General features: G+C 40.4%; 8 protein-coding genes across 12 annotated transcripts; 4 read left to right on the top strand and 4 right to left on the bottom strand.

Moving 5' to 3' along the window:
* Positions 1 to 531: 531 nt before the first annotated feature.
* On the bottom strand, positions 532 to 11,829 carry ushbp1 (Usher syndrome 1C binding protein 1). Its single transcript, XM_056378010.1, has 14 exons — positions 11,478 to 11,829; positions 10,362 to 10,576; positions 9,968 to 10,104; positions 9,484 to 9,647; positions 9,011 to 9,199; positions 8,511 to 8,758; positions 7,907 to 8,047; positions 7,640 to 7,728; positions 7,342 to 7,477; positions 6,824 to 7,058; positions 5,952 to 6,113; positions 5,039 to 5,136; positions 4,070 to 4,192; positions 532 to 3,949 (listed from the first exon to the last, which is right to left on the bottom strand). Exons 1-14 carry the CDS (start codon positions 11,481 to 11,483, stop codon positions 3,784 to 3,786), a joined length of 2,109 nt encoding a protein of 702 aa, XP_056233985.1. The 5' UTR covers positions 11,484 to 11,829; the 3' UTR covers positions 532 to 3,783.
* A 130-nt stretch (positions 11,830 to 11,959) lies between these two features.
* On the top strand, positions 11,960 to 15,624 carry babam1 (BRISC and BRCA1 A complex member 1). The gene is made up of 9 exons (XM_056378020.1): positions 11,960 to 12,098; positions 12,728 to 13,173; positions 13,277 to 13,335; positions 13,424 to 13,544; positions 13,670 to 13,748; positions 13,869 to 13,893; positions 13,988 to 14,117; positions 14,292 to 14,378; positions 14,697 to 15,624. Exons 2-9 carry the CDS (start codon positions 12,742 to 12,744, stop codon positions 14,895 to 14,897), a joined length of 1,134 nt encoding a protein of 377 aa, XP_056233995.1. The 5' UTR covers positions 11,960 to 12,098; positions 12,728 to 12,741; the 3' UTR covers positions 14,898 to 15,624.
* A 2,206-nt stretch (positions 15,625 to 17,830) lies between these two features.
* On the top strand, positions 17,831 to 24,716 carry plvapb (plasmalemma vesicle associated protein b). Its single transcript, XM_056378839.1, has 9 exons — positions 17,831 to 18,396; positions 18,788 to 18,964; positions 19,269 to 19,353; positions 19,989 to 20,190; positions 20,293 to 20,512; positions 22,717 to 22,866; positions 23,064 to 23,174; positions 23,692 to 23,799; positions 24,283 to 24,716. Exons 1-9 carry the CDS (start codon positions 18,193 to 18,195, stop codon positions 24,289 to 24,291), a joined length of 1,266 nt encoding a protein of 421 aa, XP_056234814.1. The 5' UTR covers positions 17,831 to 18,192; the 3' UTR covers positions 24,292 to 24,716.
* A 1,088-nt stretch (positions 24,717 to 25,804) lies between these two features.
* Positions 25,805 to 41,853, bottom strand: gtpbp3 (GTP binding protein 3, mitochondrial). Of its 2 annotated transcripts, none has more exons than XM_056378837.1 (11): positions 41,544 to 41,853; positions 40,984 to 41,255; positions 40,274 to 40,360; positions 39,356 to 39,438; positions 38,835 to 38,954; positions 35,968 to 36,040; positions 34,619 to 34,762; positions 32,365 to 32,530; positions 30,233 to 30,363; positions 29,443 to 29,629; positions 25,805 to 28,783 (listed from the first exon to the last, which is right to left on the bottom strand). In XM_056378837.1, exons 1-11 carry the CDS (start codon positions 41,600 to 41,602, stop codon positions 28,552 to 28,554), a joined length of 1,554 nt encoding a protein of 517 aa, XP_056234812.1. In that variant the 5' UTR covers positions 41,603 to 41,853; the 3' UTR covers positions 25,805 to 28,551. The 2 variants fall into 2 exon arrangements, with proteins under 2 accessions (XP_056234812.1, XP_056234813.1); XM_056378838.1 differs by having other exon boundaries at positions 40,984 to 41,252.
* A 2,709-nt stretch (positions 41,854 to 44,562) lies between these two features.
* ano8b (anoctamin 8b) lies at positions 44,563 to 81,603 on the top strand. Of its 3 annotated transcripts, none has more exons than XM_056378826.1 (20): positions 44,563 to 44,957; positions 63,058 to 63,168; positions 64,320 to 64,452; positions 68,245 to 68,383; positions 68,479 to 68,575; positions 68,873 to 68,989; positions 69,180 to 69,307; positions 69,419 to 69,580; positions 69,731 to 69,883; positions 70,127 to 70,253; positions 70,478 to 70,533; positions 70,651 to 70,725; positions 70,885 to 71,019; positions 72,888 to 73,135; positions 73,552 to 73,711; positions 73,857 to 74,261; positions 75,431 to 75,622; positions 75,988 to 76,119; positions 76,896 to 77,006; positions 77,429 to 81,603. In XM_056378826.1, exons 1-20 carry the CDS (start codon positions 44,786 to 44,788, stop codon positions 78,191 to 78,193), a joined length of 3,618 nt encoding a protein of 1,205 aa, XP_056234801.1. In that variant the 5' UTR covers positions 44,563 to 44,785; the 3' UTR covers positions 78,194 to 81,603. The 3 variants fall into 3 exon arrangements, with proteins under 3 accessions (XP_056234801.1, XP_056234803.1, XP_056234802.1); XM_056378827.1 differs by lacking the exon at positions 44,563 to 44,957 and adding an exon at positions 59,604 to 59,919; XM_056378828.1 differs by lacking the exon at positions 70,885 to 71,019.
* Positions 81,604 to 81,765: 162 nt separating this feature from the next.
* On the bottom strand, positions 81,766 to 85,619 carry dda1 (DET1 and DDB1 associated 1). The gene is made up of 5 exons (XM_056379486.1): positions 85,294 to 85,619; positions 84,637 to 84,717; positions 84,386 to 84,437; positions 84,117 to 84,178; positions 81,766 to 83,917 (listed from the first exon to the last, which is right to left on the bottom strand). The coding sequence occupies exons 1-5, from the start codon at positions 85,300 to 85,302 to the stop codon at positions 83,813 to 83,815; spliced, it is 309 nt and encodes a 102-aa protein (XP_056235461.1). The 5' UTR covers positions 85,303 to 85,619; the 3' UTR covers positions 81,766 to 83,812.
* Positions 85,620 to 87,573: 1,954 nt separating this feature from the next.
* abhd8b (abhydrolase domain containing 8b) lies at positions 87,574 to 97,763 on the top strand. The gene is made up of 5 exons (XM_056378791.1): positions 87,574 to 88,056; positions 91,845 to 92,651; positions 92,763 to 92,933; positions 93,392 to 93,608; positions 94,769 to 97,763. The coding sequence occupies exons 2-5, from the start codon at positions 91,855 to 91,857 to the stop codon at positions 95,051 to 95,053; spliced, it is 1,470 nt and encodes a 489-aa protein (XP_056234766.1). The 5' UTR covers positions 87,574 to 88,056; positions 91,845 to 91,854; the 3' UTR covers positions 95,054 to 97,763.
* Positions 97,764 to 97,869: 106 nt separating this feature from the next.
* ptprc (protein tyrosine phosphatase receptor type C) lies at positions 97,870 to 117,013 on the bottom strand. 2 transcript variants are annotated; one of them, XM_056378789.1, is made up of 30 exons: positions 116,687 to 117,013; positions 112,810 to 112,824; positions 111,009 to 111,218; positions 110,753 to 110,860; positions 110,040 to 110,306; positions 109,702 to 109,929; positions 109,499 to 109,612; positions 109,047 to 109,181; positions 108,760 to 108,927; positions 108,074 to 108,223; positions 106,925 to 107,139; positions 106,760 to 106,820; positions 106,491 to 106,599; positions 106,226 to 106,263; positions 105,814 to 105,923; positions 105,469 to 105,559; positions 104,915 to 104,991; positions 104,658 to 104,694; positions 104,447 to 104,544; positions 104,125 to 104,250; positions 103,713 to 103,870; positions 103,167 to 103,302; positions 102,124 to 102,273; positions 101,705 to 101,795; positions 101,404 to 101,540; positions 101,081 to 101,215; positions 100,866 to 100,988; positions 100,609 to 100,751; positions 99,704 to 99,839; positions 97,870 to 98,753 (listed from the first exon to the last, which is right to left on the bottom strand). In XM_056378789.1, the coding sequence occupies exons 1-30, from the start codon at positions 116,748 to 116,750 to the stop codon at positions 98,415 to 98,417; spliced, it is 3,969 nt and encodes a 1,322-aa protein (XP_056234764.1). In that variant the 5' UTR covers positions 116,751 to 117,013; the 3' UTR covers positions 97,870 to 98,414. The 2 variants fall into 2 exon arrangements, with proteins under 2 accessions (XP_056234764.1, XP_056234765.1); XM_056378790.1 differs by lacking the exon at positions 111,009 to 111,218 and having other exon boundaries at positions 116,687 to 117,012.
* Between the last annotated feature and the right edge of the window lie 4,883 nt (positions 117,014 to 121,896).

The following is a 121,896-nucleotide window of genomic DNA, read 5'->3' as shown; positions in this document are numbered from 1 at the left end:
ATTACAACAAGAAAATATTAATATTATAGCTTGATCTACATTGCGGCATCGATCCAATAGGATGAATTTCCGGGAATCAAACAACTTTCTCAACCTACTGACAAGCGTGCGTGCGTGCGATCCTATAATAGGATCTTAAGCATGCAAATGCATTTTCAACGGACAACAATAATATCCAACAAGACTTCACTCTTCATCCGGGGGCAGTGCAATGCTGAGGTGGCCTGTTGGTTTGAGCTGTTTGCTGTCATTATTTGAGTGGGTGAGAGCACAAAGCGGATGTGATAGGCCGTTTGATTGAGGTCAAATCTCTTTCACACTTCTCCAACGCCGATAGCACCCCATCATCCCGACCTCTCCACGGGCAGACTGGTGTCAGAAAGCTCGGGAGAGAGGTGTCAGGTCAGCATGTCAGCATCCCACAGCACAGAGCATAGAACAGAGAGATATAGAGAGGAGGAGGAGATGAGAGGGGATATGGAGTGGCTGTGACAGGTGAGCTAATGGCTTTGAGAAAGAAAGGGCACGGGGATGAAGGCACAGGCTGTGATCTCTTTATACAGCTTACAGAGGGACAACTTATTAAAATGAGGAACAGATACAGAGAGTAAATGAGTTGACCTAAAACCCCCAGGTCACTGCCCCCCTGCATGTGCTTGTGTGTGTGATTGCTTCCACCCCCACACTGATTGACAGCCTCTGTCATTGTCTAATAATGCTTTGGGTATTTTTCCCAGGCACTGAAAAACTCTCCTTTCCACAGGCCCGAGCACTGGCTGTTACATGTCGGGGGAAGAAATGTGTCCAGAAATGTGGATCTTAAAATCTACCAGATGAGATTGTTATAGTCTTTATACCTTTCCAAAAAAGTGACCATTTAAATACCAGAATCATTCAGCTCTCATGTGCTTTGTTTGACTTTCTTATCTTACGCAGACATTAGTGCATATTTACAAAACTGTATTTCAATTCATATTTCATCCCAGACGTATCTGCAATAACTGTATCGTGAGCTAGATTAGATTAAACCATTAACTTTCATGTGGGATCAAGGTTAAACCAATGTGATATTAATTCAACACAGAAATTTAAAAGTGTGTTCGAAGAATATTTATTTTAGAGCTATTTAAAAAGCCCCAGCACTTCAGTGAGTTCAAGCAGTGGAATAAGTACATTTACTTAAATACTAGATTGAAGTACAACTTTGAGATATTTGTACTTTACTGCAGTATTTCCATACATCTCAGAATTGTACTATTATTCATAGTATTGTAGTATATAGTATTTACTCCACATTGGTTATGGTAACTAGTTACTTTTCAAATTTAACTTTTTACAAACAAAACATATGATGAGTCACATCACGTCTATGATCAGCAGGAATAATCAAATAACCAAATATTTAAAAGTATATCACTCTCATACACAGTAACCATTTCTCTTCACTGAGTACTTTAAGTACATTTTGCTTTTATTCTTTTCAATCCAGGACTTTTAGTTGTGATTGAGTATTTGTAAAGTATGGTGTTCCTTCTTTTACTTAAGTAAAAGACCTAAATACTTTTTCACCATGATGCAGTGGCACTGTTAAAATCACAAGACTGAGCAGTAATTATAGATTACCTAAAACACGAAGCTGCAATAATGGTGTAGATGCAGTGATGGAAGGAAACAAAATACATTTACTCAAGTATGTCACTTAGTTCCATGCTATTCTTACTTTTACTTTTACTCCAAAGGTAGACGCAAATATAGTAAAATAATAAAATAATTTTTACTAAATGTATTTGACATCTATACTTACAAGATACTTTACATGTTAGTATTTTACATAAATAATCATGATGGGTTCATAAAATACATTGTTACAGATTAAACTAAACTGTATATAAGGTAGTTGCAATTAGCTCCAGCTTAACAAACTACAACAGTAAAATGCTACATTCACAGGAATCTAATACTGTGATATTTAATACAATATCAGTCACTGTAGCCATTTCTCTGAAGAAGTACTTTTATATTGATACTTTTAATACACTTTCTTGAGTAAGATTACTTGGTGTTGATACTTTCACCTTAGTAAAAGACCTGAATACTTCTGTGGATGCACATACACTGAGCAATCATGATTAAAATACCTTTTTCTTTCTGAGACATTTTGTCCCTTTTGATGCAAGAGTCACCCAGAGGTTACAACAGCCATGTCATCTAAAAAAACCTTTGAAAGGCTCAGAAGCTCAACACAGACCTTAGAGAGAGGGAACACAAAATGGAACGATAATTGTATCATCTGCTCTAATGGCAGCTATTACAACAATAGCGGTGGTGACCTGGAGGTATGGGGGCAGTGCGGAGGACAGGCCCTCTGCGGTGACCTCTGCTCGGGAAAGGGCAAGCTCGGGCAAGAGTCAGGGCGTCGGGGGCTCGCCACCTCGTCTGGCACTATGAACCCTCCATTCACCGGCTAACACAACAGCCAGGCATCGCTGTGACCCTTGGGGGTGTGACACTCAACCTTTGCCTTAACCTCCTGACCGCCGGTCACAGCTGCAGCTGACCGGCTCGGGCAGGTCAGGGCACAGGGTCGGCTGGAGGGGGGAGAGGGGGCAAAGATGATTGAGAGATGAGCGGGGAGAGAAGATGGAGGGAGAGGGTTAAAGGCGGAGAAACTGAGGTGTATCTAAGATGTAAAGAGTAAAAGATGGCTATGAGGAGAAGGTAAGAGATAAGCTGGTGGGGTTGTAAAGGGTTGGTTCACTCAAATTATAAAAAAACAAACTATGAGTTTTTTATTTTTTTTATTTTTAGATTTGTCTATGTGTTAAGATATTGTTACACTTGCCATAAGGATAAGGCAGATGTTATTCTATATTTTTCTAAAATCATCAAGGCCAACATTAATCCAGTGATTCCCAGTGTGGGGTCAGGACCTCACAGAATAAATCTGAGGGATTTTGAGATTATTAACAAGATTGGAAATAAGGAAATAAACATTTTCTGCTGCAAAAATTGTTTGATTTTGTCAGACTTCACTCTAATGCTCACTTCTTTATTGTGACAGTGAACAGTGTTCTTCATAGTTCTTTGAATGAAACGATCTGAGTTGTACTGCATGTAACTGACATGCAACCTGTGACAAAGCAAAGGGCTCAAAAATAGACAAATCTATGTGCATGGCTAGATACCACCAGAGATAAGTGAGATTTTTTTTTCATGATTTGGGTGAAATTACCCTTTAAAGAAATGTAAAGCGTGAAAGGCAGAGAGAGAGAGAGAGAGAGAGAGAGAGAGAGAGAGAGAGAGAGAGAGAGAGAGAGAGAGAGATAGACAGCGAGATGGAGAGAACTATGAAAGTGCAAAGAAGACAAACGGGCTGGCTGTACATTTTGTGTGCACATCAGCCATTGTTTGGGCCCCATCCCCCTTCTCAGAGCATTGTCACGACAGCACGGCCAGCGAGAGGCTTTATTGAGTCTGCTTGTGCGGGAAAAAGGACATGTGCATTGTCGAGGTCAGTCCCGAGGTCCTAAGTGGGATGAGTCCTTGAATCAACCTCACGCATTCATGACTGCATGACAGCTGTTTCTTTGAAATAAGGAATTCGTTCTGATGCGTGATTCCTGTTGGACAAGTTAAGATCTGGAATCCTGTTCGGTTTACTGGAAACTCACATACTGGGGAATTCATGGCTTTTTCCATGTTCTACTGCCCTACATACTCTAGATTTACTTCTCAAGAGCCAGAACGCCTGAACTGACTGCTGACTACTGGAGAATCACAGAGTCACAAAATAGTCTCTTCCCTCCTCCACTCCACGGCCTCCTCTGCCGTTTTTGGGGCTCCACTCTGGTTGTGGTGACTCTCCGTCATGGCCACCACTTTCTGCTCCAGCCGCCATACCTGCTCCCGATACTTCCTGCGAATCTGCCGATACGAGCTCAAGGCTTTACTGGAACAAAAGACACACACGAGCCCCAGTTCAGTTCATCCACGTTTGCACATGAGCTTCTGTTGGAATGATGATGAACAAAGACAACAGCCTATCAAATACTGTTCTAGAGCTATTTACCTGTGAGCTTGTGTGAGCCGTGCAATCTGCTCTCCATTGTCCCTCCTGTGCGAGGCGCTGTCTGAGAGAGCTGTGCTCAATGAGTCATGGACTAAAGCTAATCTCTTCTTCAGGGCTTGTTCCCTGAAAACAAACATATGATCAGATGAAACAGAAGGGAGAATATACTGTCAAGATATTCTTTTTGCTTGAGGCACTGAAGATATTTCCTCACAGAAATCCTATAAAAATCTATGTAAAGAATCATGAACGCTGTAATGGAGGTGTGTCATTGACCTCAGACAAATGTGATGAGGACTGTTCACAGCAGTGCTTTATTTAGGAGCATTAACAACTTGAGGTCAGGTGAGAAACTGGACTGAAGAACTAGAAGCTCTTTATGTCCAAAGTCTGCATCTCTGCTGATATCGTTCCTAAGCAACAGATCAAACCCAGCAGTGTCTACTGAAACCACGCAACAGACGCCTTAAGGATTCATTTTACACCGACTACAGTCATTAGATATATGTTTTAAATCTTAATCAGATATTACCAGGTGACATTACATTCATCTCAGGGTGGTTCAAGTAATGTTTATCCAATCTATATTTCTATCTTCATAACGGTCAAATTCTGTATTTTCCCTCTTAGACTATTTTACTGATGATTTGTTTTACTGTCACTCTCTCCCATTTCCATACTGCATTGTAATTCTATACACTATATACTGCATAGCAATAGTCACAGTACACTACTTTAGCAGTTAGTATACAAAAAAAATCAAAACCAACTCAACCATTTTACACAAATAGGAAAGATACAATGTGTCACATTGAACTTCAGTCAATTGTGACTGCAAACTTCACAAAGAGAAAGCAAACTCCTTTTTTTTCGTAAGAACTTTTATGTCTCACAACCTCTGCATGGACAGTTTACCTGCACATCAACTGTATTTAGAGTCCTGGGTTTGGGACATACAGAATTCCTCACCTTTGCAGGACGGCCTGGAGCTCTTTCAGAATGGGCCTGGTTCGAGGTCCGGCAATGTCCCCATCACCACCCAGTTTAGCTGTGGTCTCACAGAGCCTCTGAAATATAACATTCATTTAGGATTATCTTTAAAGCTAAAAAAGCCTTTTTCTACTCAATTCTGTAACTATTAGAAAGCATGGTGGGTCCAAACCTTTTCAGCCTGTGACCATCTAAAGTGAAGCAGGTCAACAGTTCAACCAAAGAATGATTTTTCCTCCCTCATAGACATTTTTAGAAGCATGAAGACATAAACATATCTAATATTTACAGAAAAAAATCAACTTTCCTTTGGTAGAAATTTTTTTTTTTGAGGGGAAGAAACATTATTGTTTATTTATTATAAGCCGAGTGGGATGATTTCGGCTAAAATAGTTAACAGGATAAAGTAGAGATCAGATCTGATCATGCGTATCTATAAAACCTGTGAAGAAAGACCACAAAGAAGAAAATAAGTCAGTTTTAGAGTGAGTTTCTAATCCTTGAGGCATTTTTATGCACATCGAGATAGTCTAACATGTGGAGTCTGAAGTCATAGAGAGCTACACATAAAGCCGTGTTAACCTCAAGCAGTTCAGTTCTCCATCATTTGACAAAGATAAAGGTGTGTGGTGCGGCAGAAATCTGTGCTGCAGCGACAGGACAGCCCAGCAGAAGACCTTGTGGAACCAAAATATCCTTCTTGGCCTGGAGGGATTCTGCTTTGGTAGATGTATGATTTCCCATGTGGGACACCCAGATTTGAATCGGGTCTGTCACAGTAGACCAAAGTCCTGCTCCCTCTTGCTCATTTCACCTTGACTTTATATTATTGGAAAATTAAAAAGAAAGAAAAAAAAAAAGCCTATGTTGCTGATGTAAGAGTCTGTCCTACCTGTTGTTCAGTCTTACGATCCTCCTCCAGCTCCTCTCTGAGACTTTCAGGGATGAAAACTCCAGCTGCTTCCTGGGCCTTCTGGGCCATTAAACTCCACTCCAGACACCTCAGGTCTTTCTCTTTCAGGCGGATCAGAGCTCGCAGATCTGACATCTCCTCCTGAACCAAAACAGTTAAACCATAAACCATAGTATATAAAGACTTAAATAATAGAAATATAATAAAATCATAGAGGAGGAATGTCTAAATTAATGGTATAAGCACAAGCTGTAGAAATTTCATCATGACTGGCAGGTTTTACCATCACTAATAGATGATATAATTTGGATTTAATATCGCTGCCATGAATCACCAAAGTAAAAAAAAAAAAGTTGCTTGCAGTGAGCATCATGGGCTGCCGTTTTACAGACCACACAATAAATGTAAGATAATATGAATATGTAATTAATGTACTGATAGGTTAGTGTACACTTTGTGCAGTTCAGGTACAATGCAAGGCAAAGTACAACTGGAACCTTAAAAATACACTAGCTCCAGGGGGGTCGGGTGTTAAAGGGTTGGATATAATGAGGAAATATATGTTTGTCAATGCCGGGCTTAAAATCAATGCTCAGGATGAATTAAACTGATAATTAAAGGTCACTCAGTTCATGCCTCACTGGCCCTCACTGACCTCTGAGATCTTCCAGCAGTGTCTCTAACACTTCTCTGTATGTACACGCCAAATAATGTGCACCAAACATTTTCTTGCATGTCTTTGCAGCAAACTTTGGGCTGCTTTTTTATTTAATTATTTTTTCTTCATTTTCTGGCAGAATTTCCACTTTTCCCATAAATCTAAACACAAGCCATGAACGCACAGCCCCTACCCTGACAGAAATGAGTTCGTAGAAGAGGGAAGCCTTCTCCTTCTTCACATCAGGAGGTTTGACGTTATCTTTAACCACATGTCCCCCTCGTGACCCAGCTGGGTGACCGGTTTCAGGGCTCAGTTTGCTCTCCACTCCTGCGCTTGGTTTCGGGAGGCAAATGGCTGCCCGGTCCCTCTTCAGACGCTCAATTTGTTGACGGAGAGCAGCCTCTCGATTCACCAGCTCAGGTGACCTGTGGGGTTATAGGTAGTGAATGGCTAGCCATAAATCTGGTTCAGGAAATGTCCACATTTCAAATGCAAAACTACACTGAGTCATCTCTAATAGCTATTGAAAAATCTAGCCAATATCATGTTGAGGGAAAGAATGATATGTGCAATGTTTGCAAACTTTTAATCTTTCTATCTGTAATTTAAGTCCGTCAGTCTGATCTGTAGTCATCAGCGAGACATAATTTCCTTTCTGTCCATTCCTATGATGTTGCTTGTTGGTGTAACAGTAATTTAAAGCATCACCTCTGCCCTGTGTAACTCCGTGTTTCCGTCTCCTCTGTGACCCCTGCTGTTGAGAAGGAGGTGGACAGCTCTTCAGTTCCCATGTTCCTGAGCTGAGATGATGGACTGTCGGGCTGCTGCCTGTCACCGACAGCCTCTGATAGGAGAACAAAACTGTGAGTCCTACAGTGTGTTTGTGTGTGTGTGTGTGTGTGTGTGTGTGTGTGTGTCTGTATGAATGACATGCATACCTATTATATATGCAAGTGTCTGAGTGCACTGGGTTGTAGACAGTATTAAAAAAGTGGTATTCAAACACCTGCTGGGTCTGTCTGCAGAGGAATGCTTTGCTGCCTCTTGCTCTCATAAAGTGACAGTAGCTCGCTGTAGGCCTCCTCACACTCCTCACTGTCAATCACAACCACACAAGATGAGAAGAACCCGAATTAACGCTGTTAGAATGCTGACCCGTGCACATCTATTATTTGGACACACGTCAAACAACATTGTAACACTGACAAAGAATATACATATACATGCAGACAGGTCTTTGTAGTGGTGTGACAGGTGTGTTTTATGTGCATACCAGTATTTGAGAGCCAACTGCAGGGCAGAGCAGTCAGACTCAAGTCTGTTTAGTGTGATAGTGATCTGCTCCGACTCTCCCTTCCTTCGCTCCAGAGCTGCAGTCAGACGTTCATTTCTAGCCTTCAGCCTCTCGATGTACCTGGGATGATGGGAGGGAGGATGAGGGGTTTAAGAGCAAGTACTTTGTTTCACAAATCAGTTTAATTATACAAATAATAAAGCTGCTGTGGAGGAGCAAACACTTTTAATGTATTGGTTGAGTGAAGCCTCAGCCAGTCACTAGTTTCTGGCTATTTGGATATTCAGTGTAATTATTCCAGTCAAATAAGTGTCAAAGTTGAATAGGTCACTGCTCAAAATGTAAACAAAAAACATAAAGAAAAAAAATAAATTACAATTATTTTTTCATGATATGAATCTTGGATGGTCACTAACTGGACTAAATAACTTACAGTTCACATGCACTGTGATTACTTTTGACTTATTTACAAAGTTAAATACCAGACAAAGGTCAATAAATTTAATACAAGTCTTCCTCCACAGTATGCCGGAGCTGATTCTTTCTCACTTTAAAAACGTCCCAGGCTGCTCCTCAGACTCACCTGTTCAGTCGTTCTGTCTCGGACTCCAGGCTGATGGGGCTGGGACAAGGACTGCCAGAGTTTACAGAGCCCAGTGGAGAGCCATCTCCCCCAGCAGACAGAGGTGTCGGACCTCTGGCTGTTCTTCTGTGGAGTAAAGGAGAACCAGGAAAGGGAGGAGAGGCCAAGTCTGGACTAAGAGGCCCAGCAGTGGGACGGTAGGAAGGAGAGCGACTGCCTGACCTCCAGGCCTTATGGAGACCAGCCAGCTGAAAGACAAGAGAGAGGGTACTACATTTATTATTGTCTCAACACACAGAATCAACCACATTATTGTTTATTTCAAACATCGCTATGACTGAAAACTCAAAGCCAGAGGAGGGTCAAACTGAATTATATTATATTATATTAAGATCTAGTCTTTGGCTTCATAAATTGTACTCATTGTTCATCTTATTGGCATTTTTATATTTTGCCTTCAACCATTCATAAAAAATAACTGATGGAGGAGTAACTCCCACCTTGTTCTTCTCCTCCTCCATCTGGCTGATTGTGTTTTGTGCTCTCTCCAGCTCCTCCTGGTGACTGTGAGAGGTGCTTCTGAGAGCAGAGTCATGTTTCTCCAGATCCACGGTATCCCTCTGATACTGGTCCTTTGGCAGGGCTGACGGGCACGATATCCCAAACTCTTTTTCCATCTCCTCCAACATCTGCAACCAGTGAGCCAACATTACTAAAGGGGCTGATGGGAATCTAGAGAGAGCCAGTAACATTTTTTCTGTTCAACTGAGACAGCAATGCCTAATCTGTTTATGACATTTTTGGACATTTTTTTTAAAAAGCTAAAACTAAAAGATTGTGTAGATCAAGTTGGTTTTGAAATATCTGTCAGTAAATTTGACCTAACATTAGTCTTTTTGTCTAATGTGCAGAGGTAATAACAAAAATTCAAACATGTCATTGAACCATGATGAACTTGCTGCTGCATTAACACCTGAGCTGCTTTAACCCAGCTCTCCTGTGCTGCTCTCAGATGCTCTTCTTGCTTGTCCTGGTCAGAAGCTGTGATGGGAGCAGCCCAGGTCCTTCTACAGCTGATGGAGTCCTCCACTGATGATAAAACCTCCTGCAGCTTTGTCCACACTACACCACTGCCCCCTAGAGGATGTAAAGTAGAGGTCCAGTCAATCATAGACGAAGTGAGAGACAGTTATGTATTTTATGTGCAGGAATAGCATCTTCCTTTTAATAGGAAAATATAAAAGTTTATTTCCCCATTCCAATCTCACTGTGTTTTTCCTCAAGATATTTTACAGACTTAGACCGAATATTTAAAATAATGCATCAGCTGTTCTTTTGGACATTGTTTCTTGTCTTGCCTGCTGGGAGGAAAGATCACCTACATACAGTTCAGCTGCACAGGATCAAAGGATGAGGTCTACTGAACAAAGACAAAGTAACACAGTGCTGGTGCCAACCTCGGTCAATCAGTGCAGGTTTAGATGTGGCAGCAGAGACAGCATGTCTCTCTGGGCTGCTTCTGACCAGTCTGTGAGACAAAAGGTCAGGAACCAAAGGCCTGCATGGGCCTGGTGGTCTCAGGTCCCCTGGTTCACTGCAGAGGAAGAGTAGAGAACATTTCTGCCCGTAAATACCTCTGTGATCATGTGGAGACAAGCTATAAGGTGAACAATATGTTGTTTATTGAAGGGAAGATATATAAGAATATACAATAGTCATGGTCCCACAAACATTTGAATTCAGAGTCAAGCCAAGCACATTATTTCAGACTTAATTTATGGACGTTATTAGCGCCAAAGTTAAATACATCGCTGCTGTTACATGTCTCATCACACACGTCATTAATGTTACCTCGGTGCCTTTAATGACCCCATCTTCTTGTTCAGTTCAGCGATGATGCTGAGCAGTGTGCCCACCTCCGCCTCACACTGAGCCAATTCTGCTGGTGAAGGCTCGAGGTTTGCTGTGGAGTCGGAGCCCTCAGGGTCAAAGGTCATATGGTCAATCACCTCCCTGTCATACCCTGACCCAGTATCCAGGCTGTCACATCTGACCAGGCTGGAATCCTGCAGAAGCATGGGGAGGTGTGTGGATAATTTAGATTGTAAGGCAATAAAATCACTGCCGAATACATACGGAATAATCATTCACTGACGAGTGGCTCATGTTTAATATTGCCTCAGTATGTATCAACATTAAAAATCTGTTATGGTCTTGATCCAGACATTGTTGCTGTATTGTTTAGCCGCTATTGTTTTGAGCAGCGGAAAAGGAGGAAGTTAAAACATCCTGAGATCCAACTTCCTGCTTAGCAAATATTTTTGGACCAGACCATCTTTTGTTTTTCACAAAGACGGTAGGTTAAATGCCTAAAAACCATGAAATTAGCAAACAAAAGATCACTATTTTATACTGCCATAAATTATGTATGATGCCTATAAATATTCCAAAATGATACAATTTTCAACATCCATCTTTTAAACACATGGATTTCAACTTACAATATACTGAGCAGACAATAGTTCACAACATATTTCATATCCTTTACACTACTCCGTCAGTTGCAGATGGGCTATCGTAACATGCACTCGGCAAAAGCACCTTGGATAGTTTGCAAGAAAAACACTAACATTTACAATGTATGGCAATTGAGTATCTCAACTTCCCTTGAGTAATTGAACGTAGGGAGGATAATGTCAGTAAAATCACTCATCAAAAATTCTGATACTAATTGACACTGGTCAGAAAATGTACAACTTTGATACAAAGAGCTATAATTCTGTAAACAGTAGTCATTATTTTGTAGACAGTCTGCATCTGTTTAAGGCATTTCACACTGTGACACATTTGATCTTCATTACAATCTCAGACTTTGTCAAGTATACCAGTGCTTCAGGTCATGCAACACCCCTTATGTTAAGTGACATATTTTGAAGGTAAACACAGGGACTCTTCATCACAACTTACCTCCATACTTCTTGATCTTGATGCCTGCAGCAGTGATTGAGCTCCTCATGTGATGTTGACTGCCTACAATTAAACATTTGATAAAATGAGGAGGTGTTTTCTGCTAGTTTGATCTGCTGTAATTATATTTTCCAATAGTCAGTCAGTCGCTGCGACAGTCTGCTTTCTGCATGTCTGCCTGTTTACTGGGATGAATGAAGTAAGTGGAAAACACTTAGACAGTCATCCCCACCCATTCCGTCACGTTGTGTCCTTTCCTGTTTTGTCCACAGTTAACTTCCATGCTTTTTTAGTAGACAATGACCAGTGTGTGAACTCTGCATATCCAGAGCTGCTCTCAAAACGCCTCACTACGTTTTGTGTTTTCCTGCTGACAAATAAACAGACGCGAGTGAGAACATAAACACAAATGTGGTAGTAATAGGAGAAGATGAAACGGAAGTTTACTAACCCCATAAACTTCATTACCCACAGTGCCATTCGACTTCGCAGTTCCGGATTGGATCACTTCCGGATAGGAAGCTGTTCGTTCAAAACAGATGTTAGCTAATCGTTGATATATTTTTGCACTTCCAATGAGTTTTACCTTAATTAAATCCTAGAATCGTCTTTGTTATTCACGTAAGTCAGGTTCTTCATTTAAACCCAACGCACCTCATGCTTAACAATTTGTCTGATGTAGCGTAATTTACAGTAAAGCTAACCAATGCTAACAGCTAAGACGCTACTGCTCTGTCACCAAACATCACCTTGCTCCACCAGCTTTTTCTGCACAAAATGTTTGTTTCTCCTTTGGGCTGTCTGTCAGGCTTACCAGACGCAGTTTTCAACCAATACTTCATTGGTTGAGTTTTGTTACTTCAGTTTCCTACACACTCCACTGTGTGCTCAGACAAACAGAATCGCACCTGTATTGTGTAGCACTGCTTTTATGTTTTGTGAACTGGCATGTTTTTGAAAGTATGATTATTAGATGCGAGCAGACTGGGTGGGCTGGGGTAAGTCGTGAAGCTTTCTTGAGCTCATTGCAGGATAAGGACAAGTAGTGTGATTCAATTTTTTAAAAATGAACTCTTTAGATATTTTTAGTATTAAAAAAACAGTTGAATTGTAATTTTAACTGTTGTTGATCATTTTTGAGAGGTAGGTAGAAAGACCACTTGGTGCCAGCCATAGTTAAATGTTAAGGATATTCTGGTTAAAAAGTTTCTCTGCATGGCCAAACTAACACATCATCTCCACATCCTTAGTAACCTTCGTATCCATGGAGACACCAGAGCCTGGTCCAGCGGACGGCGAGGAGCGTCTGGTGGAGCTGCGACCACGGACACGCTCCAACCCTGAAGGTGCTGAGGACCGTCGTAGCAGCACGGGCAGCCTGGGAGGCAGCAGTAACCCAAACATATCTCAGCCTGCTGTGGGCAGTCGTGTGGAGGGGGAGGGCGAAGCTTCAACCAGCGACAGTCCTCCGAGTTCCACCACCACCACTGTCTCAACAGCTGCTGCTCAGACTGTAGTTCCAGCTGCAGCTGCAGTGACGGCTGCAGCCAGTGCTTCAGTGCCTCTATCTACTGCAGCTGTTGCAGCCAAAGAGAGGCCGAAGCCCACGCAGCAGCATCCCCCACTGACAACCCCCGTCCCTCCACCAGCAGAGTACCAGCTCCGAGTTCCCCGTGTCAACTGCCCAGAGAAAGTGGTAGGCCTACATTACAGTTCTGATTTATGAGCTTCCACATTAAAATCAAAGCTTCTTTTCAGCATAAGGTTTCTTTTATCTGATGTTGTCTTCATTGTCACAGATTATCTGCTTAGACCTTTCTGAAGAGATGTCTTTGCCAAAGTTAGAATCTTTTAATGGGTAAGCTACAGTAAAGTGAAACAATATTTCCCAGTCGTAGTGTTTCATGTTTGTCACCTCTGCCTGATTTGATTATCTTTCTATTTAGGTCTAAAACAAATGCCCTGAACATTTCTCAGAAGATGATTGAGATGTTTGTCAGAACTAAACACAAGATTGACAAACGGCATGAGTTTGCCCTGGTTGTAGTCAATGATGATGCCCTATGGGTGAGTCTGGTAGTTTTTATATTATTATATTACATAGAGTGCCTACGTGGTGTATCGATGCAACGTGTCTCTTTTTTATACTATCTTCTCTTTCTTCTTCTTATATATATGTGTATGTCTGTCAGCTGTCGGGCTTCACGTCTGACCCCCGGGAGCTGTGCAGCTGTCTGTATGATCTGGAGACCAATGTGTGCGAGTCCTTCAGTATCCTTTCATTTAAAACAAATTCTTAAACAATGAAAATACGTTTCATGCCATGAAGCGATACATAAGATATTAAAGGAATTCTAGTTCTTAAATTGTAGCCTTAACTTTCCTCTGTAGACCTGGAGGATCTTCTTAATGTAATGTAAGTAGATTCTGACTACAATCCTTTATAGTCTCATAAAACACATGAAAAGTTACTTAGCTGAGGGTCATCCCATCTTCTCTTGTCTTTCTAGTCGCCAGAAGATTGAGCTACCGTTGATGGAGAACGTTCAGACCATCCCACCTCCTTATGTGGTGCGGACCGTGCTCATCTACAGCCGACATGCAGGACAGCTTCAGTTCAACCCTTCTGAGGCTGTTAGTGTAAGTACAACACTGCTGCGATATTCCCTTTTCCTTTCTGTCCTTCATACCCAGCATCAGTGCTATATACCATTAGTCCTTTCAATGTGCAGCATCTTCCAGTATCTTGTTGGCTGCTTTGAGCTAACCTTGATTTGAAGTGAAAGTCTTGCTTGTTCTTGTGTCCTGCTGCAGAAAATGCTACAGTCTCCATATTTTTTCTTTGATGTGGTCTACCTACACAACGGGGTGGAGGAGCAGGGGGATGAGACGAGCTGGAGGGTGAGTGGAGCAGCTGATGAAGTGGGTTTTGGTTGCATACAGTAGTTATATGACAAAATGCTGTGTTAGATTACTCAAGCAGTACTATAACTCCTCAGTGGCACATCTGTTCTCAGTACTAATTTGTGACTTGCCTGTAGGAGATATCTTCCTGCACTATATTTAAGTGCTTCTGTCCATCCAGCATGAAGAGTGGAGTTAAAGCTTTTTTTAAAAATGTTTTTTTTTTTTTACATGAAAATTTCCCTTGGTGCTTTATTCTAACTATCAATGCTTCTCTGACACTCGCTGAATTTAAATTTTCTGTGTCTGTGCTAGGACAACTATACCTCTTTCTGCAACCTGGACTCAAAGGGCGTTTGCTATCGCTTCGAAGTTTCCCTGAGTGGACCCGCTCTCGAGCTGCACAACTGCATGGCCAAACTTCTGGCTCACCCTTTACAGAGACCTTTCCAGAGTCATGCTTCTTACAGCCTGCTGGAGGGGGAGGACCCCCAGGACATTGAGGCAACAGTCTAAACTTTGACGCACCCACAAAGCATTGCTTCTCTGTGAAATTTACACACTGTAGTTTGTCAGATAGGGGGCTGGGGTTTTTTTCCAAGTACACTTTATTACTTAAGAGTTTTTTCCATTTCCTGCTAAAGAGCAATAATTCCTAAAAATATTTAGGAAAACTAGGCGTAGTTATAAAGGTATTTCGGCAGGTTTCTATTAACACTATCATTGTGTTTCAGTAAAACAATGAATGAGTCATTCACTGTTCTAAACTGAGGAAGTAATACAATGATCCAGTTGTGAGCAGTAAGTCTTAAAGGAGGAAATCAAACAAACTACAGTACACATGACAGTTTTCCATAGCAGGCCTTTTGGGACATTCAAGTAATGAACTGTAATATGATGTACTGTATCATGGAAGTTACAACTTCTGTAATGTTTCTTTCCCCTTTGGTAATTTCCACCTTCGTTGCCTATTTTAATGTATTTTTTTATTTTATAAGGGGTTGTTTTTAATCATTTGTTCATTTGTCACTCTTGTATGTTACACAGACAATGGAAGAATGTACAGTAATATAGATGTGGCCTCATTTGATTTAAAACCTTTCTTGACAATGATCTCTGTGGCGTTGAAGCTTTGATTGTGAAAAAGGCCCTTGTACGGCCGGTCTAGCTGCACTTGAAACGCATTGTATAGATGAGCTTTTCGAAGCTGTTTCTGGGTATTAAAAAGATATGTTTAATCATATTTGTCATTGTTCATGTATGTACTGAATTTTGTGCTTTCTACTGTTTTGTCAGGAGATGGCAGCAGATTCCCTCGTGAGATAAAGCCAACTCTGAATTCAAAGGCTTTGTCAAAGCGCTACTGAGGTTTGTGAGAGTAGGGGGCAGTTTCATATATATGTATAAACTATATTTAATATTCTAAATTTTGATCAGACTTTGATCAGTATTGAACTGATTTTGCTATACTTTTTTTGCTTAAGTGTAAGTGTTCATAATCACTGTCGCTCAAATTTCTAAATCTACAGGCCTGTATGACAGCTCGATTAAGCACCTACTGTGGAAAACCTTATCTCTTATCCACCTACAGCATGAATATTACTTCAATGTTAGATATATATTTTCCTGTCACCCTAAAGGTGTCTGGACTTAAGAGGTTTTTTTATCTTAGTCTGCAAACATTAGGTTTCCTGTTTTTGTTCAGAAATTGATCCAGCGTCTGTCCTGACTCCTGACAGAGTGACAGAAGATGAATGACTAACATACCTTCATAAAGTAGTTTTTTTTCCGGAGAGGACAGGTTGTCAGGGGGACAATGAGGAGCAGGAAAACCCTGGGCTCAGAGGACCTTTCCCCTTTCACACCCTTCCCCAGCAGAGTTGACTGTTCCTCACGTCATCACCGCAGATAACAGCGCGGGGGGGGGGACCAGTCCGTCTGTACTGCAAGGAGGATTTGTTATTCCCTCATCCCTGAAGAATGACAGGTCCCTATTGTTTTCATTCTTTCACTCCTCCACCGCCATGACTCCTTTCCGTGCTTGTTGAAACAGGATATGGTGGAATTTTTTTTTTTTTCGGGTTGTTTTTTTTTTTCAGGTTTTACTCCTTATATGGTTTACATTGTTCATCCCACCAGGGAAATATGATCATTCTGTGTCAATCTGTTGGAACTATATTTAAACGTGGCACCGATGGGTGATCTTTCCTGGTTTCCTGTATGTCATGTGCAGACAGTATTGGAAAATAACTAGGGACATTTACTCCAGTACTGTACTTAACAATTTTGAGATACTTATACTTTACTTGAGTATTTACATTACTTTTGACGCTACTTTATACTTCTATTCCATCACATTTCATAGGTCAGAATTGTACTTTTTATTCCAATGCACTTACCTGGCAGCTATAGTAACTCAGGTTTTACTTTTAAAACATGATTGTCTAAAAAATATGATTATAAATTTATTTTCACTGTATGCCCAACACCCCGAGACCAACCAGTACTCTCACTTATAATGTGAGCACATTATAAACTAAAATTAAGTCTGAAAACTAGATTTTGACACCACGCCAATTCACAAGACATAAAGATAAGATAATTATATTAGGTGAAGGTAATAAGCTTTTTTAAATGTGAAATTCCCTCTTTTTGTTACTTTGCCTCTTCAACAGCTCAGCATGAATACACTGCCTGTGGAAACACAAAGGACTGTCCCTCAAGAAGATCTCCAGTTAATTTGACTAAATCAGATTACTCATATCGGTTTTATATAGAGTTTTGAATACATTTTTACACAGAACGTGGACTGTAGATTTTTTTGCCCATCACTTACATTAGGGAGGGATCTCTTAGTGGCAAATATGAACATGAGAAATGATAACAGCAGTGTACATATAGTCACCTGACAAGACAGACTTGAAAAAATGTGACTGTCTCCTTTAATCTGCTCTTATGTGGACTTTATGGGAAGGACTAAGAAGAGTACTCATGAGTCAGACCGTGACCTAACATTCTTTTAGTATTGAGCCAAGGACCCATACTCTAAACAAGACTTAGTATCAGTAATATTGGTACTTTGGTACCTAGTGCACATATGCTGAAAATTGACTTTTCTGAAGTAGACATCTTTTCACTTCTGATTCTGGCTTTTTCAATGAGAGAGAAGGAGTAATTATGATTATAATTGTTATTATAATTGTTATTTTTAATTTGGTTATCAAACTTTTTTTGTGGAAAAACCATTCCAGAAAAAAAAAATACTGTTCCAAGCAGAGTATTTTTATATGTCTAAAAAACATGACCGGAGGGCATCTTTAAACTTTATTTTAATCTTCCCATGACAGGAATAATTTTTTTGTTCCAAACAGTTGGAACATTTTTTAGAGATTTGGGCTGTGCTGCAGCACGAGGCTGTAACTGTGACAGAGGTCGATGAGGGAGAACAGGGGAGGGAGGGGTAAGGGAGGGGAGGCGAGGCGAGGGCTGGGCCAGGATGGACTGGAAGTGTGCCTCCAGCAGCATTTATAAACATGGCCCCTTTACACACCTAAGGGTCATTGTTTACATCCATCCTTACGTGCCATTCCTGCACCCTGACAGTGTAGCAGAGCTGCAGCAGACAGAGAAATAAACATCTCACTATTAAGCTTCCTCCTTTTTCCGCCTGTCGGTGTTCATCTTGAAGACTCAGCACCTGTTCTGCAGGGAAGATCGCATCAGAGGGGGAAACTTTGTGGATTTTTGCAACCAATTAATTCTTGTTTAGATCTTCCAAAAACCAGCTGCCACCATTTCACCTCCAACAAGCATGTACAGCTCCAGCTATTCCCGGAGCAAGTTTGGCCTGGAGGCAAGGGAGCCCCTGCACAAGTCGAAAGGAAAGAGCTGTGGTTACTACATGAGGATTGTTTTCTTCTTTTCCTCTCTGATCCAGTCTCTCATCATCGTCAGTCTGGTGCTCTTCCTCATCTATGGACAGCCAGAGAAGTCTGCAGAGGAGAAGAGGGTGGAGGTCAGTGGTTTCTTCTTGTTCAGAAAATCTGTAAAGACAAGATCCCCCTGTAAAATAACTGTAGTAGAGTTTGTTAGATATTAGAGGCCCCTCACTTGACACAGAAAAATCTTAAAATGACATTGACTTCTAAGTGAAGTAGCAATAATAAAAACACAATTTTTAGAGGAACAGATCTTTAAGAGACTGAATTAAGCTTCAAAAATGAGATGGACTTATTTCTGCAGCAGCTTTTGATCAAGTTCATCCTGACTAGTTTGTTGAGTGTCTGACACGATATGTTTTTTTTTTTAATTGCCATATTACCATTTCATTTCACCGCATTATGTCAATGTGCTCAGAGCTATAAAATACAGTCACAGTGATGAGTTATCTGAATGTTATTCTGAAGGATCTGGAGCTGAGTTTCAACAGGCTGAGTGAGAACAACATCCAGCTGAGGAAGGAGAAAGGCGAGCTGGGAGCTCAGCTGGAAGCTCGCACAGCTGAGAAGGCTGCTCTGGAGAAAGCGCTGGAGAAGCTGAAGACCGATGCCAACAGCACAGAATATCAGCTAAAAATGAAGTTGGTAAGTAGATGATTAATATGGAAAATACATCAAAAGATAAGGAAAGTGAACAGCGTGTTTCTGCTAAGACGTACTGAGAAGCAGGTCGTTTTCTAAAGCTGTCAAGTAGTTTTTAATAGCTTTTAATCAGCTGAGAAATGTTTCTGCAAGAGCAAATCAAGGTTAAAAGGTAATGTTTTCATAATGCGCAAACTATTCAACATGAATATTTCCTTATTTCCTTAGGCATTGTTGTACTTTTCCTTTGGGTCACCATGGTAATGAAATATAAGCCACAAACCCTGTGATCTTTTTTCATTTACAGTCAAACTGTGAGAGAATGACAACACTGAGCATGATGCGTCGTCCTACCCCTCCCATCCAGGCCCCTCCTTTACTCACTACCAGCAGTATGTTCTCCAATACCATACTTTTTGGTAGATTTAGTGTGATGCTCGAATACTCTGCTCTTTAAACACTGTGATAGATTACTCCAACAGTGATTAATGCATGTGTAAATTCAAATTAAAGTAGATGTGCTTAAGAAAAGAATCTGTTCTGCTTTCTAATAAGAGTTTATAAGTTGTTATTAATGGTTAACAAATTATATACTAATGCTTTATAAATCAATTATATGACATTAATAAACCTTTGGGTCACAGGTTTCTGAATAATCTCTCTGGCTTTTATTTAACAGATGGTTTAGTTGATAGTCTGTTACCCTTTATTAATGACTTATTAAACTATATAAAACAAATATAACTACAGACTTATTAGAAAGCGAGAAACTAACATATTGCTTACAATATGGCAACTCTAAAGTTATTCTTATTAATCTCTAATAACTGCTCTATAAGGCATTACAAAATTATTTCTTAACAATTAATAATGCCATTAGTACAACTTTTGAACCCTCTGTAAAGGGTGACTTATTAGAAAGTGGTAGCGGAAAATTAATAAATACAGAAAATGGAAGAGTTAATAAAAGTATATGTGTCAGTGTAAGAGTTCCTTTGTTAACACTGTTCTTCTCTGAACTCTCCAGGTGAATTAAAAACAATGCAGAGCCTCAACGCTCAGCAGAAAGCTCTGATAAATCTCATTGAGGCAAACTTCACCCAGACGGTTCAGTACCTGAGCCAGGAGAGAGACAACGCCCTCAAAGACCGAGACACTCACCACGGGGATGCCATCACCCTGCGCAGGGAGAACACAATGCAGAAAGAGCAGCTCACCAGCTACACCAGGTACAGCACCGTCTGTCTGTCTGTCTGCTCGTTGTCTGTTACTGAAAATATCAAGATTAATTCAAGTTTTTGTTTCATTCTTTTTTCTTTTTTTTTTGCCAGGAAGTGCAAAGAAGACTTTGCCCAGTCTTTGAACGGGATCACAACGGTGACCAGGGATTTCCTGAACCGTATCAACAACCTGTTCCCTCACCAGCTGACCTTTCACCTCACCTGTGACAGCCAGCAGGAACAAATGGAAAAGATAAGAAACAGCTGCACAAACCTGTCCAGAGACGTGGAGAATAAGTTCCAGTTGTATCTCGACAACGTTGGCAACAAGGTGAGTGCGCGTCTTGTGATATAAATAGGTGTGTGACTCACTCTTTGTTAATAACTCATACAAATGTTAAACATAATATTTGTGAGAGGTCACAAGCCAAAAAGGTTGGGAAACTGTGGCTTAGTCTTTACAATACATTATAAGCTCTCCATATGGTTTTAGGTAAAACTGTCAGATTTAGAGGAGAGTTTAGATATTTTTCTCTAAAATGTAGTTGAGTAGAAATATAAAGTAGCATAAAATAGTGACACTCAAATAAAGTACCGTAGTAGCTGTATTTTACAGTACTTGTGTAAATGTGGCTACCACACCTATTTAGATGGGTTTTTAATATTCAGACTTAATACTTCTTTCTAGCTAACCCTCCTTTAAGTTTTCCTTTTCTCCTTGAAGCTGATGGAATATTCCAAAGCTTCGGAACAAATTGAATGGGAAACCAGTTTCTCAAGGGAGGAAGTCTATCCGCTGCATCATTCGTGATAAATCTAGCTAAAGAGACAGACATCCTCTGAGGCAAACTCAGGGTCAAAGCAGAGGTAAAGTCTGTGGCTCTGCTGATACAGCAGCACTGTGCAGGACAACAAAAACACATGCCCTCAGCAAGTACCTTTTTTACTGCTTAAAGCAATATTTCATTTGGATACAGACTCACAAACGGGTCAAGAATCATTATTTGCTTTCCTGCCTGAATGTGTCTTCACTGTGGCTGTCAACACTTACTGTCTTTATCAGTTATTTTCATGCAGACACAGAAAACAATTTTCATTCAATTCAATTTTTGATACACACACACACACACACACACACACGTATATATATATATATATATATATATATATATCACATTTAATCATACATGAACAGAAATAAGTCATATATCATGCTGCTGCTGATTTTTTCTGGATTTATCATTTAATCGTCAGTAATAAAGGCCAATAATGAAATATCAAATTTTCCTAGAGTCATTGTCATCATTTTTTCTAACAAATGATCCAAAACCACAAATTACAGAGACATACATTTTATATGCAGATATAAAACACAGAAAAACAGCAAATCCTCATCTTGGAGAAGCTGGAACCAGAGGATCTATAGCATTTTTTTTTCTTGAACAGAAAAAGACATCTGTTCAAAATGAGGATTTGTGAATGGGAATGTTACTGCCTTACAGATCACCATAGATATACACCATGTTATTGAGCCAGAGACCCCGAGAGCTACTGTACCACCATGTCACCTGAGGAGCATAGTTACTGAGGCATTTATAGATGAGTTTAATATTAGGAAATTTTAGGGAAATGATCAAATCCTAATATACTAAGTTCCTTAAGAAAACTGCATCGGTGAAATCTTACTGTCTTCACAATTTTAATTCTATGATATTGTCTTGTCTTAAGATGCTGCTTGTGATCAAAAAGTAACACAATAACTTAAATGTGAAAAGATCATGAAAGTCATAAAACGATTTGTAGGCAGAACATGGTAAATAGTCTCAAATGACTCTAAATGTATCGATGGTGAGTTTTCTTTTGCAACCTTTCTCTCCATTTTAACATGTTTCTCAAACATTTTAGTTGGGAATCTACAGTAACTTAAAGCCAAGACATTTTACTTCTAAAAACCTGTTCCATACATCGTCATTCAATCTTTAAATTTAACCTCTGACTTGGGCCAAGCCTTGGAAGAAAAGCAGAGTGACACAAGTTTTTAAACAACGCATTAAAACTTACAAAACCTCTTGATTATGTGACATTCCACTGCTTCAGCTCCATATTCTGCAAACAACATCAGCGTCCATCAGTGTCCGAGGCTGCTGACAGTTGATATGGAGCAACATTGGTCCCTCGGGGAGACGTTCAGTGTAAATTCATTCTTGCATTAGCTGTACAGCATGTACTCCAGCACGACACTGAGGAAACTGAACATTAACAAACACTCACATTGTCAACTTACGGATAGAAATAGACACAAGGCAAACAAAAACAGGTACAATTATGCAAAGGCACCATCTGGAAACACATTTGGTTCAGCAGAGCACGACTCATTCTTCAACCACAGGCCATTATCTCGCTCTCTGCAAACAGGCCTGCCCCTTTCAAGTGTCTATGAAAGCAAGTTTTAATCATTAAAAGGGAATATATGGCAAATCAGATTAGAAGTTTATCACATTTATTAAAAAATATTTATGTATTTTCTTCCTCCAGGTTGCAGAGATCCAAGCCATGTCCAGTCGTCTAGAGGTGCAGAACTCACACCTGATGTCCGACCTGCAGCAGTGTGAAAAAAATCGCAGTGAAACGGTCGCTGAGGCCGCCAGGCAGCTCCAGCTCAAGCAAAAGACTCATGATGACCAGGTAGATAACATTTGAGTAAGGATGTACAGTATGTGCATTTGTACATAGTTATAAAACTATGACTGGCATTGTAAAATGTAGTGTATATGATAACCTACTCCTGTTTTATCTGTTTTAACAAGAGCTTTAATTATACAGTAGCATATGAGGGAAGACATTGTTTTCCACTTAAAATAACACATGAATATTTTGTCCAGGTGGAAAAATTACTTATGGAGCAGAACCGGTTGAGAGAACAGAAGAAGCTGCAGGACGACAGTTTGGCCCTGAGAGAGAGAGAAGTTAAGATCCTCCAGCAGAATTTTAAGGTAAAATAAACACAGAGAATAGAGTCCCAGTCATTTGCTCTGCAGACATATGAAAGGGAATGAGGGAAAGGAGATGCCCACAAATGCTTTCAAACCTTTGTTCGCTTGAGACATTTTTGTGCTAATGTAAAGCATTAATTACAGAGTTGGTTAAAATTTCCACTGGTATAATCTTAAGGTCATTATGTCCTCAAAGTAATATCTTGTGTTAATATCTTGTGCCCTTTAAATAAGATTTACTCCACTGATTATATGGACATCAGTGCAGAGGTAAGGTGATGTGTGTGGACTTAGCAGAAAAGAGGAATCTGAGGGCTGCAGGAGCAGGAAGAATGGACAGGCAAGATAACAAAAGGAAACCATTTTTTAAGGAGTCATAGGTTCACAAAACACCCCACTTCAAACTCCCCAGATACGTAGTGTACGATATAGGTGTCCAAGCACTGACACAAAAAGCTGTACAAATATGGTCACTGTTTGAGGTGTTAAATAATACTGAAATGATCTTGTTTTGCAGTCTGGTGTTCCTAAAGCTTCCGGCCTCCAGGCCGCCCCACAGCAGGGCGGAGGGACTGTGGCTAACTGGCCTCTTGTTGGAGCACAGGGCATCAGCAAAACTCTGAAGGTAAACTTTGAATAGAGACCTACCTGATCACTATTGAGCAGGAGATTTAATCTACAAATGATTACTTAGCAGAGAATACTCAAACATCCATCTTTTATTTGGTGATCTTCATGATGAAACTTTGCTGAAACAAGACAGAGTGTGCAGCCATGCCAGCGGCTCTCTACCGCAGTGTTTTGTGCTAAAACGCTCATGTCATTATGCTAACATGCCAATGTTAGGCAGGTATGACAGTGACCATATTCACCATCTTAGTTTAGCATTTTAACATGCTAACATTTGCCAATTAGCGCAACACAAAGTACAGCTGAGGCTGATGGGTGCGTCATTAGGTGTTTTGTTGTGCACCGATGAAAATATTTTAACTATTTGAAATTTAATCTGCAAACTGCATCAACTTTAATTAAGAACTCAAATGCTAAGACACTGCTATATCACCTCATTGCTGCCATTAATTATAATTGTTAATGTTTTGTCTTTCAGGTGAGATGAAATGAAGCAGCAGAGTAAGAACTGGCGGCACCAGTGGTGCAACACAGTGATCAACATTGGCCTTTAAAGACTTTTTAAAAGACATGTGAATATTTCTGATGCAACACATTTCAAACACAACCTGTAAATACTTGTGATTGCATATTAATGATATAGGTGTTGTTGTTGGTTTGTGCATGCTTTGTTTAGTTCTACTTGGCACTGAAGATTCATTTGCGTTTTACTCACTTTGAGTTTGAGTTTAAATATTTACTGTGAAAAGCTTTTGTATCTTTATACTCAGGTAAATGTAAAAATTTCCATGACACTGGTGTAAATATTTTCTCTTGTGTGTCACTCATGGTGGTTTATGTTATTAAGAAAACCAACATGGGAAAATCTTTTTATTACCATGCAATTAAAATTAAATGAACCAAAAAAAGAAACCCAGTGCCGGTCTCTTGTGTCTTCCTGGCATTAAATATACAACAAAGACTCAGACAGGAGTTTGGGCAGCAGCTGCTAACGTGTCTGCTATAAACAGAATGCTCTTAAAATAGCTGCATTTATGTTTCCTAGTGATTCACACGTTTGAATTTATACCACGGCCCGGATGACCATACACACATCCACCAAGTCATAAACACATCATCACAGTCAAAGCAATCTTAAACAATGTACAGTATATCAAAAATAAGAAGCAGGAAATTTGGTATGAATTAGAAATTGAAATTGTTTCGTTTTTATGACTAACGCAACAAAGAATAGTTTCGACTGTGCGCTTATTAATTGCCACTTTTATGAAGCATTTTACAAGCCCAGTAGCTGTTATATGAACTGCTCTCAAGCTTTACTACTTCCTTTTCCTTTTTAAGCACAAGGCGATGAGCAAATACAGCACTGTAGCTGCAGACGGCTGGTGTTTAAATGTGTTCACCTTGTATCCATAAAACGAACACCTTTTTTTGTGATAATAGCGTATTCTGTATGAAGACAGAAATGAAAATGTAAAATAAAATTTTTAAAAATGCTGTAATGATTGCAGAAGATAGTGTCATTACAGCTTCTTATTTGTATATCATTTACTTTATAAAGCGATATTGAAAGTGCCACTTAAATTATTAAAGTGTGAATTTATGTTACCTGCTTTATAATTTACTGTAGTACAATCATTCATGTAAAATATGACATATAAAAAGCCATTCAGTTGAAATTAGCTTACATCGATGTTTTATGTCAATACTACTTTAATTATCACTTATCACTGCTTTTTATTCATAAGTCAAAATATAAAAAAAAAATGCCTTTCACCTACTCACTCATTTCATTTTTATTCCTACACTTCATGTGTTTGAACTTCTTTATTTTTTCATTCATGAAAGCATAATTTCTTACACTGTGCCGAAAACTAGATTACTCTGGATTTTGCAGATACATCAAATATTCATTTTTTAATTTGCCATCGTCGTCTGAAGAAAAACATAACTGTTCATGTTCATCATATATTTGCATTGTCTGAAACAATTAGCAAAAGTAATATTTCAGCCATTCTTTATTGATATGATCATAATCATGCATTTCTTACTCCTATCAAAGCTTATAATTCCTGAGAACACTTGACTTTGGTCTTCACTTCCAATTTCACAATTATGACGAGCGTGAGTCGGACCCAGAAAAATTACACTCTCTTTTAGACAGAGCAAATATTTGAGATGCCTTCCATGTTGCATAAGAAAACACATTAGGATAAACTCCCAGGCTGACTGTACTGATGGATGTGAGTGTTACAGGTGAGTCAGTCTGCCTCCTGTCCTCAGGAAATCCTTTGTTTAAAAAGTGTTTTTGGTCTCATGTACAGTATAGACCTGGACACACGCACACACACACACCATGACATAAAGTCAAATGGGTACAGGGTGGAGCTGGCTGTTCTGGATCTGGTTACATACACTCCACATCTCAGGAGAGCCATTAATCAAAAGCACAGGAAGCTGACAAGACAGAAATCTAAAAGTCCCTAACATCGGTCAGCTCTGAACAAAACTGCGACATATGAATGAATTGAGTCATGGTCCAAAATTAAGAGTGAAGAATGTAACACAGGATAATCTGTGTTATATTTTAAAGTTTGGTTCATTTATTTTATTAATTCAAATACGAATTGATTATTCTCAATTCTCAATTAATCCTAATGACTTTGTAGATCAACTGGCTTTTTTCCTCGAGCTACCATCAAGTTGACATTTGTGGTTTTTGGTGAAACGTTTCAACAGTTATTGCATGCACTGCATCTGAAGTGCTTTTTTATTGAATTGTGTGTCCAACATATATTGGATTGGAGATTGCATTGATTATCTGGTCACATTTATACTCTTGTTTACTAATTATTTGATTAGATTGTTCCAGATTAACTCTTTTTATTAAATATTTCGATTAGGAAAAGCTCTTGCTGGCTCCTCTGTTTTGTATAACAATAGCTTAAAGCCATGCTAGTGGCTCTGTATGGCTGTCCTACACTACATGCTCACATGCTCACATAGACAATGCTAACATGCTGATGTTAAGCATGTATTTCATGTTTATCATGCTAACACTTAAGGGGAGAATATCAATAGTTTTGCAGGTAGTCAGTTGCAAATAAAAAATATTGGACAGTTTAAAATTTTCACCTGGTGTTAGACAAAAAGGGAATCATAAAAGTTAACTAAATTCATGTTTGCGGGACTGTGAGTGTAAAATTTAATGTCAGTCCATCTGTTAGTTGTTGAGATATTTCACCATTCATAAAGCCAAGCCAAGCCGCTAGCAAGCAACGCTATAAACAATAGGTATCAAAAAAGTATATTCTAGGTATCAATATGCAAAACTAGGATTGCATTGGGAGTTAGTGTCCAATGGATTTTCACAGTTGTGGTAAACATTGCTATATAAAGGACATTAGGGCACTAAAGATGAAACAGGACCCAAAATTTACTACCTCTAGTTTGTATGACAGCAAGTACCACTTTTAGCTCGAACTCCCCCTGTGTTGTAATTAATCAGGGAGCACATGAAAGAGGACAAAAAGGCTGACAGAGCAGCGCGGAAAGAGGAAAGGTCAGGTAGCAGAGACGGAGCGGAGAGAGACGAAAAGACAGGGAGATGGGCAGTTGTGCTGGTGTACACCAGGACGAATGTCGTCAGAGGCTGGGAGGCAAGAAACCAACTGGGGAAGAAGGGTGAGGAGTTCAACAAGGAAACATAAATATTTGATCGAGGCAAGATTGACAGGCGAACAAAGGGGCACAGAGCGCATTGCCTCCAAAAGCATACCTTTCCCACAGAGCAGAGAGGGGGTCTGGGTCGCTCTGACTTTCTCTACACACTGTATGTCCATTATGCTTCATGGTGGGAGCTGGACATTCACAATGGAATAAATAACAACCAGCAAGAATTTAGACCTCACCAATTCAATCTTTGTGAGAATGGGTAATTTTGTATTGTAAAACAGCTTGCTGCACTGGCCCCAACTGCCCATAAAATAAATCTGATTTGTTACAAAAACACACATTATGCCATTAGTTTCACATCAAAGATCCAATGTGACATGTATTCATTATGAGTGAAACAACTGTCCAAATTATAAATAGTAAAATAACAAATAACACATTTAAAGTAATACAATTCTTATCAAAATTATACATGGATTTTGAGTTATCGCAACAAGTTTCAGGTGGCACTGCGTGACCACATGTGCAAACACATCGACACACAGAGGGGTACGACTGAAATGAGACCTGCTCCCAAAAAAAAAAAAATTGTTCATTGTCCTGCAGTACAAGTAAACATCAAAACTTTGAGTCCGTGACCTTGCAGAGGTCTGCAGCTGGCTTTATCTTAAATGATCTTGGTTGTTATGTTGCAACCCAAGAGCCCAATACCCACCTATCAAAGGGTTTCAATGTCTATTTTTAAATTACGACTCAAGACTTGCCAAACACTTGTCCAGCATATGGGGCCTCTGAGGCACCTGTCGTCACGCTTAAACTATTTCAGTTTGTTAAAAAGCATCAACAGAAAACAAGCATGTTTGTGTCTTGGGAGCAAAGGCATTCTGTAGCCAAGAACACAAATATTATTCTTTTTACTGTGGCTGTGCCTAGAAGCCTGGCGCAGTGCCGAGGCTGTGCCCTTTTGTCCCGCTTTCTTTACTGATACTCTGGGATGGAACAAGAGCGCAGCTTTCCTCTCCAAGCAGGCTATTATCACATGGATTGCATGTTTTCACTCCAGCTCATCTGATTATTTTCCAATGCAGAAGTCTTTGAAGATGATATCCAGGATCTCCTCTGCCCCAACCCGTCCAGTGATCCGGCCCAGGCTGGTGAGAGCCAACCGGACACCCTCAGCTGCCAGAGCGAGGTCGGTGTCACGGTATCGCTGGTACTGAGCCAGCGCTGCCACACACTGCTGCAGGTGGGCCCTGTGGCGGGCCTGGGTCAGGGTGGGGGCACCAGACAGAGGGTCGCCACACCTAGAGAGGAAGTTAGAGAACAAAATGAACCACAGTAATAAAATTCTCATTATTTCATGCCTTATTTTGCATTTTTGGTTTAGAAAGGCTGAAAACCAGATCCCCCGCCTCGCTACAACAACAACAACAAAAAAAAAAATCAGATTTTTGGTTTTATTTGTTTTATCTAAAGCAACTTAGAGGAGGATTTGAATATTTCTGACTTTGGTGACTGTTCAGTTTAAACCACTCTGAATACTAGATTTCACAAAACTTGGTCTTGGTATTAATCAGTTAAAACTGAAAACAATGAGCCTTAAAACCATGCGCACAAACATCTGAGGCAGATACTGCATCCATATTAAAATATATCGATATAGATATGAAGTAATATATCATGCCACATTTTTATCATATTAATGCCACAAATTTAACTGCAATAACTGACTTACCAAGCACACTTATTCACAATAGCACAAAGGCAATTTTAGGCTGCATATAGAAACTTTTGGAAACTTGTCATAACCAATGGTTGGTTAATATTAATCTATTCTGTCAATCATTTTAGGTCAAATCTATCACCGGTCCTGCAGAAGATCAGCCTTTCTGATGGAACTTTTAAATGAAACTTGTAGTCTCAGCCCAAGCACAGGAGAACATGATAAGTTATCGCTACTTACAGAGTTTTGACATTGCTGTGCAGCACTGTGAGGAAGTCCTGAAGTCCTTCATCAGTGTGACAGGAGATCAGACAGACAGGAGGAAGTTCAGACACCTGTCTCAACTCCCTGTCCAGCTTCTGTCTCTGATCATCAGGCAGCAGGTCAGTCTTATTCAGCACCAGGAGACACCTGTCCGCAGGAAATACTATCACAAGGAAAGAAAAAGAAATTCTAATGAGTGTAAATGATAATCACACAAAACCCTGAAGTCAAATTGTTAATGTCCCACAGCACAAAGTCACCACAGTGTTCTCTGCAGGGGTTTAAAACAGTTGTTAATCAACACCAATGACTCAACTACTCCTCCCTCAGGCACTTACATTTCTGTTTGATTATTCTTAATGACTTAAAACTCACTGTCCGGCCTATACTCTCTGACCTGGATGACCCTTCACCCAACCATTTAGTCCTAAAAGATGGAGCTGTGAGCACGTGACTGCGGCCACAACACACTGCAGTCCAGACCTCCTTCAGGTCATGATAAAATACCACTTTCAAAAAGTAGCTGTTCAATGTTTTTTTTTCACTTAAAAAGGCACGGAGACTTGTGTGTGGGTCAGTACAAGTAAACCTATTTTTACTGTGTTTTATTGTGAAGTGTCTCTTTGGAAGTCTCAGCAAAAGTCCAACCGCAGCAGAAGCAGAAGATGTCTCGCACTTTGTCAAGCACTTTAAAACATAGATTTTGAAAAGTGCTCTACAAATAAAGATCATCATCACTATTACCATCGTACTGTAGATACGATACCTGGCTCAGGCTGCTCCTCAGTGGCCAGCACACTCCTCAGGTGTCCCTGGAGGAAGGCTGCAGCCTGCTGAGCATCAGTGGGGAGATGAGCACTGTCCACAACCACCAGGGTCAGATCTGCCTGCTCCACCCTGGAAAAGAGAAAGCAGTCACAGATGCACATTTAGACTTTCATTAACTAACTTCATGATACCAACAGTATTTTGTCAAGAATGTTGTACTTTTTTAACTAACACACTGTAAATCAGTCGGCTCCAATTTCAAGCCAGGAGATTGGAGCACTGAAATCATACTGATGATATGAGACTAGGTATTATTTTTAATTATGATTATCTTTATATATTAAACCTGTTGTCTTTTTCTCATTTATAGGCTGCAAAATAGTTGAATGGCAGTTTCCTAAATGCATTTAACTGGGTAAAATAATATTTACTTCTACCTTCTTCGCCATCATAGGTGCATTACTTAATTTTTTTAATTATAGACCATATTCTATTATTGGACCATTGAAAAGATGTCAGTGGCTGTAAAAGACCCCATTAAGATTTTTTAAATCGACTTGGGTAAATTTTCTACTTCATACCCTAGTGGTACTCTGAGAGAAGTGTCCTGAGAAACAGTGTTTTCCTGCCACTGCAGCAGAAACAGCGCAGTATGAATAATGGGTTTCATTCATTTATCTAAATGGTATTTGAAGTTAGATACTCTGTGCACTCCAGCACCTCCGTCCCACTGTGAGGTAGCGACAGCAGTGGCAGCAGCAACAGCAGCGGATGCTTGTACTTACCATGTCCTTCCTGTAGTGACCCAGGTCACAAGCCTCTGACCTGCTCCTTGCACAAAAAGTTCCCTATAGAACGCACACTGCCCACCCTTCCTACACACTTAACTAAAACAAAGAACTACAGAACATTTGCATTGAAAATTATATTTTTGTCATTGGATTTTCATCTGTTTTTTATACATTGATAGTTTTCATCTGTTTCAGCCTTGACTCAAAAAATTGTGAGATAGTCATTCTTTTATAAGTAAATGTTTAAAATATCCAACAGCATAATTTCCCACTGAAAAGGTGGGGTCGCTCTACATCCCTCTATTCTCTGCCACTTAACAAATATCATTAGTACTGATTTCAGCGCAGTAATACCTCATTACTCTGTCTGATGCTTTTCCACCTGCCAAGGACACAAGTACTTGGGGAAATACTTGACATTTGTCTTTTTTGCCATGAAAAATATCAGTCTTAATATTTACTGAAGTCCTTACATTCTATAGCTTGAAGTCTTTCAGCCAAGTGTCAGCAACACACTGAATTGGTCACACACTAATATTTACACAAAGTATTGCCATTTAAAAAAAAAAAAAAATGGAGCTGTTTTACTTTTGCAGCTGCTAAATTTATGTAATTACAAAGACAGGAAACTTTCACCAATAAATCATTAATAATCAATGTGGGGTGTGTTGTTAGGCTCATTCTTCTTCTTTTCCTTGTAACTGCACAAATATGTTTATCGAAGTTGATTTAATAGTGTGTGTATGTGCCAGCACCATCTTCTGCTCGTGTGTTCGCCTGTTTGTATATGATAAAGTGCTGATGACAAGTCCTCCAAGTTGTTCTATTCTTCCCTGGTGTAAACAGTGGAAGCGGCTGTTAGTGAATGACCATATATGTCCATTCTCCACATCTCACATTAACAACCTCTCAATAGTAGAAACTCTACAACGGGGAAAGGTGGCTCTTTACGCAACCTCCTGAGTGTGTTTGTCCCATGTATTTATAACTGTGGCTCAGCAATAATATAAACTCTGGCGGTCACCTAGACATTACAAAAATATAGTACGATGTACAGGGCAAAAGCAATGACTTATTTCTTCCTTTCTTTGTTTTCAATGACATGCTCCATTGGTCCCCAGGCTAATTTGTTCTGTGTTATATACATACAAACAGTCGCTTAGGCAGCAAAGCAGTACTATTACCAGTACTATACTACTACTATTATGTACTAATGTCCCGTACTGAAGTCAAACATTCAAAAGACTAGCCTTCATTTCTTAGCATTGTTGGTCTCCTTCATCTAAATCTTGAAAGCAAACATTTTTTTTATTTTTTTTAATTTGCTTCTCCTCCTTACCTTTCCCGAGCTCGGCGGACCCCCTCTCTCTCCACCAGGTCCGAGCTGTCTCTGAGGCCGGCTGTGTCACTTAGGAGAACAGGGAAACCACCGATGTCCAATGCTGTCTCCACTACGTCCCTGGTGGTCCCAGCAATGGGAGACACAATGGCAGCAGGTCTCTGGCCTGGATTTAAAAAGGTTAAAGGATAGCTGATGCTGGAGATACTTTCTCATTGTCAACAAATCCCATGAGGAGGCCACAATCAGCCATCTATTAATCCATCTCTCCAAACTTTCTCACTTCACCTGCAGGTCTGTGGTTGTCAGACCAAAGGCCATTCATCATTCATTCCTACTAAAGACGTGCATCTTTAAAAAAAAAAAAAACGGTTTAAAAATATACAACTTCATTTTGAAAAAGGATTAATAATTTCCTGCTGGACACTGTTATTTTTAGCCAATATAAGTAGAACAGGATTTGTTCGGCACTATTTTCTGCCACGGAATAATACACATTTTGTGCTCTAGTGGGTATTTCCGGCAGTAGGTCTGTGTAAGCTGAAAACAACAGTGTCCATGTTAATCATAATGAAGGCGTGTCTCCCAGTGCAACAGAGTGGCTCATTGAGGTGTTTTTAAACGTTTGTGGTTAACAACGGAGCAATAAAGCTACATCTGACACTGGCACTAGGATCAATTCAGTGTTATCACATATATCACAACTTATCCATTAAGACCTGAACAAAATGACATAGAAGTATCTAATGGGTCCTGATGGTGAACAACTAACTAAGTTGTAGAATTAATTCTTCTGAACAAGTCATTCGTTTATGTTTCTATTTATCACGTTGCAGTTTCATTGGTTTAAAGAATTTTTCAAAGCTGGTTTCAAGATCTCAAAACAGGAGGAAAAAAAAAGATTTTTATACCTAAGACTTACTCAAGAAGACCGTGTACTTTACAAAAGGACAATGCCAGTTATTGCAACAAACAAGGAAGGATCTTTCTGCGATAACTGAATAACATCTGTCTAATATAGAAATCTCTATACGTACTAAAGTTCTGCACCATCTAAACACAACAGGGGATATTTTCAGTCATCCTTTCTTTAGTCTCTATCAGGACTTTCATGGGTTGACCGTCCCAATGAATCCCATGTCATGGAACAATGACAGCTCATTATTACTCATCTGTGCCGTCAGGGAAGACCAATCGGAACAGGAAAGGATAACAGGATTTTATCTTAAATTTGATTAATACCCCTATTATTCTGATAGGAAGCTGTGAGGAGCCACAGCCAAGCTCCACTCCGGGGTAGTTTTCAGAATGTGATTCTTAATGATTTCAGGATGCAAAACCATAAACAAACGTAACCTTAAACCAAACAAAAGGGTTTCATTAGCTCATACCAAAACACTCTAGAAACGTGAGTAGAAGTGATTTAGAGTGAGAGGTGAAAATATTGAGTGTCTACTTATATATTTATATACAGATTATATGTAACTTTTTTACACTGACTCCATTGCAATCTGGAGCAAGGCAAGAATCAAAACATCTGTATCAGGAAAAGTCAAAATAGTAATTGTAATTCATGTGTCCGAGAGCAGGTTCAACTGTTCACAGATGGTGTTCTGTGTTCCTGCACTATGAGGAGATTATTACAATATGCACAACAAATGGGATAGATGTCTTTGACCTTGCTGTCTTTCACCTGAAAACATTTGTCCTCCGATAGTAAAATTTAGGGAAAATACAACATGTTGGAAGCAGCAGTTTCAAAAACAATCTCACCACAACGTCCATTTCCAAACTTAACAGCTGGAAGAAAAATGGAAATTCTACAATTCCAGGACAACTGCTGCTGAGGAGGATTATTTGACTGAAAGCTCCAGAACAGCTACTAATGGACATTGACGGGAGGTTGTTTTGTTAACCCCTGTATCTACTTTAACAGCGTCTTATTTCAGACTGCTGCTTGTTTTTAGGTTTGTCTTCGCCGTCTTGTCAACCACACACATTTCTACAGAGTATTTGCATTTAAATGAATCATACACATTTCAAAAAATGTTATGAGTCTGCGCTGTTAATGGTGTGACAGATGATGCCGTCTTCCACCTTCCAAACCATGGCTGACAGCGGTATGATTCAACAGTAAGGTCTGTATTTACAAGATAGTAAGTCATATTTTTAATATTAATCCCTTCACAGTGTGTGTGTGTGTGTGTGTGTGTGTGTGGGTGTGTGTGTGTGCTGGTTTTTCGGGTTCTCTTACAGAGTGTGTTCAGTAGGCTACTTTTCCCTGCGTTAGTAGCTCCTGCGATGACCACCTGAACTCCGCTGCGAAGCCGCTCGCCCTTCCTCTCATCTTTTAGATGTCGCTCCATCTCTGCCTGTAAATTGCACACCGATCTGTCGACTGAGGGGTGTGAGAGGGAGATAAAGACAGAGGAGGGAACAGGACATGACGAAGGTTTCGTGTTCAACTTCACTTTCATGGCCTTGTTAAAGGAATTTCTGCCCTTTGAAGGAAAAAGGCCTGTCCTCCGTCTGACACCCTTCGTCTGGACGGAAAGAAAATGGGTCATGGACTTGTCTATTTACGCAGAAGACTAAAGCGGAAAAATGTTTTTGACAATTCAATACGTCATTTTACATAATTTTTCTTAAAGGAAATAAATCTAAATTCTTAATGATCCTGACTGTATAAAGCACATTACGCACATTAAACGCAGAATGACTTTAGAAAAACTTAAGAAAACTTCAGAAATGGAATTAAATATGTAATTTGCTGTATCTTTGCAGGTGGCAATGGAAAGTATTTGGGCCAGAATTGTTATTTTTGGGCCTCGGTCTATTATTATTCGTTGCTTGGAAGCGTGAGCCAACATTCCATGCCACTAAAACAAACTAGTTCCCAGGCTTTATTGTGTCGAAACTTCAGAACATCTGAGGCTCTCTGAAGAGCCCTGCCAGTGCCAGACAGCAGGCGACAGACTCAGGGGGGACGTCACTCGTACACACACACGTACACACACACGTACACACACACGTACACACACACGTACACACACACACACGCACACACACTCACTCACACACTCTCTCTCTCTCTCACACTCACACACACACACACACACACACACACACACACACACACACACACACACACACACACACACACACACACACACACACACACACACACACACACACACACACACACACACACACACACACACACACACACACACAGTGAGCATGGGAAACCTGGGCATACAGACAACAGTTGGGCTGTAGACGGTGCTGCTGACAGCACTATTCCTGTGAGTGACATGGCAGGTTGCCTTTGAAGGTAAGACGAATGCCTCTACTGTCCCCCTGGCCTTCTATCCACACTTCCTACAGGAAACTGCCTTTTGAGCAGTTTGATGTCTATGGATTCCCCCTACTGTGCAGCAAACTCACACGATGGCAGCTGAAGATCCAAACAGGAAAACAGCCTGACTCCTCTCTCTTTAGAGAGAAACAGAGCCCGCGGACCCCAACGCCTCCCCCTGAAGCCCCAGAGATGACTGTCCTGTTATTTTTTTCTCCAGCACAGAGGACAAAGTGCAAACATACCTTGGTTTAAGACCCCATCCTCAATGAGCTCATCCTCGCTGAAGTCAATGAAGGCCTCCACATGAGCCAGACACTGTGAGACATGCAAAACAGAGAGTACAGATGAGAAGACGCTGAAATCTATGTGCACACACCTGAACAAAGTGGTGCTCAGTTTATTTGTGTGTTGAAATGTTGCAAACAGCACAGAAACGGTGACTGGCAGTGAACAGGAAACTAATGTAGAGTATATCTCGCTAATGCACATGTCATGGATATATTATTGTGCTGCAGGTAATACTCAAATATAGGCAAACTAATTCAGTTAACATTCTATAAAACAAACCAGTCAACATGCAATTTTAAAATCCCTATTTATACTTTTTTACTCATTATCCATTATTCATAAAATTTTACAAAAAAACAAACAAAAAAACTTTATAAAGGATTTCCAATAAAAGTTCTCATTGCATAAACTGCAGGAAGTTTCATTTGTGTTGTGTTGTTGTGCAGCTACTTTCTGCCAATTAATAAATGATATAAATGAGGGAAGAGCAGCAAATCATTGTATTTCAGAACCTTAAACAAGCACATATTTGGTATTTATCCTTGATAAATGGCTGATGATTTCTCTATAATCAAAACCGTTGACTAATCAATCAATTGTTTAAGCACAATTTTGATTAAGTATCCAACATATGCCTGCTCTGTTTTGGAAGTATTCTTTTAAACATGGCATGGGAGTTCCCAAATGTCATGAGGTATTTCTCACACTGACTGAAGTTGATGTTTCTGTTATTCTTCTCCACCAATAGGACGACTCATTTACATTTCAGGCTTTCAGACTTCGTTTTTTTTAGTGTCCATTTATTCCTGTATGTATCTGGTGTACATTAACACTGGATAATAAAATTCAAATGGCTTCCTCTGGTCTTTTTCCACAACTAATCTCATAACATGTAAAGTCTTGTTGCTACTTTACATCACCGCCATATCTTAAACTAACATTCATTTAAATCTAGAATACAGAGCATCAGCGTATGAACCACAGCACCGATCAGTATCTTGATTGACATTGCAGAACATAAACACAATAGTAGTATAGCTGCACAAAAACAGGAAGCGACAGATTCCCATACTTTAATCCTTTGACAAAAGTGGGAAGCCACCGGTTAAAAAAGCGGCATTGTTTGGGTGTCGGACGAGGCTTTGACCCATAGCATCATACAGATGGTATACCTCTGATTGACTGGATTCCCCGAAATGTAAATGCGAAATAAAGGCACGTTCAAATTGCTTCTAGGAACTGCCTCAAAAAAAGCTGCTGACAAGTAGCATAACAGAGCTTCTCAAGGGAGAACACCTGGACCGGTTAGTCTGAACTGCTGCCAAAGTGTTGCAAGATCCCTCCAAAACAGTTTCACAGCTTGCGGTCAGTGACCTCCTGCTATGAACTGCCTCGACAAGTGAAAGGGAAACAGTCTATGGTTCTGATGCTAAGACAGTAAAACAGTAAAAAGTCACAGTGCTGGCCAGAGGTCGCAAACCCTGATGCCTTCAGCCGCCTCAGTCATCACATAACACCAGCAACATCCTACGAACCTTCAAAACAAATTAGGTAAAGTTTAAATAGCTTAGTTCTTCAGTAGCAAGTAGTAGGGAACAAACATGATGGTTGTAGAAAAACTTTCTCTGATCTCCTTTGACAATAACTATATTTTAAAGGTTTACTGGAAGGGATGTAAAAAAGGTTTACAATTATATGATCAATTACATTTTACTGTAAAAACCGCTGTTCTTAGTTACTACTTACTAATAGTGGTAGCAGTAGTAATAGTATCTCATTCAATAAAATATGTCAAAAATTCTGCCCAGTCTAAATTGTTCGGTTGGTTGAAAAGAGTAATATAGTAATGATATTTGTATAAAATAATATCCTCAATTGATAAAGTATCAGTATGTTAACTGTGTGTCCTTGTAGAGTGAAATTACATCTAATTTATTTCTTTTTTCTCTTTGACTTGATTGCAGTTTTTCTTGTTTGTTTTTTTTTTTTTTTTTTTTTTATTTCTTTACTTTTTTTATCCAGTGCTGAATAGGATTTGAGAAAAGTGTTTACATGTACCATTCATATTAGTACTGTCATTCTCAGTATTGAACAGAAAACACACGCACTACACGTGCGATGGTCACATAAAAACAGGAAGCCTCAGATTCCCATGAATTAATCCACAATCAGTGTCGTTCATAATCAGCTGCAGAGATGCAAAAAAAAAAACAGAAAGCATTGTTTGGGTGTGAAACTACTGAGGCCTGTAGAACAGCACAGTACAGACAGGTTGTTTCCAAACACTGTTCTCGGATAAATTCCAGACACGAACGTCTCTCCAGGGAGAGCTCCAGGATTCCAGCTTGTTTATGCTGTCAAGCAAATGTGAAACTGGACAGAACGTTGTTTTTCCAATAGGAACATCTAAATGCCCCCTGTTCACATGTCAGTTCAAAGACAAACTGGCTGGGTTTGAGTCACTAAAGGCGGTCGAGTTCAAGTCACGTTGATTACAGGTCGATACCAAAAAGCAAACAGAGTGTCTGAGACAGAGATGTACGATCTTCAAACATTTGAGTCTGTGTCTGAGCTGACTAATCAACTTGTAGAAATTGCAAGACCATTATACAAACAGGTTTCAAGAATGCATGTAAATTACTCAATCATTTAAATTACTAAAGAAAGATTACACCTAACATCAATAATATATATTATTTGTATCAAAAAAATAATCTGTTAGCATCAGACACTAAAATAAATAAAATCCAAGAAAAACATGCGTACCATGTATGAACACCTCTGTCTACACCACCAGCCTCTGTACAACCGGACAACCTACCCGTTTCAGTTTGTGGCTCCAGTCCTGGTAGAGGCGTCCCAGTTCTCCTGACATCTGCCTGAGAGCCTGTCTCCTCTGGGCTTCTGTCTCAGCGTGGATCAGATCCCCAAGTCCCTCCACCTTCAAGCGCCATTGTAATAGTTAATATTGCAGTTTAACAAAAGTACCTATCATGCATTATCACACTGCAATATCTGAATTGTAAAAACACATTTGCTTATGATAAATATAAAAAAACTCAATTTACTGTCTACTGATAAGATTTACTGTGATATAGTGTTATATGCTGTTCATAGAATATCCACAATAGTCCCTTATTAACACGTCAGGCTACATATTTGGCTGCTCAATGAGAGAAATGTGAAAGTTTTCCACCGTTGACATTTCATGAACTTGAAATCCCTGAGCGTGTCTGACCCCATTTATTCCACATTTACCGTTTGACTTTCCTCTGAGGAGCTCTTGATACACAAATCTGCACAGATTTTTCTGTGGGTTTTTACATGTACTTCTTGACCTACCTCTGTTAAACCCAGTTTCCCTGCTTGAAAGGCCCTCCGCGTGAACTCTCCGGCTTCAGCAGGCCTCATGCCAGGCACACTTCCTGAGAAACACACACACACACACACACACACACACACACACACACACACCACAGCATACAAACATGGAAAAATGTTTTAGGCACGAGGACGTCATGCATCATGTACACCAAGAAAGGACACACACACAAACAAAGCAGGGACAAACACAGGGTCAAAGTGTCACTCAGGGTTCAACTGAAATGAAAACAGGCACACCTGTGTTACATTTTCTCTCTCTCTCACTCAACCATTTTTCAAGACTCATCAGGAGGAGACAATGAGCACAAAACCATTTGGCAAATGGAGGTCATGATCTGTTAACTAGAGCAAAATATTCTGTTTTACACCCTGCTGGCTGGTTATCATCTCACCAACAAAACCTTCCTCTTAGTTTTAAAAAACAAGAATTACTCAAAAATGTCTTGTACATCACTGCAATGTTTTAATACTTAACTATTCCTGATTACAGATAACCATATATTAAATAGTGACAAACTTTCATTAACATTGCTGATTTATACAACACTGCCCTCTAGAAGGTTTGCGGGAGAACTGCAATAAAAATATTACTAGTCAATCACATGAGGATTGCCACGCTTGCCAAGGCACATCTTAGAAACAGGAATGCATGTGTCAGTTTTCTCTTTTAAGTCCCAGTGACAGACAATTACATGACTCGGCTAGCTACTGTGCTTAGACTTTTCATGCAGGCTTAGAGCTTTAGAAGTCAAAGCTATGAAGCCATAAACACACACCCTGCAAAGTAATGATGCGTCAAATGAGACTGTAAATTTGTGTTATATTGCACTATATCAAGTTGTATAGCACTGTCTCTGTTTGATATCTGGATGTTACCTAGAGCCTGTAGGACAGCAGTAATGACAGCAGGGCCACCATGGATGTGGAACTCCACACTGTCCTCTCCTGTGAAACTGTGAGGAGCTGATGGCACAAACACAAGAGAAACAACAACACAGTCTGAATATTGCTTAGTCATTTAAATACTTACAAGGGGCAAAATGTTTAGCTATACCTTAATTAAACTGCAAGTGGATGACACTGATCGAATTTTAGATTCACAAGACTCAGTACTGTGATACAATAAATTAGATCAGCTCTGGCTTGTATGTTAGGTTATGTTTTAAATGGCAGTGACAGAAAACTGTTTAACACACTAGGAGATGGGACTTGCATTAACATTTAGCAATCCAGCCGGTTTGGTGTACGAGAAGGTGCTAACACATGGTTTGTATTTTACTCTTAAAGCACCATATCACAGTTTTTAGGTGAAGTGGTTCCCTCACTAGTGGACAGAGCTTTTGCATGTGTTACACCAACTTTTGACATCACCTGCTGACACTTGGAAAGTTGCTTGAGATACTTTATATTTAACATTCATAGTTTCCCTTAACAAATGATTATGTGATGCAAGACGAATTCTAATATGACAACACCCTACGGATTGTGCGTGTGTGTGTGTGTGTGTGTGTGTGTGTGTGTGTGTGTGTGTGTGTGTGTGTGTGTGTGTGTGTGTGTGTGCGTGATCATGGTCCAAGGGAAAAGACCTGGGAACCAGAGGACAAGTCCACGATCCAACACTTCTTTGGCTTGGGCGTCTGTGATGCTGCGTAACAGGGCAGTGCGTGGAGGAGGTAGGCTGTGTGTGAGGCCGGCCATACGCCTCAGTGCTGTAGCCGATTCTGGACCACTGACTCGTACCACAGCCACCCCACACCTGCCATGGCCCGATGACAATGCAAAGATGGTGTCAGCATCAGCCAGTCCTGCTGGGACTCCATCACAGGTGGACAGTGGTTTGCACAGTGGAGTTCTTCTGCTGGAGATAAGGAAATGATAAAACACAGTGTAATCTCTGATTATATGTTTGACTAGTCTTAATATATTTTATCAGCTGACTGGATGTAGAAAAAAATTCTCATTTTAACAAAACAATGTAAAGTTAAAAGGTAAAAATATTTTATTTATTTTTTATTGAAATTATGATCAGACATATTTTGACCCTTTACTGCGATTGTCAGTTGTCACTCGTGTATATATCTACTAGGAGGAAAAGATGAAATAGAGGTCAGTATACAGAAACTGCAGTTGAAATTTGGTAACAAACCTTATCCTAAGTGTGTGGACGGCCGATCTCCATATCCCACGACAGATAAATGGAAACATAATTAAAGCACGCTAATACAAAACGTTTCTCGTGTGACTGGTTTTACAGACGGACCCTGCAAATCAAGCTCTGTCCTTGACGAAGTCATTACGTTAACCTTTTCCCCTTAGTTCCTATGTCGGGATAACCTGTGAACGTAAAGTCAGCTGGTGAATGGAGGCAATTCATTATTCGTGAATGTTTTTATTCTCTGTGAGAGCTTCCTCGTTAAACTCATGCCTCTCTCCACTACCGTTTACATTCACCACGATGAGTGTGTTGCTCCCCCTGCTGACTGTGATTGGTTAACGATTTCTACAACAGCGGCAGTTTCTGGAATCCCATTCGTTTAAAACCCGTCGATCTGGACTAAGACCCGCCCACAGTGCACCGTTAAATTGAGTCCGTGTGGATACTGTCGCTCTTACATCTGTTACCGTCTATCTATCTATCTATCTATCTATCTATCTATCTATCTATCTATCTATCTATCTATCTATCTATCTATCTATCTATCTATCTATCTATCTATCTATTTATCTATCTATTTATCTATCTATCTAGGCACAGGAATTTATTCTGTTATTCTGTTGCATGAATCTGCACGAACCTGAAACTGACTCTAATATTAACATTTTACTGTAATTATCATACTCTTAATAGGTAAACCTGCACAGAGCAACTTTTCAATTATTTTCCTAATGTAGGCCTAAATGGCAATTTTAGCCTTTATATAGATTCATTAGGACTGCATACATTTGCATACATTACTACCAAATTATGAAGATTTGTTTCTTTGTAGAGCTCCCTGAACAACTCTGACTTTTATTTATTTCTTTATTTGATTGTTTATTTTTTGTAATTATTGTTAAATATACGAATAGTTTTCATTATTATTATTCTTATTGTCATTTATTTTATTACTTAGTAAAATGAATTTGACTCATAATGCAGATGTATTATGAAGATGCAGAAAAATCCGTTTGCAAGGGACAGGTAACTGTTTCTTCCTAATAGCAGATCTGTTCATTTTTATGATGAAATTTTAAAAAATAGATTGGTGGGTAAAAACCATATAACAGAGCATGGCAAAAAGTGTGCTTTTTCTGTCTACGTGCCAATCAGTGTAAATATGCTAAGTGATTATTTTTAGATAGAGGTGTGTCTAATGTCATCCTATTTATATCAATGAGGGTAGACTAAATATTAGAAGTATCTCTCAGGAGGCTACATGCTGTGTTAACTGATCTTTATTTTTTTTCACTGCCACAATGTTAATTTTCAGTTAAGTTAAATTGCTATAATAACTGTTGTTGTTGTTGCGGTTGTTGTTGTTGTTTTTGTTTTTTTCTTGTAGTTCTTCACAGATTATAAACACAGGTTATAGACTACATGTGCACTGCTGTGTGTGCCCCACTCCAGCTTTTTGCAGCTGTCAGCCCAGAGGGTGGTGAGTAAGCACAATTTCTGCTCGCATATGAGGTGCTTGTGAGCTCTGAGCCATACGAAGGGGGAGGGCTGCCAGCCTGCCTGTGTGACTGCACAGTGAAACACAGCATCCAGGACGGCTGGCCGAGGAGATAGATTGTGTGCATGCCGAAGAGGCATGGCCTGAGGCCCGAGGAGCAATCTTTAACCTGGGATCTCAATAATTTATAGACTACTCAGTGTGTGCACAGAGCTTGACAGCTGCCACCTTACAGCTGTTGAGCACCATCAAAACACATTTGTCTCTTCTGACCAAAAACACGGTTAACTGGTACATGGATCTGATTAAAGACGATGACGTTATTTTTGTTAGGAACACATTACCTCCACCCTCCTTACTTACACACACACACACACACACACACACACACACACACACACACACACACACACACACACACACACATATAGCAAGTGTTTCAAACTCTTCCACTTGTTGTATAACTGCATCCTGTGTTTCTTTATGACAATATTGTATATTTTACCAGTAGAAGATCATCAGGCTGAGGCTGCAGCATCAGTATTTGTTTTGAAGGATGTGAGTTTGTGTAGGGTGTAGTCTCACTTTGCAATTGGTTGACTATTGTTTGCTCATTTGAAAAGAAAAAAGACATATGACACCTGGAAGCGGACATGAGAATTTGCATTTTAAAGTAGGCCATCATGCTAATAATTTGTTGATGTGCAAGCTTTATACAATAAAAAATTATATTATACAGCTGCTGCATACACAGTGTGTATTGTGTCCGGTGGGCTGTCACTTTTCCCTAGACCTGTGTCACTAAAAATTTAATCTATGACGATATTTTTTGCATCAATAAATAAGTCATAGTCTATTTAATCTTGGAGGACAGGGCACAGTGCTGTCACACTCACAGGAGAGCAACAGTCTACCTGCTGGACTGCAGAAACCTGCCTGCTGCTGAAAGAATGACTGTGTTTTAAATTAAAGGTAAGTGCAAACTGAAAAACTCTTGTGATGAAGAAGAGAATTACCAGCACTTGTGTGACCACGTGAATGGGCATTTTGCCAATTAAGTAATATTATCCATTTAAGCCATGAATTTGTTTGTCTGAGTTTTGCCTCAATGTTGCCAAACAGATTCTATTTCTGGGATCAATTTGAAGCCGGTCTGATGGCAGGGGTCACTGTCGGCGATACATACACATTTGTCTTGGAGAACTAGGGGACATGCATGCATGAAAAAACTAGTATGTTTCCAAGAAACTCCTTTGGGCTTTTATAACCTTCAAGTGGACTGTGTATGACCTATAGGATTATAATAGGCTAATTGTCTGATCTGACTTATTTATTAAAAGCTATTGTATCTCTCACGAAGAAATTAAAGCCAAATAATTTTGCTGAAGCTACAGTCCTGATACAATTATCAGCCTAACACACTGGGTTGTTGTAAGGTGTGTGTGTGTGTGGTGTCAACCAGCCCCCCTCCCCCGCCCTCCCTCTCTTTGTCCCTCCTCTATAGTCGTCGGAGGAGCGCTCTCCATCTAGCCGCGCATCCTACTCCAGAGTACCAACAGGATGATCCGCCGCTGCACCGTCACCGACAACCTTCACTTCACTTTCACACTCATTTAACCCTTCACTCGGACCCCCGCACTACCCCCATGCTTTGCCCTCCTCCTGCGATGCGATACCACTGCACGATTTCCCGGAGAATATCTTCATCTTCCGTCGCTCCTCGCTGATAGAGAGCATGCCCGACACGGGGACGGCAGCGGCAGGCGCTGCAGCCGCGGCGGCCGCCAGTGGTGCGGCCGCGGTCGGCGACGGCCCCGAGAGCTCCCGGCACCGACACCGAGCGCAGCAGGGAGACGCGGAGAGGCCGGAGCCGGGCGCTTCCGCACCACAGACCTCCGGTGTGCTGGGTGAGTCTAGAGTGCTTCTTTCCTTCAGGACGATGCAGTTTAGGAGGAAGAGAGAGGACAGGTGAACGTGATGCTGGGAAACGAGACGTGCATCAGACACCTCGCGGCACCGTTCTTTTGTCTCCACGAGGGCGTCCCAAAATTACCAATTGATTAGACCACAGGCCTGTAAATTATGGATTTGAATGTTCGCATGGCGGCGGCTTTTTAAAATGATTGATGTTATATCCTTTCTTTATGGAAATGGCCACATTTTGGCTCAACCTAGTGTCCGGTTTTGACCTTATTCCCGGTTATTGTATAGCCTATTAGCCTACGTCCCGTCATCACAAGCCACAGTATTTCTTTGGTCAGTTGTAGTCATTGCTGCTATAGTTTTCCACAGCATCCTTATAGGGGTTCCGTCTAGCTCTGTGTTATGTTTGAGATCTGCCAGCCTTTCCTCCTGGTAACCAAATGTTCAATAACTTCATGATGTCAACCAGGGATTTCTAAACTACTGAGGCCAGACCAGACTACTACAGGCTGCTGTCTACTTCCACTTTATTGCCTCAGTAGCAGTTGCCATGCTATTAGAAAACGGGGCAGGTGCATGCTTTGTCATTTTGATGAGGGTTAGGCCATAAAGGCTGCCCTTCTCATAACAATATGCTCATAATTTGTTCCAGTGTGTGAATGTGGTGTGGTTTATACCTCCTTACATTTAACTGTATGTCTCCTGAATTATTCCTTAAAAATCATGGCATTATAAATCCCTTTGAAAGGGTAAACAGGACAAACATGCTTTCTGTTTACACTCCATGACACTGATATATGAATGGATGAATAGGCTGTATCATAGTTGTCTCGTTGGAAGAATTGCATGAGTCTATTTTTGGAACAGACCACGATATTAGCCTGGGTGTAGAGCCTCAGCTGCCAGGCCAGGGTTGTTTTCCTGCGCTCCCTGCGAGTACTGCTGCAGAGTGATGCAGTGGGCTGTCAGCGGTTGAGCGCTCCTTTCCACACTTGGTGGAGGTAACCTGAGCAGGCTGCTGCTGACTGGCAGAGCAGCCTGATGTCATCCTGTCGAGAGGCTGGCACCCAGTGCGGGTCCTTGAACAGGTTACAGGGTTGGTGGGTCAGCAAACTGAAGATGAGTTTAATTTTTACTATTACTTCATTAGCTAGGAGCCGTACTGGGGCAAAGAGACGGACTGGGAGTCTAAACCTGCAACAAACAGTCCACTGGTACCAGACTCTTAATAAATGGGGGTTAGTGGTCTAAGATGTGTAGAGCTAAGCATTGAACCTCAATACTTTTCTTATTGCTGACCGAAACGTATTGGTATCATCAAGCTTTCAAAACTGTCAAGTACTGAAAGATGACGTTATAAGCCTGGTCAGATTCATGATCTTCTTCTTAAGATTTGACGTCAGGCGTTTCTCGGAGTTAATTTAGGCAAAGATCTTGTATGGCTGCATGTGTTGTAGACATGTAACATCAGTGAACATTGATGTCTTTTTGTTAAAGGAAGTAAAGGGTTTATAGAAAAAAGTGTTTATAGTTCTGAAAGTAGGGTATTGATTAAGTATAATAATTCACCCTGCTCTGTTAAATTATAAGAGTTAAAAAGCCTTTATTAGGTTATGTAGCTACACTATGTTTTTGGAGGGAATCCATTCCTTTTCCCATGTGTCCGGACCACCTACTTTGTGTTAAATTGCTGCCAGATCCAAGTAGCGCCTCCCCCCTTGCTTTTTGTGTTGTTTTGTTTTTTGAAGAATATAATGTCAAAAAATCACCATCACAGTTGAATCATTTGCTGTTAAAAAGCATTAAAGGTGGGTGGTGTATCAGAACTGTTAAGAGCAGTGACTGTCTCGTCCTCTTGAAACCTCTTGCTCCCTACTTGTCGGTGTATTTCCTTGCATGGGTCATGGCAGAGAAGAATTGGGTTTGTGGACGTCAGTGGGATTACCATGATATCACATAACCGCCCTCACACGTGTCAGTGTCAGTCAGCAAGCACAGCAGCAGCACGCCAGGGTGATTTCTCCAAGTGGCTGAGATTTTGGTTGCAGCCCATGAGGATTTTCCTCACTGGAGGCTTGGATGCTCGATTGTCTCCGTGCCTCCACCATATTTTCCTAATCCCTCCACAGTAGACTGGAATGACTTTGATCCTCTCAGCCATCTTCTTTTATAGCTCCAACACTCACAAGCCAGTGTTTCAAAGATTAATTAAGCACCCATCATTAGAGAAAGCAATGTATAACTCTCACCAATTAGTTGGCGTTCCCTCTGAGGCCAGTGTTGATAAGATTCTGTGTTACAGAAATCAGGTCATGTAATTTGTGGTTGCCCAATCAGCCAGCACAGAGGTTTAGGATTTAGGACATTTGTGGGGATATATGGCAAGATGCATTCTTACTTTGAAAAAGATACAATGATAATGGGCTGCAGCCTGAAATTTTGTCCCTCTGTACACCTTCCTGTAAATCTGATCTGATTTGAACTTGCCCTATTATACTTCAAATGGCATTTTTACATTTATTCTGTATTTTCTGAGCAGGTTTAATTAGCAGTAAGTTTGTCATTGTGCAGTTGCAACTTGGGGCTTAATGACAACTGCGTAATTTCTGGCACCGGGACCTTCTCCAGAATACTTCAGTAGTTAGTGCAATGTAGCTTCATGCTTCACAACAGCTATAACACTAGCCCTTGATTGCCTTTTGCAAAACATTTCATGTCATTGACTAATTGTACCTTTTTAGCTCAGTATCTGCTACAGAATACCAATTAGGTTTCACTGCATGAAACATAAAAGAGTCAGCAGGCTTTGCATCTAAAGTCAGTCTAAAACTGTAGTTTCAAACCCTTTTGACACCCCTGTTCTGATCTGAAAGTGCGAGTCTGTTCTGAGACAGCGGTGAGATCTGAAGGGTCCATTTTTATCTATGTAAACTTATTTAAGTCCATCCTTGATGCTTGGCATTAATAAATGCACTCTACAGTCTGCAAAATGCATGAGAAAAATGTATTAAGCAGGGATCTGCACTCATCCATAGACTCTTGGCCAGGACTCTGCTCTCTCGCTCGTACTGCCTCTTAAGCAAGTAGAATACCTCAGCTTTGGTTCAGACAGATTTAGTCAGGTTCAGTGTCACACAGGTTGCTTTAAATACAGCAGTGTAAGGACAGTGATGAGAGGAAAGAGCATAACACTGAACTTTGTAAAAGAAGAGATCATTTTTTTTGCAGCACCAGACAGATTGAGCCATTGGTTTTCTGCCCTCCCACGGCTTCATAAATGAAGGGGCTGATGAATGTAATGCAGTATGATATAATGACAGCAGTGTGTTGTGCCTAATGACTCTGAACTCAATGTCTCTCTCTCTCTTGCTCGCTCTCTCTCTCTCTCTCTCTCTCTCTGGATCTCTTTGGATCTCACTCTTATTCATTGCATGCTCCACAGAGATATATTTCCTTCTCTCCTTCTCGTCCTCCGTCTAGAATGAGTGCTGAGCTTCACACTAGCTGCATTACTGATTGAGGAAAATCGCCTCATTGTGGGGTGACCTTGCTCTCAGTAATATCGGGGCTTTATGAACCTCACCTGATCGGTCAAACGCACAACTGACTGATTACTTTGGTAACCTGCCTTTGATGGGGGATGACATTTCATGCTAGACTTAGGGAGACCATCAGGTTATAAAATTAAGTGGCCGACTCTTTACTGTCATAACACTTAATATTTATTATGAGCTACTTGGTTTGAAATTGAGAACATTACAGTGAAGTAGGTGCTGGACAGATGGAGGTAAACACTGCAGTTATTGCTGCAATCATTTTCATTGATTTGCTGGTGGTGATATTTGTGCGGTTGGTGCTCGTTTCATAATCTATTTGTGGGCATAGTGGCATTGTTTTGCTCATGCTAACTACCCAACCTGATGTTTTTGCTGCAATAAACATAAGGGTTATCATATCATGTTGCTGCGGTGATTAAGGATGCACTGATCCAGTACGCCAGAGCAGAATTAACGCCAATTCGATCTTATAAACCGGATTAAGTAGCAACCATAAACGATCAATCACGATCAACAATCATTCAGTTATGGTGGGGGGTTGACTCAGTTATTAGCGCCACAGCGGTCTCTGGCCAAAAGGTTGGAGCACAGAGTTGCCGTCGTGTGTTTAGTCAGTAGATTAGTAGGTTAGAAGTATGTCTTGCATAAAATAAATTCTAAAACAAACAGAGCAACCCAATTTATATCCGTTTAGTGACGGCTCTGTGTGGCTGCACAGCTGTGCCTTTTTTTTTTTTTCACCTGATTTCTTGCTGGCTTGGTTTTCCACATGCAGTGCTGTCAGACACATTCAGGGGATTGCACCGTTGCTGTAACTATGCAGCTGTGTTTGCCTATGTCCACAACCATTGGATGAGGGATGTTTTAGGAAGTTCCAAACACTCCCTGAGTTGTGATAAACCATCTGTCTTGCAAGTGGTGATTCACTTGTCCTAGATTCTCAAGTTTTTAATGGCTTAATCATATCACCCATAATGCCTCTTTGCCTCTAGCCAACCATCTTCTAAATCCCCATTCAAACCCTCTGGAAGTTTACACTTTTCCATTTATAGCCATGAAGATTATCAAACTGTAAGCAAAAAATGATAATGCACACTCCAGAGCTTAATGCATTCCAAGCACAGAGAGAGAGAGAGAGAGAAGAGAGAGAGAGAGAGAGAGAGAGAGAGAGAGAGAGAGAGAGAGAGAGAGAGAGAGAGAGAGGAGAGAGAGAGAGAGAGAGAGAGAGAGAGAGAGAGAGAGAGAGAGAGAGAGAGAGAGAGAGAGAGAGAGAGAGAGAGAGAGAGAGAGAGAGAGAGAGAGAGAGAGAGAGAGAGAGAGAGCTCCTGGTGTTGCCTGTCTCCAGCCTTGTGTGGAAGCAGTGACATGTCGCAGAGACCTTATCGCTGAGTTAAGGCTCCTTTCTCTGGGATCAAAGCGGAGTCAATAACCAGCCTCCTCCAGTGTGCAACTGATATTGCATTCCTGAGGGGAAAAAGTAGGATTGAAGTGTATTCGGTCACCCTGTCCTTAATACTCTTTGACTGTACTGACTAGGCCTGGATTTGGTTTCTTTTTTTTTTTCTTTTTTTTTTTTTTTGGCAGTTGCTAAGCAAAGCCAGGAGAAATACAATGACCATGGTGAAGAATGCTGTTTTTAGCCTCAGTCGTAGGGAACTGCTCCACATTAGCCACTCTGCAGCCTCCAGAGAAGGCTAAAGGGCTATGAAAGTGTAAGGTACAACACATGGGGGAGAAAAGCTCTTTCTCCTGCAGCTAATAACTTGACATATCATCCATGTCAGTGTTAGCACAGAGCCAGTCAATGATAAGCAAGGGAGTTTTAAACCACCGCCTGTCTCTAATGTAGGTCTTCGTCCTCTCTATCATCCTTGTTTTCCTTCTTACAACCCTCCTGTGACTTGTTTTGTTGAGCCTGTATACTTTTAGATTTGTTGGGTAGGTAGAGAGGTGCAATCAGTCCTCATCATCTCCTCCTTATTACCCTCTTTAGCAGGCTGAATGGCAAAGTTACTCCTTAGTAGAAAGCAGCATGATCTGTTTGTTCGCAGTAATGCACACTCAAAAATGCTGCAGTGCACTCTGGATTTCTCTGATGATGACAACATATCTCAGGAGTTACTCCTCTATCGCTTTTCTCATTTAGCTATTTTTCACCCTCTTTGTCCTGCATGGCTCTGTGCTTTTATTTTGTTTGGTAAAAGTGAATCACAGGAAGGGAGCTTGTTAAGTATATATGAGAAACAAAATAAATACAGGTAGTGGAACTGATCATAGTCTACTGCTTTTGTGAGATCTGTGTTGGAGAGCTTTAGCACTACTTATGACTTTAAGTTAGTTTAAAATATCCCTCCAATTTTTATATTATTAAAGCAATCCAGTGTCAAAAATATTCAGGATTAGCCCCTTTTTACTATCCAGTTTCGCTCTTTTATTTATGAAGCTGTGTCATGTTTAAACTGAGTGAACTGTTCAAACCCAAAACGCCACGTTTTTATAGCTTCAAAATTCTCTCAAAAGTAGATTTTCTTATTGTTTTCTACATCATTTTCTACATCATTTTCTACACATTTCCCGTAAATTCAGTGTGACATATTTGGTATCCTGGAAAACGTTGGGATGTTCACCAGAATTTAAAACAAAGTTCTGTGGGTTTAAACAAAGTCTGGCTGGAGTGTGTATTGGCTGACCCCAACCTTAACCCTAACCACTGGTTTGAAGAGCCTGCAGAGGTAGTTTTCAGTTTTCCCGCTTCTCCTTTTTGTTGAGTTTTGGCTTGCGTCTTTTGTTCCTAGTCTGAAAAGCTCCGTCAGATTCCGTCTCCTCTCTTTTGATAACAATTTGAATGTGGTGAGAGTCTGTCCACAGCTCGGGGGGAACATTCTGTTCCAGCTCATATATATTTGCACATCGCCAATGTTGACTGATGAAAACCTACAACACTAAAATACAGGCCTTTACTGCGGATTCCTTCTCATATATTTTCTCTGCCTTAACCCCCCGTTTTTTTTTCTCCTTGCCTTTTCATTTACCGCACAGTCCACACCGTCACGTGTAAAAGAACATATACTATACACTATATACTATATACTATGTGTCATCTACATCACCAGGTCTGTTTTGTTAGCTGCACACCTTTTGTCAGTTGGTCAGAAAATCATGACTCTGGTTTTCTGTGTTATTCTTGCCGCAGCTTTTACTCCGGCTCCTTCCCCTTGGCAAAGTGCTATGAGAGGGCTGAGCAGTGTTTCTGATGATGCCTGAGGAAAATTGGCTGTCAAGGAAAATAAACCGCATTGCCACTGCTGTAACACCCATATTTGCATTTGAGAGAGAAATATCTCCAGTTTTTCACTTTCCTCCTGATCTGTGTTCATTGAAGCATAAGAGTCAACAGCCTGTTGTTTGCATGAAGGTCTTTGACTTTGGGTGTCTCCATTCACAAAGAGAAGAGTAATTAATTTTTGCCGCTTTGGCGACACCAACGTAAAGATGCAGTGGCTCTGAAAAAACTGTAAAATCAGTTCCTCCAATTGGGTTGAATTTACTCAGACCTGCATTCATTTCAGATTAATCAGTCATTGTATGTTTTAATAAAATACCTATGTTACACTTTCTATACTGCTTCTGCTACTTGAGCTTGAAATGTATTTTTGCAGATTTTGATCTCATTTCATTTTGTTACCTTACCAAGATTTCTCTGTAGAATCTCCGGAGCTAAACAAATCGGGATGAAATGATGCATTGATCCTCCTCAAGTTTCTTTTTTTGAAAGGCATTGATGAATTGAAACAGACTAATTAGTTAATAAATATCTTCCTCTGCATGTCATTGAGCAGGAAAGGAAATGGGAGGAACGTTTTAGTAATGCACAATAATCACTGGTTCCTCTGGGCATTGATCTGACTCGGAGCCTCCCTCCCATCTTTCCTGCACAGGAATAGAATATCATACCACTGTACAGATTGGCTAGTCCAAAGCCATCGGACTGACTGACTCACTGCAAAATTCACTCTTCTTTTATCCTTTCTTCAACAATTGCCATAGTGCCCAGTTTAATTTTGGATATGAGTAGAAAAACCCAGTTTGCCTGATGTTTATTGTCTCACCACACTACAGTGCCATATTGTGATGAATATGATTATGAAAAACCTCCTGAGACACTGGCACTGGAGCCCCTCAATTTTGATGAAAGCATTCTTGTTCCTATATTTCTTGCCATAATTCAATTAACCTCCACTAAATAGTTGTGAGCACAACTTCCCTAGACAAAGGGCTGAGTCTGTCTGAAATGATTGCTAGGTTTGAGCCTGGCACAGTCAGTCGGATGTACAGTAACAGGCCTACATTAGATGCTAATGCTCTCTGTTAAAGCTGCTTAAAAATGTATGAGTCTGTTTTCTCTGAATGCCTGATTTGGTCGGTCCTCCATGTGACCCTCTGTGTGCTCTGTATAAGAAAAACACTTGTGTCATAGCGATTCAATTTGCATTATAGTGCAGCGGGCCGTCCTCTCTGCCTTTAGGTCAAACTAAAACTAAAGTTTAAGTCTGTTGCGTATTTGCTTTCTTGCCAAATGAGTTGAATGATCTTGTCCGTGTGCTCAATGTGAAGCTGCAGCCAGTAGTCAGTTAGCTTAGCCTAGCAGAAAGACTGGAAACGTTGGGAAACGGCTATCATGGTTCTCACCAAAGGTAACGAAGTCTGCCTACCAGCATCTGTAAAGCTCACTACCGGAGTGGTAGTAGTAGAGTGTTATCAGATTGCTCAATGAACTCTTGGTGTGAAAGTGATTAAGTGCATTTCCCAAAATGTCAAACTCTTCCTTTAAGACATTACCGTTGGCACTTTTTTAAAAGTGTTTGACCATGCTGCCTCAAAGCTATCAAACGTTTTCAAAAATGCTATGCCACTGCATTGACCTCAAGCGTGGTCCAGACAACACAGAAATGACCACTTGTGTGTGTTCACATTGTTGCTGTGTGTAATCCAGGTCCCTTTGTTCCATGTGATCATCAGAAAATCCTCTCTCCACTTTGGCAGTAGCCCACTGCTCAACAAGGAGGTCTGTTCACTCCACAAAGGCTGCTATTCACTCCACCATATTCATCATCACCACTCGCTTATTCATAATCCCCCACCCCCCCCAAAAGCTTTGACAATGCTCAATTCAGCCAGTTAGATAACCAGTCTGTGGTTGTCTGAAGGAGTAGTCTGCATCGACCAGGCATGAAAGGATTCAACACTGGCTTCCGTTCATAATTATTACCTGACTGAAAAGCACACAGCATCATTTTCCTCCTTTAACCCCAGCTTTATAGCAGATATGACAGCTGAATCCCTGCTTCTCACCCAAATTAACCAGCTAACCCACAATGAACTACCGATTAGCCTAGTTGGCAGAAAGAAAGCGAGAGTGAGAAATGAAGGAGGCAGATTTAGCGAGAGTAAGTGTGCAGCAGAGACAAAAAGTGATGTAAAAGAGTGAAAGAAGAACGTACGGGGAAAAGTCATACTTCAACTATTCTGCTGTGTGAACGCTGTGGTCCTTTTTCTTCCCACATAGTCTTGCCTCGTCCCTCTCTTGGCTCGGAGCCACGGGCGGCTCCGGTGTCACATGTAATCTTTGTTATTTTGAAGCCAAGGACGAGTCTCTATTATCCTCCCTGCGCCTGTTAATGAGGAAACCAGAGTTCTGACATCCACCAGCATTGACATCTTCATCCCATTTGTCACAAAGACAGAACAGACATCTCCTATCTCCCTACTGTGGAAAAAAAAAACACTCCTAATCTCAATTGCATCACATACAGGTTCTCTTATCTCAAAACAGGTCTCCCTAGTAACGTTTTTAGCCAAGCTATTAGCGTGGCTCTAGGGATGGCAGTGTCAGCCGGTCAGTCGGTCCACCACCTTCATCCAGACTCATATCTCAAAACCTGTTCGATGGATTGTCATGATGTTTTGTACAGACATTCACTCAGGTCCCCAGTGGATGAAGCCTGCAGAATCTCCTTTGATTTTACCTTTTTCCTCTGTAGTGCCATATTGAGAGTGACATTTTTGGTTTTCAGTAATATATCTCAACAACAATTTTCAATTTCTCCAATACTTTGGTTAATGACAGGATACCTGCTAAACAAATGACATGGCCTTCTGTTTTGTCTGAGCTGTACTTTGCATTTATGCCACGTTCACTTCATGTCAATCAGATCGTCATTACGAGCATCTGAGTGGGAACAACCGTGCACGCCAACCACCGACTTGTAATTCAGAGTCTGAGATGTGAGGAATTTTCCGGCAGCCACAATATCTGTCAACAAACAGCGGACAACATGGCTGCAGAGCTGCCATCACTAGAAAATTACATCTAATCAAAATCCAACATTAACTCAAATAGTTCAGCTAATTTAAGAGGAGCTGAACTTTGTTTTGTATCTGACTTCACAAAACAGTACAAATATGTAACACCACAAAAGGAGCTAATTTAGGCTAGTCATCCGGTATGACTACAAAGCTAGCAGAGTGGGAAACCATATTGGAATAATATGTTAAACACCCACAAGCTTTGCTAATTAGCTCGTGTAAGGATGGTAACAACCTTAAACTAAGATGATGAACATAAGATTTTACCAGCTGAACATCAACATGCTAACTTAGTCACTGTGAGTATGTTAGCATGCTGATGAGTCACTAACATGGCTTTCTCTTTCTTTTACCGTTCTGAATTAAGAAAACACTTTAGTTGCGTTTGGAGGATTACACTGAAGCTGTCCTGTGTCTGTTATTAATTGGGATGAATGTCATGCTGAGACTGTCTCAGCAGGATTTATTCATGGCCGGAGAAAGAGGTTTGTTAATTAGAAGCAGGCCTGATTACAGCCTGATTGCAATAGGGCTTTGAAACCAACAGGAAACCAGTTGTGATTTCATGCATTTCAAAAATGCAAAACACGGCTAGCATTTGAACCTTGCTGTCTGTAGCTTGTCTTTGAAAGGAAACGCACAGCATATGATTGTTCACGTTTGTTTACCTTCAGTTCTTTCAATGGCAGTATTTACCACTGAAGCATCAGCACTGTGTCGGCCCAGGTTTATTTGTATCACCGTCAAGCATCCCCCCTCTTCTTTCCCTCTGCCTAGTTTGAAGACATCATCCACAGAAGCTACACGAAGATGGCAAATACCTCTTGAGACGGTCTGAGTGAGAGGGAAGAGGAGAGCTGAGAGAGAGATAAAAAAGAAAGCATAGAAAGGAGAGACTGAAAGATTCTGCCCAGGGGGGCTAAAAGAGAGGATTTGGATGAGAGAAAGAGGCAGGGATGGTAGTGGCAAAAAAAAAAAAGATATAAAAAGAGAGAGGGAGAGACTTAGAGGGCCATGGTGTGGAAGAGAGGAGCAGGCTGAGGTGGGAAAAAAAAAAGACAGGAGGAGCGCTCTGATGCAGTGGGAAGACGGGCTTTCATATCATCTGAAACTCCTCTGTTTGTGCAGCTGCCAGTGGGAGAGAAAGATGCAACGTGGAATTGGAGATGTTTGCACCTGATTTGGTGCCTGAATGTATGCAGACTGTGCACAATACCTTGCATTGAGAGGGTGATGTGAGGTGGCCGTTGCGACAAGCAATAAAGTGAGTCAGTGTTTTGGAAGTTGGAGAGAGCAGGAGAGAGGAAGTAAGTGGGAGAAGGAGAAAGGAACAGATAAGAGGAGAGGTGGGTTATATGGTTTGTATTTTTCCCTCAAGACATGTAGGCTGCTGTTGCAGAATCCACAGCTTGATTCACATAATCTTCACAGGTGGAACGGTCTGATTTGGTATTTATTTCAGACGTTTCAGCTGCATGATCTGATGACTCAGTATGCATACTGTTGTCGCCTTTCTATGTACTGTATGTACATTTGTGGTGATGTGCTGTTTCTGTTTGCATATATGTGTGTGTGTGTGTGTGTATATAGCTAGGCGTGGAGTTGGGAACAGCTTTGAACGGGCGCTGTCCGTCAGTAGTGTGTCTGTGTGTGGACTCTGTACAGGACGGAGATGATTCTAATTAAGGAAATTGTTGGGTGTTTGAACCTGATTAGTCTCCATGTCCCACTTACTGATGTAATCGGTCTAATAGGGCCATTTGTTTCATTCACACACTCAGTAGATGTGACGATGGACATGTTTCCTGCCCGTCTTATTGTTTGCGGTCCGCCCTCTGTGTCTGTTGGGAGTTCTGTCCGTCTCTCCTCCTTCTTATTACTTCATGTCTGTCTGTTTGTATCTCTCGGTCTATTAGACTGGCTCAAAAAAAAGTCAAAATTGAAAATGACTCAGTGCTGCGAAGATATAAGTCCTGCTCCAGTCTCCAGCCTCCTAGGAAATACATGCTGCCACCAGGCAAATGTCCTCAGCATCATACCAGTGTGGTAAATGTGCACTGCAGGCCTCAGAAAGTCAGAAAGGGAAACATTTTGTCTCCTGTGTGCAGGCAACTGTTAACAGCTGCTCCACGACAGGCAGCAGAGGAAAAGTATTTTGGTCTTTTTGTTTGTTTTTTACCTGAAGTGAACCTAAGAAAAGATCAGTTCCGCCTTTGCTCTTCCAACTATACACTGCATTCGTGAGTGTGAATCATTTTTTGTTTCACTTTAATGATGTGTGCACACAGTGACCAAGAAAAGGCTTTCATCAGGTGAAGTGATCACCTGATTACACCTGTAATTATAGACCATTGGTGGTGATTCAGGAAACATGATGCTATCTCATGATTGGATATTTGGTTAAACAAACAGGGGAACTTTATACCCAGTTTAAATCCAGGGTTTCTTCCGTGTATAATATTTCATCAAGACCTAGATACTTAAAATACAATCTAATGTCTTACTGTCGCCAATCCTCTGTTCTACAGAAAGTGATGTGTTTTATAACTAGCGAAGCAACAATAGCAGACAGGTGAGATGTGCCGCCCTGTCACTGATTGGCTCCTGTGCAAAACCCTAAAGCAATTACTGCTCATCACTGAAGTGTATATCAGTAAAAAAAAAAAACAACAACCTTGCAGGTCATCACTTTAGCTGTAACATTTTCCTACTGTTGCACACCATACTGCATCAGGCCACTCGTGTTACCACGACTTTCACAGTACAGTATCTTCAGGAATGACATTATGCTGTAGGCCCTGAAGGTCTGTCCTACAGAGTGCTGCCACTCAGTTATAGTTATAGCTGGGTTTTTCTTTGTTTTCTTATCAGTTTGATGAATGAATGTTGAATGAGAAAGTGAATCCATCTACTGTACATGAAGTGGGTAGTTGTCACGTAATAAAGGAAAGGCATAGAAGCTAAAGGCGTCATCTACTTCAGTAGTTGATTCTCATAGATAGACAGCGTTCCCGTATTCAGTAAAGCAGCATACTGTGTGAAGACCTTTTGATTTAAGGTGACTGTAGCAGACAAAATGTGCTTACTAACAATTCATAAATTAACCTGATTCAAAATATGTCTGTTTGGTTTGTTTTCAGTATTATAAACCTCAACTGAAAGTACACGGTACATGCTTACGTAGTCAACAACATCACTGACCTGATTGACATTCCCAGCTACAATATGTATTCTTCAAACTTAAGTCTAAAGATTCAGCAGAAAACTTTAAACAACTTCTACCTGACTGAGTCAAATCTTCAAAGCTGACCCAAAGCTGCTCCAGCCGGGCATAAAGAGCAGCCAGTTATCAAACACACTCACACAGCCAGCAAAGACAGTGAGTGCATCATCAAGTCTTTCCTTAAGTGCCTTTGACCTTCATTTTTAGTGCTTCGCCTGAGTTTCATCACTGACTTACACCCTATTAATCTGCTACTTTTATATCTCCGGCTCGCACACTTGCACATAGACAAATACCTGCACCATCACACACACACACACATGCACACACACGCACACATGCACACACACACATACACACACACACACACACACACACACACACACACACACACACACACATAGTAAACACCCCACAGAAATGCTTCAGAGAGCGACTCAGATCAGAGAAAGACACCCCGCTTGTTACGACAGCCTGGCTGCTGTCTGATAAGCTTTCGCCCTGGAACAGTCGTCTCGCTGTGAAGGCCGTGAGTAATACAGGCTTTATCTGCATCACCCCTACTCCTGGGCCAACCTGCTCTACAGCAACCTGATTTCTGTTACGGGCTTAAAAAGGGCATTCAAACTCAGACCTTTTCAGATTTTTGCCAACATAAACAATATTTGGGATCATTTTCCTGTGTAGCTGCTAGTACATTATATACACAGATATAATGGGCTGTCATTTAAAAGATCGATAAAAGGGGGGAGACTCTTTAAACCTTAAACTTTACTTTAGATCAATCTGTGGAAGAGAGTAAAATGTGTTTACACTGTGAAATCCATCTTGCACTGCATGCACAAATCATCTGGCATGCACTCTTTTCATGGTGAGTACTAATGAGGTAAAATTAGGTAAAAGCCATCAATGCACATTGATTACCCTTGGTAAATCAATGGAGGGGAGATAGAGTAAGGATTGTAACTATGTTACTCAAAACAAAAACAAGGTGCCCTGATATTTTGTGTTTTCACTGAGCTGCAGGTTGCTTATATAGAAAAAAAACCAAACATCTATGATCAATATTTTTTATAATAATAACGACTCACATGGCTACTTGAATGTGAAAGGGGTCATTTGTAGTGACAAACCTACACAGAGTTATCAGCCGACTCTGCAGCTCCCCTCAGCTGTACAGAGCTTTATAGCTTTATTCAGCTCTTTTTGTTTTTGTTTTTGGTTTTCGAGCCTGCGACTTTACTCTTCTGACTCACACAACGTTGTGATCAGTGTCATTTCAATACTTCACTGGAAGCAACAACAGCCTTTTCCATGGAAGCTGAGAAGGGTTTGTTTGTGCAGTGCAAAAACACAGACATGGAGACACAAACCTGACGCCTAATCTGTGCAGAGACACCTTGATGGGCGATGTATGAATTGCTTTTATTTTCAACAACACAACAAACACAACAAATGCATGCAAACGGTCAGTATTGGGGCTTATAAATTGAAGTATTGTGAAAGTGTTTAAACCAATCTGCTGGCTGTTCCAGGAGTGTGTTTGTGTGTGTGTGTGTTGCCCTCAGCAAAGAATACAGGACTCATTAGAATTGCTGTCATGTCGCAGCACTGCCTGCAGCATTTCATCCGAAGCACAGTGGAGCGGGCAGTCAGATTTCAGTATCCAGAAGTACCACTCGAGATTAAAAAGTCAAAAATACCTTTTTCTGTTTCCCGTTTGACGTGTTGCGATGATTGAAAATGTTCTTCAGAGGGGAAGGGCAGTGTGGAACCAGATAAAGTTGTCACAACCTGTTTGTAAGTACTGAAGAGACCTCCTTTAAATAGTAATGCTACATCCAAGTCAAGTTCTGTTTGCAGCTGCGACATGTTTTGAGTCGTCTTGACAGAAAATATCATCTTCAGCAAAATACTGTATGTTGATGGTTGAGTTTTAAGGAAAGGTTGACAAGTCCTTAGATACAGTATACTGGGTAAGTCTTTTGTTGTGCTGGTGTTGTCTCTGTATCTGTTATTTTTACTTTATTTATATAGAACATTTTAGGTGCAAACCTTGGTGCTTTCCACGGCAGACATGGGGAACAAAAAGAGCAAGATGAGCAAATAAAAAGTGCAATATTTGAAGGTAAAATAATGTTCAAATATGATTCTAAAAGAGCATATGAAAGTGATAGATATGGAGGGAATACGGTTATAAATTGCATAAAAAAGAGCAGAATTATAACAAAGCAGTAATGCATGTCTAATAAATAAAGACATTAAGAGAAGATACTAAAACACTGTCATGATGACTTTTGTGCAACAAAAAACAATTTGGCAACTCCTTTTAAAAAAAAAAAAAAAAAAAAAAGGAAATATGATGCTGCATTACTTGACTTTTATCAGATAATAAAGTTGTGTTGGTGAATGTGTTATCATTCAGCACCTCCAGCAAACATGAAGCAACATTTGCATTAATTTTATTCAATTGTATTTCTGGCCACCTGATAAATGAAAACTAAATATTCCCTCTCCTTTTTAGCTGTTTTGGTCTCAAGCAACTCCTGAGGAAAATATCAACTAAATGTTTCACTAGGTTCACTAGCTGGTCGCTGACTTCGTCTGTCGGCCGTTTGGCGCCGGACAGGCAGCTTCGACAGGGTATGTTACAACTTTTTTACCTGAAAACAGCAGAACACCAACAGACCATCCATCCAACTACAGGGCTCTGTAAAGCTGAAGGGAACTACAGAGTTGGGGAAAAAAATCTGTGTTCATCACTGCTAATGACCATCTTCAATCACGCTCAATAATTTTCTCCATTGGTTACATAAATATCAGTTCATGCTGCTTTAAAAACAGAGACTCAGCCCATCTGGAGGACTGGTGCGATATCACTTATGAAATATTTGTAATGGAAAGAATTACTTCCTCCATGAGGCTTCAGCAAACCAAATTTGAGAACATCTGGAAGGAATGGAAAATGTATATTTCCCTGAAATGCCCTTTTTTGTTTAAGCTTGTTTATTTAATTCTTTTATCTATTTATTTATTTATTTCTATTAAGGTTTTTTTTTTATCACAATGGAACACACCCTGTTTTCTTGTTCTGTTCATTTTTATAATTACATTGAAAAAAAGAAGAACTTGAAACGACTGATCACTCTGTAAAAGGGGAATTAACAGTGGAGACTGTGCACTGTTGCTGTCACGTGATTCCAAATAAGGGAAACAAACAAAAAAAACAGACTCTGCCAACAGACATTATTTTTTATAAAAATAAGCCCAAGTGCAAAAAAACACTGACTTGAATTTGTTGGCTCAGAGACTGTGCTTCAGCTTTATGTTGCATGTTGGTGCTTTGGTGTGCATGTACATACATAATGTCAACATGGAAACCAATAATGTTCTGTGAAAAGGACCAGCAGGCCTATTTCTGAGAAATCTTCGCTCTGTCCCTCTCTGTCGCCGCTGTGCTTCCAGGAAGTAGAGGGACACACTGGTGGTTTTTATGTGACAAGTGTTTATTGGCTCCACAGAACATAGATGCAGGGTGATTTACAGCATCATGCTAGCAGTGCTGACATCATGGTTAAATTTACAGCCCGCCATGGCTTTGACCTTCGTGAGTGTGCATGTTTGTGTGCATTCACTTTTGTAACCATGTAAGCAACACAGTTGGATCGACAGTAGGGTCACGTGTAAAAATAATATGTAGCCTTTAAAATTTGGTTTTGTGTCTCTTGCTTGTGCTCATAGAGATCCAACATTTTCTACTGCTCTCAAATATGTAGACATAAACAAATAGTATATCCTTTTGATGAATGTTTTGATGCTACAGTAAATGTGCCTGTGTGGTATCTCCGGAAAGTGCCCCACTTTCTGCCTCCTCTGACGTGCCACGCCTCAGCGATCACAGGCCTGTTGTGGGACAGCCATCCTCTCAGGGCGGCTGTCATTATCATTCAGGACCCAGGAAACACTTCTTACAAACTGTCCTCTGACAGCTGAACAGGGTCCGACGCTTACACTGGTTACAGAATCACTCGGTCCTGTTTGAACTATTGGCACTGCTGCTTTTCTGAAGTACATATCAGTGGGAATATGAGACTGAAGAGGGTCAGTGACAGATGAATGAGGTGTGAAGATAAGAGTCCATTTGATCCTGGAGGCAGAAAATGGATTTGTCTTAAAAAATAGAATTTTTTCCATGACGTATCAGTATCCGACCCGAGAGGACATACAGTATATACCATGTATTATTTACCTTCAGTCTGCTGCATTAAGGCCGACTGTTATAATGTCACATTACTGTTTGGCTTCAGTGCAGCTATTTTTGGAGTGCTGTTGACTTCAGGAATAGAGACAAGGTAATTCTACACAGGCGCTGACTGCACGGCTGTTTATTCAGCAGAGTTGAAACTTTTACCTATTGTGCCATGAAACCTGAAGAGTGATCTTTTATTATTGAAGGCTTGTATGTGAGCGCCCCTGAGGCTCAGGACACAGCACAACACGCTGAAATACCTGCAGTAACGTGTTGAGTTGATTGAGACGAGTGTGTGTGTGTGTGTGTGTGTGTGTGTGTGTGTGTGTGTGTGTGTGTTTGTGTGTGTGTGTGTGTGTGGCAGTTCAGACAGTGTGGAAAATGTGTGGCTTCTGGCCTTGGCAGGGCAGGATTAGTTCTGTCTTGTGTTGAGAGGTGAAGGGGCGTGACATTTAAATCTGTCTCATCGAGAAGGACGACTTTGTGTGTGCGTGTGTGTGTGTGTGTGTGTGTGTGTGTGTGTGTGTTGGGGCAGCAGGGGTAAGACTTTTGGAGGGGGGGGTTGTCGAAAATGTTAGAAATGTCATTGCTCCTTATACTGTTTCACTTTGAAAAGGTGACACTCTTTCTGTCTGTCTCTGTCTCTCTCTCTGTCTCTCTCTCTCTCTCTCTCGCTCTCTGTCTTTCAGATAAGTTGTTTGGAAAACGGCTGCTGCAGGCTGGAAGACACATCATGTCTCATAAGTCTTGGATGAAAACGGTGCCCACAGAGAACTGTGATGTCCTCATGACTTTTGCAGGTCAAGCACTCAACACACAAACACACACGTTTCTATATGTGAGGACGTCACTCACATCCCTAGTCCTTAATCCCAACCTTAACAATTATAACAACATGCCTAAGGTCAACCCTTACTACAACCTAATGTGCTAATTCATTAATGTGCTTATTGTTTTGACTTTCAAGTGTGAATATCTGATGATTTTCTTGCTCTTCTAAGATGTTAAACTAAATATGTTTGGGTTTTGGACTCTTGGTTGGACGAAACAAAAAAAAATGATAAAATTGATTAATTGAAAAAAGAATTCATTGATGAATCAATAGAAATAATGCATCGCTAGAAAAAAATGCAAATCACAATTTGCCAGAGCCCAAGGAGCCACATTCAAATACGTTTGTTTTGTCCAACTAACAGTCCAAAACCTAAAGTTAATCAGTGTACTTTCTTTTCTATTTAGAAAAGAAAACAGCAAATTCTCACAACCGGGAAGCTGGAGCCAGCAAACGTTGGGCATTCTTGCTTGAAGAGTGACTCAAACAATTAACAAAATGGCTGCAGAATAATTTTCCTATCGACTGACTGTTTCAGTGCTTGCAAACGCTAACGCTAAATCTTGGCCCTCAAACCGCCCTGTAAAGAAGCGAGGACAGGCTGTAATGTCCAAACTTTCCAGTATCTTCACTCTTAAGGTCTAAATGTTGTTCGTTAGAAACTTAGAGAACACTCATGCAGACGCATTTAAGATTATACAGTTAAACACATATTGTACCTTTTGTTTCCAGAATTACTAGGAAGAAAGCAATAATCTTTTATTCAGTCTTTCAAACCCCAAAACAAAACTGAGCAGCAGAGAAAGTTTTCAGCCTTTCTCTGCTGCAGAATGAATCAATAGTTATACACTGTTGATTATGATATTAATGTTGATGATATTCAACTTTCTTAGCCATGGCCTAGAGATTAGAGTAGCAGTCCTCTGATCAGCTCCTCTGAACCAGTTAAGAAAGCAGAGAAGAAAAGTCAGTCTCAAGCGTTTGAGTGTGACACTTCACCTCCAGCTGCTGCTCAGGAATAAACAACACAAGACTGTGGGAGTACTCGGCAGCTCCAGCGTACAGTGATGCGTGGGTATGGTTGAAAAATGTGTTTTTATTTTTTATTTCCTGCCACAGACACTACAGATGACCACACGTTGCTATGGCTACTGAACCACATCCGGCTGGGAATCCCAGAGCTCATCATCCAAATTCGACATCATAAGCACACACGGGTCTACGCGTTCTTCGTCACTGCTACATATGAAAAGTAAGAAATCTGCCCAGACTGTTGACAGTTATTTCATTCATTCATCTATCTGCCATTTATTTTTGTGAGTTAAAGATGTTCATCACAGTTTCCCAGAGCACAGGCGGGGACATCTTCAGATGTCTTGTTTTGTCTGATTACCAGTCCAAAATACTCGATAGATAGAGAAGCAGCAAATCCTTTCATTTAAGAAGATGGAACAAGTAAATGTTTTATTTACCTGATAAATTATTTAAACCGACAATTATTCAATCAATATTGCTCTAACCGACAGTGAGAGATATGAGAATGGAATCAATGTTTTCATTTCCCAAAATGAAATTCTAAAATGATAAAAAAAAATATTCCCCAAATGTATGAAGATACTTCATTTTGATGGCTCGTGTTATCCCTGTCAGCTGAACACGTCCTAGAGCGTGATTTCTACTTTGGTCCCATGACCTTTTCCAGGTGGCGCTGTTCCTGCTGTGTTTACTGTAGTCGTGTGAATGAATCATCCTGTCACCCTGGACAGAAAACAGGCAGGAAGTTACAGCTGTAACTTTCCTCCACAGAGACAGGAAATGAATAAACTGGGTAATGAATAATGCAGTATATCACTTCCTCGAGTAGTTTGAGGTTGTACTTATTTTTAAATGCTACCACTGGAGTTACAAAAATATCCCTGTTGTTCTTTGCTGGTGTAAAATTGTACCTTCATTTATCATGGTTTTATATTTAGCTGCAGCTATAGTGGGCACAGCAGTTTAGCTCATACACAGTGACCCATTAGTGAAGTTGCCATGATGCCTGGTGTATCAGCACCACTGCTCTGCTTCTGGCTGCTGTGCTGCAGGTTATTTAAAGTTTTGCAGAGGGTCGGAGTCAGGCTAAACAGTATGGATTGTATTCGCTCTGATTATGCTACCCAGCCATTGTCTCTTGTTTTGAAAAAAATCCCCAGGGGAACTGGGGACGAGCCCAGGGTCATTTTAATCTCAGCGATGACTTTGGTGTATAAATACTGAGAAATACAATCCAGCAGATCGGGGTAGCACTCGTTGTTCCATACTGTATTTCACCACTTGACAAATGTTGAGTCCTCTCTGCTGACTGTGCATTTAGCTCGAAAAAAAAAAGAGTCTTGACCAAACCTTTTAATAGAATAGAAATGGCCAGATGGCCAGAAGGAAAGACAAAAGAAACAGGGGGAGTGACAGAGAAAGAGAAGGATGAGGACGGGAAAGTAAAAGGAAGGAGTGAGGAGAGGTGATGTGGTGGGAGGATGGAGAAAGTGCTTTCTGAAAGTGTGCTACTAGATTTTTAAAGAAATGCTCAAGGAAAAATGATTCCTGTGTGAAACGAGGCACAACCCCCCCCCCACACACACACACACCTACTGTTGGATAGGTTGACCTACATTTTACGTGATAGAAAAGATAAGCCAGAAAGTATTCCGTCCACTCACCGTGGATAGTCGTTCCCTTTGCCTACTGAAGCAGTGAGAGTTTTTTAGCTGTGTGAGAATACCAGGGCTCCAGGTGCGTCACCCTCCGTATGCAGGCTTGTGTTTTTATCATGATATCATCTGAAGCAGCATTGTTCTCTCCCCTATGTGCTTGTTTTGAAAGAGATCAGTAACCAGCGCCGAAATTCTGTGCTGTGAGAGGGGTATGAGACCAGCATCGGAACAGCTGGAGACATGGGTTCAGAGATGTTTTGTGTTTTATTTTCAGAATGGCTCCAATTGTTGCTTTGAAAACAACTTGAGCAGGAAGCACAGTTTTGGCAATTAGCATACTCGGTGTGACAGCCTCTTTTTCTTACCTGATATCCAACCCATTACTCATTCCTCAGCTCTGACTGGGCACTTTACAGCATGTCGTCCTGTTCTGCTGAGTTTCTACATTACACCTGATAGATACTTGCTAAATTAGCATAAACCTTATGTGCAGCGTTCCCCCTCAGCAATATTCTGTTCTCTTATAAGGTTAGCTTTGTCCGCACATTGCCTTTGCCTGCATCTTTAAATTAAGACTCCTGATATTTGGAAAGAGAGTGTAAAAAGCAATAAAGGTTTTGATTCAATAAAAAAAAGGGGGGGGATCTCATTAAGATTCTTGGCAGCAGCAGGAGCTGCACACCTCTGAAGGGCCTTGTAGTTATTGGCTTAGATTACTAAGCAGTTGGTTTAAATAGATACGGCATTGTTTTTCCTCAGAAAAGGACTTTTATTTTGATAGTGCTGCACACTAAGCAGTATTCAGCGGTGATACAGAAGCTTACACATCGCATTTCTGCTGTAATCCATCATAGTGCTGAACATACTTCACTGTCCTGCTCCTCAAAGTGCCCGGAGCTGCCTGATGGATGGATGTTACAAGCCCACCTAGGCTGACTTCCTGTACGTGTGTGTATAGACTATATATACATGTACATGTGACATAGAGAGAGAGAGAGAAAGACAGAGAGAGAGAGGTGAGCTGTCAGCCTGTAGGGAACAGAGGGCGTGGTGCTGCATTATTACTGCGATTTCAGCACAAAGCCGCTGGGAAGGACAGAAGGAGAGGAGAAAGGAATGATGGGATAAAAGAGGAGGTGGGGTGTGGGGGCTGGGGGCAAAGGAGAGGACTCTGGGAGATAAAAGGATGGAGAGTGAAGGGGGAGGGAAGAGAGACAGGAGGATGGAGAAGGTGGAGGGGAGAGGAGACACAGTGGCTGGAGAGGAGGAGGAGGAGGAAGAGAGGAGACATGGAGGAGGGGTTGATGGGAAATGAGATGATGAGAGAGAGTGATGAGGTTAAGACATTAGAGGAGAGTTGAGCTGACTTAAACACTGTAAGGGTTCATCCATCTCTGCTTTTTTCTGTGGAAAACTGGCCAAATAACTGTCGTAACTTACAGCAGAATGTTTACTACACAGCTAAAATTGAGTTTCGTAGAATTTTGTTCAGCCATACACAATAGGACACAACTAACTATTATTTTAATAATTTTATTTATTTTTTGACAAATTCATAAATAGTTTATTCTATAAAATGTCCAAAAATCTTTCCCAGAGTACAAGGTTACATCTTCAGACTGCTTGTATTGTCCAACCAACACTCCAAAGTTCACCATACATTTTCAGTGATAAAACAGTAAATCCTCACATTTCAATCACATTTGAGAAGTTGGAACAAGAGAATATTTGGCATATTGGTTTCATAAATTACTTAAGAGAATAATCGATCATCAAAATAGCTGTTTATTATTAATGTCAGCATTAAACAAGAAATGTACAAGCCCCTCACATTCAAAGAACAAGATTATTAAAAAATGGATTTTGTACCAAAGATCAACAATTTACACTGGGATAAATAAATTTCTTTACCAGCAGCAGCCCCAAGTAGACCAGAATGCATTGCCTCTACAAGAGATGACCTGAATAATGGGAATGACTGCTTCCTTTTTGTCAGCTGGCAAAATAACTCTTGCTGTTACTATGCAATCACTATCAATACTGCTCTCTCCACCTACATGCTGTAACGCTGTAACTGTCAGCTGAGTGCAGCAGCTTGAGGCACATTATCTGTGGGTTATTGACAATTCTGAGAACCAGTATGTAGGCCAACACTCACTGACGCAAATGTTGTCAAGACAAGTTGAGGTAACGCACAGAAAACTGAACACCTCAGATTGAAGAAGTGTCTTTATTGTCCTCTCTCTCTCTCTCTCTCTCTCTCTCTCTCTCTCTCTCTCTCTCTCTCTCTCTCTCTCTCTCTCTCTCTCTCTCTCTCTCTCTCTCTCTCTCTCTCTCTGTGTGTCCTGCAGTTTGTTGCGAGGAGCTGAGGAGATGGCACTGAGGAAAGCGGTGAAGCCCGAGTTTGGGGGAGGAACGCGAAGCTTCTCCTGTGAGGAGGACTACATCTACGAGAACATTGAAAGCGAGTTGTGCTTCTTCACCTCACAGGTCAGCATGCACGCACACACACACACACACACACACGTATGCAGGTAAACATGCTCTCAAGACCTCACCTGACTCGCGCCTCTTGTTCACCGCAGGAGAGGCAGAGCATCATTAAGTACTGGCTGGACAATCTACGTGCCAAACACGGGGAGGTGCTTCATAATATCAACTTCCTGGAGGGCCAGCCAATTAGTAAGCTCCTTTCTTTTTTTGCTTTATCACAACAGTGTCACTAGACGCCTGGCGATGCTTGTGTTTGTTAAACAGAGGACAGTTCCTGAAGAGCTTTGGAAATAATCCCTCAGTTGGTTTGGGTTTGAAATCCTGAGGAGACGACTGTGATGTATCTCATGGTTTACTGCAGCTGATAGTTTTAGTTTTGTCTTCACATACTGCTCTGTTACCTGTTCCTCTCTGATCTATCTGTGTTTCTCTTTTTGAACAAATTAAATTTACAATAATTCCATCTTGCTTTATTATTCTCTGCAGTCCCAGAGCTGAGCGCGCGAGGTGTGATCCAGCAGGTGTTTCCTCTCCATGAGCAGAGGATCCTCAGTCAGTTGATGAAGTCCTGGGTCCAGGCTGTTTGTGAGAAACAGCCCTTAGGTTGGTACATCAAAACACGAGTGGAGACACACACTAATGTTAATGTAATACTGTTGTACAACCACAAGACATAAGAAGGTGCTTTTGATACAGTTTGAGTGACATACTTCGCACATACAGTCGTTCCATATTTACAACCTTTTATTATAATGTTTGTTTCGAATGATTTTACTCATTCTGATATTTACAGATGATATCTGTGACTACTTTGGGGTGAAGATCGCCATGTATTTTGCCTGGTTGGGGTTCTACACCACCTCTATGTTGTATCCTGCTGTGATCGGCTTTGTGCTGTGGATGCTCACCGAGTCAGATCAGGTGAGAGACTGTTATAGCCTCAAACAGCTTTAATCGCTGACCGCCACCGACAAATCACGTTGCTTGATCATAGTCTTGAGCATCTGTGTTTTTGCGTTTGGGGCCTTCCAGACTAGCCGTGACATCTGCTGTGTGGTGTTTGCGCTGTTCAACGTGGTGTGGGCCACTCTGTTTCTGGAGCGGTGGAAGAGGAGGGGCGCCGAGCTGGCGTACAAATGGGGAACTCTGGACACGCCCGCTGAATCCCTGGAGGAACCACGGCCTCAGTTCCGGGTGAGAGAAACTAAAGCCTCCCGTCCTCCTTTCTTCCCCTCTTCTCTTTCAGGCCCTGTTTATACTTTCTTTGTCTCTCTCTCTTTCTCTCTCTCTCTCTCTCTCTCTCTCTCTCTCTCTCTCTCTCTCTCTCTCTCTCTCTGTCGGCAGGGAGTCAAGCGCTGTAGTCCCATAACAGGATGTGAGGAGTTCTACTATCCTCCGTGGCGGAGGCGTGTCTTCAGGTGGCTGGTCAGCCTGCCCATCTGTATCCTCTGTCTCTGTTTTGTCTTCCTGGTCATGCTCATCTGCTTTGAGCTGCAGGTCAGTCAGCTGTCAGCATCTGTTGTATACCAGTATTTTTGTGGTCGAAAATCTCCTTCTCCATGCATCTGTCCTTATTTAGTGTCAGAAATTTCTTTTGAGGGTGGTTGTAGTGATGCCACAAACCTGTTAAAAGTCAAATTTCTTTGACGGCTGTATGATATAGACTATACAGACAGTGAGTGGAACCTAATGTTAATAAAGCAAGAGAAAACAACCTCACCTGCGATTGTGTCTCCGCAGGAATTTGTGATGGGGATCAAGGAAATGCCCCGGCTAGCTCGCTTCATCCCCAAAATTATGCTAGCTATCACTGTGACCGCATGTGACGAGGTGTACAGGAAAATTGCCTGCTGGCTCAACGACATGGGTAAGAGTCAAGCTCCTGGAGTGATCCAAATCTACATTCACGTTCAGACCAGAGCATGTCTTATAGCAGATAATAAGCAATAAAATTGCAGGTTAACGCTCTTCGTGGATCAGTTGTAATCTCTTGTAAACTCTAATTAGTAATTTACTTTTTAATTTCACAGTGTATTACATTGTTTATGAGTGGGTCTGGAGGTACAATAAGAGATGATTTTTATTCCACAGAAAACTATAGACTCCAGAGTGCCTATGAGAAAAATCTCATCATCAAAATGGTTCTTGTGAGTGAATTTTCATAATATCTAAAATACCCACGTGATTTAGAATCTTATTTTTTTAAACATTTCTTTTCATATCATTTTCTTTTTAATGACACCTGGCATTTCTTTCTCTTGCAGTTTCAGTTTGTAAATTCTTATCTCAGCCTTTTTTACATTGGATTCTACCTCAAAGACATGGAGCGCCTGAAGGAGGTAAGCAACATCCCGGCTCTAATGCCTCAGTGAATCTCCTGGCTTCCAACGTGTGTTGTTGCAGTCTCCCATCCTTATATACTTTGCTCTCTCTGCTTCCATGCATTGATTTCCATAACCATCCATCCACGCATCCATCCATTTGTCCATCTGTGGAAGATGCTGCTGGTGTTGTCTCTGTTAAGGAGTCTGCAGCGGCAGATCCGGGTGAATGTGCTGCCCTCCCTCTTCCTCAAGATCCGGATGCTTGTGGTCTCTGTCCCTTGGTCCTCCAGGGCTTTGCTCAGGTCCAAAGTATGACCCCTGTTCATCCTCTGAGTGGGAGGTCAATGGTCCATTTCTGACCACCCCTGTCATCCCTTTGCATGCCACGTTTGAACCACGCAATGAACTAGCAAACAATAATACTTGTAAAAAAGTATTGTTGTTTGCCTTCTGATTGTCTCTGTCTGGTAAAAGCTCGCAACTGCGAATTTTGGTCTTTTCTGTCGTTGTGAAAACTACATCATTTGGAAACATGGCTTTCACCAGACAGCAGTGACAGAGGAGCTGCTTCATGCATTTATATTTTAAATTGTACGTGGAAGATAATGTCTGATTGTTTAAATGATTGGTGTTTTCATTTCTGACCGACTGAAACCTCACAGCTCATCCTTCCATTTTCCCTCCATTAGGCCCCCTCACCAACATCCTTCCTGGTTAAAATCTTTGAGTAGGTTTCTTTTGCTTTTCCGTTTTCATTGACATGGTTATATGGGGGTCAATGTGTATTTTTTTATTTTTATTGGTCTTTTCCTTCCACGCAGTGGGAAGGTGTGAATTTTTTGATACAACTCTCACCACTCATTCCTCAATTTCTCACTCAGTCTGTCAGTTTCTGCGCCACTCTCCGCCGGAGTGCCACCTCACTCAGCTCGTCGTAATGTGTTAGCATCACCCGACTTCATTGTTTTCCCAAGTCTGAGTACCGACCGATACAGCCCTGCTTCTGCAAATATTTGTCAAAGTATATTTACTTTTTTGCTAAGTCAATCGGTCCACTTACTAAAGAACTGCATGAATACGCAGGAGTAAAATAACCTTAAAAAAATACAGGCAGACATGACTTTTCTTGGATCCAGTTAATCTTCATAATGTAAATAAATTGCTGCCTCTGAAGTAAGAATAACCTGGCTAAATCATTGCAAAAACACTGAAATGTCTGAAATGAAAACCATCTGGTGTTGTCAGCTTGATTCTGCCAGTGTCTGACTCTGACATATCTGTGCTGACTGTTCCAGTAGGTAGCCGTGGGAGAACAGCAACTCCTTCTCTCCATTTCCGAGGTCTCCCATCATTGACTGAAAATAACATTGTGTCCATGTCCTTGTCAGGAATTCATTGTGGTTTTGCGTTTGCATTCTGTGCATCAGCATTATTTGACTTGGGGGCAATTGCTTTTAGATTAAAGGATTGTAAGGTTTGTGATGCAGTTCTTTAAATTTTTCAGAGTTAAAGGATATGTCTGGTGTTCTGTTTTTTTTGGGTCAAAATGTCTCTCAGCTCTGACAGTATTTTACATGTTGTGTACGGCCCAACACTATAAAAATAGACCCAATTTTTAATAAACTGGAATACCCTTTAAGCATATTGGTGCTTCCTAAAGTCTGTCATTTGAAGTGTATCTGTCCTTCGAGGTTATGAGTATTATTGAAAGGCCTTCGATGTCCATGTTCATCAGTCATCATCTTCAATTCAACACATTGAAAGCATTGAAGCCATTGAAACAGTGAATTAGATGGAGCATGAAACTGCAGCTGCACTGCTCCCTCTTGGTTCTTTTATACATATCACACCTGTGGACACATCCCAGTCAAGACATTTTTAATGCACTGGGAAACGTTCAGCAGCAGTTTTCTGTCTGAAGTGATTTGCCTGTGGATAAAGTCTGCATATATACTTTTGTTTTGATTGATTTGTTCTATAACAGTGTGTCCCACTGCTCTCTCAGCCTATGATCATATCCTCTCTTCTGTCCCGCTGGTCTTCTTTCTGCCCCCTCCACCTTCCTCTCACCCATTGCACCTGAAACTGTTTGCATTTTTTTTCCAGGGAAGCGTTTCTTTCGAATGCTCTGGATTATTCGCTCACTGTGGCAGCTCATTTCTGTCCGTTCTTGTCAGATGCTGGCCACTCTGCTCATCATACGCCAGTTCCTTCAAAATGTGAAGGAGGTGCTGCAGCCTTACCTGTATGAGCGCCACAAGCTGGGAGAGCTTACACTGCGAGCTGTGTGGGACCTGCTGCTCTCGGTGCTGCTAAAATACGCCCGACTGGCAGCTGGGAAAGCCCAGATCTCTCCCACTGACCAGGCCATGCCAGGACCTGGACTGAGGGGCACCAGGCCCGGGGTGGGGCATCCAGAAAGAAGGTGAAACACATTATTAAAACTCTGTTTCAATTAATAAATGCAGTAAACATACACTTTAGTAAAATATGTATGTGCACTAGAGTAAGTATTAACATTTGGATGTCAAAAACAAGTGAAATTAATCCTTTGATGATGCAATTTGCAGCATGCTTTTAGAGAAGCGATCAGTGTGATGAGCGATGACATTTATGTGTTTGCAGTTGTCACTTACACCAACACTCAGAGTATTAGTCACTACAAACAGACGTGGTTGAGTTCAAATAAAAAGCCACTTAATCTGTCTCTGCCTTTGTCTGTCTATTTGCATGCAGTTGTGATTGATGCTGATCAGACACTGAGTAAATAGACCATCAGGGAACCTCTGTGAGCAGTAAATGTACACGTTGACGTCTGTTGGTCTCTTCAACTCCTCTCAGGGAGAAGAAGTGTTTAAACGGGGGATGCGGGGTGCCTGATGAAGACGAGCGAGGTGAGAGGGACGAGGCTGACAGTGGGAGGTTCAGTGAAGGAGAGACGGAGGAGGAAAGTCTGATCGACTGTGGTCTGAAGCTGAGGAAAGTCAGCTTCATAGAGAAGGTACAATACAGTGTGATAACATAAATGTGTTAATCTGCTTATACTGTAGCACTTTTATCATTTGTTTTAAAAAAAAAAAGGTGCTATGCAATCAGAGTAACAGTTGTTATTAGTAGTAATGGTAGTTGCTGATGATGTTGCTCAGGTGGACAGAAGGCCAGTCTGCAGTGGGCCCCCCATGGACAACAGTTTCCTGGAGGAGGGGAGCCCCACTATGGTGGAAAAAGGAATGGACCCTGCCTCTGTGTTTGAAATGTGTGACGACGATGATGATAATGGCATCCATGATGTGAAGGAGTCCGGTGGGGGAGGGACAGGGGCGGCCGAGGGAGTCAATGCTGCTGCCGTTTCTGCTGCAGCTGCCGCCGGCACCGCTCCGCTGCCCTCTGGGTCTGAGAGCAGCACGTCGCTGCGACACAGAAGAAGAGGCCGGAGCACTGAGAGACCCGAGCCTAAAACGAAAAGGGAATCATGGATGGACCCACCTGAAGAGAGAGAGAGCAACACGCTCACTCAGGCTGAGATGGAGAGCTGCATGCAGACTTATGCTGTAAGAAGGCCCGGATACTTCACTTCATCTGTAAACTGTGCACAGAGTTTTAAAGGGTGATACTTTGTATCCTTTGAAACCATTTGAAGATAAATTCCAGTATTTTTGAAGCTGGGTGTTATCCTCATATTTTAGTCTATTATGACTATTAGTCATGGAAACAGGTTACTCATCACCTCTGTTGCAGACATTTGAGAAGCGCAGTCTTTAATTAATTAAAATTATGTTAATTGGTTTACAGAGGCTCCCACGTATTTCTAAAAAACTTCAGTTGTACCAAACTGGCAGGCAAAGGAAACTGCACAATGTGTACCCTGTCATTTTAAAAAGTGAGTGAGCCACGACTTTGCACTACTGTAAACAAACCACTGTGTGTGGAAGAATAAGGCAGCTAGCAAGTTGACCAGGAAGTAGATCCGCTTTTCTTTGACATTCATAGCAACAGGTAGAAGGACTAGTCCCTGTGTTTCATTATGGTCTGATTCAAAAAATGATTTGTCTTCAGGTAGATTATTAGGAAAGCTGATTGACTTTTGATGATTGATTGTTGAATCCTTCTTTCCAAAATCTCTAAAATGGATGAGTAGAAATTTTCATTACTATTAATTTTCATTATTATTCATAATAGATAAAAGCATGAGAAAAACATCCAGCCTGACAGAATTTGACTTAGTTTTTTCATGAAACTAAGTTCGTGAAGATTTCCTCTGTAGAATCTGCCACATAATATAGTCTTTACATGAATCATCATCTACAGTTGCAGATGGTTTAGGTTCAAGTCAGAATAGATTGGAAGTGGTTGTAAAATCTTGTATAATAGTAGGTAAACAACTTGGCCATACATGTTGCCAGATGGAGATCACTTGACTGAGTCATCATACTTACTGTAGGTCAGCACTGCAACATGAATCCATCACAGTCCCTCAGCCTTCACAGTTACACGACACCTCACAAGTGCCAAGAGTGTAAACTGAATAACGCTGTCTTATGTTACAAAAAATCATAACTGACTATATGACATATGACTATGTGGTTGTTTAGTACTACTGCACATTGATTTACTGTACAGAAACGCAGTCTTGTCTTCTAGCTGGCAAATACTAGCATTCAGTATATACAGTATGTACTGGGTAGAGCTTTAGTGTAATGATCCATTTTGTCCCTCTCAGGACACCTTCCAGGACTACCAAGAGATGTTTGTCCAGTTCGGATACGTGGTGCTCTTCTCCTCAGCCTTCCCTCTGGCTGCCATGTGCGCTCTCATCAACAACATCATCGAGATCCGCAGCGATGCCTTTAAGCTCTGCACTGGTCTGCAGAGGCCCTTTGGACTCAGAGTGGAGAGCATCGGCCAGTGGCAGGTTAGGGAAACCCACTGTGAAAGTTAACATGAGCTCATGGGATTTTTCTGCCTTTCCTGGAAGTTGACTGAATTCATTTTCACCCAAATAGTATTTGATACTGACAGATGCACAAAAACTGGCTTTGAAGGTTAAAGAGAGTCGATGCTCGTGTAAACAGCACTAACGTTAACTACAGTATGTAACAATGGCATGAAATCAATTCAGTCAATCTACTGATTTAATCGGTTAAATTGCTGCTAATATCTAATGACAAAAATTTAACTGAACTTAATTAAATGATTCTCTGTTCTCAGCAAAGCATAAAGCCATTTCTAAGAAACAGCAGAGCTGAAATCGGTTCTTTTTTTTTTCCTCTTGTTCAGACTGCAATGGAAGCCATGGGCCTGATTGCCATCATAGTGAATTGTTACCTGATTGGTCAGTGTGGTCAGCTACAGCGTCTCTTCCCGTGGCTCAGCCCTGAGATGGCCATCATCTCTATCGTCATCCTCGAGGTTCGTTCCCTGCGAGTCGCTCTGAAGTGCTTAGAGCAGTGCTTTTCCAAACTTTTTCTCTGGACACCAGCATTTCCAAGTCACCCGTTTTCTTATGACCCAGCACAAAATTACTGTTAAAATGTGCGTGGTGTTTAAACTGCAAACACACATGAACGTCCACCCATTTTACACAGAAACATGTTGTTACTCTGTTAATTACAGAACACATCATCCTGTGATCCAGAAGATTTTAAACAAATATTTTACAGGAAGATGTGGTGGTCGATCAATACTATATACATCTATCAAATGTCTAGTGTGTTGTGTGCTTATGGTAAATACAGTATGTGCTGTTAGAGCATAACTGAGCATTCCAGCTTCTCTTATTGTGGGGTCATCTATAGACACCCGAACCAAAAGGTGTCTTACATCAACTATTTCTTCAAGTGACTGAAAATAGCACAAGAGAAATACTGTTGAAACCCCAACAAAAATAATGTGCATGAAATATACAACTCTCCATGTTTCTTCCACTACTTTTAACATATTTTGGAACTTGTTCTGTCAGCTGTGCAGCTGTATATATTAAGGAAAAGCCTACAGCTCTGTCTTGGCCTGGTAAAGACGTCAGGCCCAGCAGAAGGAGAATTTCACGGCTCAAATGTTGTTTTGCAGGAATTAGTTCAAGTAACATCCCCCGGAAAAAGTATTCTGAAGCACTGTGATCTGTTTCTGACTGGGATTGAACTTTCACGTAGTCATTGTTTTGTTTTTATCTCTCTGTCTGTCTGCAGCACTTTGCCATTCTCCTGAAGTACATCATTCATGTGGCCATACCTGACATTCCTACCTGGGTCAGAGAGGAAATGGCTAAACTGGACTATCAGCGCAGGGAGGCCTTTAAGGTAAATTTTGAGACCATGTGAGAAAGTTTAATTTGAGAGGAATAAAGTTGAAGAGCTTTTCAGGCAGTTTGAACAAGCCCTCAGAAGACTCCATCTGTACTGTAATATAATAAAAAATCTATAGCCAGCTTGTGAGCCAAACTTTCTGCTGGAGACATGCTGTGCTGCAGCACTGCAGCTTTCTTTCTGGAGATTATTTGCTTGTCTTACACTTCAGGTGATATTTTAGCAACAACACTTTTGAGAAATACACATAGAACATGGAAAAGAGATTAAGCTGTAGTGGACCCTGCAGCACCGATGCAAGGTTCTTTCTGTAGTAAGGGATCTGTTAGATGGTAGCACTGCAGTATGGTAATGGTTAGTTGGCTTACTGCTGATTCTAGTAAATACATTGTGGGAATGTTTCCCTTCCTCTGCAGAAGCATGAGCGGCAGGCACAGCAGCATTACCAACAGCTGCAGAGGAGGAAGAGGGAGGAGGAGGAGAGGCAGAGGCAGGCGGAGCATATGGCCCGCAGGGAAAGGGAGCGGGACGAAAGCAAGGGTGACTCCTCTGGGGATCACCACCACGACAAAAGTCATGGCAGCAAATCACGCCCCGGGGGAGGAGGAGGAGGGGGTAGCGGGTCAGACAAACCCAAGAGGCCCAGCTCTCTGCTGGCCAACAATAATGTGATGAAGCTGAAACAGATCATCCCACTGCAGAGCAAGTTCTCCTCAGGTGGCGCCCGCTCCCCGCAGTCGCCCACTGGCAATGAGCCGAAGCTGCCCGGGTTCCTGAGCTTCAAATTCCTCAAGTCACCTGAGAATAAGAAGGAAGGTGCTGCGGTTTCAGCGGCTGCCGCTGCAGCCTCTAATGCCACGGCAACAGCCTCCTCCTCATCATCATCATCATCATCATCTTCATCTTCATCATCAGGTAGCAGCTCTCAGGAGCGTTCTCAGTCACCCAGCAAAGCCTTCAACCCTGGGAAACTGTTTAACTTTGGGAAATCTGAGGGAGGGACATGTGTGAACGGGGCTCCGCTGCCCAGATCTGGGGAAGGATCGTCATCACAGACATCAGAAAGACAACCTTCCAGGTCTGACTTGAACGGCGTTCCGGACGAGATCCCCTCGCCTGGAGGGGAAGAGTCTGAGAACGGACATTCAACAGACTTGGACACGGCCGGCTCTAAAGTGTAGTAGCTCCAGAGAACAAACTTGTCTTTGGTTACATCTCAACTGAAGAAGTGATGTGTTTACTGTGAGGAAAGGCCTGACCTACCCTCTGTATTGTCGTAGGCCATGTGTAGAAGTACTTGAAGCAGAGAGAGGAAAAGATGAAACTGATGAGAGATGACCGTTGTTTTGGTTTGCTTTTTTGCTGAGAGACAAAAAACAGGCTTTATAAGAAAGAAGTAAGCCTTCCTATTATGACCGGATAAAACACAAACACACACACACACACACACACACACACACACACACACTCCCTTACACACACACACAAACATACAAATCTTTCCTTGTCTGCAATACATGAAGAAATGCATGAGCTGCGTTTCTAATATTTTTAAGCCTTTAAAGCAGAGAGCTGTGTTTCTTGATTTCTTCTAGTCAGAAATTGTAAGCGTCTCAGTGGCCTCCCACTAAGGACATAACAGTTTGTTGTGGAGGATAAAGATTTTAAAAACTAATACAGTGGTAAGAAAGGATCACCGATTGTACATCAAATTACTACTGAGAGTGTTCTTTAGCTGTCACAACACAAGTGATCATTAGATACTGTCTCATTTTTAACCGTGAGGAATTCTTGGGCCCCTCACTTTTGTATTGAAGTGGAAAAATGGAAAAGCAATATCAATCAGTGTTATAATTATCCTTATCAATCATCACACAATGCCCCCCCCCCCTTTAATAAGCATCCCTGATATATCACCAGCTTTATTTTTCAAAGCAGAGGTGATGTCTGAGCTTTGTACACTTCCTCCCGCCCTGCGCCAGACTCCGATTTGTGCAAAAAGAAAGTAACGAGCTTACAAAATCAAGCTGTTACACACCAGTATTCTTCCCGAGAGAGCAAGCGGAAGAGAGACAAGAAAAAGCAAAAAATAAATGAATAAATAAAACTAGAAGTAGACGAGGATGATTTTGAAAAAGTGGCGCATGGAGACCTGTTGAGTGCTGTTCTCCATCCAAGCCCGCAGAGCACCTTGTAAACACAGATGGTGCTCCATTCCACACACTCGAACCAGACTTGGCAAACGAGCGCAGAGTTAAAGAGGTAACATTTGCACTAAACCCTGACGCCCTGCATAGAAACGTATCCTCTCTCTGCAGGAGAGAGAGAGAGCCGACACCAGCCTGCCTCATAACATTATGCAAAAGCTGGATTGTTTGTTTTCCTCCTTCCACACAGTACATGTTATCTCCTCACCATGTCCCTGCTCTCAGCAACTGTGGGATTTTCCAAAATATTCAAATGAGGCTTTTTTTAAAAAACAAAAAACAAAACAATAGTTGCTCTTATTTATGTTGAGCTCCATATCTTTTTTATACGCACCATTTGCTGATGATTGAGATTTCCTTTTTTAACCAAAGTGTTATTTTTTCGGATTATACTCTTATCCCGAGATGTGAGTCCGTATATTCTGTTAATCATGTACTTCAGCGCTGTTTATGAAAAATATGTTCCTCAAGTAAGCCCATCATCATCATCATTATCATCATCATCATCATCAGCATCAGCATCAGCATCATCTGCCATTAACCCGTGATTCACTTCTTGCAGGGCCTCCAGAAGGTGGCGCCACAGTTTACCTGCACAGAAAAGTGTGTCGTTAAACCACTTATCTCAATTCACTATTGACTATTAACCCATAAAATCAGTGTCTTGTTATCAGTGTACAGCAGGGGCAGTGAGATTAGAGCGTCTGGCTGCAGTAGAAGAGCTCTTTGAAAGGGAAATGCATTATGGGGTCTCATAAGATAAAGTACACAGTGAGAAATAGTTTCAGAGGCCGTTGCACTGTAGGGTGAGAGACAGGAACATTAACTATGCATTCCCACACCATCACCTCTGGCAAGGATTTTGGCAATAAGATGTAGGAGACTTACATGTAATACTATAAGTCTAGACTAACCCCCCCCCCACCCGCAGCACCAATTCCTCCTGCATTATCCCCAGCCAGACTCTATGCATCTTTTCTTTGTATCTCCTTAGTTTTCACCGTCAGTGACAGCTCTCTCAGCCCCATCCTGTCTCATATTTAACGTGAGGAATCTCCCCCTGACACCCAGTTAAGAATAATAACAAGAATCTCATCCATCTAGCGCTTTGTGTTTACACAATCTGACGATTCTAGGGAGCTTCAAACAGGTTTGTATATTCTGTTGCTCCTTTCATGTGTCTATAAAAACTTCACAGTGCGTGAAGTCCACCTTTCAGTCACATGCATAAAGAAAATACAAAAACATACTTCCGCAGAGAGACAAAAAGATCTTACTGACATCAAATGCAATAAGGAAGTAGGACATTTGTGTGGTCAAAGTATCATTTTGCTGGCTATCTACAGTACGTTCTTTTTTTATATTAGGAAGTCTTGTTCATTATACATGTAAAATGAGAAGTGCAAGACTGGGAGAAATGTAAGATCTTCAGTGTCTTTGTGTATCATTCTCACAGGCTGGTCATTGTTAAAAAGGAAAGTTCACAGCAGAACAACGGCATAGCAGAGATGGAGATGGTACAGCGTAGCTGAGCACTGTCTCATCTAACCCTTTTTTTCTTGCAGCATTTGGATTTCAGGGATGAATGACGCCATGATGCAATAGAGTCTGTTCATCATCATTTGAAAGTTTTTGTCGAAAGAATTAGAGGTAACCGGAGAGAGAGGGCAGAGATAAGGGCATTTGCTGACACTGACATATCACAGTGGAGTTTAGGTCATGCCTCCATGTATGTAGTTCCTCCTTATTCAGGGAAAACTTGCAACTTCGTAGAGTAGAAATGGATACCATTAACCAACTTATCACTACTTTCATCCTTGCACTCTTGGCAGCAGCAACAAATTTTGCATATTGTTACAATGGAGGTCTTTAAATAAGCATTAATTGAAGTAAAGTAACAGATGTTGAATCGTTTTGGGTTTCATTGAAAACTTAATCCCATGCCAGTGACAACACCATCACCGTTCTCCTGGGCCAAGCACAGGCGTCCCTCTCATAAGGACTCATCAGCTGTCTTTAATTCACGATCACAGCAGCAACAGTTCTTTTAGGAGTTTAGGCTTATTGTATCTACACTTCCAAGTCAGTCTAATGGGATATCAGTGGAAAGGACTGAGTGAATTTAGTAAATGTACTGTCTTCTGGACTTCAGGTGAGACTCTCACCCCAGCTACATTAAAACCTGACCCTAACCTCAAAGTTTAAGATAAGTCATCGTCATGGAAGCCTCACTTGCTGAACATCATTTGCTCTTCCAATGTACCACTGTACAAAAAATCTTTTAAAGAAAAATACTGGGAAATGGGACTATTTATTTCTTTTAATTTATTTTGTCATATTTTTGTAAGACCTGAAAAATAGTTAATAAAACTATTTGAAATGCATTTTGTGTTGACTGACTTTTTCCTGCAAAACTATCAGTGTGGTTTTTTTTTTTCACCCGCACAAATTATTAACCTCAAGATTTACAGAATCTCCTGAAGTCAAAGAGTTGAGAAATATAATGAATAATATATCATGTATTTAAAGTACCACATCACAAAAACCCAGTTTCAGTCCAGTTTTATTTCAGCAAAGCTAAAAAGAACATGTCTTATCTAACACACATGAGATGGGGCAAGGCTTAGGGTGTAGTACAACAGTCTATCTGAGCAGAAGCATAACACGGTTTTACGCTTCGAAAACAGACAGGGTATTTACACTGTAGTTAGGAAGATGACTGACCACACTGTCAACCCACGCTGCAGCATCCACCGGTAAAAGGACAGGAAGGACAGGAGGCTTTGAATTGACTCTGATGGGCAGTGGTAAGAACATTTAATAAAAAGCTTTATTCAGTGTTGTACAGTATATGACACCAATACAAACTGAATCTCTGGAACAAGGCAGGATGGCGACTGCACTTTGCTGTGCATGCTTATTGTGCATTCTATGGCTGAAAATATAACACCACTTTAAACCCCCGTGTGTTCATCTAAGCCAGCTCTCAGACAAAAACCATGCGGGGCTGTCACAAAGACAGGGCGAACAGTACAGCTATCCCGGGCCCTGAGCTGGGGGAGCAAAAGGGTCCGAACCATGACGACAGGTTGTAAGGCCTCTAGGCTAATACCTTCCACAGTCATACCAGATAACACCACAACCCCAGCACCCCTTAAGTTTTACTACTGGTCCAGGAATATAAAACCCAGCCGTGAAAACATTAACATGCAAGGCAAGATAACATCCACTGGACACGGGGCTCTTGTCTTTTCCTTCACAAGGGTGATTTTCTATTGTATCCACAGGCATGTAATATTTTACAAAAAGGCAGACACAAAGATATTCCATTGGATAAACTAATTCTTGTATTGGTAATTATTTACACACAAGGTATTCTTTTTCCCTTTTCCATACATTACTATACATATTTTGCTTCATTATCTGTGCTGTTTCCAAGTTGTGCAACTGAAAATCCAACAATATGATTAACATTTTCATAGTTGGATGTAACTTTTTCCTTCTTTTTCTTTTACATCCTTTGATGACAGAGAAGCTAAAACTCAAGGCCAAACCCTTTCTTACTAGCTTCGATTGGCCAGATGGTGGTGCTAGATGTAAAAATATATCTCAGAGACACCAACACAACATTAATCCTACAAGCACAAGTCCCAGAATAGAATGAAGATATGCATATTCACCACACACACACACATCTAAGGGGAAGAGTTGCTTCTACTTTGTGCTGTTCTTCACAGTGCATTGTTGGTTCTGTTGATTCAAACAGTGGAGAAATGTTGCAATGCCCCCATGTGGTTGCAGAGTGGGCAGTGAAACTGAGAGGGCGGGCACTGTGGCTGGCAGGAAGCTCATTGCCATACATAAACAATAATAGTTATAATAAAATTAAAACAGTAACAAAATGTTATCTCTGCACAAATCAGGACAGACTCTCCAGGAGACAGAAGGCTACACAAGTCATGTACCAGTTATGAGACTGATTATAAGGGTAGTGTCTGACTTTATCTGTCAAGTCCATCTCTGATCTTAAATCTACTCTGACAACTATTCACTCACCTCATACACATGCACAGTACAGCACACAATAAACACACACACTCACAGCTCAGCATGCATACAAACATATACACGTACACTAACCCACCCAGGGAATAGCCAATATTAATTAAAAGACACCAGTATAAAGTTCCCTCCCTGGTGATGGTTCTGTCAATGTCAGTGACTAACGCTGACTTTGAGATGTTTTCATGCACTCAATCTTTTCACCATTAATGACTGCTTTGTTGATAGGAATTTCCCTAATTTCTTATGAGTGACACTTAATTTCATGACAGGAAAGGCATCCTGCCACAGTACAGAATGGTCAGAAGTCTCTATTCGGGTGGGGATTATCTTTTGTTTTTGGTAGTTTCTGTTGGCTATACCCTGTATACGCAAACACACACACATTCTCTCTCTCTCTCTCACACACACACACACTCTCTCACACACACACACGCGCACGCGCGCACACACACACACACACACACACACACACACACACACACACACACACACACACACACACACACACACACACACACACACACACACTTATGAGTCCTCATTCATCTCTTGGCTATCTGTCCTGGCGATCTTCCTTGGGGGTGCTGGGCTGTCGCCCTCACCTTGTTCCTGTTCCCTTTTTTTTGCTGCATTCTGTTTGACACGAAGGATTATACATCAGTCAGTAAAAATTACAGTTTCTTTTTAATAACATTCAAGCTACTAAAGACCAAAGATTAATCATTGTATTATGAGGCTCATAATAAACAGACCTGAAAAAGACTCAGAGAATGACAGTCAATAAATGAAGCTAGACTTAGGAAATTAACTCAAAAGAAATGCACATGCTCACCTTTTTGTCCCACTGCTGATGGAGGTAACGCAGTAGGATGTTGGTCTTCTCTGTTACAATAACTGTAGAGCAAGCACAGCCCGCATATTACTGACAAATTATGTTTAAAGCTCATCAGTTTACCGCACAGTCAAAACCACAGAATGATGTATTTGTTGAAAATACATCAGTGACTAACCACAACAACGGCTTCTGTTAATAACAGCTGACTGTCCTTTTAATATTTATGATTATTCTATCAAACTATTTACCGTGAGATTGGTACTTACTCTGTTCAGAGGGGTATTCACGTGTTGGAAGGTACACAGAGGGCCTCCGATTCTGCAACAGCAGAGGAAAGAGAGGTTACAAATTGCAGCTGTGCATTCTACTTATGCACTGTTTTTGTCTATTTACTTAGGGAATTATCACATCATTTTTGATCTTGATATATGAGCACTGCTACACATCTACTCTATAACAAATATTCGGTGGGATTAATGACAGTCTGAGGAAATAAAGATTATCATAGGCTACTTACAGATGCTTTACAAACAGAGTCTGCATGAAACCTGCTGAAGTTGGTCTTATTATAGACAGGAAGTCCTTTCAAGAAATCCGCCTGTGGGAAGAGGGTGAGGTTTACCAAATGACTTATCTTTCATCTTGCATGTAATGCGACCGTAAAGACTACAAGCCCACACCGTCTCTCTATCTGCCCTCCACAGAGATTCTACTGTCAACAAACGGACTGTTGTTATTCACCTGTGGCATTTCTTTACCACAGTGTAAGTGTCAAGAGTGTCATCTAATACAGACGTTAGATAGACGGAGGTGTCCCTGCAAATGTCTGTGGATTCCAAATAACATTGACTGGGTTGGTGCTGGGCGTTCCCTCATCTTAACAACCCCTGCACACCAACGGGCCTGCTGCTCCCCCTGTAACGTCCCCGGTAACCTCCAGTTAATGGAGGTGATGATATCTGATAGAGTGTCCAGCAAGTGGTTTTAAATTAGCGAGTCGGGGCTGAGCACAAAGCGATGCCGGCTTGGCCGTGGTAAATGAATGCCAACAGGAGGAGCAGGTGTGGCTAGCAGCTAACTGTTACTTAGCAAGCTAGCTGTTATATGTCCTCTGAGAAGTGTAGAGCAGCTTATTGAGTTAACGTTAGAAATGTGGTGTGTGTGGAATAAGTACCTTCTCCATGATAATGGTAGAAACGTCGAAACGCCGACTTGCGGGCTTGGCTTGGTGTCTGTTGTGCTGGACGTGATGGCAGGCAGTGTGAGTATGTTACAGTTAGCCGCGCTAGCTTACTGGCTAGTTAACTGAGGTTAACTGTCCTATCGGCTCCTCTTGGCAAACAAGACAACGAACTTCACGCACAAGTTGTTTCCATTCTAGATCCCAGTGTTCATGAAAAAAAAGATAACACAATCAGAATAAATAACCCAAGCTGTCATGGCATGAGTTAGCAAAGCTAGTTAGACAGGACTCCTTCAGCTAGCATGATGGTAGCGATGCTTTCTAGGCCACGCCCCGGGAGCGTCCATTGGTGTACCATTACACCCACGTGGTAGCAGCTCGACCAGAGAGCCAATCATTAAACAGAATTTAGACTAGGTAATCTGCTGTGCACATGATGAGCTTCATTATAAAAAACATCAGCAGCTACTGATCCATACGTATATTGGTCTTTATCTGAACACGGTGAAGCCGATGGTAAAGTTAACAAGGCTTCTTCTATTCAATTCAATTTTATTCTATTCTATTCTATTCTATTCTATTCTATTCTAATCCAACTATACAAGAATGAAATTGAAAAAAAAAGACAATTTCTCTGAGGCTCAGGGAATAAAAATCCAGTGTAAAAATAATATAAGACAAAACATAAACCATCAAGGTAGTATGAAATATTCTGTCAAAAATGCAGTTGGATACAATTATCCTTTTTTTGTTTTGTTCTCAGAATAAGATAATGACACATTCTGTATTTTTAACTTAGTAGGTCATCTGGTGAGTTTACCACATTATGAGATGTTTATATCTGTGAATAGATATGCTAGGTCAGGTTCTGAAAGAGAATTGCAGTCAAACTCCATACACCAATTCAGTATTATATTGCCTAAACCCGGAGATCCATTGTTATTTAACACACATCACGTTTTAGTTTTACTTAAAGAGATCATCTCCTGACATGTTTTAAGACAAATCAAAATTATCTCTTAGAATAATAATTTGTGTACAATCTTTTTTTTTTTAACAATAACGTTCAATTACAGAGATAAAAATTCTTAATATTACATTTACTTGATTGTCCTCATTTAAAGAATATAGAATCTATGCACTGGCAAATACTGTTGCACACCGTTCTCAATGTACAGTATGTGCAAAAGCAGATCACATTTTTGAGCAGAGGGGGACTTTAAAGCCACACAATCTTTATGTCTTTTTTTGTGACTCTACTCTTAATTTCCACTATTTTCAGCTCTCTCACGCTACGACACATAGTATTATTGATATCAATATATCATAGTTTATTTCGATCACAGTATCTAGATAAACTTTGGGATGAACCTTAATGTGCCGCAGCTGGAGGGAGGCATAAACAATACAGTAACTGGCTTGTGGGTTTTCCTGGGTCTTGATTTCTGTAGTCTGCCCCCACCTCACCCTGGCACCTGCATCCTTGGACTCCTAACAAGTAGCTACCTAGCAACAACAGCCATGGCAACTGCCACAGCACCAGCTCCTTATGACACCGGAGAACGGAATGCTAAAATAAGATGGAGAGAGTCTGGGCATGCTTATGGAGAGGATTCAAGTAAAACAGGTTATAGACTATATTTTAAAGAATACAAGTTTGAATAATCACAAGTTGTTTTTTGTCCTACTACTAATCACTATGTTTTCCAAATCAGTGTTGCAAAATGCACCTTAATTTGTAAGCAATTGCTGAAACAATGAAATGAGTAAAACTACCTGCAGAAACTTTTTCAAGCAGATAAGTGAGAAACCAACATTGGTGGTAAAAGCAACTATTAAGATTATGAACCAGATTTAATCCCACTTAATGGCTTTATTGATGGTTAATACATAATTTATTCATGCTTTATAGATAGTTATAAACAATTGATAACTTTTGGGTTGTCACATTGTGGAAAATCCTCCTCAAGCATATCTTTGCTTGTCTTTTCATTGTCTTAACTAATTCATTAGAGCTATAGATGTTACATTAAAAAGCTGTTTCACAATAATCTATCAGAAGTTGTAGCCTACATTATGTCCAGCAGGCCATAATAGTTATATTATACATAATTAGCCTATTGTGAACTATGAACTCAAAGGGCCAAAAAAAAAAAAAAAAACAAAGTTTCATGGTGGAGTTTTTTTTTTTACAACTTGGCAACCCAAAAGTGATCTATAAAGCTTACAATTATTTATTAACCGTTAATAAAGCCATTAATTACAGCTCATTGGGATACCCTTTACTCTAACCTTTTGTTGTTGTTTTAATTTATTTATTTATTTAATTACTACTTAACGCAGGTTATTTTTTTCCATGAACGTATCCACTGGTTGTCTCGCGTCACATGGCAGCAGGGGGCAGCTCTTCACACCCGCAAACTGCACCACAATTGACGGATTGAAAACACCCTGACATCCTGCTGAGCTCCGGTGCGTCTCCTCCGGGCTGTCACCGTCACTGTGTCCCCTACGTGGAACCGGACAGCTGGAGCATGCAGACATGCGGGTCTTCCTCTGAAGCACAGGCAGATATGCTGTCAGTAGGCTGGCAGTGGCCGCCATGTGGAGGCCACCTAAAGGACAACAGAATCCAGATAAATTAGATTATTGGATTGACTGCAACAGATTATAGCTCTCCTGCTTCCTCGATGCTTCATAAGAAAACCACATCAATTTGACTATATTTCACGCGGGGTTTTCAGGAATATAAAGGTAAGTATTTTACTTAACTGTCCCATATTTTAGTTTTTTCTTGTACTGTGATTGTTTTGATCACCATAGCTCGTGCACTCTGGCAGCAGGCGCAAGGAGGTCGCTGCTTTCAGCTAAGACAAACAGGTTATTTAGTCTGTTTAGTGTCAAATTCTACAATTGACTTTTATTTTCCAATAATCTAAACTAAACTAAAGAGGAAAACATTCTGGCACTTGCCTCATTTGCTGCTTTAGACGACAGTGAGTGGCCTATTCAACTCGCTTTTATTGTCATTGAATAGATGGGGCCATGAGCTTCACCTGCGTTGCCAGGTAAAATAGGTTTTATCCCACTAAAATCAGCAACAAGCCTATTGTTGTTGGCCTTGACGAGCTACTGTTAATTTCCTTTTTGCTCAAATTGATGTCAGATCATCATACGTCGATATGTCGATGTTTTTGTCTAATCCATTCAGTTTTGCACAACATTTCTCAAATGACTCAAAATGTGTTTTGAGAATTTTGAATAAATTCCGTTGTGCAGAACATGCTCTAATCACCTAATCAATCGACAAACTTTGGCTAAATTCCCAATAAATTATTATCTAATTTAAAGCTGTAGTGTTTTTCACTACTTCTGTCTATATCTCTTGTCTTCTACAAAGCAACATCAAGACAGTGATGATTTATATGTCTAAAGGTGTGTGTCAAAAAATGCCATAACTCTAGTTCTAACATGCTGCATTTTTTTCCATGCAGTTCTTAAGAAAGGTGTTTGTTACAGGTAAATAGATACTATTCATTGATGAAATGATGGTATACCAGCAAGGAAGTGCAGTAGCTAAGTCAAACATACTCTTAATTTTAATGTTCAGTGACAAATAATTTAGCAGGCCGGGATCTATCAACAGCGAAGCTACAGCACTGTAGTTGTTTTTAATCTCCATGACAGTCTCTGCTCTGCTTTTCTGGGCATCAGTCCCTACTGTGATTGTGTCTGACACACGTGAATCATTATATAACAGCCTCCTGCAGCCGCTGACAACAGAGGCCATGCAGAGAATGCAACAGGAAGCAGACTCACAGATAGGGGTGATGGCAGCAGTGCATCGTACAGGATGTCTGAATGGATGTCATTTCATGGAGGAACACCCACACAATTATGAAACATATCTCTGGGATATTGCTGAAGGATAAAATAATACTTTCTATAAGTAACATTTTATTCAGTTAGTTCGGGGCTCATGATCGGTTGTTGTCACTTCAGTCATTAAACCAGCCTGATAAGTGAAGACTGAATGGGAAGCTCTGAGGTGCCCTTAAACAAGGCATTTAACACTGCTCCAGTGGCCAACAGAGGAAACACTAGAAGTGCTTCCAGGTATTACTAGTTACTTCCAAGTGACTAGTAATACCTTCAAAAGGTGCAACTTAAAAAGAGTCCCTGTTTGCGGAGCCCCCAGTTTTGTATGTGATGTGTTCTGGATTTGTAATGGAGGGGTTTGATAACTACTATCATAGATCTGTTGAAAGACAAGTGTATTCCACCCCACTGGATGAATTATGATGTGCAATATTACAAGTGGGACAAGCATTCATTGGACATTTTATGTGGTTCTGTTGCAGAGTCTTTTGCTCTGTGATTGGCCAGCCTGCAAGCATTTCTTAGCATCTTACCATAACACCATCTCTGCTCCTGCTTCTCTGCTCCTGCATATTAAATAATATATGCAGACTAGAATAAAATGGGAGGGTGCTGAAAAACTGATGTATGACATTCATGTCAGAGCAGAGTCTCATTATACAACACCATCTCTGTATTAGGGCACTGTCATAAAGAATCAGTCTGTTTTCAAGTTGATTATAATATTTGAAGCTTATGAGGGTATTACAGCACTTTAATAGTGAGAGGGAGTGGCTGGATGGATGAGAGCTTTTAGTGAAAGACAAAGGGTTTTCAACTGGTTTAGACCACATTAATAAAACATACATATTTAAGCATGCCAATGTTTTAAATGGTAAGGGAAACTATGAATCACAGTATCACTAAATAGTGTTAAACAGGACAGAAAAAAAAAGAATTGCATATATAACAGGTCACACCTTGTGCCTGGATAATGGATGCCTTTTGACGCAAGAGCAATATTAGAGATGAATGTGTCGTCCCCAGTGATATTAAAACGGCCTACTCGGCCTCCTTCAGTCAGTAAACATACAGCACTGCACAGCACTGCTGTTTGGATAGAGGATGTGCAAGTATAAGCAGAAAGGGCATGAGAATAGCCAGCAAAGCAGGAACGCTGTATTACATTGTGTCCATAATCCCCAGATGAAAGCAGTGGCTGATGGGCTGCAAGTACAGAAAAAGATGCAACAAATCACACAGAGGGTAAAACTGTTGCCGTACAGTGTCACTGTTGTCACCGAGAGATAGACAGATTGTGTTGTGTGGACAGGGAGTATAATCCCCTCCAGCAGGGGGGGGGGGGGGGGGGGGGGGGTTAACAGGAAGGTAGGATAATGCCACCAGCAGAGAGACTTGCAGACCCTGCCGGGCTGCTCTGCTGTTGTCATGGCTGGTAATCAACTAACAAGCATTATGTAGTCTCATCCATTCCTTGGATATGAACCTGTCTAATTGTAAATTGGTCATTCTTTTTCAAAAAGAAGCAGTTTGCAGTAGATGGTTGTTACAGGATAATTATTATCAAATCATTCTCGATGTGCACGTTTGGCATTTCTCCACAATTCTCACACATGAACACTTCAGTGACGAAGATTTGACTGACAGTGTGGCAGTGTGTGCTGCTGCAGAGTGATCACATGACGGGCAGCTTTAACTCACAGAGCTATTACTGGTCCCCGTCTATAAATACTCCCAAAGGCCGCACTGAGGGACGATGCTGCTCCGTTACGTCTGACAGAAAGTCGCAAGGGTTTAAATTGTAATTAGACGCCAGATTGTAAAGGCACAAGAACTTGTTTACCTCTCCGTGTGGTTAAGGTTCCCTGATGCACATTTGATGTAGAGACCTAAAGTTCTTCTGAATAATTACATGTACAAGAACAATGTGATGAATTATATATTGAGTGATGCTCTTTTTTTAAGTTAGCGTACAGTGTACATAAAGGTGCAGCTTTTATCCCAGCAACAGTGTTACCAGAGAATTGAAACGAAGACATGCACAATTTGAACTTTAAATATTCTTAGCAGGCTCTATTAAACCAACATATTCACAAATTCTGATATACATTAATTATGTTTTTGTTTTTTTACCATCTCTAGTGTTCATCAAAAAGTTGGTGTGTTTGCTTTTCTTTAGGTTGTCTTCTCTTTTGTTTAATCTGCATTAGCTTTAACCTTTAAAATACATGTTTCATGTTGACTTCTTTTGATATGAAGCATTCAAGTTGCATTTTAAACATCACAAGTATTGAATAAATACATTTTGATATTATTATATATGTGATAAGCCAGTATTGGTCAATACTAACAGACCCTAGATATACTGTATCTGACTAAATTAATAAATAAACACACACTTCACCTGATCTGTTGATGTGCAAATGTTTTCAAAACCTGATTCAAAGTTAATAATGAACAGAAATGGAGTTTATTCATTTAGCTCGTCTTCATGGCTCCACGTACGATATTTTACCAGCTGTTAAAGTTAAATAGAGCACTTGCTTGTAAGAGTGCGTCCTTTTATAATTTATGTGCCTTTGGTTTTCTGTGACCTTGTCTAACTCACGTTTGCAAGATTGTGCTGACTTATGTGTGTTTTTACATGAATGTATTCCCTCCAGCCTGGCAGCCATGCTGACCAGCTTTATAGAAGGCCTTCTCTGCTGCCTGACCTCAAAGTCTGCCAACGTTGTGGTTCCCGTAGAAACCTCCGAACCTGCCGATGGCTACGAGTTTGTGGAGGTGAAACCAGGCCGCGTCCTGCGGGTTCGACATATCATTCCTGACCGGGCGGTAGTGGAGGAACCCACCGGGCAAGGTGGGAGCGTCAGCTGCAAACGAAAGATCACAGTATATCGTAATGGACAGTTATTCATTGAGAACCTGGGCGACAGGGCGAGTGCAGAGCTGAAAAACTGTCCGAATGGAGAGACAGAACCTAACAGCACTGTAGAGGTTGAACTTACAGACTGTGGTAACTCCTCACCGCCCGTCAGCATCCCTGAGGGCAGGTCAGACTCCATCACGGCTGGAAACAATGGAGCAACTCAAACAGGAGCAGGGGGAGAGGCACCTGCTGCTGGACAAACTGACCAGTCCCAGCAACCCAGGAAGCGCAGGCGGAAGCCCAAGCGTACGGTGGTGATCGACTGTGAGAGGAAGATATCATCCTGTAAAGGGACGCACACAGATGTGGCTCTGTTCTTCATCCATGGAGTGGGAGGCTCACTGGACATCTGGGGGAGCCAGTTGGACTTCTTTTCTCGGCTGGGCTACGAGGTGATCGCCCCGGACCTGGCAGGTCACGGAGCCAGCTCAGCACCACAGATAGCCGCAGCGTACACTTTCTATGCCCTGGCTGAGGATATGAGACTAATCTTCAAGAGATATGCACGCAAGAGGAATATTCTCATAGGACATTCTTATGGGTACATTTAAGATCACAGTACATTCTAATTAAAGGACCACAAAACAAATAGCTAGGATTAGCTTGTTTCTGCCGGCCTATCCTGTAACAGCCTTCTGTTCCGCTTCCACAGTGTGTCGTTCTGCACGTTCCTGGCACATGAGTATCCAGAGCAGATCCACAAGATGGTGATGATCAACGGAGGTGGTCCCACAGCTTTGGAGCCCAGCCTCTGCTCCATCTTCAACCTGCCCACCTGTGTGCTTCACTGCCTCTCCCCGCTGCTGGCCTGGAGCTTTCTCAAGTAAGACAGACTGCAACAGAACAGCAACAGAGACAAGATGACAACTTTTACCTGCCAAAAATAGTTGCATTTTTCATTTTTCATTCAAAAATTATGATCCGTCTCTTGGCTGATCAAATAATTTAATGTAAAACTCACTAGATCGTCTAATTGATTGTTTTGTTACAAATACAGAATGGATATAGATAGAATGTAACTTAAAGCTGCCACAGGTAACTTTCTTGGATTAGCATTAATTTAGAAGTGATGAAAATAAATAATTGGATTTGGTGGACACAAAGGATAAAAGCATGATAAACATGGTAGAAGACAGAGGCATCTTTGTGTTTTTGGCCACACACAGTACCAGATACTGTGTGTGTTTATTTCACCCACAGTTTGATGTCATCAGAATTTTCTTTTTTTTTATTTTAGAAATTTGTAATTCAGGTTAATCTCCTCTGCTCTGTCCCCTGCAGGGCTGGATTTGCTCGGCAGGGTGCCAAGGAGAAGCAGCTGCTGAAAGAGAACAATGCCTTCAACGTGTCGTCCTTTGTGCTGCGCGCCATGATGAGCGGGCAGTACTGGCCCGAGGGGGACGAGGTCTACCATGCTGAGCTCACAGTGCCCATCCTGCTGGTTCATGGCATGCACGACAAGTTTGTTCCTGTTGAAGAAGACCAGCGCATGGCAGAGGTAAAGGGGCTTCTTCAGCCGCCTAAGCTCCGGATCCAAACTGACCCAACTAAAAACACTAATGTCTTAGAATGAGGCAGACGTTTGGTTACAGTGGCCTGAGAGAATCAGATGGTCATAATTAGACACAAAATAGTCAAAAAACAGTAGTCATTTTTGTAGGGATGATAAGAAATTAACATCAAAACGGATCCAAGATATAATTTTATTTCCAGACGGTTTAGGCCCTGAAGAACCGTATAGGATAAGCTCCTCTCTTTCTCTGTTTACTTGTCTGTCTCCTGACAGATTATCTTCTAAGACATTAACAACCACTGCTTTGGTCAACAATTGTCAATAAGGGGCGTCGAGTAGCTCAGTTGGTTGAGCATCTGCCCCATGTGCAGAGGCTAAGGTCCTCGCTGCAGTTGGCCCCGGTTCCCGCATCCGTCAGCTCTTTGCTGCATTTCATTCCCCCTCTCTCTGCCTCCTCATTTGCTGTCTCTCTCTACTGCACTGTCAATAAAGGCATAAAAGGCCCCAAAAAATAATTAAAAAACCCCCCAAAAAAACAATTATCAATAATAAAGTATAAAAGTGCCAGTTTATAAAAGTAAAACAAAATAAAATCCCCCCCCATGGGCTAACACACTTACCACATGCATGCAAAGCATAATGTTCCTTTTTTTGAGTCCAACAAGGGATTTTTGTTGCATGTAATTTCCCATCTCCCTCTCTCTGTGTTTCCTTTCTGTCTCTTGACTGTAGAAAATTAAGTAAAGGAAAAAATGTCCCAAAAAAATGTAGCTACAGGGTTAAAACAATGAAAAACGACCCAGGCTTCAGGGGCTGCTGCGTAAAGTCACAGAAGACAAAAGACTCCAGACTTGTTCCCTTTACTGAACAACTTAACATGCCTTCCTCTAAAATTATAGGGGTTCCTCCCAAACTGACTTGACAAGCTATACTAACTTAGAACTTAATATCCTCCTGCTACATTAGTACCTCAGTGGCATGATAATTAGACAAAAATGTTTTTTTTCACTTTATTATACTATGTAAATGGCGGGGGAAAAAAATCAGAGATGTGGGCAGTGATTCAGAGGTCTGGCACCAAGCCGTTGCTTTGGCACAAAATATAAAGTGTTTTGTGTATGACTTGTGTATTAATTCAACTTCAGATCCTCCTATTGGCCTTCCTGAAGCTGCTGGAGGACGGCAGTCACATGGTCATGATGGAGTGTCCCGAGGCTGTCAACACACTCTTGCATGAGTTTATCCTCTGGGAGCCAGCCGCCCCTCCACCGCCAAAGAAAGAGTCCAAAGCACGACCAGAGACTGCCAAAGCCCAATCTGACGACACCAAGGCATCGTCTGAGCCCGGAAAGGTCCGACCTGCAACTGCCAGGCAAACCTCATCAAACGGTGGTGCGGAGGAAAAGCCAGACAGCAAGGCCAAAAAATGACTGAAGATTAAAGCTGACTGAGATTAAAGCTGAAACTTCCAGTGGTTCTTACACTAAATCATGGCTGGCTGTGCATTTTGTATCACCTGGGGAACTGAGCTGGTTGGAGCTGTTGAGCCTGATGATGAAAGGCGCCAGTTTATCTGAAATGGTCCAGCTAAAGGTTGGACTTAATGGAAGTGCGACACTACAGGGAGCTCAAATCTGATTCCAGTTATGTCAGCTACAAAGCTGAAGGACAGAGGAAAAGGAGCTCCAATAATGTAATGAGACAAAGATGGTCCATTCGTCAGTGCACGGCTCCCTGTCCCACATACAGCAGGGAACATATGGTTGTGCCTTGAAGTGATGTGTGGTGATGATGTTAGGGTGGGCGGAGCAAGAGACGGGGTTTGGTAATATACAGCCAGGAGGGCGAGGGGGGAAAAAAAAATAGTTGTCAAAGCGGCAAACGTGGTTGAATTTGACGTCTGAGGAGAAAGTCAAGACGCGTCTGCTGCTACACAGACCGGTACATTTTTTTAAAAGGATGACACTTGAATGCCTGGTCTGACATCTGCCATTCCCAAAACTTGGAAAAGCAAATGAAAAAAAAAACCAACTGGTTGGTGTGACACATGCTTTAGGTTGACTGCCTGTTTCGCTGCTCTGTGTAAAGCAACAGCAGAACCTAAACTTTATCAAAACTAGCAGGATGGTTAATAAGCCTCATGTATTCGTCTCCTTGAGGTTCAATATCAAAACCAAGTGACACACTTAGCTGGCTGTGAAATGTTGATGTGTGTGTGTGTGTGTGTGTGTGTGTGTGTGTGTGTCAGGGGATGTTTCTCAGCTAGCTTTTCCATTGCACATAATGATAAATTGCACACCTCACCTTTTTAGGGATGAGTTTTAAAATGACAAAATGAAATTGTCATGTTACAGAAAATAGCATTGAAAACTAATGCAGACATTTATTGATTATTTTATTTTATCTTTAAATTCTTCAACACCTGTTAGAAGTGAGCCAGGAGCATTAGAAGCTTACAAGATGTAAGTAGCCTTACATCCGACTCATTGGAGGGATTTACGTAGCTGCCACTAGTAACAGAGCAAACAGGAACGGGTGTTTTTTTTTGTTTTGTTTTTGTGGGTGATCACGTTGTGACTTGTCAAGCTGAAAAAGTAAAGAATGATCAGGCATTGATGAGGACGGAAGTGAAAGTAAATGTGCTACTTCCTAGAATTCAGGGAAATGTGTGTTCAGTGAAGTGTAGCCCTGCTAAATTTAGCAGTAGTTGAGGCTCAGCAATGAATCATAACTTTATTAAACAGAATGAGCCAAAGATTTTGCACAAATCAAATGTACATAGTGATGTTAAGTGCATAAGAAGAAGGTTTGTATTGCGATGCATCAGGAATGTGCGAACGCAGGATTTAAAAGTCCACATGAACTGCACCCAAGCTGACACTACAAAGTTTACTCAAAAACATTCACTATTTTTTTAATCTAGCCATGTGCTTTAATATTTTTGATAATTAAAATCCCCACTACAACAAGAAGTCACTGACACCTATTAACTTTGCAGTGTTAGAGAGAACTTGTTTTAATGGTTCCTATAGCTCCCACAGAGAATATCATGTATGCAGCAATATACCATAATTATATGATAAACCCGGGACACAGTCCGTCTAAAGATTTGCCCTCATAATAAATTTTTGATTTGTATGTGAATGATGAACTTCACTAAACTGCAATGATCTTTTTTACCTTGAGAAGTAGTAAGTGTAGTAAATATATTAGTCTATGAGTATGAAAACTGTATTTTGTTACATCTACAGTATTGTTGAGTCCAGCGTTTGCACATGAGAGGCCAAGAGTTAGGCTGAGGAGAAGTGTTCCCATGCAGTACATTGACTGCATCAGTGTATCATAACGCTCTGTATCTATTTACAGTTTATTATGAACATCTGTGACTGTTTTTTCGACCACTGCAAAAGCGCGTGTATGTCTTTAGATGAGCTGACATGCTCTCAGTACTTCAGTGGTTCAGGTATTTGTAACATTTACAAAACTTCTCTGAGCCTCCAACATAGAAAACTCAGAAGATGTGGATGAAGCACAGATTTCATTGTCTTCTCTCAGTTCATTGTATTTGATGTTTGTTTTTTTTTTATACATAGAATGTACTTTTTATACATTGTACTTTGATTTGTGATGGATATTTAGATTGACAAGAAACTGTAGCAGGGAATTCACTGAGCTCTGACCAGAGAAATGCAACAGGCTGTTCGCTTGTGACTTTCCTGAACTGAAGAAAACTGTCCATTTTATATCGTGTGTGTCTTAAATTTTGTAACTGTTTGCCTTTGACAATGATTACATAAAAGAACTGCTGATTTAGAAATGTTCAATTTATCAGAGTAAATTATTATATGTTGTGAATTTTCAATAGTTTTGCTGTGTGTGTGTGTTTTTTTTATACCTTCTTCTAGTGACTGTTCTTAGGGGGTTTGCTGAATGTGAACCCTCTTTTTCAGAAACAGCCTTCTTGACACAGGGAGTAGTAAGTTATTCACTAAGTCCCCCCAGATATTTCTTGGTGAATGCGTCAGACAGGAAACTCTTTGTTCTCTCCTTTATAAACTTTAGGTTACAGTTGTCCCACATGTCATGTCTTCTGATGAGCACAGATGTGAATTGAGAGTAAGATGTTGCTGATGATTAAGACCCAGTTTAGTCATCAAAGTAAAATATAGAACAAAAATTGTTGCTTGACCGATGAGAAGCAAAACTTCAAAATGACAATGGTTAATAACTAAGTACTCTGCATAAATAAGACTTATTGTAAGCTTCTTTTAATGAAACATCAGTATTACATCACAAATAATTGGGCTTAACAACTAAATTATTCAGATAAACCAGGTATATATAATGTATTTAAATGATATAATAGCATCTGTTTATTCAGCAGGAACACTGAACAACTCAATCTCAACATGCACTCATAGTTGGATACAAAACAACAACTTACCTAATGTACTGTATATTTAAAATTTAGTTCTTAGATATCACTTGATATACAGTAAATCCAAGGCCTCAAGTTTGATGACAGCATTTCTAGTAAACTTTGCTCACAGAGATGATTGTTTGCATCCCTACACATGACCTACTAAAATATTTATAACTTAGGTTAAATCATATTTTTGGATATTGACATTAAAACATTTGATCAAATTCTTTAGCATGTCTCAACAAGAACCACATACTGTCTTAAAGCTTTACAATGTTTATACATTCTTAAAGAAAGTAAAAGAAAGCATTCAACCGAAGCACTTATTCCAAAACCTAAAAGGCACAGCCATGCACCTGCCACCTCTCTCAGACCTCCACTGGGACTGTGGGACCGTTGCTGGTGTCCTCCAGTGGCGTTGTCTCTGTGGGAGCGCCGGACTCTTTCTCAGGCTCCTCTTTTTTGTCTTCCTTCCCTCCATCGGCCACCAGAGAGATGATCTCTGCCTCCCCCTGCTGTTCGTTGCTGGTAGTGCTGGCCAGCTGCTCAGCCTTCTCCTCAGCCTTCTCCTCGGCTGGCTGCTCTGCTGCTTTGGTTTCATTGACAATCTGAACGGAGTCAGCTGCAGAGGCCTGTACTGCTTTCACTTCCCCATTCTGGACAGGGAAGACCCCCTCCAGAGCGTCATACAAGAACTGGTACTGCTCCTGTGAGTGACACAGACAGATTTGAGTGGAGACATGAAGATATGGAGCATCGCTGTAGGTTCTAATCTGAATAAAGCTTTCTTTTCAGACTTTTAAGTTCACATTTTCACACACTTTCCTAAATCAACATAAATAAGAGCACAAGAAAACAGCTTTAAATGATAAATAATAACTAAAAACAAACACCAATCTGATCCTCCTGTTAGTAATATCTGTGTAGCCAAACCCTGATCCTGACCCCTCTGTGACATAGATCTCCAGAAGCTATTGAGCCACACTGGGTGACATCTTCCTTCATTATAGGACACTGTAATTTATTTTAAGTCAATCACACATAGGCCCTCCAGCTTCTGTAAACTCACTAAAGCATAAAGCCTAAAGCCTAAAATAGTCCAGAAAAGATGTCTGTTTGAGTGTACTGCTTATTTATCTGATTTTAAAAATGAAGGTATATGTAAATAACTTTTTTTAAAAAGAGATTTATATCTTCAGTAGAAACTTATGGGCTTATGTCCAAGAGCCACACACAGGGAAGTCAGAAAGTCCTGGGGGATCATGAACTACTGCATTGTTGGTTTTGGTTCTTTCGTGGGCTTTGTTGACCACGACAGAAATGTAGAAAATCATAAGCCTTTGTCTTTAATTCTTTCAAAACACTTTTTTTTATAGCATTCAAAGTGAGCTTGAGTAAGACTTAAGTGCGGTGCTGCTCACATGAAATGACATTAACAACACATTAAGAAACCTTTATTTCTTGCTAAAAAATAACCACAATAAGCCTTTAGACAGATACGAGGAGTTACATAAAATCTAATTACAACAACCTTTACGGAACATCGTCTGTCCATTCTTACCAGTCAGCTGCTATAATACTTCTCCCTCTGAGCGATGTTGGAACTTAAAGCAGTGAAACAATGTGTGATGACAGATACTGAGCTCGTCTTTCTTACCAGACTGGTGAGCATGCTCTGTCTCTCCTTGCGTAAGATTTTGACCACCTGGAAAACATCCACCAGCTTCTCAGTCTTAGCGCTGTCCAGCAGGTTCCACAGAGCGCAGAAAATCCCTGTACGGGACGAGCCATTGCTGCAGAGAGGGAGCACACAAACACAAAAAGGTTCAATCTCTCTAACTACACATTTTCCAGGTCATAGTGAGCTGCAGAACCACTGAGGATACAGTAGTGCAGGGACTGTATTTATCAAACTAATAAAAGTGACTTTTCTTTCCTGTTCCAATCAGGTTTTCTTTTGTTTCCATATTGTTATTATTACCATCAATACTAAAATAAATATATCATATTGCCGTTATTAATTGCTTCACACACATAAAATAAGCTTAGCATATGCTTATTATTTATTGGTCATAGTGAGCAAATACAGGTTTTACTCCTAAACCTCTTCAGAGTATTCTCACTCTAATCCTTTAAGAGATTATTCTTAATGCCACCCAGAGGGGAGTCAAATGCATGTCTTCCTTGTAATAAGGTGACACTACAAACTACTGAGTGCTACTCCGATTAAACATATTTTCAGTGAGAAATTGACCCTTAATTCATAAGGTAAATCATTGTTAATTGATTGATGATACCTGACAGTATTTCTTTCTATATACTTTCATTTCAGAAAGCTATGCCTTCGTATAGCTTGAAATGTCATCAAATGACCCATGATGTTTATCAAGGTCAGGTAGGTGAGGAGTTTTCTTTCTTCCAAACAAGAACACCGGCCCAACATTGAGCTTTGAAAGCTCTGAAAGACGAATCATTGTTATGAAAAAACTGGATATGTTTCTGTTCTACACATGCTGTCGCTGTAAGACTCCCAGAGGACATTTTACTGTGACGCTGTCTTACTTGCAGTGGACCACGGTGATCTGTGATTTGCTGCTCGTCTTGATTTCCTTCACCATGTCTGTGAGTTCCTGAGGTTTCTCCGGCAGCTCTCTATTCGCCCACTTCAGGAACTGGAACTGTTTCACCGAGCGACTGTCTTTCCTCTGTTGACAGAAGCGGCGTTTAGGTTAAAGCAGCTTGTGATGTTGAAATGACCAGACACGCCACAGGCTGAGGCTGACAACATATGGAAACAGAGTAGGTAGCTCTTATGTTACCTTGACGTGACGGATTAGCATGTCGCGGCTAATGAAAGTTGGGGTGGTGTCTGTGCTCACAACCTCCACTTCAAAGTCCCCAAATGTCTTCTTGTCTTTACCCCAGTACACACAGTCAGACTCCTGTGAACACAGGAAAAAACAGCTGTAAGGCACATACAGTACAGCGTTATACTATATCATTATATGTGCATGGTACATGGTACTGAAGGTACCTGATCTCCCTCATTGCAGTCTGAGAGCATGACAATAGTGGTTGCTTTCTTCTGGTAAACCATCAACCAGAAGTCAGCCATGGAGTCTGGCAGTGGAGTCTGAGCTGCGATGAAGGCACGTGGGCCCCAGTAGCCCTGTGGGGGTCAAGAACACACATCCAGCGATTGTTTTGGGTAGTCCAGACAAATAAGATGCGAGGAATTTAATTACACCTGTTTTACGACTCAACTTACAGTATAAAAGATGGGAATTTATTTCGAGTTAATGAAATAATACCGGTACACGGTTTTAATCCAATTTAAGTGTCAGCAAAATAACATACGTGAATGTAGGAGGCATTGATGTATTTTGTGGATTCTTCGTCCTCTTCATCTGATGACTCTTCCTCATCTTCCTCATCGGGGTCACTATCATGACTGCGTCCTTCGTCCAGCTTCAGCAACACTCGGTTGTAGTCATCTGAGGGCGGGAGGTTTGATTTGGTTTCGACAAAAGTGACATTGAACATTTACTCTGGTATATGAATGCATGTATATAAACATACTGCACATACACCAATATACATTGGCTGCTGGTTCTGTAGTGTAAAATGTCATTTGTCCCTGCGTTGAGCTGATACTTACATGGGATGACAGATGAAGAGCGATTCTTCTTCTTGTTTTCCTCTGTGATCCCTGTGTTGGATGTCCTCCAGTTTTTATAAGATGGGAGTCGCTGAATTGTGATTAAAAAATAAGATTTTTTATTATTAAGTAATTTATAGTAATATATAAAGGATATAAAGGATAAAGGATTGGATAAAGGATTGGATTTTGTCCTTTATGAAGTAATGGGAGGTGAGAAGGAAAATGGAAAAGTGTAGGATATTTTATTTTAAAAGGATCTGCTACAATTTCATACACATTGATTGACACAGTGATTCGCTTTGGTTACATCAAACAGTCAACTTTATTTAAAATGCCTCCTTCAGCCTCCAAAATGAATTTATTTTTAGATATAGAAATAATTCATAAATAATAAGATAAATAAGAAAGTGATATACATCAAACTCATCCTCCATCAGCGTGGGTTCACTGCCTTGGTTTTCCTGTTTGAGTGTGCTCAGTGTGCTGTGGAGCTCAGACAGAGCGATCTCAGTCTCTCCAAACTGGTTGTGCTCCACCAGAGCCTGATGAATCAGGATGTACTGGGCCTACGTGAGGACAAATGTACTTAATAAACAAAGTATATATAATTTGGGGATAAAATAAGAACACAAAAGACAAACTGCGCAAGCTGCACAATCCATATTTTAGATTTCTCCAAGGTTACAAATCTCTTTCTAACTCATTTACAGCTTGTTATCTCTGCATCCTCCTTTGTGAATGGCTTAGATTCAATGCAGGAAACAGTACATGCTCTATTATCCTCTTCAGTGTTTAGTGCACATGTCAGTTAATGATTAAATTTCTTTATTCTGTCTTTAATTAATGAATTAATAATTTAATTTTAACTGGAATCAAATAAATAATTTTATAAAGGCCTTTACAATTTACTTTTTGTTACTATGCTTGAGTGTCTACCTGTCACACTCAAACTGAATTCATTTTTTTCCCTGCTTGACCTTTTATATATTTATACTGTACGTTCTGTAAGTCTTTATTAAAATGCTCTTTGCTTTGCCACACACTCTTGCTCTGTTTGTATTGTATTTTATGTTGTAGTTACCAGCAGAACACAATCTTGCAAATGCAGTGTACAATTACAATTTCAGCTCTATATACAGTATTCACTGTATGCTTGTTTGTCTACCTCTTGTTCATTTTTATTCCTATTTGTTCACCTACTAGTTGTAAAGAATAACTGTATATCATCCTTGTGTAATATGTTTGTACTTCTTTGTTTACCTGTATTTTCATGTTATTTAGATTTTTGCTAAGCACATTTAAAACTACAAAGAGTTGGGTCTAATTCCCTGCATGTATCAACATACTTGGCCTATAAATGTAACTCTGATTCTAATAAGACACACATTCAAACAGATTTACACACAAACACAAACACACATGCAGAGTTTCAAAAATTAGATCTAAATCAATATTTTACCTCTACTTGAACCATGAGACATCTCTGTCTGCGGAGTCTGACTACGTAACCGTAGATGTCCACTCTGCCCTCTGCCTCCAGACCCTCCATCATGGCATCGATGCCAATGTAGGTGCCTGTCCTACCCACTCCAGCACTACACATGAGAGAATGACTTTGTGTTAATACATTTGGTCTGGTAGCCAAAAGGGGCAAGTTCAGAGACACAAACAGAAGGGTCTTAGACTATCTGATGGGAATTAACTTAAAAACTTCATAGACATCTGAAACTTGTGACAACAGCCACTGCTTTAATCTTTCAGAATGTATTTTATAAGCTTGTCATATGTTTTTTAAAATCTTATTATGAAAAGCATATATTAGATATCTATTAGGTAAATGTAGCTGAGTTTAAAGTAAATGAAAGTAAAGTAGAAGTACATCAAAATGATGTGTAATTGCAGTACTTAAGTAAATGTGTGTAGTTACTTTCTACCACTGCATGTTGCTCATGTTGATATTTTGAAGTGAACATTAGCCGACCCTAGAATGGGACCTTGTGTATACCTGCAGTGGACGACGATGGGGCCACTGAAGAAATTCTTGAAAGCATTGACACGCCGCCTCAGTTTCAGGAGGAGGTGCGGCTCCCCTGGGACGCCGTGGTCTGGCCAGCTCATGAACTGGATGTGGGTCACCTCCCTCTCTGTGCTCTTCTCCCTCTTCTGCAGACACGGCCACACACACAGAGATGGTTATATAAACATGCACAAAGACTTATATAAAAACATACACATCTATTGATATTTAATCAAGTATATTTATTGAGATAAAGCTGGCTAGAAATGCTGGCCTTAACTACACAGACACATGCACACACACACACACACACACACACACACCAAACTTGTGCATGTGTTCTGCAGTAAAAACGCACATTTACACCATTTAATCTATTCGATTTTTAATAGAGACTCACATTAATTAGGCTGAGACGGCGGATGGTGTAATCCGGGCAGTGGTCCTCTGAGTTCAGCTTCACTATAAACTCCTCAAAGATCTCTGTCTCTCGGTCTGGAGACGGCCAGTACTGCGCACACTTGACCTGTGACACAACATGTGGAAACGAGAGACAGTGAGTGAAAACCCAGATTTGCAAATCACTAACAAATGAATCTTGCCGGTCGAGCAATTTAACCCAAAAGTCAAATATGCAGACAATGCATATTTGACACGGACAGCAAATAGTGACACATTATAACCAACGTCAACAAAAAGTAAAAAAAAACTGCTGTAATTACCCTGTTTCCCTCTTCACAGCGTGTTACCATGACGATGATAGACGACTGCTGCTCCCAGACCATCCTCCAGAAGTCACCCACAGTCTCGTCCTTCGGCCCTACAACACACACAGAATATACAGTATATACACACAGCCATGCACACTTTGTATCGACAGGAATGCAGGGTTACTGACAGAGTGTATAAAAGAATATGAGAACACGACTTTACCTTGAGCTGCAATGTACTTTTTGGCTTCCTTGTACCCCTGCAGTAAGAAAACAACAAGGTGTGTATTGTCAGAAAGAGGTCATGAATGTTGTGTCTATTAAGCCCCAAGAGTTGCCTTTAACATGACTGCTTTTGCTTTTAATGAGATATTTCATATTTGTTTCATGATCTAAAGCTCAATTTTATCCTTATTCTTAAACACAGCAGCAGCAGCGTTAATAGGAAAAGTAGTAGTGTGATCTTGGTGTTTTCCATACATCAATGAAGCTGGCGTTGATGTAGTCACATCCTGCCTCGCCATTTCCTGTGGTCAGCTGGACACGGTTATAATCATCTGGTTCAAGACAGAGGAGAAGTCATATTAGATGTGGGTGATATTGTTAAAACCTTCTTCACAGTGTGTATAATTTTGTGCAATTTGATGAATTTTCTGGAATTTCAACGATGAAGCTGTTATGGATATAAAATGTGAAATTTCATACCTAAATTTCAGGTTATATCTCAATGTGATGTGAAAAATCCTATGAGTCCAGTATTGCCACAAAACAATCAAAAGGCAGATTTTCAGCATTTCTCACAGTGATTTGAAACCAATGCAGAGATATTAAAAGCAAAATAGCTACCACATTAGATACAGCATGGAAAATCCATGATGGCTGACAAATTTACACTGCCATAGTTACATTGTATTATACTAACTGATGGTGATTTTAAAAAAACAGTGAGTGGATAAAAGTACACACATCTGCTTAGTTCCTTTATCTCATTTATCTGAAAAGCTTCATGTGTTGTTGGACACACTCCCACTCACATGGCAAGATGTCCACGTAGCGGTTCTTGGGGGTGTTGCAGGGCTTTTTGGCCTCTTTCACCGTGAACCTCGAGAAAATTCTGGGGATGCTCTGAAAGCAGAAATGAATGATATCAATTCCCAGTGAGAAAAAAAACAACACAGAGCAATTGTTTGTGTTCCAGACCCACTCCTTCTACTCTGAAACCAGCCAAGGCCCCTCACAAGCACATCCAGCCTCCTGTGTTCAAGTCCAGCCTTGGACCTTTATTACATGTCATGTCCCTCTCTGCCAACTCATTGTAAACCATCCAATGAAGAAAAACATACCAAAAATAAGCATTCCCAAAAAAGGAACACAGATACCTGAAACTCAGCCAGGAAAAGTCTTCCCTCATCAGCGAGCTTCCTCTTGTAGGCCTCCAGCAGAACCTCAGCTGTGATCGGCTCGACGGGCATCAGGTTCTCCTCATCATCTACAGCAGCCAATGAAAAACACTTCAGACACAAACCAGAAACTCTGCAAAGCCTTGTTTTCTATTATCAATATTATTATCCATTACCCTAGTTATTGTAAATATTTAAATATTTAATTAATGAGGTATATCTCTTGAAAGGTGATTCTGCATTATCTAACAAGGAATATATCTCTTATCTGATTATTAGAAAAATCATGAATTAAAAATGGTAGCTGACTTCTAAAATCATCTGCTTCAAGATAACAACAGGAAGAAAAAAAAGACAGGAAATCGAAAGTCTGCTACTAAAATCTACTCACTTGCTGTTGAAATAAGCATCATGTTTTCACTCAGGTCACTGCAAAGAAACCATTTAAATTATATGTAACATAGAATGGAGTAACGTTGCTTGACAGTAATGATGTGTCTGTCTAAAATGCATTTCAACAATAATATTCCTGTAGTGTAAATGAGACGACATTGCCTTTTCAGTAGCACAAAACCTGCAGGTTTATTTGTATAAAACAAAGCAATCACAGAAACCAAGTGATGCAGGAGATTAGCTGCATGTAGAATGATTCTTACTGGGACTTTCTGCGCCTCAAAATGTAGATTTTGTAGACGACCAAGAGCAGAGCCAGAGACGTGAGGATGATGAGAAACACGAGGAAACCGATGACAGCTTTGTCATTATCTGTAAAATGATAATAAAAGAATATCAAAGAGGTGGCATTTACATTAGGGACACAATGTACAGAAATGGATGCGTGAACAATACGTCAGAACAAAATGAGTCAAATGATTTAACCAAACAACATGAGATAATTTGTGGCGTTAATTAAAACAGTACATACAGAAAGTAGAAACGTCCTTTGTCTTGGGCCTGCTCTCCAATTCTGTGTTGAAAACAATGACCTGGAAAGACAGAGGATCCCTTTATCAGGTTCTACACAATCTGAAGGAATATGAAGATAAAGTGATCATATTCTAATGAAACTAAAAATTAGGATTATACAAACCTTCACTATGTAGGTCGTAGAGTAACTCAGGTCTCTGAATTCAAACTTGCATTTACTGTCTTTAAGTTCCTTCACAATGACACCACCATGATGAAGTTCTGCTCTGTATTTCTGTTTGCCTTCAAGACCGTTTAATTTTCCTGAATACATACAGGTTACTATAATCACATTATGCTCTGGCTGTGACGTCTTCAGCTCTTTAATATCGTCTGGTTCTGTAAGAAAAATGAAGGAAAACACACTTATTTTCAGAAGCATAGTCACCGTTAAAGTGATTTTAATTTGCTCTAACAGCAGTTTTAACAGTTATCAACAACATTATTGTTAATATCACATTGTTGCTGTACTGGTTGTCTTGTGCATCAGGATGTTTTAGATGTTGATATTTTTTAATGTCATTATGTAAAGACTGTATATGAAATCAATTATTTGGCCAATTTGCTGATGCTTATCTATTGTTGTTTTTTTAATTCATTCTTTAACATGAATGGTTATTTAATCAATCAATGGATGTTTTTTAAATGATCAATGTACCACTTGGTAAAGATTTTACACCAAGAAAGTCAGTAATTACTCTGGCTCCACGCTACAGGCTCTTCCACTTAAAGTGATGAATAAACAGGTGCAGGTACCTTTTAATCTTCACTGTCATGGTTTGGAGTGTGTAATAGATACATTTTCCTTTACATAATGAATGTTGGTACTGATCAGCAACATTTATTAAAAAGGACAAACAGAAAGAAAAATCTTATAATTGTAATTTTTATAATGATAAATCGAAAAAACTCATTTCAAATAATAATTAATATAATTAACTTAAAAGATGAACTAAATAATTAATAACAGTAAATATTGTGTTGAAGTTCCAAATTCAAATATTCATGTAGGGACCATATTTCCTGAACCAGGTGTTTTAAAGTCATAGTACGTCACATGGGATCAGTTTTCTCCCCAAACACTGAAACAGTTTCAAAGCTGTTTGGTCTTAAGAAAGTGTTTCATACAGATACTCTTACTGCCACATGAGTAACTCAATATTCAACATGTATGTGCAGCACAGACTGTCAGTGAATATACTCCAAATAGTCTTCTTGTGTCATAGATTTAGATCATAGAATCAGCTGTGATCATTTTTCATTGGTTACTTACTTCCAGCCTCAGTCTTTTGTGTCACTGGAGCTGGTTTAGCATCTCTCTTCTTGTTCTTGTAGATGGGTTTGACTTCACAGGTGTATGTGGTGAATGGTTCCAGTCCAATAACAAGACATGTTCTTCCTGATGACTCTTTGTTAGCTTTACCTGTGAGTTAAAGTTTCACAAGCTGTTAGTTTGTTTTGTTGAATAGCAACACAACAGAGACAAAATTAAGGGTATACACAACAGTTGATTGTTTTTGCACTTTAAGTGACAAGAGAATGGATGTCAATCAATCAGTTAATATCATCAATATATCACTGGTCGATCACCAGCTTTGGCCCTGCAAGCTAAAACTATTGTCCTCATTATGTGATAGTAGGAAAGCAGACTGGGACAATAAACATGTGAAACTGAAAACCTTTGTTTCCAGTGATTTAATACAATCACAGTGTTATTTCTGTGTCATATTTCATGTTGATTTTGTGAAACTGTGATTTTCTTATTTACACCTACTAACACTCAGGATGCTGAAGGGTTAGCATGGAGCGCTGTAGCTCCACCAATGACTCAAATGTCCACAGTATATTTTACTATTTAGATAAACTGAATAGAAAAAGGATCTCCAACAACTTCCAGAAATGAATTCCTATTAAAAGAATTAAAAACATTAGAGAGTTAATCTGAATAATTTCACTTACTCCTGCGTGTCTGATGGGGGTGAGTAGAACCACAGCTGCAGTCGTATGAAAGCTTATCAAGCTTCTCAAGCTCATGAAGGACTTCTTGACACTTGTCACTGGTTGTGCTCCAACTCAAGCCAATAGACGTATTGGTTACTCTGTCCTTTGTGGCGTTTATGTTAAAATCTGTTGGAACATCAGACATCTGTAACAGACTTGAGTTCTGGTGCTACACAGTAATTCACTCCACAGTATCTGAGGATAAAAGCTTTCATTGCACTGAGGTGAAGTGAACATCAACATACCACAGTCAATCCTGACGTCAACAGCAGTTGTGTTTTTGATGGTGACATTGTTGTCCTTGATCTGACCAATACAGCTGTAGTCAGTAAACGGCTCCAGCTCCGACTCCAGCTTAGGCTCAGTGACTCTGCCACTCTCTGAGGAGACACGAGGATGACAGCGTTTCTTCAACAACTAGTATTTATACCTCAGAGCTCATGTAGCAGCATCTTTTCAGATTAAAACAAATTTGGACTCATTCAGAAAAATATAAAAAAATCTTCTTTTTAGGACTGATTCACTGAGAGCACAAAGTAATACCTCACCTTCCCCCTACACTGACAGACGATTCATATCGCTTAAGTTTTAATTAAAACGGGGAATTGCAGATTCAAATCTCTATTCATTTCCATGTAAATCCATTTATAATATTAGTAACACACAAAATCTTTTTACTTCTAGTTTTATCACTTACCCCAGCAGGTGTAATCAACAGAGAGATTTTTACAGTTTGGAGGTAATTTTGTTTCTATTTTCGCTGGAAGTTTAGTGGAAACAATCTGATGTATTTCACTTGCGTTTAAGAAATCTGTGGAAAAAAAAGAATGCACATAAAAATGATGAAATAAAATATAAAGCACATGCATTTCAAATAAAGGCAGACTCTTTTATACATACCAACAGGGATGATGCTTTTGGTGAGGCTAAAGGAAGTGGTCGGACATGTGAAGTTTGTAGTAAATTCTGAACAAATGTCATTGTAACCAGGTTTGACACAGAATGTTTTATTGTGACATCCCACAACATTTGTGGTTGATAGTAAAGAGCTGATGTCCCAATCACTCCGGTAACAAACATGTCCAGGGATGCAGCTGTCATCTTCAATCAATTCAATGTCATCTTTACCTGAAATACACAAGTGATGCACAAATGTCTCTCCATTTTACACACAGTCTCATTTCTTCAATGAAAAGAAAGCAAGATGCATGACACCAACATGAATTATTTTTACTCACTTATGTCAGTCGTTGTAGTTTTATTTTTAGGGAGGCTACAGTGTTTTTCACCAGCACCATCAAGATATGTCACATAATGCTCATATTCAGTGCAGGGCTTCAGGTGTTTGATTTCATGTGATGAGTTTTGATTGGACTGATGGACGGTGATGTTTTTTCCAGTGTCTGATCGGCCTTCTTCACTAATGTTTATGGTGTAGTCACCAGGGGTAGAGCTTGTGATGTCAATCTGGAAGCCAAACTTGATGGGTGTTACAGTGTAGGAACCTGCAGACATCAACAGAGTTAAGAAAATGTGTTAGTTATGTGTAATACTGTAAAACACTGTAAAAACAAACTGTCACTACATTCGTTGTAAAGTAAAAGAGGAACACAGACACTGGATACCAATATAATTACTGCAAGTGTTTGAAAACATACTGTAAACTGGATTATCTTTCAAACTGATACTCACAGGCTGCAGGTGCGGAGGTCGGAGGATGCATTTAAAGGAAATTAGAAAAGAGTAAAACGAAACATTAATATATGATTATGCAACATGAGTCATTTGAAACACTTTTCCAAAGCACCTTGCAAGTACAGCAAGTACCTTTTATCTCTGAGTGACGAGTTACCCATACCTCAGCCGTGCTAATGCCATTGTCCACTGTCTACACTCATATGAATAAGACAATCTCATCATACCCCTGCATAATAAATGAGAAGAATCCAACCTTGCGTGGTAGAAGGCACTGTGGTGTTGGGCTGGGTGACTGCAGGTGAGGACTGGTTTTGAGAGACTGCTTGGATGCTGGTTTTGGATGTGGGAGTAGGAATAGTGGCTGCAGGAGGGAGAGCATGCTGGAAGTCATCTTCACATAGAAATACTTCACTGCCAATAGTCTTACCTGACATGATGCTTAACTATACCATTTCAGGATTTTATCATGTAGCACAAACATGGCTGTAAACTGAGGCTGAATACATTACCAGACGCGGTAGTTGCATTGTACGTCTGATTTGAGGGGCGTGAGTTAGGGGTTGGCGAGGCGAGTGGAGGTTTGAGGGCGGTTGCTTGGGTGCCTGACGTCATGGCAGTAGTTTCTGCCATGGTGTGTGGAGGTGAGGAGGTGACAGATTTGTTGTTTACTGAAGGTATGGAATTGATTGTGGTGCGTGGAGGTGAGCTGGATGAAACATCTGTGTTCCAAGAAAAAAAATAAATCAGGGCAAACACAGTATCACAATATTAGTTCCTACAACATCATAAATCATGCTTCCTCTTGTGATAAAGGTAGTGTTGCTACTTATTTTTCCTTCTCCTCATTTACATCTACTACACATCTGTTTTTAAAAGCAAAAAGGAAAGGAGTGATAAAAAAACAATAGCACTGGGGAAGAGGAGATCTATACTTAGAGGAAGTAAGGCAGTGTTCAGCTGCATGAGTTCAGTAGGCCTCAACAGCTAGTGGAAACTAATCAGGTTGAGCATTAGTTGTGAGTTCAAATATTTCCTGTTTTTTGACTGAAGGCTGTCTCTCTTTGGCAAAACACTGCAAGATTATCTAAAGGTTGCCAACCTTATCAGGAGTATGGCAACAGTGGTAGATGCTGGGATGACCTGTCTTCGTTTCTTCACAGAGGAAATTTGAGTCAATATATAAACTAATCACTGACTAAACAATAGAAAACATATAAATTATTTGTAAATAAACCAGAGTGGTTGAACATTGAAAGACAAGTCTGACCTCAACTCTCTATAGCGTTCACACAAAAACAAGTTTCTATAGTTTTCTCATAGAAATAAACTGTGAAGTTAAACTTTCAAACCAGGATAAGTGGAAAACAAGGAAACAAGTCAACGTCATGTTCAAACAGATTCTTTTTCCTGTCACTAATGATTGCAGTGAACCAATGAATAGAAACTATCAGGGTTCATGTTTAACTGGCTGGATAATCAGTGACTTGATGCAAAGCCCTTGCAAAACTTGACTCATCTAAACCCTAACATCAGTCCACAGGACTACTGCTCTTTTCTGATCCCTTATGTGTGAACTAGAGATTTCCCTAAATGAGTATTGTTGAATGCATCTAAATACCATTGGAACAGATCTAAAGTACAACAATACAACTTGATGTATAACCTGGAAAGCTGATTAGAAAGGAGCAAATCACATAGCCAGAAGAGTCTGGCTGCGTTCTTAGCTCAGACTCACTTTGCAGGAACTTCAGACACACAGGAGGTAAATACAGTTCATTGTGTGTACAAGTAGCTGACCATTATATAACTTAATAAATGTATTTTGTATAAACTCTATATACCCTGGCAGGAATATTTTCCCGTGATTTGTCTAATGTCTAATTTTGGAAAGAAATACAATTGTAAATAGTTTTGTAATTAACGGTGTGTAGTTGAGGGTAACTGTGGGCAAACGTCATGTTAGCGAATGTTGCGGTACATGAACATCATTTTCACATGTATATCATGTGACTCATCAAGCTGTTAAGTTTACTGTGGAATTCTTTCTCTGTGTTTGCAATTAAAGCCTTGATTGAAACAGTTTAATTAAATGGAGATGTCAATCGAACTGTTGAATAAGAGTGAGAATAGATATTTCTGTCACTCCTTGCTGCTGTGGCCATGGAGAGATGAGACAGCATAAAGAATAAGGTAGTGGGAGGATGAGGTGAAGGTACAGCACTGCATGTGACATAATTAGAAATAAACATTTTATTCATGATAGTAAAATTAAAATGCTATACGTTAGGTAATGTATGTTTTGCTGCTCACCTGTTATTCTTTGACCTGGAATTACAAAAAGAGAGAAAAAAAAGTAAATCATAAATAAATAAATCATTGCATCTTTTTTTGTCAGAACAGTTTCTACTGTATATGAATGTAAGGGAAAAAAAGACAAGTGACATCAACAAACAGTGAATTCTTCATGTTAGGGTTGATTAAAACATCCACTCCCATCTGGCCAATAAAACTCTTCCTGCAGGACCAAAGCTTTATCAGGTCAAAAAGAGGAAAGCGACCAGTTTCATCTGAAATCGTCTGTATGAGGTAGTGCTGTTACAAACCTGGTTGCCATGACATTGTGACGAAGAGCCACATTTGCTATTTCAGAAGGCAAACCACTATTTCCTGCCTTGCACTAAAACCTAGAACAACCCCATACTTACTAAACCGGTTTCGGTTTTGGACATATCACTGGCTCATACTGAAACACAAATGGACTTTCACTGTGTATTTTCTCTATTGTATCCTCGTTTTTAGTCATTACAAATGCAAACAAATAAAAACTAAGAGTCACTGAATATTGTTTATAATAATATTTATGCTTTATGTTTTCTGCAGTCAATAAAAGCCAACAAAATAACAAAAATCAAACCAAAAACATCAACAACTTGCATCTTTATAAATTCATAGTTTTTTGCTTTTCAAAGTCTGGATCTGACATTACATTAGTTTTACCAAGTCAGTGAAATGGTATTAAAAAAAAGTTTGTAAATCGAGTTTGATTGTGTGTCACTATATCTCTGATTTGAAGAATGAATGTACTGTAAGGAGGTCTTTGCCAATTAGTCCATTTGTTATCTCTAATGGTAGCATTGAGCGATGAGTGGAGGTGAGGGGGGACAGTCAAACAATGAGTCTCAGGATGTGGTTTGGCGCGTTCTTGTTTCACTGTACTGAGCAGAGATGCATGCTCTCTGCAGTGACATTTCATCAGCCCGTGCAGCCTCTTTATGTTTTGCGGTGACTAATTTGAATTGTTTCAATGAAAGGTTTGAAAGATGCAATTGTGCTCTGTGACTAATTCAGATATGAGAAATCTTTATCCAAAGCCTAATGTCGTTGTATGGTAATTACAACTGTTTCAGCCACGTTTAACCCAGTAAAGCAAAAGCCGCCATTTTAATAATGTTTTGAAAAAAAGAAAAAAAAAAGAAGTTTTAAGTGGCGCCTCTTTGGTCCTTTAGGTACTTTCTTTTGCAGTGTCTTCGAGAGAGAGTCAGAAACAGAGGTGTGATATTCACAGTTATATCAGCCTCTTCAAGGTCACAAACATTTTCCCAGAGTGTAAGAAATTCAAGTGGTCAAAGATAACAGCAGTTATAGTTAAGTGGCAATCGCAGCTCGAATACCCCCAGATCCCTGTCCCTGAATCCATCTACTCGTCTGACATTTCATGTCTCTCATGTCTTTTCTCGATCAGTGTTTTTTATGTCTCTTCTTTCTTCTGATATTTTGCATTCCCCTGCTTTGTGACAAGCACCGTCCCCCTCCTCCCAGAAACTGCTTTAATTCTGCAGCATGCTTAACATTTCTGACCTCACTTCTTCATTTTAGACACCGCACTTCCCCTTTTTTTTCACACATTCTCAAGTCATTTACTTGTGCTTCGTCTCAGTCTGCTTAGCCCGTGTTGATCTGCTCTGCTCTGCCAGGAAATGAAGGCAACTCAGAATGGAACGCGGAAGTGGTCAACTTTTTCGATCACACAACTCTGTCCTTCATCTTCATCTTAATGGGACACAGCAGCTCTAAACCAGCTTGCGTAAATGAAACCGGTGGTCACATGATCCACTGCCTTCAGGGTTGATCTGACCCTGAGTGTGTTCAAACTGTTGAACAACAATAAGGTAAAAGTCGTAAAGAAGAACAAGTTGAGCAGTGTTTTGAATAAAATTTAACACTGACTAAGTATGTTGGGACTAAACTATATTTGTTGTTTGTTCTTTGTTGTGAATCAGATACATATAGTAAGGTTCAGAAGAAGGGACATTTTTATTTTAATACTGTTGTCAATAACGTGATTTTCATCTCAAAGAGACTTTTACCTGATTAAATGATTGCAAAAATTATTTTATTTTTTACACTCTAGACATGATTAATATTCACTCTTAATAAATATCACCCCCTCTATACAGGTATCCCTCTTAATAATAGGTTACAGCCTATATTAAAATAACTACATAAATTAAATGTTATCATATGTTATATGCCGTGGTGGAAGACGTATTCTTTACTTAGTTAAAAGCAGCTATACCACCCTCTGAAAATACTCCATTACAAGTTAAGAGCTTGTATTAAAACTGTATTTAAGTTAAAGTACATAAGCATCACCAGTAACATTTACCTGAAGTATAAAGTACCTAGTATTCAGGCAAAAAGCTCCCTATAATGTTAGATAGATATTATACTACTAGAAAATTATTACTGATGCTCTTACATGTAAACACTGGTTTCATTTACTGTAAAAAAAAAAAAAAAAAAAGCAGCATATTTTAAATGGTTACTGGAGGTTTTTAAAATCTTAATCTGAAAAGTAACTGTAGAAAATGTAAAATATATTCTTATGAAATGTGGCGGAGTGGAAGAATAATGTACCATACAGCTTTTCTAAAACATGTGCTTCTGGAACGTTCACCAGTGTTTCAATCATGGAAAAGATTGGTTAATCAATGGAAAAGTGAAGATGCATAAATAGCGTCTGTTATTGCGGTGTACCATGATGACTCACCTTACACACTACATGAGAAATTCTACATGTTGGAGATAAATGAACAAACACTGACCCTGACTGATGATAAAGACGACAGAGTGAAATAAATAGAGTGATGGGTTTATTTTAACTCATGTACAGATGTCTAAGCTGAAAATAGCAGAAAACGCTTTATGTGTTGAACAGTAGCAGAACTCTGAGTGAAGCTAGAGGCAATAAGCTGGGTCTGACTTAGCACATGCACCCACACAAACACACACACACACACTCAGATGTGTATCATATACAGCACCCACAGCACTAGGGTTGAAGTGAGGAGCTTGCAGAGCCACACCCCGAAAATGCTCTCATCTCTGACAGACAACCCCCCCCCCAAACACACACTTACAGACATACACAAGCACACACACTCCATCACACACACACACACACACACACACACACACACACACACACACACACACACAATGTCGAAGCAGAACAGAAACATGATTGCAAAAATTCCCATAGCTTTTTACCAAATGAAAGCGTGTTGTTTAAAGGAGGCTCTTCTTATTAACAGCAGTCTTTGATTGAACATAAGTGTTTATTCTTTTGCCAAAGGGGCTCAGAAACCTGTCACTTTCGGGTTTATCACATCACAAGTCTGCGCTTGTACTGTCTTGTGTTCTTGGGTTTGGAAAGTTTAAGAAACGCAAAGTTGCACAAACAGAGACACAACTCAAAGACATGATATACTGTAGTTTTGTCATTTCTACACTCAGTTTTTAGTTTAAATGGTTACGATTAAAGAGTGGTGATGTTTTCAGGTTTTCAAAAAAAAAGAAAAGAAAAAAAAAAGCAAATTGTCAAGCTTTTCTACTGACAGATTCATGTCTGTATCGCGGGCATGGAAGTTATTTCACCTTTTCTCATTAACACGATCAAACCCTCAACAACCGTATACTACAACTTCAAAAGCAGTTGAGTTAGGAGTTTAGAGTAAGACACCTCATCAAATTCAGCTGGCTATCATTCATGTCTTGCATCATTTACAGATTTTTTTAATTTTTATTTCATGATGTCTTTTAGATAACAGATGCAAGGACACAACTTCATAAAATACCACTTCCTCTCCGCATTGCAACCCCAATAATGATGCAGATGGTTACTTACATTCGCCAAAACCAATGATCCCAGCCCAGAGCAGCAGGATCTTGAGACCACAGAGACCTGCCATGTCCAGGAGTTAGGGTGTGTACGGCCACACACCATACAGTATAGTCCTCGTAAGAACCAACAGGCAGATGTTCTGACGCCAAATCGAAGCTGTATTTCCAATTCCTAACTGAATTCTAAGAGAGAAAAAAGGCTAAACGTTGTCTTATTTTATGCTTCATATGTTTTCTGTCTTATCGGTTGACGCAGCTTCCTGGACTTGTTCCCCAAACCCTGAACTTGTTCGCCTCTGGTTTCAAGTCAAGCAACTGGGAGTGATGTCACACCAACAGACTCTGCCTTCACCTTAACGTTTAGTGACAGGAAGCTTCATTTCAGCTACGCCACCAAGAACAGGAAGTCTCTCATCTAATCTTCACTTGCTTTTGCTCAAGTGTGAAAACCCTCGTACTTATGATAAAAACACTGAAGTTTAGCTTCAGAGTGAAGCTTTTTAATTTAAGGGTTGTGACTGACATATTAGGCTTTTGGAAACATCTTGAAAACATGACTTTTTTTTTCAAATTGACAGTATAACCCTATATCACCTGACACAGAAATGAAAGAAAACAGTGATGTTGACACACATTGAGGCTTGCAGGTTAATTTCTTCTGCCTGATGAATTTCTGTTAGACTGTTCAAAATCAGACTCTTAATGAGAAATTTTACATCTGAGACATGAGACATACAGTATAGTGAAACTTCATAGAGCCCCTCTTCTTTCACACTGACTCCTCCCTGCTCTTAAGCTTACAGGCCTACAGTCGCTCAGCCATGTAGCCAAAACACATGAGAAGCTAGCACTGCAACGTGCAAGAAAAGAGATGCAGCCTTTCTTTTCTTTTTTTTTAACTATGTTCTCTCTCTCTCTCTCTCTCTCTCTCTCTCTCTCTCAGTCTAAAGAGACAAAACATGTGGCCATTGGCTCCAGAAGTGAATTTCTTCATTTCTGCTGTTCATTCTGTGTGAAATACATTTATAAGGGATGTTAGATCTCTTCAAAGTCATTGATCGTGCGTGGTGTTTGATCATCGTGCCCTGCCTTGGAGCCCAAAATGCTTTACTTCTGTTTACATACACAAGAAAATAGGGGATAAAAGAGGAAGGAGAGGAGTAGAGAAATTCTCGAGGGAGTGCAGACTCACACACTGGGTGGTGAGCTGATGTGAATGTGGATGAAACACAGTCAACTATTTTATGTAGTCATATGAAAATAATACATGAAACTAAGCAGACCCATTTTGAGTTTAGACAGTTAGGTACTGAGCCGGTAGAAGTTTTAACTTAATCCTACCATGGTTACACAGCAGACTGTTGGGGTGGCATGATGATATGAAACTAAGAAACAAAGACAAGAAACACATAGATCATGTCAAACCTTCAGTAACGTTTGTGTTTACACACCAGCTGCTTTCTCTGTAACTTATACAGTTTTTGAGTGGAAATAAGTTTGAATCTGAAACCCAATAGGAACATACTGTGCTTCTCACAAAGATCTCACATTTTTAATATGACGATCTAAATATGGATTTCCTCCTAGACCAGTGAAACACATGTTACTTGGCTATTTCCACTTCTGAGAGTTTACTGTAGACTCTTGTAATCAGGAAGTGGCTCTTAAGCAAACAGCATAATGTTCATGCAATCCAAATGAAACTGTATTTACTCTTTTTTGGTTAATGTGAGTCCTTACATGTAGTCAAGTCACACAACCCCAGGTTCCCAGATCTAGAATTAAGCATGTGAATACAATTATAAGATGACTTCATAGGTATTCAATAGTTTTCATCATTTCTAGTCTTGTAGTTTTGTGGTTCATATAAGTTCCTAAAGCTTACTTAACTAATGTTATGTCAAAAAGAACATGATTGTTATCACTGTAGAAAAAGGAAACGTAGACGTCAACTATACTTCACATTAGTTGCTGTTGGCCAATCAGTGACAGGGTTCATACTGACAAACATGACAACGTGTTTTTTTTCCTGTGATGTTAGGATATCTCCACAGCTGCTGTGTGTGCTTCTAAAAATCATTAAGGATAATCATGGTCCCCAGAGGATGATTCCTGATGGTCTTGGTCACTCCTGATCTCTTTCACCACAATCAGACCTAAAGATTTATTTGCATACAAGAAACAAATTTCCAATACTTTTATAGTTTTATGGGTATGATGACTTAAAAAATATTTTTTGGGGTGCTTCATGTTTTTATTAAAGATATTAAAGTAAAGAAACAATAGTATATTAGGAGATATGCAAATTAGGTCCCCAGATGGATTAAAACCGGGGATGTTGTGACTGGCTCTAGGTGTTGGTGAGTCCACCACTGTGGCCCAAACTGAAACAGCTCAACAGTTGTTGGCTGGACTCATAAAACTTTTTACAGACATTCATGGTCCCAAGTGGATGAATCCTAATGACTTTGGTGATCCTCTTTTTATCTAGCGCCATCATCAGGTCCAACAATTGCAATGTAATGCTAACACGCTAAACTAAGATGTTGATAAACATTATACCTACTGCATGTCAGCATGTAAGCATTGTCAACAGTTTTCCTTCAGCTATTAATTCACATGTGCAATGATGGAAATTCCCTACAACAAAGTCATGGGACTAAATAGTGTTTGACAGTGTGTGTGTGTGTGTGTGTGTATGCGGGTGGAGGTGTGGGATGAGGCTGACAGTGTTGTTGACAATGAATACATGCTGGTGTTACCAGAGAGAAAAAAAACTGTAGCTTCTCTAGGGTTCGAGTCACAGTCTGTGCCAGTGCTGTAAAAAAACGGACAGCCTTCCATTTTTTGGCCCCAACTTCCATCAAAAAAGTTGCTGCGAAAATGACGAAAATGCCAGAAATGAACAACTGGAAACTGAAGTTGACAGAAACGCACCACCGACCAAACAAGAAACTGTCTACGTCTCATGACCATCAACACTATCTATGTTTCTGTTTACTTCCTGGTAGACAAACAAGACTTTAAGGCATAATTGGTATTAGCCCATATTATCCCAGACACAAATTGGCATAGTCAATGGCAGACTTTTTTCTTTCTTCATCTGAATCACATGATAAATTGATATTGTTGCACTTGTCCATTTGCGTTTCTCACTGCCTTATTACAAACTAACCACAAATTGAAAACTGAAGTCACATGGCCTGAAAAATGACTCACTTACTGGATAAACTCAGCTAACCACTATATCCCTCTGCAACACTTTTTTTACTCTACGAATAGATGAACATGACTGTTAGTTGAAACTCCAGCTGTATTTCATTCGGCAATGTTACAAGAGAAGAGCAACTAGTGACAACATAACACGATATATAGTTCAGCCCCCTCAGCCTCCTTTGGAATACGTGTACAGTACATTCTTGGTGCTGATGCTAGAAAAACAGCTAGTGTGACAGCTAGATTCAGCATGACATGACATAGCATGGCATTTTTTCCTAAATGTTTCCTCATTCCATAAGTCACTTCAGAAAGTTTCACTTCCTTCCACTTTTTGCACACTAGATTTAATTTCAGATGGATAAAACTGCGATTTTTGCAAATTTATTTGAAATCAAAAACTGAAATCTTGCATTTACAAAAGTATTAAGACCCTTAATTCAGTACTTTGACACCCTTCGGCAGCAATTACAGTTTCATGTCTTCTTGGTTTAGTCTCTATAAGCTTTGCACACCTGCATTTAAGCAGCTTATCCCATTCTTCCTTTGCAGGTCCTCTCAAGCTCCATCACATTGGATGGGAAACAACTGTGAACCGCCATCTCCCATCTCTGCAGAAGAATTCCGGACCTCGGTTAGAGTCACTGTTCGGTTCTTGTTCACTTCCCTTCCAGCCAGGAACAGCCAGGAAGAGTCCCGGTACTTCCATGTCACAATTATTGAGGCCACTGTGCTCCTGGAAACACTGAGACTTAGAAATGGTTTTGTACCTTGACACTGATCTATTCTTCACCACAATTTTATTGCAGAATGTCTACCGAGATTTCTTTTGGCTTCATGGCTTGGGTTTTGTCCTGACATGCTGCATGAATTGTGGGACCTTTTATACCTAGGTGTGCACCTTTTCTAAACTATGTCCAGTCAATTCAATTTGCCACAGGTAGACAGTCAAAGCAAACATGATGCACCTGACCACAGTTTGGAGGGTCACAGCACAAGGCCTGAATACTTTTGTAAATAAGAGATTTCAGTTTTTAATTTTCAATAAATCTGCAGAATTTTTCAAAAACATGTTTTCACTTTGCTATTATTGCTTATTGAGTGTAGGTTGATGATGGCAATTTTATCCATTTAAAATAAAGTCTATAACACAATAAAAGTGAAGGGGTGTTTGGTGTTGTGCATGGGTGTCTTAGGTATTTGACTTCAACATTTGTGGTTTTGGTTTATATACTGTTTCATAGTATTAGTCACTTTTGACGATTGTATTATTAAGCAGTGACCAAAATCTTCCATTTTAAGGGACATGTTGTGGTTTTGCAACAATCTTCTCCTAACTTCATCCAAATGGGTTTGGCTGCCTTTTAGTTTAATTGCTAACCATCCATCGTGACAACTCCTCGACCCCCTAGTGTCAAACTCTGTACATAGTGGACATCATTCTGCTCAATGAAAGTCAAACATCCATGTGAGAAACAGAAAGAACACACATGTGGGCAGAAGAGAAAGAGCACGCTTATGAATAACCGGGACTTAACTTTTATCTGATAATTATTCACAATAATTCAGTGTCATCACAAGAGTGGATGACTACACTACACAACACTGTAGACTGTCACAGGTTAAACCACACATTAACCCTCATATGAATGGGTCCGCTGGTTTAACACGCAGAGGAGCCACGCCATATGTGCATCTGTTGTCAGAAAGAGGTACTGCACATACCCAGCGCCAAACGGTACACAGAGTAAATAGGAAGACAGGAAGCTCAAACTAGAGACAACACACAGATGAGTCATGCAGCAGTAGGAAATAAGCTTTCTTTGGTTAAGGTGTTGAAGAACATCCATTACAGTATACACCGCATAAAGGCTTGTTACTGTGATTGTTGCTATTTAACAGATTTCACTTTTTGTTTGATACAAATCATTACAACTGTCACATGTGACTTATGGTAATTTCTATAAGCAGTCTGTGCAGTATATACATATTCAATGT

The sequence above is a fragment of the Seriola aureovittata genome, chromosome 6 (genome assembly GCF_021018895.1).
Source record: "Seriola aureovittata isolate HTS-2021-v1 ecotype China chromosome 6, ASM2101889v1, whole genome shotgun sequence".
NCBI classification, from domain to species: domain Eukaryota; kingdom Metazoa; phylum Chordata; class Actinopteri; order Carangiformes; family Carangidae; genus Seriola; species Seriola aureovittata.
The sequence above is the reverse complement of the archived record's forward strand: the minus strand, read 5'-3'. Positions and strand labels throughout refer to the sequence as shown.

Coding starts and splice junctions, on each gene's coding strand:
- ushbp1 (XM_056378010.1), bottom strand. Junction 6,114..6,823: donor ACGAACTCATTTCTGTCAGG/GTAGGGGCTGTG, acceptor GTTTTGGTTCAG/GAGGAGATGTCAGATCTGCG. Junction 4,193..5,038: donor CTCCAGGCCGTCCTGCAAAG/GTGAGGAATTCT, acceptor GTTTGTTTTCAG/GGAACAAGCCCTGAAGAAGA.
- babam1 (XM_056378020.1), top strand. CDS start 12,742: ATGGAGACACCAGAGCCTGGTCCAGCGGACGGCGAGGAGCGTCTGGTG. Junction 13,336..13,423: donor AAGTTAGAATCTTTTAATGG/GTAAGCTACAGT, acceptor CTTTCTATTTAG/GTCTAAAACAAATGCCCTGA. Junction 13,749..13,868: donor CAATGTGTGCGAGTCCTTCA/GTATCCTTTCAT, acceptor TTTCCTCTGTAG/ACCTGGAGGATCTTCTTAAT.
- plvapb (XM_056378839.1), top strand. CDS start 18,193: ATGTACAGCTCCAGCTATTCCCGGAGCAAGTTTGGCCTGGAGGCAAGG. Junction 19,354..19,988: donor TCCTTTACTCACTACCAGCA/GTATGTTCTCCA, acceptor TGAACTCTCCAG/GTGAATTAAAAACAATGCAG. Junction 22,867..23,063: donor AAAAGACTCATGATGACCAG/GTAGATAACATT, acceptor TATTTTGTCCAG/GTGGAAAAATTACTTATGGA.
- gtpbp3 (XM_056378837.1), bottom strand. CDS start 41,602: ATGTTTCCATTTATCTGTCGTGGGATATGGAGATCGGCCGTCCACACA. Junction 32,531..34,618: donor TAGCCTACTGAACACACTCT/GTAAGAGAACCC, acceptor TTTTAAATCCAG/GCCAGAGACCTGCTGCCATT. Junction 30,364..32,364: donor GTCCGCCGAGCTCGGGAAAG/GTAAGGAGGAGA, acceptor TCTCTTTTCCAG/GGTGGAGCAGGCAGATCTGA.
- ano8b (XM_056378826.1), top strand. CDS start 44,786: ATGCCCGACACGGGGACGGCAGCGGCAGGCGCTGCAGCCGCGGCGGCC. Junction 68,384..68,478: donor TGTGCTTCTTCACCTCACAG/GTCAGCATGCAC, acceptor TGTTCACCGCAG/GAGAGGCAGAGCATCATTAA. Junction 68,990..69,179: donor TTGTGAGAAACAGCCCTTAG/GTTGGTACATCA, acceptor TGATATTTACAG/ATGATATCTGTGACTACTTT.
- dda1 (XM_056379486.1), bottom strand. Junction 84,438..84,636: donor ACTCTGTTTGTAAAGCATCT/GTAAGTAGCCTA, acceptor CTGCTGTTGCAG/AATCGGAGGCCCTCTGTGTA. Junction 83,918..84,116: donor ATCAGCAGTGGGACAAAAAG/GTGAGCATGTGC, acceptor CGTGTCAAACAG/AATGCAGCAAAAAAAAGGGA.
- abhd8b (XM_056378791.1), top strand. CDS start 91,855: ATGCTGACCAGCTTTATAGAAGGCCTTCTCTGCTGCCTGACCTCAAAG. Junction 92,652..92,762: donor CTCATAGGACATTCTTATGG/GTACATTTAAGA, acceptor CCGCTTCCACAG/TGTGTCGTTCTGCACGTTCC. Junction 93,609..94,768: donor AAGACCAGCGCATGGCAGAG/GTAAAGGGGCTT, acceptor ATTCAACTTCAG/ATCCTCCTATTGGCCTTCCT.
- ptprc (XM_056378789.1), bottom strand. CDS start 116,750: ATGGCAGGTCTCTGTGGTCTCAAGATCCTGCTGCTCTGGGCTGGGATC. Junction 110,307..110,752: donor AGTGCCTTCTACCACGCAAG/GTTGGATTCTTC, acceptor TGATGTCTGCAG/GTTCCTACACTGTAACACCC. Junction 99,840..100,608: donor ATCACCGTGGTCCACTGCAA/GTAAGACAGCGT, acceptor CCCTCTCTGCAG/CAATGGCTCGTCCCGTACAG.